The 144,179-nt window shown below is 42.2% G+C and overlaps 1 protein-coding gene and 1 long non-coding RNA gene across 2 annotated transcripts; both read right to left on the reverse strand.

Annotated features, from left to right (window-relative positions):
* Window positions 1-6,274: 6,274 nt before the first annotated feature.
* Window positions 6,275-53,695, reverse strand: LOC142874971 (uncharacterized). The gene is made up of 3 exons (XR_012922556.1): window positions 53,581-53,695; window positions 22,646-22,814; window positions 6,275-6,516 (listed from the first exon to the last, which is right to left on the reverse strand). It is a non-coding gene; the product is annotated as an uncharacterized LOC142874971 (long non-coding RNA).
* Window positions 53,696-62,818: 9,123 nt separating this feature from the next.
* Window positions 62,819-83,730, reverse strand: OLFM4 (olfactomedin 4). Its single transcript, XM_076009408.1, has 5 exons — window positions 83,514-83,730; window positions 78,293-78,445; window positions 71,470-71,682; window positions 70,308-70,464; window positions 62,819-63,663 (listed from the first exon to the last, which is right to left on the reverse strand). Exons 1-5 carry the CDS (start codon window positions 83,673-83,675, stop codon window positions 62,861-62,863), a joined length of 1,488 nt encoding a protein of 495 aa, XP_075865523.1. The 5' UTR covers window positions 83,676-83,730; the 3' UTR covers window positions 62,819-62,860.
* Window positions 83,731-144,179: the final 60,449 nt, after the last annotated feature.

The following is a 144,179-nucleotide window of genomic DNA, read 5'->3' on the forward strand; positions in this document are numbered from 1 at the left end:
AAAAAAAATACCTGGGACTGGGTAATTCATAAAGAACAGAAATTTGTTTCTCACAGTTGTGGAGGCTGCAAGTCCACAATGAAGGCACCAGCATTTGATGATGGGTGAATGCCTTCTTGCTGCAACCTCACATGGCAGAAAGCAGAAGAGCAAATGAACCAGCTAACTGAACACTGTGAAGTTTCTAAGGATCTTAATCCCATTCAGGAGGAGGAAGCCTTCATTGCCTAATCACCTTTCAGCCTTTGCCCTACCTCTTAACACTATCACATTGGCAACACCTGAATTTTGGAGGGGCTACATTCAAACCACAATGTTAGTCTTATGAAGCAAGTTCATAAAATAATGTGATTTCTGCCTTGCTGCCTCTCAGGTCCCTCCCTTGCTCTGAGGGAAGCTAGCTGCCATGTAAGAACACAACCTGGAGACTATGGAAAGGTCATCCTGGCAGTGAACCACCTGAGAAGCGGATTCCCCAGCCTCAGTCATACCTTCAGATGATTGCAGCCCTTGCCAACATCCTCACTGCAATTTCAAGACAGACCCTGCACCAGACCCATGTAGCTAAGCCTTGGTGGAATTCCTGATCCATAGAAGTTGGAAAATAATAATTTTTTTGGTTTTTGTTTTAATCTTTTTTATTCCCTGCAGTATTGCTGTTGCTATTGTTGTTGTCTTACCACTGATTTTGAGGGTTATTTGTTCCACAGAATAATTAATACAGAAATGTAAGCAGAAGTCGCCTGAGGCTCTTTACTTTTCCTTATAAACAGGAAATTTATAGCTGAAATCACCCTCCTCTTTTTCTTCTTTTACTTCTTGAATGCAGATGTGATGCCAGTAGTATAGCAGCCATCTTGCAACCATGAAGCAACAGCATGAGCGTGAAAGCTGGTGCATTAAGGATGATGGAGCAGAATAATGAAGGCCAGATGCCTAATGGCATTGCAGAACAGCTGAAACAATACCAGCAACTAGCTGGTAAATATGTCTTAAACCCAGCAAATATGTCTCTCTCATTATGTGAGAAAAATAAACACAATGTTTGAGCTACTCTCAGCCAATTAGTTATTGCTGCCAAATGCATTCCTAACTGATATTTGGTGTCAGATATCGCCACATGGTCAGCACAGAGCTAGGCATTTTGTGAATATGCTCAATGTGATTTTAAAGTAATGAATGACAACTTTTAACAGCTCTTAAACAATAAGAAACACATGTAGGGCCGGGCGCTGTGGCTCACGCCTGTAATCCTAGCTCTTGGGAGGCCGAGGCGGGTGGATTGCTCAAGGTCAGGAGTTCAAAACCAGCCTGAGCAAGAGCGAGACCCCGTCTCTACTATAAATAGAAAGAAATTAATTGACCAACTGATATATATATAAAAAAAATTAGCCGGGCATGGTGGCACATGCCTATAGTCCCAGCTACTTGGGAGGCTGAGGCAGAAGGATCACTCGAGCCCAGGAGTTTGAGGTTGCTGTGAGCTAGGCTGACGCCAGGGCACTCACTCTAGCCTGGGCAACAAAGCGAGACTCTGTCTCAAAAAAAAAAAAAAAAAAAGAAAAAGAAACACATGTAGACTTCCTCCCAAAACTTAAAGTTTGTAGAAATAATGAAAAGCGAATTAATAAATGACAGCAGAATTTAGATTACCTCAGGGAAAAATGCTTCAGAATATTTAGCATATGAACAGACTCCCTGTTGCAGCACATTTTTTGTGCTGATGTAGATTACCCAGTGATCAAATAGCCTGCAATCGGGTATTGATCACAATTCTTCAAAATGCCCATGAAACATGAATAGAGTGAAAAAATGTTTTATTTTTATTTAAATTCTAACATCCCACATTGTAAAGCAACTCTGCACATCTTTTAGAGAATAATTTAGACCAGCTATCCTCAAAACACTGTGCATACATAAATTCTCTGTCACCACTATTCCCAGTGAGGTCATCCACATATTTGGCTCTCTCAGGACATCATTTAAGCTTCTAACACAAAAATTCATGTTTTTAAAAAATGTTTAACTTAACTATTATGTTTTACAATGTATAGTCTTAAAATGGTACCTTCATACAGCTACCAGAAGAACTAAAATGTAAAAGGCACAACATCAAGTAATGGTAAGAGTGTACAGCCAGATTCTTAAACCAGAATGTTAATTGCTATCATCATCACATTGGAAAACTATTTAGTATTTACTAACACAGAACATATGCATACTCTTTGGCCCATCAATTTTACTCCTAAGTGTACAACCAACAGTAATGGTGCATATGTTCGATAAAAGATACGTACAAGAATGTACATAGCAATATCATTCATAATAGGCAAAAACTATAAACATTCCAAATATTCATCCACAGTACAAAGGATAAATGAACTGTGCATGTTCACCCAATGAAATATTGGAGCAATGAGAATGAATGAACTATTGCTACAGCAACAACGCTAATGATGCTTACAACCATGATGTTGAAGGAAAGAAGCCAAACCAAAAGAATACATGTTGTACAATTCCATTTATTTAAAGGAGCTTTTAAAAACAAACTGATCTGTGATAGAAATCAAAATCGTGGTTATCCTTGTCAGATAGTAATTGTAAAGTAGCATGGGTTGAGCAGGTGGTGCTAGCGTTCTTGTAATATTCTATTTCTTCACCTGGGAATGCTCAATTTGTAGTTTGTAAAAATTCATCAAGGCACATTTTTCCATAGATGATGTGTTATACTCAAAAATGATGCCATTTTTTTATGGTTTCATTTTTAAGTAAAGTATAACATATATATGGAAACCATAAGAAAATAGCATCATTTTTAAGTAAAGCATAACATGTCATCTATGGAAAAATGTGCCCTGATGAATTTTTACAAACTACAAAAGCAAAGATGTAGAAACAATCCAAGTGCCCATCAATACATGAGTAGATTAACAAAATGTGGTGTACATATATACCATGGAGTACTACTCAGCCATAAAAAAAGTGATAAACTACCTCTTGTATTATCCTGGATGGAGCTGGAGCCCATTCTTCTAAGTGAAGTATCACAAGAATGGAAAAACAAACACCACAAGTACTCACCATTAAACTGGTACTAATTGATCAACACTAATGTGTACCTATGGGAAATAACATACATAGGGTACCAGGTAGGTGGGAGGGGGGAGGAAGGGATGGGTAAATCCACATCTAACTACGGATGTGGTGCACTGTCTGGGGTATGGGCACGCTTGTCGGCCAGTGCAAAGGCAATTCATGTAACCAAAGCATTTGCAGCCCCATAATACTATGAAATAAAAAAAAAAAAATCTAAAAAAAATGATGCCATTTTTTCCCATTTCTTCCTGCAGTATAATTTTTTAAATGTATTATATTTAAGTGGTTATATGAAGCAGGTAAAATTTGTGACTCACAGAAAATTTTACTTCAACAAACCAAAGGCAGAAAAAACTGATAACCACTGTTCTAAATCAAATCAAACAAAACAAAACAAAACAATGGTTGTGCCAACTGGTCCAGAAAAGACGAAAGGCTGAGGCAGTATGTTTCTGCGTGGAGGACATATAAATAATATCAGCAGTTTCACTTTTTCTTGCCCATCTTGGGCTAAATCGAGCCTCAAAGGAAGAGGAATAATAGAAGAAGTAGAAGAATTCACCCCATGCCTGACCTTCCTACTTTTGATTTAATGTAAAGTTGAGAAAAGGGCTAATATAGCAGGCTGGCAGGTTGCCAAATCTGGGTTTTCTGTCTACTTTAATTTAAATCCAGTTGGCTTGGGTGGCCCTGGTCCCCAATATTAGCACCCACTGGTTGCCCACTAAAAGTGTAGGTAACCCCAAGAGCATCAAGGCCAACAGTTGCTTTTGATGCCTGTCCAAATTCACCACCACACCCAAACTCTGACTCCCAGGTGAAAAAATTTGAGCCTCTGTTCATTTCTCCTCTGCCACATTAGCTGTGGGCATATTTTCTCTAAGAGAGTATGAAGAATGCATGTTAAAGATGATTTCTCTAGCCCTTAGGGTGATTTTTTTTCTTTTGGGAGGATTTTTCTGGAGGTCAGATGTCCAAGATGGTGAAGTTCTATTTTTAAGATTTATCCTGAAAACAAGATGCCTCCCCAAGGCCCAGGAGTTCTGCCTCAGGCTTGATCATTATTTTTTCCTATAAAAATTTGCCTACAATTTGGCCAGAAAAAAAAATATGATGGAACTTAAATATTTTTGCAATTTAAAAAAACCCAAGCCTAGAGAAATTCACATAGATTATATGGTGGGAAAATGGTATATGTTTATAACACTTTTCACAATTTATACATGGCAAAGCTGTTTATCTGCAAGAGGGAAAATGACATGCACCTTTACTTCTTCAGGTGCCCTGAATTTCAAGGTTTAAAATAGTTCTTTGTAGCACCTCCCTGGGATTTTAACAGATGCTTCAGGCTATTGGTAAACTTAAAGAGACTTAACAAGAAACTGCAATGCACCATTTTCTTTTAATCTGTGTGCATAGTTGTTTAGTTATGGCTGGCTTTAAACCATCCAAAAGCTGGAAGCATTTTAAATCCTATTTGTTTCTTGAGTGGACTATTCATTAATGAGCTTATCTGCTTGGTTTCTTCTGAAGTTAAATCTTATTTCTACATCTACTTTTTCTAATGACTTACATTTTTGCTTTCATTTCTTGGGCAAAATTTGATTTGTTGGCTTGTTAGTTTTACACTGCCCAGAGTTTAGAGTTTGTTTTAAAAACATATTTTAAATGTTCCCAAGCTCAAGATACCCTTAACTTGCCTCTTTCATGAGGTACATGCTCCAAGTGTAGAGTTATTTTTCTTCAAGATACTGTTAAGGGCTAATAGCATGTACCCAACGCTACTCCAACTATCCTCACCACTGTATGCTCCTGCCCACAAAAAATAAACTTGTTCTTCTTATTGTCATAAAAGGCTCAAAAAGACTTTTAAAGTACTTTCATTAGATTGTCGGGTCATAGCCCTCTGTTCTCGGTTCTTAGTGTGCTCTTGGCCAAAGAATGTCCAGACACACTGAAAGCAAGGCAAGCACAAAACAAAGTTTATTGAGGAAGGACAAGACAGGTTTACAGAGCAAGAGCAAGAAACCTTCACCATAGATGACAACACCCACCCCCCACCCCACGCCCCTGCTTGTAACAAAAGGGCTCTGGTTATGGTCTCAGGTCCTGTTTTACAGTGTCAGAATTGGGCCCTCCTTGTGTTTCAGATACAACCACTGAACCACTCTGATGGACAATTAATGGCAAGATAATTAGCATTAGGTTAGTCTAGGTCACTTTGCAGATCCTATTGTACCTGGGCTGCTGAGCCCTGAAGGCTGGGGAATTCCCTGCATTCTTTAGCAGATAAGCAGGGGCTCCTCCTTCCCTCACAGGTGGCAGATTTTCAGGGCAGGATTAAGGTGGGGCAGCACCAACACACCTGCCCTTGTCAGGTAGGGCAATTGCTAGAGGCAGCACCATGGCGAGACACCTGCTTTTGTCCCTAGGAGAATTAGAGGTCCCTTGCTATCTACCTAAGACCATTTCTCTCCAAGAATTCTGCTAGTATGCCTTTTCTTTAGAGAGACTCACAAGCACCTATGGATTTGCAGGGCAAAACCCACCCTCAGCTCACAGTTTCATGTCTGCTTCCATATGAAGAAAGCCATCTTCACACATCTCCAGGGAGTTCTCTTCCAAACCTTACAGCCCAAGTCATCTCTGCCCGCAACCTGGGCTCTCCTTCTCAGTTCTGCTTTCTGATGACTCCCCTGAGCCACTTCTCGGAAATAATTCCACCTGCCCTTATATCCAGGGTGCAGTGGGGGGAGGTGGCAGTTATAGATTCATTCACAGGAGCATAACCCCGCGTTCCTTTATTTAGTTATCCTCCTGATTGGTTTCAGAAAAGGTTGGAGGTGACTGCACAACCTCCCCCCAACCCCCGCCAAGAGCAATATAATTAATATTTTTCAGTCACATTGATTTGAAGAAGGGGAGGGATAATTAGACCCCCCAAATCCTTCTGTCCTTGTAATGACCTACCTCCAAAGTGAAGTTATTCAGCCGTTGAAGAGAAGCTTTTTGTTTGGGGATTTTCAAGCATGCTTGTCAGGTACATGCCCATCACTGGTAACATCTTCAGAATATACTTGTCGTCTCCCTGACATCAGTAAATCCATTCATTCCCAGCTGTAATTTATCTCTTGATAAATCATGCTATCAAGTTGAAGTGTGAAAGCAATACCCTTAGGACATAAAATACCACTGAATCCGCTGTTTGGTTAATTTATTACTATTATTAGGGAACTGACAGGATTACTTTAAAAATCGAGTGCCCAGAGGCCCCAGATTTTTATCAGGTCTTGGATACTGGAACAGTGTTCAATCACGCCTGGCTGACCCAGCCACTTCCCCCAGCCTCCTTCTGCCACCGGTCCCTTTGGAGAATTCTTGTCGGAAGGAGGGAGTAGTTGAAGCTGGGCACTAGCTCCTCTGCAACATTCAGACAGATAGGTAGGTCTGACAATCAAGAAAATAAAGCCTTGGGGCTTTTTCTCAGGGAAGTGGTTTGCTTTCTTTAGAGGACTGTCTGTCTCTCTATTCAGTCAGTGACAGCCTGGCATTATGGATATTTCAGCATCACACTAAAGACTGACACAGTGCAGGGACAGGAGCTCCAAGCCAGGAGGCAGCAGACGTGACTTGAAATCCTAACCTTAGCATTTAACTAGCTGTGTGACCTTGGACAAGTAATTTAAGGCTTCCGAACCTTGGTTTCTATAGCTACACAATGGTGTTGAAACAGGGTCGTTAAGAGAATTAATTAAGACATGTGGAAATGCTCAGCTGATCATAGCTGGCCAAGAATGTTTGCTTGTTGCTTCCTCTTAAAAATACATTTGTAAAGTCAGAATTTATAGGGACATATCAATTTGGGGACATATCAATTTAGGGACATATTAATTTGTCAACCACTTGGGTGTATCCATTTCTTGGTCATACTCAGATTTATTTTAATTTGGGATTCAACTCACCACTGGTCATTAAGATGGATGGTAAATAAAGACACCTTGGTAAAATTTTTCACAACTTAGAACCTAATGAGATGTAGATTAAATCCCGTTACAACAAATGCCACGATCAGCCTCAACTTTACAAAAAAAAAAAAAAAAGAAAGAAAGAGAAAAGAGATGGCATCAGAAAGAGAGTAAGCTGCAGCCAACCGAATAGTATTTCAAACAATGTTTGAATTACTCTGTTGTAAGAGGAAACACCCAGTATAAACTACCAGGGAGCTCGTCTGGGCACATGTTGGTGGCAAATCAGGAACCTATCTGTAAGTCCCTGCTGTCGCTCTTCCTACTCATTCCAGCCACTCCAGCCTTCTTGAGAAGCCACTGCCAGTCTCTCAGCTGAGGGTGCTTGTCCCTGATCTCAACTAACTTCCCTTTGCCACTTCATGCAGATCTAACGTCACATCTCTAGAGTGGCCTTTTCTAAACGCCTCTCTAAAGTACTTTCCACACCCAATGTCCATACATCACTTGGCCCCTTACCCTGCTTTTTCTTCGTAGCGCTTAGAGCTACCTGACATATTATTTTTTTGTCTCCCATTAGAATGCAGCCTCATGAGCACAGCTGGTATTTGTCTATCTTATGCACCACCACTGCTAAGAATGCCTGAAATGATTCCTAGCAGACAGAGGGAGTGAGTGGAAGGAAGGCAGGTGTCCTCCACCATCACATGGGGACAAAGTGTCTTTCTTCAGCCTGTAGGAGTTCATTTCCTGAAATCTTTAGTTTCAGAACAGAAGTAAGGCAAAGTCAAGTGGGCACCACCTACCCAGCCTCGTTCAGACTCTCATAATCCCTTACTGGTCTTCTGAGTAGCCTCCTAACTGGTATCTCTTCCTCAAGTCTATGCTCTATTTTTTTAATCCATTCCTTTATTTGCAGGCACCCCCACATTCCTCTTTTCTTGTTTATTTTGGGATTATTCTTCCTTTTGTTTGCTTTGTTTTTTTATCGAGGTATAATTGACATACAATAAACTGTACTTAATACAATTTGAAGAGTTTTGACATACGCACACACCCATGAAAATATGACTCCAATCAAGATGAGGAATTTATATCACCCCTGAAAGTTTCCTCATGCCCCTTTGTAGTATCTCTCTTCCTGCACCTGCCCCAGATTAGTTTGTATCTTCTAAAATCTTATATAAATGGAATCATTTATGTACCGTATATCCACTATACTCTCTTCCTTTTTGGGCTTAGAGTCTTTCACTCAGTGTAAATATTTTGACATTTATCTATGTCGTGATTATCAATAATTCTTTCCATCTTATTGATAAGAGGTGTTTTATTGAATGGATATACCTCAATTTATTTACCTATTGACCTGTCGATGGACATTTGGATTGTTTCTAGTTTCTGGCGATTATGAGTAAAGCTGCTATTAACATTCATGTACAAATCATTATATAGGTGCTTTCATTCTCTTGAACAAATAGCTAGGAGAGGAATACTTGATCATGTGGTAGGTATGTGGCTAAGGATCTAATTATTTTTCAGTATGGTCGTTCCATTTTATATTCCTATTGGCTGTTCATGATTATTCCAAGTGTTCCACATCCTCACCACCACTTGGTATTTTGATAGCAACATCCATATAAATGAAAGACAGGTCTGATCATGCTACTCTTTCACTTAAAATTATCCAGGATTTCCCACCCTCTGCAGAATAAAGCTCACCTTCCTTAGGGATGTTTCCCAGCTCCTGCCTCCCAGCACAAACACGGCTTCCAACACGATCCCCTTCCCCATTCCCAGCCCCAGAACTTTTCCACTCAGATCACAAAGCTGCTTTGATCCTCCCCAACCAAACAGTATCCTTTCCCAGCTCCGTGTCTTTGCACAAACATTTCTGCATTCCCTTACTCCTGTGAGCTAAACTGTGTCCACACCCCCAAATTTTATTTGGTGAAGTCCTAACCCCCAGTACCTCAGAAAGTGATTATATGTAGAGACAGGGTCTGCACAGAGATAAGTGAAAGAGAGGTCATTAGGGTGGGCCCTAATCTGATGTGACTGGTAACCTTGTAAGAAGAAGAAATTTGGACACCAATGAGTACAGAGGGAGACACAGGAAGACAACGGACATCTACAAGCCAAGGAGAAAAGCCTGGAAAAGATGCTTCCCTCAGGGCCCTCAGAAGGAACCAGCCCTGCTGACACCTGGATCTCAGACTTCCAGACTCCAGAACTGTGAGAAAATAAATGTTTGTTGTTTTAGCCACCCGGTCTGGAGTACTTTGTTACGGCAGCCCAAGAAAATCATATACTCAGCTCTTTACTGACCTGCTCAGTTGTTGCTTTCTCTATTAATTCTCTCCCCATCTCTCTTGCCCAGGTTTAATTGCTTTCTTTTATCCTTCTCATGATACTTCATTCATACCTTTATTGGGAATTTGATCTCACTGTAGTAATTATTTGTTCAAGGGTCTATCTTCTCCACTAGGCTAGATTTTTTTGAAGATTTTTTTAATCTTTGCATCTCAAGCTATCTAGATGAGTTTTCTGACACAGGCATAGACTGCTATTCATTTTTGTCGCATGCATTCTCTGGAACTAGGGCTGCTCATCCAGATTTCTTTCCCCCATAGCTTCCCATTGTCCTTTTGAAAAGAAAGAATTTTATTAATTCCCCCTTATGGGAATTTATCTCAAGGAGGTCTTCAGACAAGTATATAAAAAATGGATGTACAAGAAAGTTCATCATAGCATTGATTATAATATCAAAAAATTGCAATCAGCATAATTGTTGTTCAATAGAGATTAATTAAATAAATTGTGGCATGGCCCACAGGAGAACATTGTACAGTCAATAAAAAATGATGATGTAGATCTATATGTATCTATTGACAGAGAAAAAAACCCCTATTATTGAATTAAAAAATAAGATAAGGAACTGTAATATAGTGTACGGACAGTTATTTATACAAAATGATTTCTGGGTATAGCTATAGGTATACATGCATGTAGAAACATGTAGAAGGATGTTTGCCAAAATGTTACAACAATTAACTATAAGATTTCAGATGAGTTTTCTTTTTTCTCTATACATTCAAGAATTGTTTAAATTTTTAAGAGCAGGCAGGCATTAATTTATAACCATAATAAAATAGAAAATTTATTTCATTTGGAAGAAAATACAATAAAAAAAAGAGGAGAATAACTGGGCTCCACAGTTCTGCTAGATCAGCCCCTTCATCCGAGTGCAAAAAAAGGCAATTCTTCTCACCCTGTTAATTAGGCCTCCAGAAATCAGGTCAGCCCTGGCCCAGGCCACACAGATGGGTATCTGCTCGACACCATTAGGAGCTACTGGGCTGCTGCTACCCTTTCTGGTCTCATCCCAAAATAAATCCCGCAGCCCAGCTTTAAAAGCCTAAGTTTCTCACTATTCGGTATTCCTCTTAGATATTTCAATTAGGCAGCTATTAAAATGCATGAGCAAAAGCAAAAAAAAAAAAAGCTATTATATTATTTAGTTAGGGACATGGTAACTCCAATTAATTCACCATCAAAAGGCTAGACTGTTAAACTTTGGCGTGGGAAAGGAAAAAAGGGAAAATGAGCAGGAATTGGTGATAGGCTGGGGGAAACCCAGCATGAACAGACTCACTCAGGCCTTGGGGAAAGTAGAGAAAGGTCAATGGATTAGTCAGGGTTTCCTAGAGAAACAGAGTCAATAGAATGTATATAGACTTATGCATGAGGAAGAGATTAATGAAAGAAATTAGCTCACACGATTGTGGAGGCCGGGAAGTCCCACTATCTGCCATCTGCCCACTGGAGAACCAGGAAGGCTGGTGGTGTAATTTACTCCAAGTCCAAAGGCCTGAGAACCAAGAGTGCCAATGTCCAGGGGCAAGAGAAGGTGAATGTCCCAGCTCAAGAAGAGCATGAGAATTTGCCCTTCCTCTGCCCTTCTTGTCTATTTAGGTCCTCAATCGATTGATTGGATGACACCTGCCCACACTGGGGAGAGCCATTTCCTTTACTCAGTCTACTGATTCAATGCTAATCTCTTCCAGAGACACCCTCACAGACACACCCAGAAATATGTTTTACTAGCTATCTGGGCATCCCTCAGCTCAGTCAAGTTAAGGCATAAAATTAACCATTACAAGCAACAAACCAAAGGATTGGCTGGGGAGAAAAATCTCAGGTATTTTGTAAATGTGCCAAGGCAGACCTACTGCTCCTTTAGTGGAGCACAAATGACTGGAACATGCCTCTCACCTCAAGCAGAGAGATTAAAAGGGGGGGGGGGGAGAGAGAGAGGATGCTTGATTCTCCATCAGTGCACACTTTACTTCTTTTGGGCCACACCTGCACATGCAGATGGTAATTATCAGTTGCACTTACTCATGTGACAAAACAACATTGTGAAGTGTTACCCAGGGTTTTTCATTCCCCATATTTATTGCTAATCTCCGGGTGGCAGACTATACTTTCCAAAGACAGCCACACCCATACATATCCCACTTCACATGGACACAGTTGGACATAGACAAGCCTCCACATTGAGAGGTGGGGTCAACATTTGCTCTCCTTAAACACACTGGTGGACATTGGTAACTGCCTCAGCTGATGAAAGGATCCTGTGTGATTTGTGGAGTTTGTCATAAAAGGGAATATGGTTTCAACCTGGCTTCTCTCTCTCTCGCTCCCTCTCTCTCTCTCTCTCCCTAGAGAATCTTGCCCTTGGAACTCGGGCACCATGTGGTAAGAAAGCCCACAGCACATCGGTGGAGTGGCCATGAGAGAATCTTCCAGCTGACTGCTCCAGCCAGGCCCCCAGCCAACAGCAACCTCTAGACACCACATTTGCAAGCTTTAAGATGATCCCGGTCCCTCATCTTTGATGATTTCCAGCTGAGGCCCCAGACATGGTGGAGCAGAGATAACTTGTCTTCACCGTGCCTTGTCTGAAGGCCTGACCCACAGAAACTATGAGGCGTGATAAATTAATATTATCACTTTGAGCAATAACTAACACATCACCCTACCCCATATCACTGCCCTTGGGTTAGATTGTTAAAAGAAAAATGGGTCAACTATGTTTTCAGTTTCAAAGCAGTTTTTTCCAGAATCATCGCTATGACAGTGGCTTAAAGGAATTGGAGTCTAAAAATCCTCGCATTTGATTATCAAAAGACAAAAGCTTGAAGAACTTACAGCTGTAATATTTATAACTGGAAAAACAAACTTGGGAAAAGGCAAGATACAAGACTGAGTTTTCCATTGTAAAGAGAGATTAAAAAAAAATACCTTTTTTTTGTTTGTTTGTTCTTCCTGCACAGAAGAGAGAGTGTCTGAGGAATGGACACTGAGGGGCTGGAACCACCGACAAGGGACACCATGGCAGGAACCCAGGCAGCATAGACCCAGGTGGGGACCAGCAGATGCCAGTGGGAATCACTGCTGAGGCTCAGGGATGGGAAACTCAGACATCTCAGCAGATACTGCCAGCATTGGCGGGTGATGACCTAGGACCAGATGGGCCTCCTCAATAATCCATAAATTCTAGGGACAACTTAATACCAACCCTGGGGAAGAAGAAAAGAGTGAAAAAACTGGTATGAACAGGATTCACGTGGAATTGATCATGTTAAATGACCTGCCATCAGTAGGAGGATGCTTGAAATACTGTTTAAATTTACTTGTTAAAACTTACTTATTTCAATTTACTTATTAAGCAACATTATTTATATATCTGAGTTAGGGCTTAAGGAATTGGTATCTTTTTCACCATTCTGATTTTCAGCTTCCCTGGTAAAGTGTAACCCCCAAGAGGGGAGGCCCAGAGCTGGTACTCAATGCATATGTACTGAGTGAGTACATGAATGAATGAATGAGGAATTCTAAATAATTCTGGAAATAAATCAGAGGCCATGAGTCATCTCAACCTTGTCTCCAGTAAGTCACTTTTAGCAGTTCCCTAACCCTCTTGGGGGCCAAGAGTCCTTATCTAGCTAATTATACCTCCAACTTTAATATCCCACTGGACCTACTAAACTACTAAAGAACACGGATCAAGACCCAATCATTTTTACAGCCCCAGAATCTAGCATAGTGCCTGGTAAACAGCAGGCACTCAATAAATATTTGTTGAAGGAATGAAATGAATCTTACACTATGTTTCAAGTCCTCACAAGGACAATGTATAATTTGGTTACCCCTTGAAGTACATAAATGTTAAATGAAAACTAAAGATAAATAACAAACCGAGAATATCATAATGTCATTTTCATGGTGCAGCAGCATTCCCTAAGTGCCCAGCATTTCAGGAGTAATGGTTTCATTGCCCAGGAGTCTGGCGCAGTAATTCGTTCTGACTTGTCTCCCTGCTTTTCTGACTGACAGCCTCTCTGAGCCGTCTTTTGGTGGGCAGCTGTTGCCCCTGGTGCATTTTTTATCAAAAGTACATACGTCCTGTCATCTTTTATAATCCTCAGAACTTGAAGATTGCCCTTTACTTAAGTTTTCTGAGCTGAAATTAGGTTTGAATAATAATCAGGATTGTGGATCTTCTTAAGCAAAGGAACTTTATGAGAAAATGCTATCTTATGATTCTTCCAGGCATAGAGTTTCAGAGTTGAAAGATTTCTCCGTCCTAGGATTTTATCTTATTAATATTCTCCTTTGCAATTCAAGTACCAAGAACTGGAAAAATCTCTGATTGTCCTGAAGCAATGGTATTAAAGGCTCCTCATAACACAGAGAGCCAGAATTGTGCCATAATTTAGTGAAATTGAACATTGCTCTGTGACTGCTAATTTTCCATCAAAACGATTCCATTTCCAACCAAGGAAAGAAAAGGTAAAATCTTGATAGAAAAAAAAAAATGCCCATCTTCTGATTATTATAAAGACTCTCAAATGACTTGGGGTAAATATGCTATTTTGCCATTGTCCTAATTTTTACCACAAGTTTCTGTTTAAAATCTTTGTGACCAGAATGTTGTAATTGGCAGTTTCTCTTTTAATCTTCCACTTGGTAAACCCAGCTATAATTGTATAGTGGTGATGCATTCTGTTCTGGGAGACTGCTGTATCAGCGTATTCATTTTTAACCTTTATTTTCAATTATTTGCAGTTTGGGATTTAGTCTCCAAAGTTAATTTGAGAGAGTTCTTCTCTTATAATAAAGGAAGCTAATTTACCCATTCTGTAGTTGCCAAACTCATTTAAAGATAAGAAGACATGCATGTTGTCCCTGAGTTTGGAAATACACTTTTTAAACTTTCCTAATATATTAATCATAACGCAAGGTATCTATTATTTTTTCATAGTCTATTAATTTTAATGTGCCCTTACAATGAGATCTGGACAATTAGACTACAGAGCTTCTGGATAACGTGGTTTTTTGTTTGTCTGCATTCCATAGTCATATAGAATAATTGCATATCTTTTATAAAGAAAGCACCCACTACCTCCATGAAAGAAAATGTATAGTTGTTTGCTTCTCCATGTTGACAATGACAGGTGCTACAACATAAAGTCATGACTAGTGTGCAAGTCTGACCCATAAGATTGTCATATTGGGATGAACTGGAACACCATCCATGAGATGCGATTTGAGTGTCACCATATGTCTTCCCCTCTGCACAATATGAAGTCCATATACTATTCATTCGCTTGGTTTAATGAGATCTCTTTTAAAATGAAAACATATTAACAGACAATCATAATATATTGTCACATCATGACATGTGAACACATAGGGATTCATTTAAAAACTTAGTTAATAACTATTAAAGGCTTGGGCTTTCAACAATGAAACATGAGATAATCATCAAAATATAAATAAAGAATCGTACTTTTTAGCAACTCTCCCCAATAGTATTTTATATATGTCACTGTTAGCATTTATTTAACATTTGTTTACTTTTAGGAAATTACTTTTGCCTGGATTCCCTAGAGATCAGAGTCTGAGGCAAAGATTAGAGGCCAAAGCTTTAGGGGAAGTGCAATCCCAGGGTAGCAGCTGTGGAGGGAAAAGGAACACGAGGAAGAGAGGGAGGGTAGGCTTAGCAAAGTGCTACATTACTGGACTGGCTACATCTTTCTAGAAAACTCAGACAGTTGTTCAATCACATAACCTCCCTTCTGAACAGCCGTGAGAAACCACTGCACAGAGGATGCTGGCAGATGAGCTTTCTTCCAGCACCCTCTAATTCCTGTTTATCATTGGTCAGAGGTCACCTCACCAAGGGTCAGGTCCCCTGCCCACTTCTGAGTTATATTAACAATATCCAGTCCCTCCTGGAAGCTGCTGGAGAAGCCAGATTCATAGAGCCAGCAATGTGATGCTTCCTCTGAGCGTCAGAGTGGTAGGGATGTTATAGCTCCCCCACGCCCACCATGAGTTCAGTCTAATCAGATCTGAGCCAAGATGCCCTAAGACCCTGGCTTCAGCAGATGATACGGACCCCATGCTGTAGCCCAGGTGGTGGTGATAGGATTCAGGCTCTGGCGGTGGTGGCCAGGGTTTCCAGTGAGCAACCATCCAAGGCCTGGCAGGCAGATGGGGCTGAGCAAACCCAGAAAGGCACATAAAATGGTCAGGTACCAAAATTGTTTCTGCATCCATTTCTCCCAAATAGACTATGTGCTCCTGGGTGGCAAGGATCCAATCCTATCATTCATCTTTGTATGCCCAGAAGCCAAGGGTAAAGCACAGCACACCCAGACCGAACTAAGCCTTGTTAAGATACATTTGCATAAATGCTTACCTGGTCTGACCATTCAGTGCACTGGAATGTTGACGATAGAGTTATCAAATGGGTTCATCCATCTCAAATGTTTATCTATGGCCCTTTGGGAAACGGATTATTTTATCTGAGTCATTATTTTTAAAAAACAGCAAAAAACAAATAATAATAATAAAGATTTTATAAAACACTCCCAGTATACTATAGTATAATAGTTAAGAAGAGAGGCTTTGGAATCTAACAGACCTAGTGATGTATTGTGTAACCTCAGACAAGTTATCTTGCCAGATTTTGATTTTCTTTTCTGAAAAATGGGGATGATAATATCTGTGTCATTGCACTATTGGGAATGCATTGGATTGGGCTATATCAACTTGATCAGGCTGAGAGACCTATGTTTCCCAGCACCTGTTTCCCATATGATTCAAGTTTAGAATTGGCCAAAAAAGGAACTTGCGTAAAATTTGGGAGGTGGAGGTGAAGCAGAAGGGAAGGGAAGGGCAGAGGCCTTCTCTGCAGTCAGATAACGGTGATGGAACAAGACGGAAGAATCCAGCAGATCCCAGCTGGTCCTGCCTTTCCTGTGCTCTGTGTCTAGCTAACTCTGCTGATTGCCAGCAGCCACCAGCCCACAACCAGACGCTGGGCTGCACCCCACACAGGCAGTAGCTGTACAGAGACAACAGCCTCCCACGGGGCTCTCCAAGGACTTCCCCTTTACTGTCTCTGGCAGCTGGACGCACTTGTCTTTTCAGATTTCTCTGCAAGCTCTGACCCTCCAACTTCCTCTTCCAGACTTTCACTTCCCCAGCTCCTTCCGTAGTTATGTAATAAACCTGCTCCCAGGGAAAGCCTGGTTGGTAGCCTTTGCTTATTTCTATGGTGTAAATACTTCTGGTTTTTGAGTTGCCATCATGAAATTCGGGAGCCCATGTGAGCCAGCCCTAGTGCACCACTTAATAACCCCCTTAACCCAGGCCATTCACAGTTGCTCTGATTCCCTGGCTGAACTCCCACTCATGTAGGCATATTAGGAGATGGCCTGTCTCATGACCAATACCGTGACTGGCACACAGTACATGCTCAGTAAATTAAAGTTTATCATGCCACAGAAACCAATCCTAATGTTATGTTTGCATTTGAATCTGCTAAAGGCATGTGTTTACTTTGCAATCCCCAAAGGCAAAAAAACCCACAGGTCCAGAAATAGAAAGATTTTCCCACTAATGCAAGAACAATTTATATAGATTAATACAAGGTTGTTGCTTTCCTTACAAATTAAGTAAACAAATACCATTTCCTACAAAACAAATATGGTTTAAGCAAATAATAGAATCTTTTGTACTTGTGGCAGTGGAAGGTTACAGTCTATGAATATTAAATAGCAACCTTCTAGTTAACGTTAAATAACTTTCTCAGAAAAAAAAAATTATAGTTACTGAGTCTGTCCAGAAGCTTCTAGCTCTTTTCCAATAAACTTAATAACAGACAAAGCTTGTGTAAATTTAAATTTAAATACCGCCCTTCCCCTCCTGTCTGTTTTCTTAAATGTACTGTATCTGGTTCCAGTTCCTGTGCTCTCAGAATGTAAATATCCTTATCAGTGAAACACTTTCAAAATTCAAAGCGCTTGACATATAGGATTCCTTTTCCTCCTGGGCTTATCAAATAGCATTATGACTTATAGTTGCTTATAATTTTAGACAAGGGTTTTAGGTTTATAATTTTTGTTTCCCCAGCTGAATATGACTAAGGCAATGCTTACTTCGGAATTGACTGCCTATAGATTATTAAACGGGTGATTTAGGCATAAAAACTCCTCATTCCTTTTCACCTCAGAATTGGTAAAACTTTTAGCCAGATGTTGCTAAGAGAAATGTCTCTTCACAGATACTGCGCACAGTCTCTTTTATTTCCTCTCCCTGAATCTACGTTATTTGCTGATCCTCTTCCCTGCTTTACAAAATTCTACATCTGACACCACTGTGCTCTGCAAAGGATGCTTCTTTATATCACAGCTTTCACTCAAATGGCAGACGCTAACTTGCAGCTTCTCAGTCAACAATTGTTCACAATTTATCTTTTAAGTCATCAAGCTTATTTCTGAGGAGATTTGGCTTCCTCTAAAGTGCACTCTCTCTACAAATGTGGCTGCCATGAATAGTCACTCAGAAGTGACTTTTCTTTGTTCTAATCTCTCTATCTCTTTGAACTGCACTGTGGCAATCAGAAGGATTTTATAAATCCTGGCTCAGGTGGGAGGTGGCAGCAGAAGGAAAAAACATCTGGGTTAACTGTAACCTGAACAAAACCTCGCTATTGTACAGATTTCGCTACATCTATGTTATGTCTGATATAAACCTATCAACAATGAAGAAGGGGAAATCATTCCAGGCAAAAGAAATAGCATCTGCAGAAGCCTGGTGCTGAAAGCAAAAATATTGCAGTTCAGTATCAGGAAATGAGCCAAAGATAGAACTATAGTGGCAGATCGCACAATGCCACCAAACACGGTGTCATTCTCTGCCCCTGACCTTAGGTTGGTGGAATCTCATTGTCATCCTTAGACTGGAAAAATTTAAACAAGAGGAATGAAGCAAGGCTCAGTGGTTGAGTGAAGCTGAGGAATGAGGTGGGGTTAATAATTCTTTCCTAACACTTTGCAAAACAATGACATCAAAATGGCTGCCTTTCACTGTACTGTTTACGAAGTCATACATATCACACTACCCTGACGCTTTGGACTTTACCTGGCAGGAAATAGGAGTCCACTGGGTGGCTTTTAGCATGGAAGTGATATGAGTAGATTTGAATTTGAGTACAAGACCAGAGTCGAGTATCCACTGAGGGCTATTGTCAAAACCCACAGCTAAAGTGGCAGAGAGTTGAACTGAGGCAGTGACTGAGGCATGGACAGAAGGAAAGACCTTCACAAGAAACAAGATGTTCCCTGTAAGGTTTGGTGGCTGCTTGGGAGGATTCAAGAGTGTCTCCTCGGGGTCGGACTTAGGAAATGGGGGGATTTCCACTTCCAAGTGAGGTAATGTGGGGAGGAGGAAGAGCTCAGCCTTTGACATACTGAGTTTGAGATGCATGTGGGTTAATCTCCTAGACTTACCACAAGGCAGTGGGATGATCAGGCCAATGCCATTGTTTCCTGGGTCTCTCCCTTCCTCTCTGCCCATGCCTCCAGAGGACCCCAGGAGGTCTCCCATATTTCTGCCCATCTCTCAGAGTGCCATCTCCATCTCCTCCACCCTGTTCTATACTCCCAGTTCCCCCTCTTCTCAAGGGATCTTATTGGCATGGATGCTCACCACCCATGCACAAATGACTCCCAGATCTCTATCTTCAGTTCTAATTTCTCTCCTGAGTATCTGGACTTCTGTCTACCTGCTTACAAAGCACCTTCCATCATCTGTCTCTCAGGCACCTCAGCTCCACACAAGCAAAATGCAATGTGTCATCTCCCAACCTGCACTGTCTCACCTGTTTCTCTTTTTGTATCCTCTCCTTTCATCGTGATGAACAGACTGAGACTCCTCAGCCAGAAACCTGGATTGTCACCCTTGCCACTACCTTTCCTCATGCCCAACATTTAACTGGATGCCAAACCTTGTCAATTCTAATTCCTGTTCCTCTGTCTACTTCATCTCTCCTCTTCTCCTTCCTCCCCAGCCTTAGTGTAGTCACCTTTGTCTCCTGTGTTCGTCCATCCACCTCCTTCCGGCATCTTCTGCTTCTCTTTTGGCCGTTTCGCAAACTATCTTCTACTAGGTGGCCAGAAGACTTTCTAAACTGCAACTCCGATCTTGCTGAAGTCTATAACCCCAAGAGGATAAAACCATAAACTTCTAGGCAAGGCGCTGAGGTCTTTAATGTTCAGATTTCACCCTCTTTTCATCTTCACTTCATAACACGCCCCACTTTGCTACTTCTCCTTCATGCCTTGGTGTTCTGCCCTCCACCTTGACCCTGTCCACCCAGGGCTTATTCTGCATGATTCATAAGGACGTCGTCCCTGACGTCTCCTGGTAGAGCTTGGTGCTTCCTTATTTACCCTCTTGCAACACCTCTATCTATTCTTGCACTCCTCTCATTGGAAGACTTGTTTATTTTGTTCCCTCCTAGGCCATAATCCCTTCCAGGGTAAGGACCATGCTCTTCTAGCCAACATTTGGGATGGTGTTTGGAACACAATAGTCCTTCAATAAATGTCCATTGAATCAGTAAATGAACAGGTATAGGGAAAACAATGAGAGATTCACTCTTATCCTCCTCTTGGAACCTGCCTGTGATCTCTCATTCTCTCTTCTTATGAAATAGCATTTACTCTCACTCAGAGCTTCCTGACAGCCAATGCATAAAGAGAAACAATAAAGGATATGATGTTCCTGGTTTGACAAAAGCAAAACTTACATTTTTCGATCAAGACAAACGTTTTCCTAATGACAAGTTTTAAAAGGAATTCATTGCATGAGTTCTTTCACAAGGAACATTGAACAACATAATGGGAAGTATCTTTAAGCAGTTTTTACATAAGCTACAGAAATATTCTTCACTTCACTGTTTCTAGAATTAATGGTTTTTTTCCAAAAAAGATAAAGACCTAACACTAAAACATGATTCATGAGAGAGTATTCACTGGGAAAGGCTAAGCTAATAAGCGCCACATTTAGAGCTTCCTGGAGATCATGAATACAACTTAGCATGTGTAGAAGGGAGACTGTGCACCTATCAATGCTGTTTTTCAAATATCAATTGTCTCAGCCAGGCTTTGACAGGAGCTAAATGACAGCCCAAAATTGGATTCTCTGATGACAGCCTAGAAAACTCCCACTCATTCAAAGGTAGCTATTTGTAGCATGTAAACTCTTGCCAGACTGAGAGGAGAAATTTGGCCCAGTGAATAAAAATATAGAAAATAAATGCTCAGAAATTGCAGGAGGAGGAGAGGATCTGGATTGATTATCCAACTATACCATTTGGTGTTATTGCACTGCATAGAGGCATTCAAAGCAAAAAGTTACCAGTATGGGGGCTGATCACCAGCCCAAAGGCACACCAAGACGTAAGAAAAGTCACCTTTCTGTGTCTTTGTGGCAAACAACACTATTCGCTTTCTCCCCAGCCTCCACCTACAATGGCAGATAGGAGTTCATCAGGAAATGAACCTCTAGAAATGAGATTTGGGAAGTCAATTGCCAAAGGAAGAATAAGATAATCTAAATAGCTATCAATCCTTCAGAATGTTTAACACCATAGAAGATTTCATTTTAGTCATTGCCCAGCTTGTGAGTGGGAAGCAGAACGGCAGATAACAGTGCAGGTCAGACAGGCATTAGGCCGAGCGGGGCGGCTACAGACTTCGTCTGCTCCAGTTCTATCTCTGTCCTAACAAAAAGAAATCTGAGCGTGGCAACATCAAAATTCAGGTACAAGAATAAGCCTTCAAGGAATTATCAGAACTTTCCAAGATGACTTCTTCCCCAGAAAGTCTTCCCTAGAAAGACTTTCGCAATGATGAAAGAAGGAAGCAAAAATATATATATATTGTGGCAATAATTATTTCCACATCCAAATTTGCTAACTATTGGGATCCCCTGATATAAAGAAAATGAAAAAGCTCTAAATTCCAAAATAAAGCTGTTACAAAAATATTAGCTGAGCAGTTTTCTAGAGCAAAGCAAGTGGATGTTGCTTCAGTATATTGATTGATATATAATCCAAACATATTGACTTATGTGTAATTAACAAAAGGGTTTAATTAATCTGCTGATTGAAAATGTCATCAATCTTATTCAAGTGAATTTTAATTCAAAGATAATATCATTATGAGTATTATGCACAAGTAATTTCATTTAATTAATCATAAAACTTGTTCTCACGTATGCCTGTAGCCTCAATAAATCATAAAATAGCTGGCAAATTTTCTTTCTAGGAGAAAATTAAAGATATCAATTTGAAGTACTTTATTTTATATTATTGCTTGATGTGTTCTGAAATGAAAATTGAATGTTTCAAAAGATAACTTTTTTCCTTTCCTCTCTGCTTACATAGTCATATAGGATTGCAATTCTTTTGTGAGAATTCCTAAAATTCATTTTAAAGGAAGGGTTGTGTTTTCTCAGGCTTGAAGAATATCTGAGTTTGTTTTTCTGAACACTTGGCAGAAAAACACGGACCAACTACTGGATAATCATTCAAATGACAAGTCTGAATTAGGTTGAATTACTGAAATGAAACTATTTCAGTAATTATCATTCTTCTCTCATCCTATATTGCAAACTAAAATGAAGGAAACACACTTTGGGTCCAGAAAGCAGATTCCCCAAAGCCAATTAATGTTCCCAAGCTAGTAGGATACTAATTAGCAATTATTTCTGCCCAGTGACGCCCAGGCACCCTCGGTTGCTAAATTTTTCCCTTGTCTAGGTGAGCATTTTATTTCCTAAACCACCAGAGTACACTCATTGAATAACGATAGCTCTTTCCAGGGTATTTTACAGAATCTGTGTCTTTACTATACCAAATGTCCTCCTTCCTCATCTCTGAGAAAGATGAATTGTGTGCAGATATAAAAAAGTTGAAACAGATACAGGCTTAAGATAGAGTTTTTTTAATAAATGGCACTAAGTTACAATTGAACAGTCTGGGAAGGGTGAAAAGTAGTAAGAAGGAGAGATGGATGGAAAGGCGAGACTGTGTTTAGATGTAGGAAGAAAAGAGCAGAGAGGATGGAGCAGAATTACTCTTTTTTCTTGCCTCCCTCTTTCCCACCAGTGTGATTCAATTTGCAGTTCAGCCAGGGAGACCCAATTAAACCAAAACTCACTTTCCAGGAACCCCAACGCCACTCCTTGATCCTGTTGTCTTTAGTAATCAAAATGCCAAGAGAGCATAGGTGGTCTGAAGAAAGGCAAATCCAACTGGGAGGATGTTCTAGTGCATTCTCAGGATGCTCGGATTGTTACTGTAATGCTCAATTCCTCTAAGCAGTTCTCCTAAAATAAATAAATAAATCCAACAATTATTTTTCCCTCTCCAAATTTTAAAATATAAAGTGGTATAAAAATATCCCTTTCATTCGTAAGCCACAAAGCCCCTTAAATCCATACACGAAAGTTCTAGGAGATTCACTGGTAAACCGTGGTTCTCATGGCCAACCATTTTTCTAGTGACGATTACATGATTTTTTACCTGTACTGAATTACATTTAACAAGCACCCTTTATATCCAAGGTAGTATGCTATGAGTTATAGGGAAGTCTGAAATAAAATAGGTCCCAGCCTTCAAAATTTTTAGCATTTGAAATAATGAGAATGGAGAATAAAGTAAGACAAGTAGACACATTAACAAATGACCCTAACAGAGACAAAATAATGCAGTGGCCACAAGAAAGATACAAATAAAATGAGATAAGGTATCAAGGAGGGAGAGATGATACCTTGTTTCTTTGGAGAGATTAATTCGTTCATTCAAAAATCATGTCATATCGGCCTGGGCAAAGAGTTTATGAAGAAGTCCCCAAAGGCAGTCACAGCAGCAACAAAAATAAATAAATGGGACATGATCAAACTACAAAGCTTCTGCACAGCCAAAGAAATAGTCATGAAAGTAAACAGACAACCTACAGAATGGGAGAAAATTTTTGCATCCTATGCATCCGATAAGGGACTGATAACTAGAATATACTTAGAACTCACGAAAATTAGGAAGAAAAAATCAAATAACCCCATTAAAAAGTGGGCAAAGGACTTGAACAGAAATTTTTCTAAAGAAGACAGAAGAATGGCCAACAAACATATGAAGAAATGCTCAACATCTCTAATCATCAGGGAAATGCAAATCAAAACCACAATGAGATATCACTTAACCCCAGTGAGAATGGCCTTTATCAAAAAATCTCCAAACAATAAATGCTGGCATGGTTGCGGAGAGAGAGGAACACTCCTACACTGCTGGTGGGACTGCAAACTAGTTCAACCTCTGTGGAAAGCAATATGGAGGTACCTTAAAGCGATACAAGTGAATCTACCATTTGATCCAGCAATCCCATTGCTGGGCATCTACCCAAATGATCCAGTGACACTCTACAAAAAAGACACCTGCACTCGAATGTTTATAGCAGCACAATTCATAATTGCAAGGCTGTGGAAACAGCCCAAGTGCCCATCAATCCAAGAATGGATTAATAAAATGTGGTATATGTATACCATGGAGTACTATTCAGCTCTAAGAAACAATGGTGATATAGCACATCTTATATTTTCCTGGTTAGAGCTGGAACCCATACTACTAAGTGAAGTATCCCAAGAATGGAAAAACAAGCACCACATACACTCACCAGCAAACTGGTATTAACTGAGTAGCACCTAAGTGGACACATAGGTGCTACAGTAATAGGGTATTGGGGAGGTGGGAGGGGGGAGGGGGGCGGGTATATACATACATAATGAGTGAGATGTGCACCATCTGGGGGATGGTCATGATGGAGACTCAGACTTTTGGGGGGAGGGGGGGGAAATGGGCATTTATTGAAACCTTAAAATCTGTACCCCCATAATATGCCAAAATCAAAAAAAAAAATTAAAAAAAAAAAATCATGTCATGTACTCTGCCCGTGTGCTAGATCCTGTGCCACAGCTGGTATACGGTGGTGAACAAAAGAAGCAAAAGGGAAAAATAATAAAGTAGTAGCTTGAATGGATAGAATTTTTTCCTTTCAGTGACTTATTACATATCTTTTTCCATATACTCACTAATACGTGAAAGTGTCAGACTTTAATATTTTTGATAAACAGAAAGGAAAAACATTTTGTTCCCTGTTTTAATTGTCATTTTTCTAGTGAAATGGAGAATTCTTCTCATTTCTTATATTTATTGTTCATTCATATCTCCCCTGTGATTTGCCTTCTATATCCTTTGAAACTTTTTTTCTATTTTCTATTTGTCTTTTTATTACTCATTTGTAGGGAATTTTTATTTATTCTGGATACTGATTCTTGATCATGTACACAGAAAATATCTTCTCCTAGTCCGTAGCTTGTTTTTAAACCGTGTTTATGGAGTATTTTGCCTTGGTGGAGTCAAATTTCTATACCATTTCCTTAATGGTGTGTGCTTTTTGATCTGTTTAAAGAATTGCTTCCTTATTCCAGGTTCACATTTTTTTCTATATTTTTTTCAACATGCTTTTTCCTGGTAGTTTTAGAGTTTTAGTTTTCACATTTTTGTCTGGAATTTGTTTGTGTATGGTGTGAAGTAATAATCTATTTTCCATTTGTTTCCCTTGCGGAAGGTAATTTGTCTCAACACAATGTACTTTATAGGATATCTTTTCACCCCACTGATTTTGATGTCACTTCAGTAACAAACCAAATTCTATGCCTAAGCCAGTTTCAGGGGTCTCCATGCTGTTCTACTGAATTGCTTATAAATTCCTCTGCCAACCACATGTTGTTTTCAATATAATGGCTTGGTGGTAACTATCTGGCAAAGGGGCTACCCCCTTATTGTTCTTCTTTTTCAAAATTGTCTTGAGTTATCATGATTTTTTTATCCATATGAATTTTAAAAATAATTTTCAAGGTACCAAAATCATTCTATTGAGATTTTGATTGGACTCAGCATTACATTGCATTTATAAATAAACACTGAGGATAATTTACATCTTTACTGTCTAGTCTTTCCATCCATGAATATTTATTTTTACTCTCATTTATTCAGGTCTTCATTTTTGTCCATCAGTAATATTTTATATTTTTCTCCATTAAGACTTTGCATATTTTCATTATATTTTTGTCTCTGGTATGTTTTAGTTCTTATTAATTTTGTAAATGGGATTTTGTTCTATATTATTTTTATTATTATAATTTGTAAATTTCTCCATTAACTCCCAGTTTTGCTTTACTTCAGGGCTATATAGTTAGGTTCATGATCTTTGTTGATTGTTCCTTGCATCTGCATGAAATTTTTCTCTGTGTATTCTCTAATTTCATTCATCTTAAATTCTACTTTTTTGACACTTAGATTGTTATGCTAGCTTTCTTTTTGGTTAATAATTGTCTGGTATATCTTTTTCCTTCATTTAATTTTAATCTTTTCACATCCTTTTATTTTAGAGACATTTCTTCTAAATCACACATTCACACATTAGTAAGTTTCTGGAGGTTTTTTGTTTGCTTATTTGTTTTATTTAACTTCTAAAACCCTGCCTTTTAATAAGTGAGTTTAATCTTTTTGTTTTTGTTTTGATTTCAAAATTAACTAATGTAACAGAATGTTTCAGCTTGGGTAGTAAACTATCTCAACTGATACTACCTTTAACAATAGAAAATACATTATTTTTCATAACCAGAAGTCCAGAGGTAGGGCAGGTCCCAGGTGCAATATGATCAATGACTTAGCGATGTCATCAAGGACCTGGGAGTTCCCACTTTTCTACTTTGCCACCCTCCGCTTCATCCAAGGCTAGTTACCCTCATGGCTGCAAGGAGGCTGCTAGAATCCAGAGGAGCTGCATGCTTCTAGCAGGAGGGAGAAAAAAGCATTCCCCTAACCAGGCAAGATAAATTATTCCCTTCAGTTGGATTAGGCCAATTTAGGACACATGCATCTCCCTCATCCTCATCACATGGCAAGACAAAGCCATTGTTGGGCCCAGAATCATCATGTGAGACATAAAATAGAACCAATGTTAATATATAGAGTCAACTTCTTTGTTCACAGAGGCATAAAGATGTAAAGGACATTAGAAACCAATGGAAACCAAGAAGGGGGGAAGGGTGAGAGGGGTAGGGGTGAAATCTTACCTATTGAGTACAATGAACACTATTCTGATGATAGGCACACTAAAAACCCTGACTTAAGCATTATACAAGATATCCACATAACAAAACATTTGTACCCCCTTAATGTTTATATAATATCACATTATCTACAAATGGGGATAGTTTGACCTCCTCTTTCCTGACTTGAAAGCTCTTTATTTTCTTTCTCTTGCTGGATTGCTCTGGCTAGGATTTCTAATACTATGTCGAATCTAAATGATGACAGTGGGCACCCTTGCCTTGTTCCAGTTCTTAGGGGTAATGCTCTCAACTTTTCTGCATTCAGTATGATGTTGCCTATAGGTTTGTCATATTTGACTTTTAAAATTTTGAAGTATGCTCCTTCTAGGCCCATTTTGTTGTCGGTTTTTATCACAAAAGCATGTTGGATTTTATCAAATGCTTTTTCTGCATCTATTGAGATGATCATATGGTCTTTAGTTTTGCTTCTGTTTATGTGGTGAATCATGTTTATTGATTTGCATATGTTAACCCATCTTTGCATCCTTGGGATGACACTCACTTGATCATGGTGGATTATCTTTTTGATGTGCTGTTGAATTTGGTTTGCTAGTATTTTGTTGAGGATTTTTGCAACTGTATTCCTAAAGGATATTGATCTGCAGTTTTCCTTTTTTGTTGTGTTCTTTTCTGGCTTTGGTATCAAGGTGATACTGGCTTCACAGAATGAGTTAGAGAGGATTCCCTCCTTCTCAGTGTTATGAAATACTTTCTGTAAGATAGGTACTAGTTCTTATTTGTACATCTGATAGTATTCGGCTGTGAATCCATCTGCTCCAGGGCTTTTCTTTTGCTAGAAGTTTATTATTATTATTACTACTTCAATATTATTGCTAGTTATTAATCTGTTCAGGATTTCTATTTCTTCTTGATTTGGGATTGGGAGGTTATGTTTCCAGGAATTTATCCATTCCTCTACATTTTCTAGTTTGTGTGCATAGAGGTTTACATAATACTCACAGATATTTTGTATTTATGTGGTATCAGTTGTAATGTCTCCTTTTTCATTTTGGATTGAGCTTATTTGAGTCCTTTCTCTTCTATTTCCAGTTAATCTGCTCAGTAGTCTACCAATTTTGTTTACCTTTTCAAAGAACCAACCTACTGTTTCATTGATCCTTTGTTTTTGTTTTGTTTGGTTTTGGTTTTGGTTTCCATTTCATTTATTTTTACTCTGATCTTTGTTATTTCTTTTCTTCTGCTGGCTTTGGGTTTGGTTTGTTCGTCTTCTTTTAGGTCCTTGAGATGTGACATTAGGTTGTTATTTTGTGATAGTTCTGTCTCTTTGATGAAGGCATTTAAAGCTATGAACTTACCCCTTAGGAATGCATTTACTGTATCCCATAGATTTTCAAAGCTATTCCCAAAGATATTCAAAGTCTATTTTGTCATTAATTTCAAAGAATCTTTTGATTTCCATTTTAATTTCATCATTGACTCAAGGATTGTTCAGCAGAAGTTTGCTTGATTTCCATGACTTTGTATAGATTTGAGTGTTTCTCTTAGAATTGATCGTTTTATTCCACTGTGGTTTGAGAAGATGTATCTGTCTTGAGCTGAGAGAAGAAATTTCAATTAAGAAGAAACCAGGATAAAAACTCTGGCAACATAAAAAAAGAAGCTGTTTTTCCAAACAGTGTCAAACAGTGTCACTTCCAAATAATCACAATAGATCTCCAGCAATGGACCCCAACCTAAAGGAAATTGTTGAAATGTCTGAGATGAAATTCAGAATATGGATGGCAAATAAGATGAATGAGATTGAAGAAAAAGTTGAATGCCAACACAAAAAAGCCAAAAAAAAACATGTTTCAGAAGATGAATGAAAAACTTGATAAAGAGATAGACAACATAAAAAAAGATATAATAGAACTTAAAGAGATGAAATAGTCACTTAGGGAATCTTAAAATATAGCAGAAAGCTTCAAGGCTAGACCAAGCAGAATAAATAATTTAAGAGCTTGAAGACAAGAGTTAACTCAGTCATTCAATGATGTAGGAAAAAAGAATAAAAAATGAATAATCACTCAAAGAAGTATAAGACTATGCAAAGGATACCAATGTAAGAATTATAGGTATCCATGAGAGAAAAGAAGAAAAAGCAAAAGCATGGAAAACCTATTCAAGGGAATTATTGAGGAAAACTTCCCTGGTAACACCAGAGGTTCAGATATCCAGATACAAGATGGTCATTGACCACCAGGAAGATGCACAGCAAATAAGACATATTCATGACACATAATCGACAATCTGGCCAAACTCAAATTGAAGGAAAAAATTCCGTAAGTTGTAAGATGAAAGCAACAGCTAACCTACAAAGGAAAACCGATCAGGCTAACAGCATACTTCTCAGTGGAGACATTAAAGCCAGAAGGGATCGGGGTCCCATTTTTAGTCTTCTTAAACCGAACAATTGCCAGCCAGGAATTTTGTGTTCTGAAAAAATAAGTTTCATAAATGATGGAGAAATAAAGACTTTTCTAGACAAACAATGCCAAGGGAATTTGTCACTACTAGACATGCCCTACAGGAAATACTCAACTGCATTATACATGGACCTGCACATTAGATACCCACCAGTGTAAAAACACCTGAAAGTTAAAGCTCACAGCTCTAATTAAACAATAGCATAAAAGGGAAAACAAAACAACAAGGTATAATCCAATATGATGAACAGAACAATATCTCATATCAATGTAACACTGAACCTGAACTGTCTGAATGCCCTACTTAAAAGAAACAGACCAGATTAATGGGTGAAAAAACACATCCCGAGTGCATGCTATCTCCAAGAAACACATCTAACTCACAAGGATTCACACAGACTCAAGGTAAAGTAATGGAAAAAATATATTCTATGTAAGTGGAAACCAAAAGCAAGCAAGTGTATATGTTATCACATCAGATAAAATAGTCTTTAAAGCAACAATGGTTAAAAAAAAAAAAAAGAAAAGAAAAGATGAAGATGATCATTATATAATGGTAAAGAGAGCAATTCAATAAGAATACTTAACAATTATAAATATATATGTACTTAACACAGGGGTTCCCAGATTCATAAAGCAAATTCTACTAGATCTAAGCAAAGAAATAGTAACATCGTAATTGTCAGGGACTTTTAACACCCCACTGACAGAACTGGGTTCCCTTTTTGTTTCTAGCATTGTAAAACCCCCTTTCTGATTTTAGATGTGACTTTTTAATTTTTAAAATGTTTTACCTAGCATTGTATAAATTTATATTGGGAAACATATTTTAGTGTGTTCCATCCACTCTCTTGTCCAGGAAATTTCTTGGTACTTAATGTTACCAAAGCTGGAAACCTGGGAATCATATAGGATTCCTCTTTGTCCCTCAGTCAATCAGGTACAAATTCTTATTTATTCTATTCCTAAAGATCTCTCAACTTTACACCCTCTTCTCTCAGTCATCTTTACTACTATCAAAGCCAGTTCCTTAGTTTAGGCTACCACCCCTCCTTACCTGAAAGCTTTCTTTCTTACTAGAAAGAAAGAAAGCTCAACTGTTCTCCTTGATCCCTTCCAATCCAACATGTACAATGACATTGAATTGATATATCAATTGAAAATTGAAACATTTTCTTTCTGATTATAAGAGATTATTCAATAAATAGTGTTGAACCATTGGTTAGCCTTTCAGAAAAAAAAAGAAAAATTTAGATCTCAATATCATACTATGTGCAAAAACACTCTTTTATAATCCAGAATATATAAAAGCAACAACTTAATATATGATTTTGAAATTATTCTAGTCTGGGAAAGTCCTAAACAAGAGGCAACACCTACAAATCATAAAAAATTTTCAGATTGACTTTATATAAATTTTAAATTTCTTTATAATAAAAGTCAAAATGAAGTTAAAAGAAAAGCATCAAATTGAAAGAATCTTTAAATGTTAATTACTAAAATGACAAAGGATTAATATCTGAATTATTAATATATTCAAAGCTTCTACAAATTAATAAGATAAAGATGAAAATCTCAATTTAAAAAATGGAGAAAGGATAAAACTGGCAATTTATAAATACAAACAGACAATAGTTATATGAAAAGATCCTAAGCCTCATTCATAATAAGGAAAATGGATATTTTCAAAATTTAAGTCCAACAAATTCAAAGAAATTTAAAATATTGACAATTTCATTCTTTGAAAAACATACTAAAAGAGTGAATCACTGAGGCTATTTTAGAAGTTATTTTTATGTATTTTTTAAGATTTTAAATGCTATATTCTTTGATCCAACAATTCTATTTCTAGAAATCATAAAGAAATATTTGCACATATGCACAAAATGTATAGACAAAATATCCTTGAAGTACTGCTTATAATAAAAATTTTCTCTAAAGGAGTGGTTAAAATAAATTACATCTATTCTATAGACTACTATAAAACCATTATAAAGAATAAGATAGACTCATATGTGGAAAGACTTCCAAAACATCATGAATGTGAAAAATATGTCACTAAACAAAGGCATAGCATAATTATGTTTATGTATTTTAACTAACAAATTTGAGTTGTACATGTGTGTATGAATTTGTGCATATGTGTATATGTAAGTATATATATGTATGTGTCAATGCATACATACATACAGATGCATAGGAGGAAGATAAATGAGGGACTAAAAAATAAATCAAACCTGTTGGGAGGGAATGTTAAGCTGACGAGGAGAGTGGTGGTAAAACCAGAATTTTCTCTGTATATGTCTGAATTTTTTAATCATTTAAATAAAAATGTATTTATTCAACATTTATATAACATTTTCAAAACCAGAAGTCAGCAGAGAATTTTGCACATATCAAAAAGGACAACAAAGAAAATTAAAGTCATGTACAATCCTATAGTGGCCGTTCATGAATGAGAATCTGACCACTATATACAGTCATCAATGGGACTGTATATAGTGGTCAGGGAATGGGAATACTGGATGGGATTCCCATCCAGTATTCCCATTCCCTCCTGGATAAACGCAAATGCCTTAGCATATAGTTTTTATATGCCTGTCTCCCTCCTAGCATCACACCCTATTCTCCCCCAACTAGTAACCTTGCATCTGACCAGAACCTGAAATATCATAAATACACCTGCTATTCCTTCTGCCTGAAATATACTCTCCTACCTTTGTCTGTAGGAGACAACTCTTGTTCACCTTTTATTCCCCTTTCTGTTTCAATGTGAAAGTACTTTCATTAATTCTTTTGTCTCATAGAGTTACTTTATCTCCCCAGGTGGCCCATCAACAGTTGAGAGAAGGGATTCCTCAGTGCCTGCCTCTTCTCACCTACCTGCCCCAGTGACTAGCACAAGAATTGGCTCACAGTAGGCCACACACTAGATGACGATGACTAGAGAAACACAAGAATACGAGGATTGCTGAGCGGCTGCAGCAGTGGAAACTCAGCTTGAAAAGCACTATGTTGCTCTGCCATGGAATTTGGCTCAGTTTCATGACCTTCTCAAGAACCAACTGACACCTGGAGAGCAAAAGAGCAGAAAGGGGGTAAGAGCAGCAGGGAAAGTTGCCTAGGGGTGGAGTGAAGATAAGGGGCTGGCATCACTCTGGAGTGGCGCTGAGCACATGGTTAAGTGGCTGTTGTGGCTGGTGAGAGAACCAGAGACCAAGTGGAAGCCCTGGAGCTGAGGTTGAAGGGACAGAGGTGATACAAGTTAGGAGGTAAAATTAAAGGCAAAATATTCCATAACATCTGCCCAAAGTAGTTTTCCAAGTTAAGCAAATAGGTATTTATACAGGGGAGAAAAGTCTTCCAATAGCCAAATGTTTGAGAAACACTTGATTAAATAAAGGTAGAGAGAATTCTTAGTAGCAAGATTTCTCAGAGACTCAAGTTTGGTAAAGTGTTTTATTAGGAATCGTCTAAAGTAGGATGCTGTTCCAATATTTACTAAATGTATTTGACATAATGTATTAGTTTGTTAGAGATGCCGTAACAGAGTACCACAAACAGGGTGGCTTAAACAATAGAAACTTACTGTCTTGCAGTTTTGGAAGCTAGAAGTCTGGATTAAGGTGTCAGCAGGTTTGGTTCCTTCTGAGAGCTGTAAGCAAGTATTTGTTCCCTCCCCATTAGTCTGGTGGTTCGCTGGCAACCTTCGGCTTTCCTTGGCTTGTAGAATTACCCTGATCTCTCCACCTTCATGTTCACATGGTGTTCTCTCTGTGAGGGTGTCTGCTTCCATATTCCCCCACTTTACAAGGACAACTCATATTGAATTAGGGGCCACCCCACTCCAGCATAACTTCATCTTAACTTGACTAATTACATCTGCAAAAACCCTATTTCCAAATAAAATCACATTCTGAGTTACTGGAGGTTAGGACTTCAATATATGAATTTGGGAAGGACAAAATTTAACCCATAACACACAGTAACTGGCATAGAATGAGTAGCTGAACTGGCATCCCACTAAATTCAGTTTTGGTAAGATCTGCATAGAATAGATCACACATCATGTGGTTCAGCCAATGGAGGGTGAAAGATAGGAGCTCCTTCACTGGGTCCCTAGGAGGCACCGGGCAATCCAGAAAAGGTAATATTCTGTGGCAATTTTACAAATCAGAAAATAGATGCTGATCATTTAAGGCACTTGGTGGAACTCACCACACTGTGATTCAAACCAAAGTCTGTCTCACTACAAAAGCACCTCTCTCTCCACTCCAACTCACTGCTTCCCAAAAGATTCTGAGCATCACTAACATGAGATCCTTGTTGTGGAAATAATGGGGTTATTTTTCCACCCCTCGCTAATCCATACTGAAAAGTGAATGAGATTTGAAACAAAGCAGAGGCAGCCAGGCTTCCTTCTCATCGTTGAAATAAATCTGTTTAATACATATGAAGCACTCCTGGTTAAATGTTTACCTTTTGAACCCTACACTGAAGGAAATGGTTTCCTGAAGCTTTGGCTAATCTTTTAGCAAACTGTCAAACTAAAAACTTGGGTGCTTCTTGATGAGGATTTTAACTGCACTATTGATTATAGTGCAGCTAGAAACCATTTTCAGACTTATCTTCATATGATTTAATTGACATTGAGAGGTATTTTAATTGAAACGTTAGACTTCCTCAGTAGAACTACCCTTTGTTTCTAGCAAGGCAATCTAGCTTTTATGCTTTTAATCGCCATCTGTTGTTCAATAAATGTCAAATCGTTCCTAATGGTCTCTCTAAGCATAGGGTTGTTTTTTTCTTAATTTGCTTTTGTACTCAGTGTTCGTTATGGGCAAATGAGTCCTTGCCGTAAAAGAGTGATATTTTTCATGGTGCTTCAGTCCCGTTAGAAGGAAAAAGTGATTAGAAATAAAGAGACAAGAGAAATGCTGCTTTTTTTTTTTTTTTTTCAATTCTTTTCAGCAGTGGAGAGATTTAGAAAGTCTATTAAAATGTTTCCTTTCAGCAGTGCTGGTGATTTTAGTCCCATTCAAAGCAAAAAATGAACGGAGACCTCCAAAAATTTGTGAGTCACTTGAAATGTCTCAAATGATAGAGGCTAATCTATAAAAGTAAGTAAGTAGTGGGAAAATCCACCAGGCACAGCCAAGTTCAAGGTGTAGCAAGGAGCTCTTGACCTCATGAGCCAACAGAGACAGCTTGTCAAATCTGTGAGTATTTTGTAGGGATACAGCAAAAGCCACAGAAGAACCCCATGACCCAGGACCCCCAGGGGTCTCTGAACTGAACATCCCACTCTCCTGAGGTCAAGGAAGATGATGGCCATGGACTTCGAAAGATGCTTAGTGGTGGGAAGGAAGGAGAGAACCTCCCCAGGGAGATGCAGAAAATGATTGCAAGAGAGAAAAGAGTGTTTTGCTCTTCCTCATTAGCTTCCTGACACAGAACATTCTTCATCAAAGGTCATCTTCCAATGCGAAGTAACCAAATGACACCAGCTCTTTAGAGCCCTAGAGAGCCCTATAGACAAGGATTATGGGGCTCTTGGGAAAGGGGAGGGGGATATTCATTGAGACTTGGGTGTATCAGGTCACAATCAGCTTTCTAACCAAGAAGTACGCTTGATTGCTTGAATCAGGGTTTAAAATACTCTCCAAGGGCTACGAGAAGCATATTCTAAGAGGTAATTAGAATTGGTTGAAATACAGGGCTATAAATGGGTGACTGGCACAATTTTACAAGAAACAGATCATAACTCAACAATCTAATGACTTTTTCTTTGGAGAAGGTCAGCAGAGCTATTAACGAGGGAAGTGGGCATGCAGAGTTCTCCAGCCCAGACTGTGACTGAACTTTGAACAAAGTACCTCCGTCAGGATTCTGACTCTAATTATCACAACCAGCTGCCTTTTCTCAAGAGCAAATGCTGAGAGGAGCTAAACGGGCAGTTGGGCTTCTGACTCCCCTTTCTGCACTTTCCGAGTTCTCTTCCCCAAAAAGGGACAAGAATAAAGATGTGGATAAGTTCATTTTTTTCAGGCTCTATGGCCAAAAATACAGTGAATTGTTACAAAGATTAAAGTCCCCCAGACCCAGGGAGAATTTCCCATACTAAAAAAGGAAAATAGGGCTTAATAGCAGTTTCTCTATTAACCTGTCCCCACCTTGGGACACGGGTAAACATGTCAACATGGACCACAGGCCATAATGGGATTTAGAAGGGAGACCCATCCCCAGGGCTCCACTTTGAAAGCATAAGCCTGGATAATTTCAAAATAAGCCCACTCTGCACTGCCGCCTTGTGTTCTGTTCGCATCTACTATATTGCCCATTGGGTTTCAACTAAGGTCAGAGAGACGGGTCTATTTATTTTTATTCCTCCACTCTCCATCCTTCAAACTTGAAATAGTGCCTAGAACCTCAACAAGTCTTTGCTAAATTAAAACTGGGAATTTTCAGAAAAGTTTCAGAGCAGCTTTTCCTACCCTTCTCTCTCCCAGTTGATTCCAAAAATTTGGGGAGGCAGGGGACAGAGTATTCCCTTTGAATTCCTTTCTGTTTTCTCTAGAAATCCAGCATCTGTCCTGTTCTTTTCCTCCTCTGGGGTCCACAATTGAGTCTCGGGTGAACTTAACCCTATGTCTCTCCTTCTGCAAGCCCAGGGCCAAGATAACCCCCAGAGTCAATATCAATAAAACTATATGTCCACATGCAGCTCCTTCCAGGTGTTCTCACCAAACTAAACTATTTGTCCCCAAACTCTGGAATCAAAGTGTCGTCAAAAGTCAAAATCATGAAGGACAAGAGGGCAATAAGTCTTCAGGCCAACATAACTTCCTTACAGTATTATCACTCCCTCAACAGTGATTATTCCTTTGATGTCCTGTATTTATACGTGTCTTCTAATTGCTGCATGTATAATTATTTATGTCCTATGATTATATAATTCCAACATTTGCTTTGATTCCAACGATAGATCCTGTTACATTTATGTTGGCTTATAAGTCTTGTTGCTCTCAGCTTTAAAAAAAAAAAATGGAGAATTAATGGAGAGCATCTTCTAAGCCAGCTGCCTTGCATCAGTGGTACTCCCAGCCTCAGACTCCAGGTTCCTGAGTCCACCAATGTCCTGCCTCAGCTCACCGTAGGTCTGTTGATTTCCTGACCCCCTGGCTCTGAACACCATGCAGTCGCACTGGGATGGTTCTGTGTAACCAAGGAAACAATACATTGCTTTAATTATTATTTGAAGATGTTTATTGTGAGGGGATACCAGAGCAGCTTTTCCAGCCCTCCTGCTGTTACAAATTCTAAAGGTTAAGGCCTCCAGTAAACTGTGATTAGAAAAAAATCAACTGAATAAACTGCATAATCACCCGCTATATTTAGCAGGCTAGTGATTCCCAGAGTAACCTGGCATTTCTGCCCTGCAGCCTTCCTGAACCCCCCTCAGGAAGTCTCCTGGCCAGAACATGGAATGCTTTTCCAGCCAGCACCTGGAGCAGGGCTGCCGGCCCGAAATATCTCAAAATATGTCACCATCTCACATAATAAAAAGGAGTCCCACTCCAAAAGGAATAGAAAGAAAACGACTTACTATAAAATGGTTGGGTGAGGTAGTGCTGGTTCATAAAGCAAAACTGTTATATAAAATTCCAGCCAGTCTTTTGTTCCCTTAGGTTCATGCAAGATGTAGCTAGCCCCATTTCTGAAATTCTAACACCTGGTATCGAAGGGTCTGAAGCGTCTGTCATGCCTTCCCCAGACTGTGGGCTCCTCTTTGTGGCTCTTCTGCCCTCCATGTAATCCCTTTCTCTTTCTTCCAATGCTACCCTGCTTTCCTTCCCCTCAAAAACACACGCACACACACACATATATATACACAGAGAGAGAGATTATTAAGCATGAAATGTCTGATTTCCTTAAGTACTAAGTTTGACAGTTGGTATCTCTGACATTTCACTTTGACACTTCTTATTTTATTTTTATTGTGAAGGTATAACCTCAGTCTTTCAAATGCATATTTTGGCTTGTGATTATCTTTCAAGTTTCTTTTTAGAGCAATTTTTGTGAAACCATGGATAAGTCAAAAATTCATGTTGTTTTCGAATATGAGCTCTGTCATAGAACCAATGCAGTGCAGACAGCTCAAAATATTAAACTGTTTGGTAAGAATGTGGCTCACGAACACACAGTGCGTTGATGTTTGAGAAATTTTGTTCTAGTGATTTTAACATCTTGACTGCCACACTAGAAAAAATAATTATTTTCCTTGGGGCCATGTTGTTTTATTACAAAAATAGAATAAAAACTTTGAAAACAAAATGAGTCTTTCTAACTTAATGAAAAATTTGTTATTTTTTATTGTTTTCTGTGCATAAGTTATATGCAACTTGAAAAATAGTTCTTGTAGCTCCCAACGTAAGAGACATGTGAGTTACATATGCTTCATGAGGCCCCAGGCGCAAAACTAACATGAGTCAAATACAACTCACATAACAGTTAATGTATTAATCTTAAAAATGAGCCACATGGGTGACCTGAGACCAAGGTGGATAATGAGGAGCTGAAAGCTATAGTGGAAGCGAATCCATCTCAACCTACGTGTGAATCAACAACAAGGTTTGATGTTAATTCCAACTATATTGGACCACTTGAAACAAATGGGCAAGGTAAAGAAGCTAAATAGAAGGGTTCCGCATGAATTAAATGTGTGAGAGAAGAGAAATCATTTCAAAGCTTGCCTTTCTTTGTTGTCACGACATAAAGGTAAACCATTTCTACACCGTATTGTTACATGTGATGAAAAATGGACTCTTTTTGACAAATTGCAAGCATTCGGCACAATGGTTAAATAAAGTCCTAAACCAAATACTCATCTAGAAAAGCTAATGGTGTCTGTTTGGTGGTCCAGTGCTGGTATTATCCAATACAGCCTCATGAAACCTGGTCAATCAATTACAGTGGTTGTCTGCTACAACCAGCTAGACAAAATGATGAGGATGCTTGTGATTAAGCAGCTGAGATTGGTCAATTGAGACAGGCCAATCTTCTTGCAAGACAATGCTCGATCACATGTCATACAAACAATGCTGTTCAAACTACAAAGCTGGACTTGGAAATTGTCTGTCATCCATAGTATTCACCAGACCTTGCACCAACTGGCTACCACTTCTTCCAGCCTTTGGACCACTTCTTGCAAGGAAAAACGCTCAATTCTCAACAAGCTGTAGAAAATGTCTTCAGTGATTTCATTGCCACTCACTCTCCAGGCTTCTTCGCTGCTGGCATAAACAAGCTACCATTAAGATGGCAAAACTGTGTTGATACTTTAGGTGCACACTTTGATTAATTGCACTGCTTCTTGTCTGAGATATGATAAACTAAACTTTTGATTGGAAATCAGACATTTCACATTTATTGACCTAAATATTTGTCAAAAAGTCTGTCACTTACACCTTAGTGTGCCCTGGGAGGCCAGAAAAGATTATCTAATTAATGCCAGGAACTGTTTTAGGTGCGTCTTACATATTAATTTATTTAAGTCTCACCACCACTCAGTGAAACATTTTGATATTATTTTTTTTTAACTTTTTATTTTATCATAGATTTGTGTATCTTTTATGGTAGTAAATGATTGAATAATATCTACTTATATTTTATGCATTCATGACATATCTTTTTCTTAATTTTTTTGATATTTCTAGGCTATGTGTTTCACCTGCAAGTTTTTTCAAATTGTTGCAAATCTCCCCCAAATTTTCTAACATATTTATTTATTTATTTATTTTGAGACAGAGTCTCGCTTTGTTGCCCAGACTACAGTGAGTGCCATGGCATCAGCCTAGCTCACAGCAACCTCAAACTAGTGGGCTCAAGCGATCATCCTGCCTTAGCCTCCCGAGTAGCTGGGACTACAGGCATACGCCACCATGCCCGGCTAACATTTTGATATTATTAAATTTCCATTTTACGGATGAGAAAATTGAGCCACAGAAAGGCCGAGAAACATGCCCAGTGGCTGGGCTTTGAACTCAGGCAGTCTGACTCCAAAACCCATGCTCCCAACTTCTAAACTATTCTACTTTTCAAATGCTTTTCACCACTGCCTACCCTCATTTTTGCAGGAAGGACTAGAGCAGAATGAATGGTAAGTCTGGCCGCCTGCAAGCCCTTTTTGATCTGCCGGCGCTCTGGCTGTGCCTGTTTGCAACCAGTGCATCACAGGCCCGCAGGAGAGAACAATGGAGACGGAACAGGGACAAACTGGTCTTCCGAGGTACAAAGGGAAACTTCCAGAGCTGCTCGCTGGGGCTTTCAATCTGCATTTCTCTGGCCCCAGGATGGCATTGTGGGAGAAGGGGCGGGGCCTGGTCTCTGCCAGAGCAGCTCCACTTTTAGCTGCCTCACACACTGGGTGTCTGGGCAAGATTTTGACTGAACATAGAGACTCGTGGCTCAAAAAGGTTTGGAAACCACTGGGGATGAGGCGATCACCCAGGTGTCAGGTTCCTTAATTGCTGAGCCCCTCTCACAGCTGATTTACACAGGCCTGTACTCCCTGGAGAGGAAAGGCAGGCAGGTGCAGACACAGGGCACATTCGGGAGTCTGTCTGCCCATTACCACCTCTGTGACTGTCAGCTGTCCTCGCCTGAAGCAGGGGAGCGCTCCCAAGGGAAGGGGACACACTAGGGAGGACTTTGACTTTATCCTCAGCCCGGATAGGCAAGCCTGGAAAACCTCTAAGGATAAATGAAAATAAGATGAGGCTGTGAGAGTCCTAGCAAGCGCAAAGTATTTGAATATACATTTCTTCCTCAGTCATCAAAATTCCTTGCTTTAGTGACAGAATGTTCCCCTAAGGACCTCCAGCTATTTCTCACCTACCTGTCTAAGCTGTGGGAAATGCTTAAGAAGACCCATAAACAGGTGTGTGTGTGTGTGTGTGTGTGTGTGTGTGTGTGTGTGTGTGTGTGTGATTTAAGCCAGGCCAGTTAGATTATCTACTCTGGGTACATCTCTGAGCAGGGCTTTTATAGATCAGAAAACCAATGTCTTGTTCCCAGCTTGCATCCTAACTAACATAAATCATATTCAGGGCACCCTCAGATTGATAGGTTCCAGGCAGGCAGCAGAGCACAGTGGCCAATGGGCAATGCTGCAGCCAGAATGTTGGGGCTGGGTTCACATCCCAGTTTTGTCACTTACTAGCTGTGGGACTTTGGAGACTTCCTAGTCAAACCTCTCCATCCCAGGGTAATCATCTGCAAAATGGGAATAATAATAGTGCTTATCGGTGGGGTTGTTGCTCTATGCATAAAGTGCCGGCACATGGCAAGAGTTCTCTAAGCATCAGCTATATATAGCTGTAGCAATGTCTCCCAGCCCCCTTGGGCTCCAATATGTCAGCCCAATCCGAATGCCACTCCTGCTCCAGTAAGAGCTTCCTGGCTGCTGTCACTGCAGAGTGCAGATGCCCACAGTTAAACAGCAAGATTAGCAGCCGTCCTTGTTGGAGACAATCAGAAGTTACAAGGTTCCTGGGGGAGGCTGCCACTTCATTAGGCTTTCTTCCTGGCGTAACTTGAAATTGAAAAGGCTGCCTGAAGCATCTTGTGATCAGAACAAATATTCCTCATTCATTCACCACATATTTATTGAGCACATCTTAAAAACAGTAGCCCATGCTGCATAAACACTCCCCGTACAAGCGCTGTGCTAAATGCTTTCCATGCACTCAGGACAGTTATAAGGGAGGGGCTGTTCGTCTTCCCATTTTGCATATGAGGCTGGAGAGGTAAGGAACTGTGCCTGAAGTCACAGAGTGTATAACAGAGCTAAAATTCCACCCTGTGGCCTGTGCTTTCTCTCTCCTCCTCCCCCCTCCTCTTTTCTGTGAAATGGGAGGCTGCAAATCCCACCTTCTTTCTCCATAACCCATAGAAAAATCCCCAGGCTTCTGTCTACACACTGAAACCAGAAGGGAACAATGCCGGAGTAAGTATTGCTATTTAACCACACAAAATCCAGGCTTCAGTTTGAACTTTGCACACAAAACCCCTCTAATCTCTCTGCCACCACGTTCAGACAGAAGGTGTAAAGAGAAGCTTCCTTGTTTTCAAGCTATACAGATGTAATTGTGATAAAAAATTGTCTTGGGTGCGACTGTCTTAGGCATTTTTTTTTTTAAAACTCTGGGTAGGTATTTTGGGCTGTTTCTAGCAGAGATTTTTTGTTTTTTGTTTTTTAAGAGAAATAAAATCCTTTGTTTATTGTAATTAGCATCGAGTATTTGTCAACTGAACAATAACATTAGACCCAAAGTACAGATAGTGTAATTACAGAGTATTCAGGAAGTCTCTAAAAATATTCGCAGTGACATCAAGTTAAATCTGCACCCCCTCTGCACCCCCTTCCACCACCACCACACACATACACAGAAAGAACACAAGGACACTCAGTGATTTAGCTACACAATTCCCATTCAAATGCAATGAAAGTAGAATAGCTAACACCCCATGCGGTGCTCTGAAATTTTTATTAATAAAAAATCCATAGAGCAAATACTGTGGTTAAAAGCATTTTTAGCATAGAGGACGAGACAGGAGGCCCGGAGGGTTCCCTTGAACACAATGTCATTCAGGCTGTTAGCGTCCCATGGGTTCAGAAGTCTGGCAGGTGCTCAGTTCACAGCCGTCCCATTCAGCAGGGAAGCTGCTCCCGTCTCTAGCTCAAAGAGCACAAGAGCATCCCAGCCGCCCCTGTCTCCCCAGTGGCCCAGGCGAAGCTCCCTGGCCCCTCCCTGGGCTACCGTCCCTGGCTGGGCTCAGCCCTCTCAGAGGCCAGCTCCACCCAGATCCATCAGGACCACGAACCCCACACTCTCCACCAGGGACTCCACCACCACCCCGCCCCCGCCCCGCAGTGGGGCCAAGGAGCATGCGCCCTGGGGACTGGCATGCCCCGGTTTGGGGCGTGGCTCTGCCCTTTGCTGGGTTTGAGACTTGAGACCTGTTTGTGGACCTCTCTGACCCTCAGTTTCCTCATCGATTAGGTGATGGCAGTAGTCATTACCTCACAGGGCAATAGTGAGATAAAATATGCAGAAATACTTGGTAAAAACTCAGTTCTTCTTGGTTTGCATCCCCTTCGATGTATTTTCCCTTCTTTTCTTAATGGAATTAAGAATTGAAATGGTGGATTCGCCATCTTGGTAATAGTCTTAGGTGAAATTCTGAAAAAGATAAAGCTAAGAAGAAAATGAAATACTACCTACAGAGAATTAGAGTTCAGCTCACCTATAGCTAGCAGTGGAGGGAAAATCCCTATATGAGAAGAGGATGGGTGGACCCTGAGGTTGGCCTTCTCTTTGGGGTGTTAGAGTGATATCCACTGCCAGCACCGCTGTTCACAGGGGCTTGTACTTCTCTCTTGAACTCCAGCCCAGTTGTGTACCGTCTACTAACCCCTTGTGACAAAGCAAAGATCTGGCCATAACATGTTTAGAAAATTAAACTAATGCCTAAATGATCAAAAATAAATAAACAAACAGAAAATAACAACCAACCAGATCACTGGTTCACCCAACGTATAATAGCTTCTCCATCTCCAGCAAGCAATATCCTATGGTGGGGCGGGTGACTTCCTGCTTGGCTGTCCTGCCTCCATGTGGCAGAAGCCACATTTAGCCCCTGCCATCCTAGCAGGCTCTCCTGAATCTCCACACTGGGGTTGGCCAAGCCATAGCCTACATGCTGCAGTCTTGCCTAGGCTGCTCATGACTGGCAGCACTACCAACCACACTCTTCCTCACTGAATGGAGATTTAGCCCCAGTACACAGGTATCAGCCACCAGTCAGTCAAAGTTAAACCAAACTTGTGAATCCTGCCTTAGACTTCTCAAAGTCATTATCAAAAAGGCCAAAGGTCAGACAAAGCCAAGGAATTCCTTTGCATGCCTACCTAAGGCCCACCCTCTGAGTTTTGGTTTCCTGACTGAAGACCTCTTAGTCTCCAAGTGAATGACCCGCCAGGAACAACTTGTGTTAGGGGAGCCAACATCTGCCCACAAAGATGCCCTTCTCCACCACCAACTCAAAACCACACATTCACATGAAAGTCAACAAGAGAAGGGTCCTTACAGAGGTCTCCTCTTGTAGTTTCCAGCTAACCCCCAAGCCTGGAATCAACACCAGGGGATGCCACAGTACTGGCTGAAGATGGATATCTTCATCATGTTGTCGTAATGCTACCTTGCTGTTATCACCCTCCCTGGGGACAAAGAAAAGTGTAAGCTACTAGCTGGTTAAAAGAATTACTTTATGCTCCACACTACACCTCCTCAAAGTCCCACAAACAAGGAGAAAGAATTTTCTTCCCTAAAATTAGGTGAGCACCAATCTAAAAATATTAGGATTCTAATTCTTGGGGTGCTGTTATGTCAAGGCCCATGCTGTTATCAAGGAATGGGAGGACAGTTCTCCCCTCTGCTCGAGATTTCTACTTGCCCCCTTACTTCTGGCGAGGGGTGTGCCTAATAAGTGCTATACTTACGTCGTTAATTTTCATACCATCTCTTTGAGGTATGTATTCTTGATGCCCCATTTTACACATAAGACAACTGAGGTTCAAAGAGACTAAAACTCTTTTCGCCAAATCACATGGCTGGTAAGTAGTTGAGTAAGGACTTGACACCGAGACTGTCCAGTTTTGAGTCCTTTGCTCTTCCTACACAATGCTGGCCCCAGTGTTAGACCCCTCAAGGCCATACTCAAACCCAGACTGATCCAGGACCAGGGTCCCAGTACCATCAATCTTTGCCCTAGTAGGTGCAAGAAAAAGTCTGATTCCCAATGGAGGGTTTCAACAATATCATTCACATACTAGAATGTTATGGGTTGGGTCACAGAAACGGCTGGTGATGACCGAATGTTGGGCTCTGACAATGATTCATGAGTCCTAACTTAATGCCTTTGTAGTCATCAGCTTGGTGCTGAGAGGCAGGCAAATGAGAGCACTGTCTTAAGACCATTCTTCCAGACTAAGGATGCTAACCACAACTGATCCATCAGCAAGTGCTGGCAGGTTCCCTCTAACACAAATCTCAAATCAGTCCACTTTCTTTCACCTCCACTATCACTAGCCTGGTGCAAGCCACTATCATATCTCTCCAGACACTCTTAACTCATGTGCCCTCACCCACCCTATTCCAAACTCTTGGCCACACAGCCATCAAACCCCCTCTTTGAAAGCTGCCCATTGTTCTTTAAAATAAAATTCAGAGACCTTATGACCACTTTCAAGTTTCTACCTGATCTGGTCCCTGTCTGCTCTACTCATATCCTATTTATTTACTTCCTTATCTACTTCGTGCCTGTTTGTCCAAGTAGAAAGTCTGTTGTGGAAAAGGATATTTTTTGCCTCATGCACTTTTGTAATCCCAATATCTAGCACTGTACCTGGCTTTCACTAAACAATCAAAAATATTGATTGAATGTATACATGAAAATTATCTGTAACATACAAATGAATGTAAGTTCTTCCCTGAAGCAGCTTTCTAGAGTTCTTGGTTTGAGGGGCGAAAGAAGTATAATGACTAAAAGCAGGAAGACTTGAACTTTAGTTGTCGCATTGGCACGAATCAAGGAAAATCCTTGGCCTCGGTTTCCTCACTTGTTAGTGTCGCCTTCCCCATGGACGATGTGCTGATCACTCAGCAAACTTTATTGAATGACTTCTATTTGCAGGGCACCATACTGGGTACTGATAGAGCCAAGATGAATAAATCACAGCACTTGTCTAGGAGAAATGCACAGACTCTCTCGGGGACAGGGGGAGGATGCACACGAGTCATACATATGATTAACTTACCATGTGCTCTAACAGAAAACTAATGAAGATACAACATGACACAAAAGAGCAAGCGGTCAGTTCCATTTGATGTTGGGAGTGGAGACCACTCATGAGCTGAGTTTTGGTGACAGGCAGGATTTCCCTTGACAGAGGGCAGACTAACGCAGAGCACATGCCAAAGCAGGATGCATCATGCCCAGGAAATAAGAAGTGGTTCACAATGGCTGGTTACAGAGAGTGCAGAGGGGCACAGGTGGAAAATGAGGTTGGACAGGTAGATTCGAGCATGAAGCATGGAGCTTTTACGCCTGGCTAAGGAGTTTCAGTCGAATTCTGTAGGGGAAGGGTTTTGAGCCGAGGTGTGACCTAACTAAGTTTGTCTTTTAGAAAGATTATTCTGACAGCAGCCTGGAGGGTGGATTAGGAGGAAAACACGGTAGGACTGCGGAGGAGCAAGCCGTACTCGTGATCCAGGCTAGCAGGGGACTCTGAAGTATCAGAGAGAGATGGAGAAGAGGCAGAAGAGGCATGACCTCTATCACCCAAGAGAGTTCAAAGCTCCAGGCTTGGGTGACTGGTTGATGCCATTTTTCCAAACACAGGAGGAGCCAGTTTAGGAAGAAATATACAAAGCTCCTTTTTGAACCTAGGAGTCCACTTCTGGGCCAATATGCCAGGGTGGGTGTTGTGGCTAATGCTCTGTTGTTTTATGGTGGCTGCAGTGGCAGGGGCTCCTTAACCACGTGGCTGCCTATGCCCTCGTCTCTTCTGGAGCATGGGGAAAATGAGTTATGATTGCCTCTTTCCTCACGGGGGTGTAGTGAGGCTTTGTTTAGCTATTTAAAGAGCTGTGCCACATTCAGATGAAAGGAGCTCTGTTAGTTGGGAGCATAAGGAGACCACGCACAAAGAAATGTTTAAAGGCTGCCTAAAGGGTAGGAGACAGGCTTGCAGGGGGTTCGTTCTGGCTTCGTAATTAGATTTAAAGATCCAGAGATGAAAAACAAAAGATACAGGCAGCAGAAGATATGGATTAGTTCTCTCTCCAGATGGATTAACATTTGGATTGTTTTTCCCAGATGTGACTGGCCGAGATTAAAAACCTACCACGCTTCTCCCACAAGCGGACATGCACACAGAGGCAGCGGAGACCCAGGGGGGCCCTAAAGAGACAGCTGTCAGTTCATCAGCTCACCATGGGGACCACGCTCTGCAGGGGTGCGGAGGCTGGGACCAGGCAGCTTTCAGGCATGAGACGCAGCCCTTCCCCAGTCCAGGGAGCCACCACCAGCCCCTCCACCCTCACAAAGCCCAGGGGGATTGTGCAACAGACACCAGTGCCCAGAAGCCAGGGAAAAAATAGAAAGAAGTTTGCTTGGTACTAAGCACCAGATGTCTCCCTCTCAGACAACACTTCCTAAGTGTCCACAGCACCCCTTCCTCTCGCTAACCTTCCAGGCAGCCTCTCCAACTGCACCTGGCTCCTACTAGCTGCTCCGCCCCGGGGGCTGGGTGAAAATGGGGCAGACTTTGTGAGCTCTGCGAAAACAACTTCCTCCAGGTTATGAGTCTTTAGAAGAAACAGCACCTTGTTCTGCCCATGTACCATGGCGCTTTCACACTCACTCTTTCTCTCCCCTCCCCTCCCCTCCCTGGCGATTTCTAGCACTCAGTCTTAACTATCCTTTAAAGCCCTGACAAATCACACTTCCCCCCAACGCCTTCCCAGATTTCCCTGTAAGCTATTCTCTCTCTCCTCTCTCCTCTCTCCCTCCCCCTCTCCCTCCTCCCTCTATCTCTCTCTCCTCCTCTTCCCTCTCCCCCTCACCTCTCCCTCTACCTCCCTCCTTCTTTTCTCTCTAGCTCTCTCTCTCTTCTCTTGCTCTCCTGTTGCATTTTATTTGTAATAACCCTGAGTTGTCCACTTGCATTATAGCTGCTGTGGTTCTAAGTTTTTCTCTCCCTCTCGATTTTCAGCCCTTGGAGCAGTCTCTGTTGAACTCACCCTGGTAGCCTCTAGGGCCTGCTGCATTGAAGCTGCTCACTCAATGTTTGTTGAATTCATTAGACTAGGTGAGTAAAAGCAGCAAGTTGTTCTGCTGCAGTGAAAAGAAGCAGGTGTTCTCAGAACAATTCTGTTTCTACCAGCCGCTGGATTTCATAACCCAGTGTTATTGCAGGGGGACCTAGGGATGTCTGGCAGGAGCCATGGTTATAGGTCTGACAGCATCCAGCAGCTGGGCCTGCCAGCAGTTCCCGGGGGGCGGCCGCGTGCCTCGGGGAAGAGTTCTGGCTCAGACATGGCTGGGTCGAATCCTGGTTCTCTCAACCAATTTGGAGCCCTGGAATAACAGGCAGATCTCTGACTGTCTCTGATTCTCAATTTCTTTATTTGTAAAATGATGATTCCTACCCTTGCAGATAATTGTAGGAATAGGGTTGAAATCTGTGATACAAGTAGGCACTCTGCACAGTGCATGGCACCAAATAGGTGTGCAATCAATTCTTTGAATAATTCATTCATTGATGGCGAATATTAACTAAGAGAAGTCTCAACCCGGAGATGGGGGATTCATAAGGTGGGTTCTTGTAATGCGGGTTAGCGAAAATATCTAGGTGTCAATGCATCTGTAATCTGAAATACTAAGACCTGAATTCTGACCTAGCTCCTCTGGCACCCTGATAATATGCTGATTACCTTTTCTGAGCCTTGACTACACCAGGTTAAAACCATGGTTCCCACCTGTCTCCACAGGCTTGTTTGTAAGTAATAAACCAGTACAAGGCTCTTGACTCTTATGAAATGCAAACATATAACACAGCCCTGCACGCAGCCCCTAGGAAGCAAGCCATGAGTAAGGGTTGGCTTTTACTATTATCACTTTTTCCCCTCTAGATTCTAAGTTCCTTGGAATCAGGAATCGGTTCAGTTTTGCTTCTAACTCTATCCTCACATCCTTAACACAGTACCTGACAGATAGAGGGGCTCAATGAATGAAAGAAAAAATTAGTGGCCTCTCTGTTGTTTTTCAGTTCTGAGGCATGGGGACTGTGATGATCAGTAATGTTGATTTCATTCTAATGGCTTTCAATAATTTCTAGTCAGAAGTAGTGACCAGTTCAAGTCAGAAAGTATTTCAGCTATTGAGTCTGATTGTATTGTCTCATGAATGAAAATAAATCAACATTTTTTCTTTTCTTTCCCAATCTAGTTATTATCTCTGTGCAATAATTGGGACTTGGAGAAACTCTGTGTTCCTTCTTTGTTAATGTTGACCAACGAGCTTGTGATATTGAATGCATATTAATAATTAGTATTGATTAACTTGATTTACAGGCTTGGGTGCAAAGCTTTATTCTGAGAATTCTGCAAGTTTTCTTGACGGCAGGCGCTGACAGAGAACAATCTGAATCCATGACCACTATGAGTTTTTTTCTTGACCAAAGACACACATGTCTGACCCTGCCCAAACTCACGGCTCTAGAAATAGAAAGGAAGAGGGAAGTGACCATTTTTAAGGTGCCAGGACTTGTGCAGGGACTTTGCATTTATGTAGCAGTAATTTGTGCTGCCTACCAGATAGATATTTCTGGTTCTTCTTCTGAGCACAGTTCCCTTACCCTTTGAAGTTAAGCTTAGCCACATGACTTGCTTTGGACAATGAAATATGAGTGGAAGTGATGCATGTCGCTTCTGGGATGAAGTTTGTAGAGCCAGCATGCTATTTTGCATACTCACTTTCCCTCTGCAACGTGCCACATAGAAAAACCTCCCTCAGCCTGGGACCTAGAGTGAGGATGATCTGGAACAGAGTCCCCAGCTGATTGCCCATGAATATGTGGCATTAGCAGGAAAGAAATCTTTGGTGGTTTAAGGCTCTAAGACTTGGGCAGTCATTTGTTACTATAGCATAGCTTGACCTATCATAACTGGTAACACATGTTGGTTCATTTAAATCTCATAAAACAAAATACATGAGGTGGGCTTTGAGAGATAATTCCTCACAGCTCTCCTGAATTCTGTAGCATGGCACTCACTAACTGTCTTTGTTCCAAAATATCTTCTAAAGGACATCTGCATAGCCAGTAGCTGAGAAAAATAGACATAGAGTCTCCAGCCAGAAGAAAGGGGCAGAATGCTTACTGCTCATTTTAAATTCAAGATGTCTAAGCTTGGACAGCTCACTGTGTGCACAAGCATCCGTCTGAGCCATTTGCAAGGAGACCTGGTACAAATGTGGTGATGTTCATGTATAGCTTTGCCATGAATAATAAAGTAGGTGTATCCTGACCAGAAAGTCCCACGACTTCTGCCAGCATCTTTGAAACTGTGGCAGGCCAACCAACATGTTACCTTAAAATAAGTAAAAATCTCAGGCTTTTCACTGTTCTTGACGGTGGGTATTAGCATTACCATTTTACACGTGATGAATTGGGCCCCAGAGAGAATAAGTTACCCCAGGTCACACCACTAATAATTGGCAGATCCTCTTTTTCCCATTATTTTTCAGTGCTCACCATGAAAAAAAATTAAAATACCACTCATTCACTCCTGTATTCCCGAATTCATTCATTGATTTATTCAATTAGCATCTATTAAATAACTACTTTACATCAAGCACTAAGCGAGAGTACTGTTTTCTAGAGTTATTTAAAAATTAGCACTGAGTTCTCCCACTATAACCAGTTTTGATGCCTAAAGTAAGACATTTGAGAGTATATCTTGGCATACTATACCCATTTTCCACTGCCTTTGTCCAGCAAGCAGATGCCCTGGACAGTATAGGATGGAGTCAGGTTTCCCACAATGCAACATCAAGAGTACATTTCACCTATTGATACAGTAATAGGTCTGAGAGATTTGGAGATCTTTAGAGAAAGCACAGAGTATAGGAAGAGTCAAAGACCTTTGGGGTCCTATGAATTACTCAGCAAGGGCATTCCAACCCAAGCAGGTACTTGACTTGATTTCCCTGCCCTCTCCCATGTACTGCAACAGATACAGCTTAACTAGGCCTAGCATATCTAGGCTGCAATAGAGGTTTGCACATTCCCCCACTACAGAAGCCTTGGGGTCATGGTTCCCAGGAAAACTGAGCCCAGGCTCATACCCACACCATCCTTAAGTCATCCTTTTCTAGTGGGATATAGTGGAAAGGTCTTGAGCTTATAGGTTCAGCTCTTGACTGCAACTCCAATCTATGATTTTGTGATTTCAGCAATTTTGGTTTAGGTTATTTTTAACCTCTCCAAGCTTCCATTTTCTCATCTATAAAGCAGGAAAATAACCCCTAATTTATATATTTTCTGTGAGGATTAATAAATTAGATTCCATACATAAAGCACAGTGTCTAACACATAGTAGGCTTTCAATAAATAACAACTCACATTATTATCATTATCATTTTGCTTTGTCTGGGTAAACAGAACATCCCTTTAGACCAAAAAAAAAAAAATTAAAAATTAGGTGCAGAATTGCTGGCTGAAACCCAAAAGGGGAAGATAAAGCATTATAATGGCATCTCCTGGGAAAAACAATAAATCCAGTCAACTGCACTGTTCCCACCTTAGAGAGCTGCATCGGAGGACTTGTCTCAGGACATGTTAGTGTCCACCACGTACAAAGCACCCTGTAGGTAATGCAGAGATGAGGTAGTCTCAGTCCTGCCCTCCAGGAGTTTATTGTCTACTGAAATTGGGACAAAGGGAGGATTTGACAAGCAAAGAAATCAGTCTAATATGAGGCAAACTGAGAAAAGGGAAGACCGTGCAATAGGCATTCATGAAGGGTGAGCTTTCATTCGGATGGAAGGAGATAAGACAGGCTTCATATAGGGTATCTGGCATGGGCCCTGATGGTTAGATGAAATGTCAGTGCAGAGACCTGGGGGAAAGGAGGGCAATTAAGGCAAGGGGAAAGTAATGCATCTGACGAGGATTGGGTCCATTCAGAGAAAAGGGACTACTGAGGTCTGTCGGGAAAGAGCAACAGGGAAACCAGGAAACAGAGTCTGCACAATGGATGGCCTTGAGAATATGCTTAATCCGGTCATCAGTGAAGAGCGCCAGCCCCAGAATTATGTCTAAAGAAGATTATTCTGGCAACTTCATAGAACAGGTTGGAGGAGGAAGAGGTTGGCAGCAGAGAGACCAGTTAGGTAAGTCTGCAGCAATTGAGGCATGAAGGAAAAGTCCTAGACTCAGAGGAGCAGCCATGAGAATAGAAAGGATGATTCCAGGAAAGGTAAAGATTCCAGATCCAAGGAAGGAAAGGGCTGGCTACTGTTTAACCCTTAGGGAAGAAAGCCTAGCGGTGGTTAGCGAGGGAGGGGGTATAACAAGGAGTGTCCAACCTCCTATCCTGTCATGGCCTGGATTTTATGGTTTCTCTTGGGTCCCCTTGGCTGACGGGGTCCATTCAGTCTGTTGGGACCTTAGGATTTTATTTTTATTTTTCAGGATGTTTAATAGATGAAAGCACGACCTTCGGGAACTGACTGTAGATTTCTGCCAAGTATTTCACCTTTTATGGCAATGTAATGACAACACTAATGCCAGGAACTTCCTTGTGGTGGGAGGAATGTGAATTATAAAAGGTCGAAGAAAACTACTTTCTATTTTTTGCAATTAGCTAATTAAGTAAATTATGTTAAGTAGTTAACACTAGAACTAGTCATTAGAGTTTGCAAGTAGATTAAGAGCAAATAAGAATGTGGTTTTTTTAGTTTGGAATAAAATGAAATGAGAAAGATCTGCCCATTTTCCCCCTGGAAACCCAAAGTCTGTTTGTTTGACAGGCAGAGCAATGAAAGGCAGGTACAGTGACGCTCACCTGGGCTCCTTATCCAGCCCGGCCACTCATCAGCTGCCTGAGGACCTTGGGTGAGTCACTTTCCCTCTCTGGATCTCAATTTCCTTATCTATAGAACAAAGGGATCAGTCTCGATGATGTTCTGGTTCATTTCTACTGCTGATTATCTCCTCTTTTATGCATCTAAGACAAAATCGATATAGAGGATAAACCTATATCTGGAAAGGCGAGTAGACAAGCAGGCACAGGGATCCAGCATTTTGCATGGCCTTTCTACTCTAGGGCCCCTGCCTTTCTCCCCAGCCTGGAAGCCCCACCTGAGATAACAGGCCTCAGCCAAAGCTTTTTTGCAATAAAGCAGCCCACATGAGGGTGCTGCTAAGAAGGAAAAGAGGGAGTCATGTTAGATGGAGGATAGGGTACCCCGGGGATTGCCAGATTAATCCGTACCTGTGCTTCTTTTTTGGAACTGTGAATAGTACTGCATTCGGATTCCTTTTTATATTTCCCTTTTCCAGCATCTCTGTGGGAATAAGGGTTCATAATCCTAGAGATTGCTAAACTAATTTATAAAATGAGAAAAGGGAGTCATTTTCTGTGCATGTAGCATGATCCCCTCCCCGGTAATGCAGGCCCTGGACCGGCAGCGCCAGCTTGCTTCCCCTCCACGCCAATTGATATTCTGCTCACAGCGCAGCGCACGGGAGAGTCAAGGCCAAGCACAGAGGATGCACGATAGAAACCGGCCAAGAGCAGGCCGTTTTCTGGGGGACAGACCTTGTTTACCCTTTTATTGTTTGGAGATAGCAAGAAACAGAAAGAGGAGCAGGCCCTCAGCAGTGTCTGAAAGACAAACACCCGTACAGGATTTACCTGCAGGAAGTTCGGAGAACAGAAACATAACTCTGTGCTGCTGTGGCCCTTGGTAAACCAGACACTCTCCCCGTTCTTTACCCAACTTTATTCCTTCATTCAACAATAGTCGCAATGCTTACACATTTCGAGAACCAGGAGCCAGGCCATGCTAGGCCCTACGGAGAATACTAAATTGGATGCGTTGGGCCAGACTTGGATGCTGCCTGGTAGGCATATACAAACGGAAACTAAATAAAAGATTAATTGTGGGCATGCTACCTTGGCCAGAAGAGAGTACATTTTTCTCTCTACGAACCTCTTTCCTACTCCACTTCAAGGTTCTTAAACACTAGAGCTAGAAGACAGGATGAGGAGAAACTGGTAACTAATCCTATGGGTCAGACATGGTGCTGAAAACTGGAACATATTCCATCGGTTAATCCTCACAACTACCACATTTCCCAGTCAAGGAAACTGAGACTCAGAGAGTTTAAGAAACTTGACCACAATGAGCAACACAGCTCATAAATTGTGGAGCTGGGAGGATTTGAACCCAGGTCTGATTGACTCTCAAACCAGATGTTTCCATTATGCCACACTCTTACCTCCCACCAATATGTGGAGTGCTTGCTATATCGTGTGTGTGTGAGTGTGTGTGTGTGTGTACATACCTCTGCACACCCTGAAATTCGAGCACAGTAGCCCAGCAGAACAAACTACCCAGGCTCATGCTTCATCCATCTTTCCCTGCTTCCATGGAGAGAGACACATGAGTGATCAGCCTTCACGGTTGCTGGAGCTGGGAGCGGATGCGATGTGTGCTCCCCCTACTTTGAGTTCCTCTGTCACATGATATCCCTACCACATAGCCACACCTTCAGCATATGGGACCCCAAAAAGTTCCACTAGGGCCACTGGGCCATAAATAGACTACCTCGCCATGCCATTTTCCCAGAGCCTTACCCTTGCTGTAGCTTTGGCACTGAGCAGGGGTCACAGCCAGCACCAGAGGCCTGAAGATTGGTCAGGGACCCCAGGACCGCAGGCTCCATTTCAGTCTGCATTTCTGGTGCAGCTTGGTTTCTCTTAGGCTTGCCTTGGGTTTTTTTGTGGTTTTTTTTGACTCATGTAAATTTGCTTGTCACCAAATTGCTATGTGAAAGTAGAAGTATGTGTCTTCTTGCAGCTTCCTCCAAACAAGACCAAAGACAAGGAAGAGATAAACAAAGACAAAACAAATGACCTTTTTCTATGAGGTGGATAGGGCAATTGTATAATTTATTGTTCAAACTGGAAACCTTCTGAGAGTGAAAGGGCCCCACTATTAATAGTTATACCAGGATAACCAGCATGAGCCAGACTGCCCTAGGCAAGCCAAGATGTCACACTGAGCTAGCAGGGGCCCCATGACTGCTGTTTTCTGTGTGGTATGTAACATATTAGGAGGTGATGGCAATGGTGGCAGTGGTGGCGGTGGTGGCATTTTTAAATAATATCTATGAAAAACAAGAAGAAAAAAAATCAAGGGTTTTCCCAGGAAGGGATAGAGAGAGGAGGCCCAGCAAAGGTAGGAAAAGGCATCTTTCTTAGCAGGGTGGTAAACCTGTGGCTTTAAGGCTCTGGGTCCTTAAGTACAGCCTTTTGTCTGAATCCAAATTTTACAGAACAAATCCTAGATTTGTCTTAAAAATAAACTAAAAATATAAAAGATTAAACAAAAACATATTAATAAAAATAAAAGAATTTTATTAAAATAGAAAGCTGCAGGTCCCCCACCCGATGTCCCTCAACTACCCTTAGCCCCACTTCCCTCAAAGTCTTCGTGCTCCCCATTATTCAAACTTTTCAAGACAAGGTTAAAAAAAAAAAAGACAAATCATTCTGAATATATCCTCTTTGCCAAATATATTTACATTTTAACTGTGAACAAGTCCCTAAGGCGAAGGAGTGGCTCTGGGCAGCCTGGAATCAGACTCGAACACCAGGTGGGCAGAAGCCAGCTCCATTCTCCTGTGAGGTCCCTTCATAATGAGAAAGCGCCTCCCCCTCCTTAACTTTGCCAGAGGGTTTAAAAGGAATAACCTGGCTCTCACGAATATTGAATCCCTTGGATTAACTGGCTCCAGGCTTTGTCGATACCAGGTTAATGAGAGACAGACGCTGGGGACACCGGCGTGCCAGGCTGGCAGCCTCACCCACGAGGGAGTGGGCAGAGAAACACATACCTCTGCGACACCCCGTGGAGAGACACCACCACCACCCCAACCCCCAGCTCCAGAATCCCTATTTCCTGTCGACAGAAATGAGGTTTCTCCCCCTGCCGGCAATGATGACAGCCATGCGGACCGGAGCTCTGCGGCTGGCCCGGGTCTGCAGCCAAACGACAGCAGAGCAGCACCAAGAGAGAGCTTCCAGGGTACTTCTTGATTGGGTGCACGGAATCCAGAGCCTACTAATGGCCATTTAAATACCAGCCCCATTAGCTGCTCCGCTGTAGAACTACCTACCAGATGTGTAACAACCATATTTACTGGTCTGTTTGCAGCTGGCTGTACCTTCTCTGGGCTCATACCCCGTTCGTTCAGATGGCTGTTTCCCCATCTGCTTAAATGAGAGAACCGCGCTATGGCCCGGGGACATGTCGTCTGACACTCGCACCCACCGGACGCCAAGTAACAGGGTCAGGAGGGAGAGCAGTGCTGAGGTCAGATGACTGCAGCCATCTGATTTTTATTAAAAACAACATTTAAAAAGAACAACCATCCCATTGCCACCAAGAGTATTTTATTTTTCTGCTGGGAGAAGAAAAGCTCTCTGAATGTTTTATTCAGCAGGAACTAGAACACTGTTATTATAAACTTTCTTTCCCAAACGAATTCCCTAAGCTTATGCTGCCAGACTTCCTCCTCTCCAGGGCAGTTCTGTCTTCACTCATTGACTTCTCAGATCCTGCTAGAAAATCTGCCACCCGGGCTGCAGCAAACAGCGATCATCTCAGTGGGGCTGTAGAACTCATGGCGGAGCGGCCCCGCCAGGAATGGTTCTGAGAAAACTGATAAACCGTGTGGTATCATTTGAAAGAAACACAACACTACCGTGACTTACCCGGATTCTCTGCAGGTGGAGATCAGAGCCTGTTGAAGGTCCCCCCCCTCTGCACTGTCACTGCAGGAGTTCCGGGTAAAGGGCCACCTCCTCAAAGCAGCAGCCTATTGGCCAAATGACCCCATAAGTCTTCCCGAGAAATCTACCAGCCAGTATTTTGGGGATGATGAGCAGGGGAGAAATAGGGGACACGGAATATCCCAAATTCTGGAAGCTTCTAGGTGGTTCCACAAGGAGATGAGATTCTTATCCAGAGGCGCAAAAGAAGAACTGAGGAGCCTGACCCTCTCTTGGGACACTGGCAGGTCACCAGAGAGTGACTGGCCGTGCGGGACCACGAGATCTGATGGAGTCTGTGGAGGGGCTCCCTTTGAAAGCCCATCCAGAGAGATCACTGTTGGAGAAACTCTCCCCCATTACAGTGGCATCAGGCAAAGCTACCACTGGAATGTGAGCATTATTTTTAAAAAAATGTGAGCATTATTAAAAACATGTGAGCATTATTAAAAAAAAAAAATGATGAATGACCAGAGGATAAAAGAGGTGCTAAAAGAAGCAGTCACCAAAGACACAATGGGAGCTGTGGGAATGATGAAAGTGGGAGTTACCAAATGCAGGTGTTGTGCCAGTTGTTGTGTATTGGCACTGCCGCCATTTCCAACCTCCTCTGTCATTTTCCCTGTGTCACAAGGGAAGGAAGATTAAAATTGCATTCCCCTCCCGGGCTCTTTTGTAGATACAGCTCTGGGTATATTTTAGATTCAGTCAAGGAGATCCACTTACATTAGATTTGGAAGGCGAAAGGCTTCTGGGGGTCCCAGGGGATGAGTGACCACCAGCAGAGGTGAGCGTTTGTGGCAGATGGACTCCGGATGATATGGTCTGGTACCAGTTTGGGAGTTGTGGGGATGACACCAATGGTACTGACAGTTGCAGTTTCTTGATTTCTGGGTTGTAGATAGTAGTGTGACCTCAAAGTCAAATTTTAAATGGTAGCTTCTAGTTGCTGCACCTCCAGCCTTTCTGGTGATTTTGCAAGCACTTAATTCTCTGTATTTAGTCCTTTTTGTGTGTGTGTGATACCTAGAGTGGTAAGGCAGACTGGCTGGCTGCTCAGTGATCCCTTTTCTTTTGTCCTGTGTACCCATTAGACTCTGTGTTTCCATTAAACTCTGTGTTTCCCAGCCTCCCTTGCAGCTAGGTATGGCCCTATGCTAATAGATTGTGAGCTGGAATGTTGGACACCCATTTCAAAATGGACCTAAACCAGCCTCTCGTGTAAGATCCTTCAGGTTCTTTTCTCTTCTAACTGCTTGATGCGAACGAACACAGTGACCTTGGAAGCTGTATGTGGAGATGGAGGAGACACAAGATGGAATGAGCCTGGGTCCCCGAATCACTGCTTGGAAGAGAGTCACCTTGGAAGAGAAGCTCTCTCCCATCATGGTGGCACCAAAGTCACAAGTGGGGTTTGAGTGGGGAAGGAAGGTGCTGGGAATGAGGAAGATATTAAAAGAAACAAAAACCAAGGACAAAATGTTGAAAGCAGTAGTCACTAAAGTGAGAGAGAGAAAACCTGCTATTGTGCTAAGCCACTGAGATGGTGAGGTGTATCTAGCATAGCAGTTAGCATACTCCAGTTAAAAGAAGCTATTTTTGCTCTTACACTGAATCCTGACTGGAAAACACAGCCACCAGGATGAAAATCAGAGTAGATCACTAGTAACACTTACATAAAAACACTATTGGTTAGAACCAAAAAGCAAACATGAGTTGGCAGAATTCAACTAAAAACAGAGGAGACTTGGTAATTATATGAGGTAATGGATGTGTTATTGAGCTTAACTGTGACAATCATTTCACAATGTATACATATATCAAAGCATCACATTGTATACTTTATTTTACTTTTTTATTTATTTTTATTTTATTTTACTTTTTTTGAGACAGAATCTCACTCTGTTGCCCGAGCTAGAGTTCCATGGCATCAGCCTAGTGCATAGCAATCTCAAACTCCTGGGCTCAAGCAATCCTCCTGCCTCAGCCTCCCAAGTAGCTGAGACTACAGGCATGCGCCATCATGGCTGGCTAATTTATATGTGCGTGTGTGTGTGTGTGTGTGTGTGTGTGTGTGTGTCTGTGTGTCTGTGTATATATATATACATATATATATATTTTTTTTTTTTTTTTAGTTGTCCAGCTAATTTCTTTCTATTTCTTTAGTAGAGACGGGGTCTTGCTCTTGCTCAGGCTGATCTTGAACTCCTGAGCTCAAACGATCCACCCGCCTCGGCCTCCCAGAGTATTAGGATTACAGGCGTGAGCCACCATGTCCGGCCCACATTGTGGATATTTGAAATATCCACAAGAGGATATTTGAAAATATCCTCTTTTTGTTTGTCCATTATACCTCAATAAAGCTGGGGGAGAGGGAGAGGAGATTTGAGAGACTTGCAGTCACTATAAATTTCCCAGGTGGAGGTACACAAATCAAATTCCTTTGGTGTCATATAAACCTTGACCACAGTCCATCATGTCATCCCATCGTCTGCCACCCTCCACACACACCGAGCTCCAGCCCAACCACTTGGAAGTCCTCACACACTGTAGGTCTTTCTTTAACAATCCCAAGAGTGGCTGAGGTCCAAGAAACCATCCCCACAGTGGAACTCCTGGCTCTAAGAGGTCAAAGCGTAGCATCCAAGAAGGCGTCTCCCCTTTGTACAGATGGAAGGCCATCTTTCCCCACCACGCACCTTGATTCCAAGGGCTGTTCCCCCTGAATGAGTTCCAGGAACAGATGCAGATCTCAGAGACAAGTGGGCGCATCCGAGCTACAGATGTGGGGCCTGGCAACTGAACTGACAACTCAAATAGCATCTCACACCAATGAGCCAGGCCAGCTGGTCCATTCCTCTGGCTAAGAGTACGCCTTAGAAATGTGCCTGCCTTTTAATTTCTGATGTGTCACAATTTACCCTTTTGTTGTTCCGGAACATTCTGGAGCACAGGAGGCTAATCACCCTTCATGGTGTGACATCTGTTTGAGATGACTGAAGGCTCAGGCCCAGAACCTCCCTAAGTCATCCTGAAGACAGCCACACAGTCACAAGATGACAGAGGATGAGGCTTTCTCTTGCAGTGGTTCACAATCAGGAAGAGGAGAAAGACACACTGCTAAGGTTAGTGATATAAACAAACCCTAAAAAGGTAAATATATTTCACTAAAAGTGGAGTACACAATAAGAGCCTTTCCTGAAAAGACTGATGCTCTTGTCGGTGACAGCAAAGCGAGTAGGAAGGCATATGCATTTGTTTTACTCTTTATCCATAGGGCTTCATGAAAGCCAAGTTTCATTTAGGATGTCAGTGCCCCAAAAGAAATAGGAAACAGGTTCGATTCTGCTGCTCATGTTGGTCTGTGTTTAGGAGTCAAAGCATAGAGAACATCAGCCCTTGAGTATCGATCTTGGAGTTGAGGTCAAAGAGAGAATGTTCCAGCCTTTGGAACTCTTCCGTGCCAAAATGGCACCTGCTTCAAAGAGTCACTAGTTGCAAGAACTATTACAGGAGAATATGTAAACTCTGATCCCAATTAGCTTTGTATCTTGTCAACCCAGTGACTGCTCTGAACCTAAAATTCAAAATGAGAACCAGCGATAAAAACTCTTTGTTAAGGGCAGAGCATGTGCCAAGGACTTTACTAGACACTTCAAATACTTAATATTATTTAATTCGCCCAACAGGACTCTAAGGTTAGTGGTTTTATCCCACTTTTTTTTTCTTACAGAAAAAGACACTGGGTCTCAGAAAAGTTAAGGCACGTGCCCAAAACCATGCCACATGTAAGCAGGAGAATCAAGAGTCGAATCCAGTTTTGCACGACTCTGAATCCTGCGCTCAAAATCATGTTGTGCATTCATTCATACCAGGACTCACTTGGGTAGCGAGACTTGCAACACAGGGACAGGAGATGGGAGAACGAACCTCAAACAAGGCTGGTAACAAGGAAGCCTTCATGCTTTGGGAGTGCGGCCAGGCAGGTCCGATCGATGCCTAGAGCTGGACCCTTCCCATGGCCACTCCCGGCCACTATGGAACACTTATAATGGCAGTAGGTCACCACGGCTCTCCATGATCACCTAGCTAACCCCAAGAAAGACGATAAAAAATGCAAGGATCTCCAAGAGAACTGCAAATGCCCAGTTACCCTATGGGGTAATTTTTAACCCAGTAGTTCTCCTTTTTGACGAAGCCAGACTCAAAAAGCTACACACACACACATATATATATATGTAAAATTCCCTGTCCATGTTATTCCAGAAAAAGCAAAACTATAGGTATGGAAAAGTAATCAGTAGTGGCTAGAGGCTGGAGGGTAGGGGTAGGCATTGACTATAAAACGACATAAGAGAACGTTTTAGGGATGATGGAAATGTTTTATTTCCTAATTGTGGTAGCCTTTACATGACTATATGTTTGCCAAAATGCATTGAATTGCACACTTAAAATTGGTAAATTTTACCACCTGTGAATTATGCCTTGTGTATTTTATATTTGTGTGTGTAATTTATTTTTATATTTATGTGTGTAATTTATATTTATAATATAAATATATACGTAAAAGATATATATCTAAATTTCAAACAGGCACTGACTGATGAATCTCGAGCTAAAATTTCCATAGTGTGACTGCATTGCAGTAAACCCAGGAGCCTGAATTCCTCAGCCACTCAAGCTTCCTGGGGAGATTTCCAGCAGGCAGCCGCTGCAGGCTGATAATACCCTACGTCCAGTGGGAAGGAGTTTCGGAAGTGAATTTTTTCAGGCAAATGCTTCTGTAGCAGCTCAAATAAGAAGCCAATCGCTAGGGTTACCTTGGCTCCCTGCCTTGTCTCCTGAATCTTCAGAGGTCACACTGTGTACTTGGTGGGAACATTCATCTGGAAAATTGCCTCGAGCCAGATTAAATATAACATCACTGTTCTTAACTTGTATCTCACATGACGTACATGTCTTTATCTTCATATCTTGTTGTACTTTGAAGGCCATACCTGTCTCTACCCTTAGCCCTGGAAAAGACAGGGAAAAGTCTTGACAGAAATACTAAATATTGTAGCTGCCACCTGGCTCAAAAAGCTTGGCGTGGATTAAAAATGAGCTTTCCAGTAAGACTGACTACATTAGCCTCGTGTATCTGTCCTTCTGACTCTAGGGCACCTTTCCTCCTACACATTCTCTTTGGCTGGGGTCCTCAAACTTTTTAAACAGGGGGCCAGTTCACTGTCCCTCAGACCGTTGGAGAGTGCGCACTGTGGGCCCAGGACGAGTTGGCTGCTAAGCAGGACAGGCGGCGGCGGCAAAAACACCCAGAGGGCCGGATAAATGTCCTAGGCGGGCGGCATGTGGCCTGCAGGCCGTAGTTTGAGAGCACCTGCTCTTTGGTAAAGGTGCTCCTCCTGATATGGCCCCTCTGCTTTCTGCCCGAGACCTCCTGTTTGGGGATGATCCAAAGGCTTCCGGCTCATGTTAATAGCTTAGTTGGAAAAGGAGCATACGCCACATAAAAGTAGTCTAGCATTGGAAATAATCAGATCAGTCATGCGAAGTAATAAGTACATAAGGTCATATCCCAAAAGATAATAGGGCAGTCTCGTACAATAAAAGCTGCCAAGAAGAACAGATTTTAAAGGGAAAGGAAAACTAAAGATCCCGACTTTGGACTCTTAAAAGTTATTGATATTATCTGCTATTAGGTATGTGATCTGCTGGCCACTGGTGTTTGAGGGGGAAGTGCCTCACAGCAAAATATGAACTACCCTGTTATGAGGTTTTGGGGGTTTTTTTTAATTAAAATATAAATAAAACAAAAGATGACTTTTTTAAAGCACATTTTAATCATTCGTTAAAAGGGGCGGAGTAAAGGATTTCGGGAGCCAATCTTACAGACTAGGACTTGAACATCAAAGGAAAATAGACCGGCACCAGATGATAAAGCCATTTAAACACACAGAAGCACACACCCCTGAAAGCTTTTCAGCTACTGCACTGATTTACTAGATACTTTCAATGGCTTTTCTACATCTCTTCCTAGAAAAAAAATAAATTTTCACTTCCTGACAAGTTCCAGGCTTAAACAAAGACAAAAGTTACATAAAACAATTGATATGATTTAAAACAAGTCTCACATATGCTCCAAGGTCTTTATTATATAACCAGAAATGTTGTCATTTTATCACTGCCATCTGATTTTCTTATAGTCTTAGAACCATGTAAATAAAAGTTCCTGATGAGATAAAAGAAAATTAATTTTTTGATCTTATATTTGTTCCATAGAAAACTAGTTAAATTTTTAAAGCAAGTAAGTAGAGAGGGGGTAGGGGGAATTGGTTGGTAAGTCTGATTCTAATCTTCTGAGCTGCCTTTGGAATGAAGTTATGAGGTAGAGGGTTCTACTGACTTTTATGAAGGTGAAAATGAAAGAAAAGAAAAAAAATTGGGTGCCTCATTTTCAGATCCTTCTTGGATTTATTTGCAGTGTACAACTTAATACATAAAAAGGCCTTTCTCCTAAAAACTCAGAGCACTTTACAGATATAATACAAGTATGCCAAATTTACTTATGTGCTATGTATAAAGCATCATTCCATGAGCTGATAAGAAAAACAAAGTTGGAGATTTGGTCGCTCAAGGTGGTCCAGATATTAATCTGACTAATTAAGCCCAGATTCCTTCCAGCATGGAAGAAGTTGCAAGGCTATGCAATTGAGGACCAGTCATTGAGCAATCTCTCCCATGCAAAGAATCCCCAGAAGCCATACTAAGTTCCCTTAAATTCTTTAATTTCCAGATGTCACATTACTGTAGGCTTCATGGAACCCATAATGCCTCTAAGACCCCTGAAAATCCCACCCTGGAAAGACCTTGTTTCAGTTGAGAAACACATCCCAAGAGGCAGATGGCTCCTGAGAGAACTCATCAAATCAGGGCAAATACCCTAGGTCTCTAGCATGGTAGAACTATGCACCTAAATATTGCTACTAAACAAACACACTTTTAGATTTCCCTGCAGATATCTAAATAAGGAGAGAAGACTATTTTTTCCAACAAACATTTTATTTCTCTTTCACTCTTACACCTAAACAGCTAACTTCTGGAAGATCAGATCATAATTCAGAAGGTAACCATCGTTATAGACATAAAGTTTATGGTCAAATGGGTGGTAATTAATGCTCTGCACGTTTTCTTGCATCTTTTGTATTATAATGTCTAGCTTGCCCTCTTTCCCTGTGTTTGTGTCATAGTAGTAAAATATCTCTTCTGTTCTGGTGTTCAGAGTACGGGTGGCATAGAGAACCCCACACACCATGAAGGCATTAGAAGCAGATGGTTTATACTGCTTGGTATACCAAGTGTCTAGCACCTCAAGTGTGCTGTCGTTGAGTTTGCTAATCACCATGTTACCAGTGCTGGCTTCAGTTGAATAAATCACCCACAACCCATTCTCATCCACAGCCAAGTCAATATCTTGCCAAGCAACATTAGCATATGAAAAACGGTTATTATAAGCAGCACTAGGGAGAGGTTTAGTCACAGCAACCACGTTGGTGGTCAGGTTAATTTTGGCAATGTTGCCGGTGTTGTACCAGTTCACATACATGCTGTTTTTGTAAACTGCTGTACCACTACCTTGGCCATAGGTAATCCGATTTTGTCGAGCATTTGCATACAATAGCAAGTCATCCAGTGTGTTGTGGAGTCTATAATATTCCAGCTGTCTCGCATCTGTATTCAATGGTGCCACCCAATACAGCCCTTCTCCTGGATGCTGGGGAGAGTAATCCCGACCCCAGGCACCGTACTTGTAAGAAAATCCTCTCCAGTTGAGTTGAACCACAGCCGGTCTGCTGATGTTCACCACACCACCATGACCACAGCTCCCTATACAAACGAGAAAATAAAAGGGCTTTCTTAGAGAAAATGAATGACAGGATACAAACAGTTTAATATCCTAAGAACCAAAGGAATCCATATATATTTTTCTCTCCTGTCAAGGTTCAATGACAACAGCGGTTCTCACGGGGAAGAACCAAAACCTCCGCTGTCAGCCCTACGGAGAACCGCCATCTGCTTCCATGGATGGGCTTGCCGTCAGGAAAATGGGGGTAGTGAAACTGCCGAGAATCATATTTTTAAAAGTTTGAAATATGATAAAATAAAATAAAATTAATATAAAAAAAAAGTGTGAAGGCCCAGAGAGAGGAAAGAGGGACTTGGTGAATCTAATATATGTTCTGCTACCAGAAAGCATTTTGCAAATATTACCTTGTTACATTTTTCTCATAGAAAAATCAAGAAAGCAAGATGATTTCAGAATCCTATCCTATTTCCATTCATCCCACAGGTGCTATTCACCAGGGTCAACCCCAGGGAGAATTGTGCTGAAGGACAAGATTGTCCTGGGCACATCTGCTTGTCCTCCCTCATTCTACCCTTTCCTAGGACCCCAAGTGGACATCCGCGCCAGGTACCAATCCTGCTGTCAGCCATTCTCAGAAGAGGAGGTTTTAAATATAGCACTTTATAGATCCGGAAAGATGGTGGGAGCTATGGTGGGATTTTAGCCTGAGAAGCCATGAAGCTATTTTCGGGCAGCGCTGCCTGCCCTGTGCCCAGTGCTTAGCCCATCACATAAATCCCGTGGCGAACGTCCCGCTGCAGAGTTACGAGGTGACTCCTGCTGTTCATAAGCCATATGCTGCAGTGCCCTAGAATGACAGGCAAGTATTTCATCCTTCCCATTCTGACACTGTCATTGTCACAATGTGCACAATCAAGTGGGACCAGATCCACCGGTCCATTGACTCTGCATTCCCTGAAACCACTTGGGTAAATGACTCAGGCCGGGCAACGGGCCCCTCACATTGCACTACCTCCGAAACATCCGCCAACCCAAAGCGTTTATGAGCTATAAAAGATAAAATAAAATTCTGCCAATATTTTTGTAATAACTATCCAGAGAGTGAACACACATTTTCTAGGGTCTTAATAAATACTCTTTCAAAAACTGATGAGATAGTTTACTGGGTAACAAAGAAAATCCAACTTCAAGTCCATTTGTGGTCATTTCCCCTTTATGCTGCTGCTTAGAGCAGAGCAGATGAAATGAGGAAGGAGCAGAATGTGAACTGCTGGATCTGGTATCAAATGCTTGGCAGGAATCAAAGAGCCATAAAGACACAGAAGGTGAGCTGGAGCTGAAAGCAGAGTTCCAAAGGGTTGCCGGAGATTAGCACCGTGCGGGGTAAGGGGGGCAAAGCCTTAGTCTCTGAGTCTCTGCTGTGTCCAGCGTGGAAAGACCCATTGCTTTTCTTGCTAAACACTTCCCCTCTCCACCCTCCTCACTCAAGGACTGCTCAAAGGTGAAACCATTACTAGAAATTCTGTTTTATTTTTCCAATCTGCTGGGGCTTTTTGGTCCCCGAATTAAATACATGCTTCTTAAATGCTCTCATAAATCCACAGTTGGTGAGAAAGCCAGCCAACCATACAACAGGTAGAGAAATGAAACCACTCTGTACCCAACCTCAAATAATTTTGCATATCATTAAGCAGAACACAGTCGCGGGTTTATTTTAATAATGTATGTGCCATTTCATAAATAAAAAAGCAACGTGTGTTCAGCCAAGAGACTGCTCTCCACTAAAGAAATAATAAATAAAATTATAAATTATTATTTCTTCTACTAAAAGTGATCTCTCAGATGAATGCTTGTTTGCTTTTGTTTATGAAACAATGCATGAATTATTAAAATGAAGTTAGCGGTGTGTTCAGTTTAATGATAACAAAAACTGTTCAAGTTTCCATATGCTACAAACTGGATTTTCTAGCTAAAATTTCTTCCCAAAAACTTATTTATTCAACTACACGTCACTCTGAGGAAAGTCACTTTTTTTTCCCTTCAGATTAGAAGACATAAGGGATGGTTTGCTTCATTTGAATCTTGCCTTTCTGGAAAGGAAGTATTCCAAACCAACAGCAACAAAATATTTAAGGAAAATTTATGATGCATATAACTTATTCAAGCATTTTCGTGAGGTTAAAGATAAACTATTCTGTCCTGGACGTAGAAATCTTTAGATATGAAGGAACCAAAATAAACTTCTCAAAAATTACTATCACTACTACTATTACTATTATGCTAATAGTATTATTACGATCATTATTAATATTAATAATTATATAGTAATATTATATATTATTAACCATAATGGCCCATCATTTCATAAGTTGACCAGAAAATTAAAATTGAACCCATTATAAATATTGAAACTGTATGAAGCTCAAATGTCTATTCCTTACCTCCCAACCTCTCCTAAACACTCTCCTGTTCATTTGTTATCCTCCCTTTACCCTCTGTCCCCTTTCGGCCATTTATAGGGCACTGGCTAGGGTCGAAAGGAAGTGGATATAGGGACAAGAACTAAGCATTGTTGCCAATACTACACATGTGGCCACAACAGTGGCAAACCAGGGAAAAGGCTATGGCAGACCTCCCCGACTCCTGGCAGCAAACTGAAATCCACAGCCAGCCCACTGCTCCTTAGGGCCCCCATCCCCCACCCCATCTTCACTGAGCTTCTCCCCACTCTCCCTTCTCTCACTCCCTTCCCAGCCCCTTCCTTCATTTCAAGGTCTCAGACACACTTCATCCCCCTCCCACCCTTCCCTTCTCACCTTTACCCTGGCCCTTGGGCAACAACCCATTGCCCAGCCCTGATACAAGAATTCTGAAAGACCAATGAATCATTGTGCATTTTCTGGTGGAAGAGAACACAGCACAGAACTGTCACGAGAAAGAGTACCCTTTTAGCTACTCCATAGGCAAAGAAACAAAAATAGTTTGGTGGTAGTCAGGTAGGAGAGTTGTTGGAACTTCCTTGTACCTCCAGAAATCACAGGTGCACCTCTCTGTCCGAGTGGCTATTGGAAGGCAGCCTGGTGTGGCGAAAATATCACCAGATGGATCCCCGTTCAAATCCTGACTCCAGTACTTACTGTGTATCCTTGAGCAAGTTACTTAACCTTCTGAGCCTCGGTTTCCTCACGTTAAAAGAAAAATAGTAATACCCGCTCTGCAGGACCATTAGGAAGAATATACAGAAGGCATGCAAATGTAACTCAATGCATGGTAATTATCATCATTATAATGACATCATGTTACAACTGCAGGATTACATGGCCGTCTCCTTGCCTGGATAGTGGCCTCTGGAGGTTTCTTTACCCATCCTGATAACCCCCCCGTACCCAGAACAGGGCCAGCCACACAATGGTACCAAATTATGTTTGTGGAATAACAAAATGAAAGATTGATCAAATCACCTAACTTCAGCTTAACCTTATTTGTAAAACACTAGCCCTCCATCCTGCCCTGCTACATATTTGATTTTTCAAAGGGCCTGTTTTTCACTGCACAGGACATGATAGGAGGAACCTACACAAAGGTAGCCTTGGTTGGCAATCTCTTCATCCTGCAGTTCATTATATAGTGTCATGGTATTCTGAAAAGATATGAGGAAGCCCTAATTGTGAGACTTTAAAATATTCTAATTTGGCTTTTGAAAAGTATCATGATTAGTAGCACTTTTTTAAAGCCAATAATTATATGCCTGCAGAGGAAAATTAATCTTGGATCTATTAATGCACTCTCTCACCTGGGCAACTGAACTTTGTTTGAGCCAAGAGAAGAATATGATTGACTTAGGCAATTAAAATGATCATAATTATAAAATGATTAAGACTAAATTGACTGTGAAGCATTGGATATATGCTACTCAACACTCTACTCTTCTCCAGGCTTGGGATTTTAGCAGGTCACCCCATGTCTTACATACCCCATTCAATCACCAACCACTTACTGAGTGCCTACTGTGTACCAGCACAGAGCCTTGCCAGCATCCGCAAGCAAAACGGTGATCAACCCCCAAGCATTCCTGTCACATTTGGCCTCTATGCAGGCAGTTAGATTCAGAGGAAGAAAACAGAGAGAGACTGAAGTTTTAAGGGGAAAAATAGTTAATGAGTAGAAAGCCAATTATTTTAGATGAGGAAGTTCTATGAAATGAAGCAGAAAAAGGAGTTATTTGTAGCAAAAACCAAATCTAAAGCATATTTTATGCAACCTGAAATACATGTTCTTTTTCTAAGTTCAAGCTGACCACAGGCTTAGCAAACTGTAGCTGCAAGGGAGGGGGCCCAGAAAGCACAGAATTACTTTAGCGCTGAGACTTGCAAATTCGTCTTTTTTTTTTTGTTCTGTGCAACTCTGCAGTGAAAAAAGCAGACAGGCCAGATTTTAAAGTCCCATAATAGTGAGTAACTTTAATTAAAGTCTCCACAGGCTCACAACTTTGTGGTGCCTGGGGATTTTCCAATTCTGCATTATCAACCAATCCAAACAGAAAGAGAGCAAGTGAAAGAAATTGATTTAAAAACATGACCAAAAGTCAGTTTAATATAAACATCATAAATATAATATGAACAAAGCTGGCGGAGCGCCAGGTGGCTTGGCAGGGATTCAGGTACAGCCAAGGTTGTGGGAAAGTGAGTGGAAATCTGGGTCCAATTTGCTTAAACAACACAGCTGAGCAGGGATGGATCACAAAAGCCTAAGTGTGAGGGCCTAGGGGAAAGTTCTGGAAAAAACAATTTAACAACAACAACAACAACAAAAATCCAACAGACTCACTTGCATTGCTCCCTAGACGCTAAGCAAGTGTTTTCTTCCCTACCCTCATCCTTGGGGCCACCCAGCACTGTAGGTCCATCGGAGCTGACCAGGAGAGAAGACCCTTGCATTGCAGCTTCAGCCCTGTCACGAACTGTCTGTGTGGCCTCAGGAAAAGCAGCATCCTGGCCACCCGAGTCCCCTCCTAAGAGACACCATGGGGCCAAGTCAGATGGCCCTGAATGTTAATTTAATTACCTCTTGCTCTACAATGTCCTCATTCTAAGGGATATGTAGAAAATTGTGCCAGAAAAAAAATATATCAGTTGTCACAACTTCCTCTCCTGCCTCCATGAGCCCCTGTGGCCCAGCTGATCCAGTTCACGTTTCCTACACGTGTCTATACCACTGATCCCAGACCAAACGTAGTCTGAGTTTAGTACAGAGGACAGACAGACTGCGGTCTTCGCTCTAAACCTCCCCTGTATGTCACACTAGGACAGAGTCCTAACTGCAGAGAGAAGGGAAAGAGTCCCCTAAGCAAGACCAAGAGGTTTCTACCTATGACCAGATCTGACTAAAGCTTTGAAGAAACCAGGATCAAGGATCCAGAAAGGCACAGTGACTCTATGATCAAGGATCCAGAAAGGCAAAGTCTAAAAGGAAACAGGAGTGAGGGTTAGAATTAATTATAATAAAAAGGCTGTAGGATTTGATGAAAAGATATGGTTCCCATTCAAGCTGAGATGCTCAGGACCTGCAGAGAAAAGGTCCCCATGACTTTGATGTCTGCAAAGGACAGGGCTGAATGCTGCGGCTGAGAGGCTGCCTTTAGGCCACCTGGAGGGGGGCACTGCAGGGCCCAAGGATCTGGCACTGCTTTTGTTTACAGCAAGGTTTTCACTTCAATTATCATCATTATTAATAACACCTATTGCCAGCACATAAGTGCCGAATACACGGCTCTGAGCTTTCCAAGCATCGGTTCAATCCCAAAGCAACCCCGCAAGGCAGGTACTATTATTCTCCCATTTTACAAATGAGAAGATTAAGGATCTTTTTGCTTCAGCTGAATAGCCAGGAAGTCTTTGGGATTCTAAAGCTACGTATGCTCTGCAACCCTACGTTCTGCGGCCACCATCCTGGGCATGTTTGCAGGTCACCCACCTCCGTGCTGTACGTAAGCCCAAGGAGGATTCATGAGAACGTGACAAGGCATCCCTCACCTCCAGGAACTCTCGGTCCCAGAGGGACAGCAAGACACACCCACGAGAACCTGGAGATGTGGGGGCCATTCCTTCAATCCTTAGGGAATCCCAGGACACACAATATAGCAGGTGCTCAACATGCATTTCAGGAAAGAACAAAGGAAAAATTAAAGATGAGAAAAGAGAGCGGGAAGGAGAGAAGAGAAGGCAGGAGTCTTCAGGGCATAAACCCAACCAAACGGATAAGTGAGCCAATTAGGGCTTATAATTCACAGGAAAGTGGGTGCCACACATACATTCCAGAGGCTTCCCCCAGGGCCCTCATAGCTCCTCCATCACCATAGAGGTTTTATTTTTTTTCCCCTATTAATAACTGTGAAGGGAATACATGTAACTTGTGGGTTTTGTTCAAATCAGCTCATTGTGTGTGCTCTTCCTCTGTCCGCCCCAGAAGAGGAGAGTATGCAGAACTCCTTGTGGAGGGGAGGAGATTTTAAACGTGGAAGAGTAAAAACCCAGATCTGCAAGAATCCCATCCTTCTTGCTTCATCATTGCAGCCCAAAATCCCTTCTCCACGGAACTCACACCTCCTTATGGGGGCGGGGAGGGGGTGGGCCTGGCTCAAGCGGTAAAAACATGGAGCACTTACCCGAAGAGGGAGGAGGGGCGGCAGGCGACCCTTGACCTTTGAGGTCCTCACACTCCTTCAGCTTTTTCTTCAGCACGTCAATTTCTCGGCGAATGGCAAGGATATTGTTTTTGTCTAGTGACTCGAGCTTCTCTACCAGGAGGGTCATATTCCTTATCTAAGGAAATAAAAATTCAGAGTGGCTTTATATTATTGTGCGATTTCTTTCATAAACATTCCAGGGCTGCATTCGTCATTTAGTGAAACATTGCTAAGAGAACACACCAGAGATCCTTCTGAATGGTTTCATTTGGAAGAATACATTTCATGGTTTAGCGTGAATGCCTGTCAGATCTCGGGCAGATGTGTGTGACAAGAAGAAAATGGCAAAGATTTTAACAGCTTTAATAATAGAGCGCAGGCTCATTCCAGGCATCCACAAATGTCCATTAAAGTCCATTTCTAATAACCTTCCCCTATAAACTCGTGTTTACTCATGTTGGATTATAATTAAGTTTCTAATGAATAGTGAGAGTCAGAGAAAACTTAAATTCTAAAATATGTAGCCAGAATTCTCTATTATAGCCCATGACATGACTGTGCTAGTAAATTCTTGTTGATATAAATTACCCAACCATAACATTAATGCGATGGTCTTTATCCACAGGTCTTAAAAGGCTTCACTAAAACACATTTACAAGAAATTTCCTAAAAGGGGTTGCCAGTATATGGAGAAGGATTCCAAGAGGGATCAAGGATTAAATGGTGATTCAAAAGGACAAACAGACCTTTTGCAATCAGGTAAATTGTGGATTTCTAGTCCCATGAGGATAAATTCAGAGCAGAGAGGACACCTCATCTAGCTTGGCCATGGACAGTTCTTCAAATTCAAGTTACCTCATCATCTCCTTTCCAGAGAAGTTCAAAGTCCATTTGGTTCTGGGTAAGAATTCTGACCCTTAGCCAATACCTGCCCCTAAGTCAATATATCCCCAATGTGCTTAACTTACTATTCAAAGACAGGCATCCATCTAAAACAGAACATGGGATACACCACGTGGCCATGAGAGAGTAGAGAATTAGCAGTTGGGAGAGAGAGATTCATATCCCAGTCCTAGCACTTGCTTATGGTCACTGAAGAGAATTGATTAGTAATATACTAAGAAGTGAGTTCACTCCTTACCTCCACTTCCAGCTGGTTAACAATTTCTGAGCTTCCAATAAAACTGCCCTTCAGTTGAGTGATCAATTTCTCCATCTCCTTCACTTCCAACTTGATCAGCGCAAAGTCCAGTTCAGTGTAAGAAACAGTATCCTTCTCCATGACCTCGATTCGGGCAGCTAGGTTGAAGAGTTTGTTTTCATACACACTGACTAACCGGACATATTCCTTCACCTGAAAAGGGATCAAAAAGCTCAAGTCAGTTCCCAGAGTGATATCACACTGGTTTCCTCCAGTCCTTGAGGACTATTTGATTCCTGACAATCATTGTGTTTTGTAAAGAGACGGATCAAAAATATATTTAACTAGATTTTTAAAAATCTATCCAAATACAAGTTAAAAAGAACTTGTTACTATAATTGGGGGGACGTGGATTTTGCACTTACTAAGAATAAACTGTCTTCAGAATCACCATTTGCAGGTGTATTTTAATCTGTATTTTAATGTTTGAAGACATTAGCTCCCCAAACTAAACTGGTTTGAATCAGAGTCTCTTGCTGTCCCTCCACCCTCAATGCACGTACCCTACATGAGGGTTTCTCAGCCTCACCAATACTGGCATTTGGGGAGGAATTGATATTTCTTGTGGGGCTGTGCTGTGGATTGTAGGATACTAACCAGCACCCCTGGCCTCTAGATGAAAATCCCAACCCAGTTGTGACAACCCAAAACGTCTCTGGACATTGCTAAATGTTTCCTGGGGACAGAATCACCACCACCGCCACCACTCTCCCTCCATTTAGAACCACCGCTCTAAATCTAAGCATTTTCTAGAAGAGGGAGAAAGGCACTAATTAGAATTCCTTCTTTGATCACCATGTACAATGAGTTTTGAGCCCCTCTACCTTTTACAAGTGGCATAAAGATCCAACCCACTACACAATATGTGAGTGTGTGTGCACTGTGAAGTGCACATTTCATTAAGTGCGCCCACATTTATTCCAAGAACTGATTATTGCAATCAGACCTTTAAATTACACATTTGTTGCATATATTTGAATGTCTGATCATTAAGTTAAAATACTTCCAAAAATCCCCTTGGTGGTTTAGTGTATAATTGGAATCTCCAAATGGATATTTTAATAAACACAGTTGGTGGGTTTTTTTTTTTTTTTCTGTGTCTGATCTCTAAAGGAAATGTCATGGCTTTTTTAAGGACCTGCTCATTAAAAGTTTCTGGTTTTACATTCTTTTTAAAAATTCGAACATAAGTGATACTTTGCCCCAAACTACATTAATGTCAAGTAGCTGATCCACCGTGCCTGGATGAATTCAGAGCCAGATGTTGGTCTCTAATCCTTCTAATACCAAAGGCAGCCCTAACTTCTGTCATTTTAGCCCTTCTACTTAACCCCACTGTGCAAATTAGAGTAGACTCATAGGCCACAGACCTAAAGGGCTAGGGCTTCAGGCAGAGAGGATTTTAATGAAAGTTGAAAATACAGCCCTTGGCACTGCTAGTGTATCTCCTCAGGCAACCGATGCTCACTGCCATCAGATGTACCATCACTTGGAGGCTGATGGGGCCAGTGGCATTTTGGTGGATAGGAGAGTTAAAATAAATACGCAGTCGCCCCTCAGTATCCAAGGGGGACTGTTTCCAGGAACACCCCTCCCCCGCCATGGATACCAAAATCCACAGATGCTCAAGTCCCCGGATATAAAATGGCGTGGTCCTTGTATATAACCTAGACATATCCTCCCATACACATTAGATGGTTTCTAGATCACTTATGATGCCTAATACAATGTAAATTCCATGCAAATAGCTGTTAGACTGTATTTTTTTAATTAGTATTTTTTATTGTTGTATCATCTTTATTGGGCTTTTTTTATGAACATTTTGAGTGTGAGGTTGATTGAATCCACAGAGGCAGAACTGAAGGAGATGGAGAGCCGACTATATATAAAACCTAACAAGTCCCCCTCAAGAGTACACATAGCTAGAAGGTGGCCAGGTTTCAATTTCTAAAAAATCGGGCATAAAACTTCGCCTATGATAAAAATAAATAAATAAAGTGCCAATCCATTGCAGAAATGGAAGTCTGAGAAATGAATATGCTTGTTGGCATTTGGCTTTGCCAGCTCTTGGAACAAATGAAACACCCTCAGCTTTCCTGGAACATTTTTGGTGGCACATCGCAGCTGTTGTTCTACAAAAATGAGTGATTCAACTGTCATGCTTGCTAAATAGAATGTGGCTCTCCCAGATTCTCAGAGAAAACCAAAGCATAATCTGGAGTTTGCAACCTGCGAGCATGTGTGGTGTGCCTACCCTAGTTCAGCCCCCAGATGAAGAGTCCTTAAAGATCTGTTTGGGAAAAATTGTTGACGTTCTTTCAGCTGACATTTCAAGGAAGCTCACTGGTGTTATTCAGGAAAACTGGAATCATCCATGGGTTACAGAAGGTGGGAAAGAATTTGAGGATGGGCCAGAAAGACTTCACAGTGTGAGCTTTACTAGTTTAAGCAAATTATTAGTATAAACCTTTCCCATGCTTGGATCGGTGTCATTGAGTTGGTGTGACAGTTCTGAGAACATGCCAGCTCTTCCTGGGAGGTGTGGTCTCAGTAGAGGCAGCCCTGCTTGCCCAGGGACGTGTCTAGCACTTAGTGCATTTCTCTTCTTCTAGAAAATGCAGCCATTCACCACAAAATGACCTTTTTCTTTTTCTTTTTTTTTTTTTTCTTTTTTTTTTTGAGACAGGGTCTCGCTCTGTCGCCCAGGCTAGAGTGCTCTGACATCAGCCTAGCTCACAGCAACCTCAAACTCCTGGGCTCAAGCAAACCTTCTGCCTCAGCCTCCCCAGTAGCGAGGATGACAGGCGCTCGCCACCACACCAGGCTAATTGTTTCTATTTTTAGTGAGATGGGATCTTGCTCTTGCTCAGGCCGGTCTTGAACTCCTCAGCTCAAGTGATCCTCCCACCTCGGCTTCCCATAGTGCTAGGATTATAGGCATTAGCCACCGCACCTAACCACAAAATGACATTTTAATCAATGACAGACCATATACACTACAGTGGTCCCACAAGATTATAATACCATATTTTTAGTGTACCTTTCTATGTTTAAATATATAGAGATACACAAATACTTACCACTGTGTAACAATTGCCTGCAGTATTCAGTACAGTCACATGCTGTACAGATTTGTAGCCTGGGAGCAATGGGCTATACCATAGAACCTAGGTATGTGGTACCCATCTATGTGTGTGTAAGTACACTATGAACTGTAATGCTCACAGTGACAGAATTAGCTAACAATGCATTTCTCAGAATGCCCCCCACCTTGGCCTTTAAGTTATGCATGACTGTATTTAGATCTACAGTAGTAGTTCTAAGTGGAAGGTGGGAGTCGGGTGGTGATTTTATCACCAGGGAATATTCAGCAATGTCTAGAGACATTTTAGTTTGTCACATCTTGGGGGTGGGTAGGTGCTACCTGCTTGTAGAGGCCAGGAACACTGCTAAACATTCTAGCAAGAATATGGGTCTAGCCCTGAGGGACACATGCCTGTATGACATCTTTACCTTGAAGCTCCTCGTGACTACAGGTTTGAGAGTTAGAAGGTTCATCTATATTTGCTTTTAAACCACCAGTCTAACATTCAGAGCTTCCATTTTATTTTCTGTGTATGCACTTACTATGTTATTGATATAGAATAAAGTTTGTTTGGGGGGTTGTTTTGCAGTGGTTGTTATTGCTTCTTATAATAAATCCCATCTTGTAATAAAAAAGAATGTAGTGCAACTAGCTATTAAGCTAAAGAATTAGTCTGGTTCATGTTTCTGCCAGTCTCTCAAAACTTGTGATCACAACTATGGCCCAGTTATTTGAAATAAGTAAATTTACTTTGCAAAGTATTATTATTTTCAATATATCTTTTTAGATAAATATAACATATAAAGTACTTCGGAGCTTGACCACCTGGGCTCTAATCTGACTTCAGTACTTAGTAGGCCAATCACTTAATTTCTCTAAGCTTTAGTTTTCTGTAAACTATGGGTAATGATATTGGGCTTCTAAGATTATTGCAAACATTAGAGATAATGTACATAGAAAATGGAGACCCTATAAATTACAGAAATTAATAAACACTGATTTCAGTGTTTTTCAGTCTGACCTTTTAATTTACTATATTTCACTGCACAAAACATTGCTCAATCAATGTTGTTTATTTATGGGTTGCTTTAATGTCTCCCAGGCTACCTCAATTTTCTCATGCATGAAAATCTATTAGCAAAAGCGACATATTAAATAACTTGCCCCAAAGACCAAAAGCCTCCAGAGAAAGAGAAAATCCTCAGCTGCCTTTTGTGCCGTCCCCTTCCTAAGTGTAGTCACAAGAGGACATATCATAAACAACAGAAAAGTATAAAATACTCTCGGCATCTTATGCAGAGGCAGCTCCCTGTCTTCTGTGTGTACTGGCAGATAATGAATCAATGTAAGACAGTCAAAAACCTTTGCTACTGGCCTGCCCTAAATAGGCATTCTCCCAGGCCCCCAGATAAATGATGATTTCCAAGGCAACCTAGGAACAGCTATAATAATTCACCTGGAAATTCAAAAGCCTTCAGCTAAAGAGATAACTTTGGGTTTGAAGGCATTACTGACCTACTGCATCTCTTCTTGAGTCTGCCCAGGAAGATGATAACAGTATAACCAAAAGGAAAGAGACCTGGATTGATGCCGAAGACTAAAATTCCCAAACTGGCTTAACCAGCCAAGAGAGGAATGCTCTTGAGCAAGACCCTTTACTTTTATGAACCTCAGTTTTTCCATCCCTAAAATGGGAAGGGAACTACCCGGCCCATCTGCCTTAAAGGGATGCTTGAGAGGAGAATACAACTGGAAGCATTTGGAAACCCACAAACAAAAGCTGCTACTATTACTGTTGTTATTATCACCTGTCACACCAGATCGATTATATAAATCTCAGCTGGCAAGTCCATTTTCTTCTTAGGCGTCAATCACAAATTTTTTTAGGACCAGCTACTGACACTTTCAGAACTAAAACTTTTCCCACCTACTCTGCACTTCTTCTCTGCCAATTATTAACAAAGCAGATGCTACCTGCCCCCTTGCAGGATCAGAATGAAATGTCCCATATTCACAAACCTGGCAAGCCACACACTCTCCCTGGAGCAGCATGAGGTTTCAAACTGCCCTTCACACTGCTGTTAGCAAAGGCGACATGCAAATCAGAAGCTTCCACTATTTCAAAGCAAATGACTCTAACTGAAAAGATCTTTACCTAGGATTTTCCTCTACTTGTTATGTTTTTATGCATAACTTCTTATCTGTACTTGATTATGCTGGAATAAGGCTATGAATATTAATGTTAGAATTTATAATTTAGCGCTGTGCCTTTTCTGCTGATTAATTCAAGGACATTTTATTTCTTAAGAAGCTAGGTTCCTGGAGTAGTCAAACACATTTTCCTGGGCACTTATTTAAACTTAGAATATTTATCTACCAATTCAGGTTGAAAGTAGGGTCTCAGCCTCACTATAATTTTTCTCTTAAAGGATAACTATGTTGAATGTTGAGGTGGCTTAGCTCAAATTTCTCAGGAAAATTTATTTTGAATCTTGTAGGAAAGCCAGAGCTCCTTGTAAATTAATGGAGTTGTACTAAATAATGTATAATGTGATTATAGCCTAGGTTGGACTTCACCTATGCAGAAAATGGGAGCCTTTTCTAATTGCTTTTTAACTTGGCTAAAAAGGTGGAAGGGGTCAAAACTGGAATGCCAAGTCACATTCTTGCCCCGGCCAGCTCAGAGAAGGGCAAACCCTTTAGGATCATTCCCTCTGGCTGGAGAAAAGCAGTAATCAGAGGGTTCCAGCCAGAGTTTTTACCAAGGCTGAGAAACCTATTAGTCTTGATTCAAATTCCCAGGGAAGCCTTCAATTTTGGTCTAATGTTGGACACATTTAATGTAATGTTCCTGCTGAGACAATAGAGGATAATCACCAAGAAAGAGAGGGAGAGAGGGAAGGAAAAGAGCAAATTATACTAATTAAAGAGGAGGGGGAAAAAGGAAAGAGAGAGAGAGGAAAGGAGGATAAGAGGAAGGAGGTTTGGGGGGAGTGGAAGAGTAGGAAGAGGAAAAAGAGAAGGAGAAAGCATCGTCTAAAAGAGATGTAAGAGAAGACCAAAAAGAGTCCAAAATAAAAGAATTAAAAAGGAAAGGGAAAGAGAGCTTAGAAGGGGTGGAAGAGGGATGGAAAAATGAGTTTCATAAAGGTAAAGAAATCTGTTCCCCTTGAAGCCACAGGAGTAAGAAATGGAAGGAATCCAGAATGGAGTGGAACAGGAATAGAAGAAAAGGTGAAAGAGAAGGGAGACAGAACTAAAGAGCTAGAACTAAAGAGCATAGAAGAGAGGAAAGAAAAGAAAGCAAAGCTGCAGGGAAGATATAGACCAAAAGGAAGAAAAAAAAAAAAACAACAAAATGAAATAAAAAACTGCAGGTTGGGGTTTGCAGGAAGAGCTCAAGGCCTCCTCCCAACTGCATGAGTACCACAATACTCCAGTGAGTTTTTATCCCCGGCATGAGTAATCTTGACCCCATTTTCTCCCTGTGCTCTCATTTTCCCTGCTATAAAGAATTCCGTAGGTGTACTATAAAATAAATGCTAAAACTTCCATAGGATACAAATGTGCTGTCTTTGATACTGTGAAGAGTGGTGGCTCATAAAATCCTAAGTTAAGAAAAGGTTTGTTTTGTTTGTTTGTTCTTATCAAATTATTGCTGGAAAGGAAAATGCTTACTTTAGAAAGCTCTTTCTCAAACTTCTGGGAAAGAGTGTGAGCTGTGGATTCCAAGCGCTCCACTCTGTCCACGGGAAAGGTGGTATCTGGCAGGAAAATGGAGCACTGGCAGGTCCCACGCTCATCCACGGAGCCGGTGAAATTGGGAAGTGGCTGTAAATAATAAGAAGTTGAACGTCAGTAATAGGCTGAAGACAGAGCTTTTTGGCAACTGGAAAGACAGAAATTGGTCTTTCAAAAGAATACTTAAAGGCAAGCAAATGGAGTCCGATACATAAATGAATAGAATCATAGAAACAAGCTAAAACTGTGATGTTTTCACAGGTGGTGACCACACATAGCATTCAGCCACCTTTCCACCTGCTGGACTAAACCACCAGGTCAGCAGCCTTTACCACAAGGAAGATTCTCCATTCTTGAGGAGTCCTGAAGGAAATTATTACTGTCTCTATGCAAGTTATATAGGAATAACATCTATTGGGTGTCAGGCAGGTGGGGGGGGGAGGGGATGGGTATATACATACTTAATAATTGCAATGTGCACCAACTGGGGGATGGACACGCTTGAAGCTCTGACTTGAGGGGGAAGGTGGGCAAGGGAAATATATGTAACCTTAACATTTGTACCCCCATAATATGCTGGAAAAAATTAAAAAGGAAAATAAAATAAATGTTATAGATCTATAATACATAAAAAAAGAAGCAATGAGAGTTCCAAGTTTGAATTTTAATTCTAGCTCTCACTAGATGCAAAACCTTCTTAAGTCTCTCCCACATCTGTAAGACAGAGATCAACTGCTTCACAGAGTTGTCCTCAGTAATGTGAGTCAAGTCCCCGGCACAGGGCAGGTGATCAGTAGGTGCCACTTTCTCTTTCTTTCTATCATTCATTTTATTTTCTTTACCTTCACCCCAACCCCAATCCTCTTCCTCCCAGTCGGAATGAGAAAACAGTCAAGGATGAGGCTACAGTGAAAACGTACAGTGCAAATTCACATGCTCTCTTCACATGGGAAATTGTATAATTAACATCCTTCAAAATGCAAACAAACCAGCCATTTGTTAAAACCTGAACAGTGTGTATGTTTGAACATTTTGTGCAAAATTTTTTAAATAAAATTTGCCAGCTTGCCACTTGCAGAAAAGTCATTTTAAAATATTTGATGTTTCTTTAAGATATTCAGGATCACACTTTGGTGCTGCTGCATATTTTTAAATGACAGGCTGGAAAGATCCTATTTTTCTTTTGTCCCCTTTGAACTTCCCCAAGGGGATCCCGGCACGATTAACATTTTTTTATTACTACTATCGCCTTTCAGAGTGACTCTTGGCAGCTGACTGGCTGTGCCTTTTAATGATCTCATCTGAAGACCAACCCAAAGCTTACCTGTGGAATATCAGCCTGAAGGGACTTTTTATGAAACTGCTAAGGAGAGAGCAATGGTTTTCAGAATTTGAAGAGACTCAGGCCATGCCTCTCAAAGTTCAGGTCAGTTGGCTGCAGCTGAGGTTGTGCGTTCTGTGCATTTAATGTCTACCAAGCTGCATGACTCTTGAACTTGCTGGGCCTAGACACTGCTATAATCAAGACCCATTTTATTAGTGATCTCTCAGCCAATCAAGGCTTCCACAACTAAGTTGGTTTTTTAACCTAAGCTTCTTTAAGATGAGCAGAAAGAAAAATATATATGTGTGCATCCAGAAGTCTCTATATGTATACAGTCAAAATTCCTGACATTGGTCTTAATTTTCTTTTCCAATCACATCCGCACACCTGCAAGAATTGGGGAGTACAGAAGGGAGACAAGCAGGTTTATGCTGAACATAGGGGTACGGGGTGTGGGATTGGATAGGGGAAGGGTCTTTGCCAGGGATGAACAAAGACTGGACAGATATACTAGGAGCCTGTTGGAGAGCCCAGCTTCCCCTGAAACCAGCTATATTTCTTTCTCTAAAGATAGAAAGCCTCCTGCCCAAGCATGCCAAGGCTTTTACGGGAAGGACCAACTTATCATGGACTTTTGAAGAAATAGTTTAGTATAATAACTGTCCAGAAAAAAAATCTTGCATTTCATTTTTGACAAGAGGAGGTTAATTAGCTGCACAAGACAGGGTTGGACCATTCTCAGAGTTCTCTAAAAAGCTCTGCCAACTCAAGAAAGAGTAGATAACATCAAGCAGCCTCTAGACAATCAACTAGGAACCACTGTCTAACAACTTTTAGTCTTGAAGTTCACCTGAAAGACAGGCAAATAATTATGAGCCCTACTGACAGCCATTCCATCCGTTTCTATTGAACATTCTGTGTCAACGCTGTGGACTCCCCGGCTTCCATCCTGCTTATCATCAGCCCGGCATGCTCAGCTGACATCAAAATGGTCCATAAGTTTGATCAGTGTCTCCCATTAGAGATATTTCTGCTCCTCGCATTCAAAGACAATGAAGCTAATGGTGATAAGTCTCTCTCTGCGGTGAATGCTCAAGCTCCACGTGAATATAACGTGGGGGACAGGACGCAGACTAGTGCATGTCCCCTGGCCTTTGGAAGGATATGTGATCCCACTTGTGGAGGGCAAATGGCACCCTGCAGGTCCCACCAGACACCCGGTATGGGCAGGTTCTCATGCAGCATATATTCAATTAACATTCGCTGATGTCTATAGTATGCCAGCCTCTGGCATTAGGGAGATGGGTTAAGACCCACTTGCTGCCCAGGACTCAGGCCCACCACCATTACGAAGACCCTACTGGTTTTTTCAACCAGCCCAGTAGCCTGATGACAAAAGCATGCGACTCGCTATGGTTTCGACTATGCCAGTTGCCAGGCGGAGCGGAGCTTTGAGCCTTTTCCTCATCTGGGAACTGAGAACCCTACAGCAGCCCCTCCTTTGGAGAGTGATATCTGAGGCATGGAGCATGTTCTGAGGGCTTACAGCAGAAGGAGCTGCTCACATTTGTGATTTAAGGTTACAATTGGCTCTAATTAGCAGCCAAGTCTAAGTGCCGGCAAAGATTCAAGGCATAAAATAATGGTACTCCACATTTTCAAAGTACGGAAAATGATACGTTTGGAACTTGCTCAATGACAGTTATAAAAGGGTTTTTCCACCACTTTCCAAAGAGCTCATCAAGCTGACAACCAGCCCTGGAAAATTAGGTTTATAGCAGAATTGACTCCTAGTCTGCTATTAAAAAAAGAAAAAGTTGGAGTTGTGATAACTGACTCACCAGAGGGAGATAAGTAAACTAGGAAGGAAATTAAAATCTAAGTACAATTTAACTACCATTTCTTATCTACTTTTAGATGTTTGTCTCTTTACCAGACAATAGGCATTTTGGATTTGTCTATTTCTTGACTGTTATATTAATTTATATTATTTCAGCTGATGATCTTACCCAAATGCTGGTTTCTGACTGTGATGAAGCTTCATAATAAATTATTATTGTTAACCTCACTCCAAAAAATAAAAATGCTAACCAATTCTGATCATCCTCAGAAATCATTTAGTATCATGGAATAATTATGCATCTGATTTCTGGCTACAAAGAATCCTTGTGCATATTCATGGTTCTCAAAACTTTCTCCTCTTAAAAATAAGCAATTTTCATCTCTACTCCCTGGAAATAAAGAAATCTGCATATAGAGAGATAGTGATGACAATGAATAGATTAATTTTGAGCTATATAACTTGCTAGCTTAGTGACTTTAACCCAATGAGTTTATCTTGCTAAGCCTTAGTTTTCACATCTCTAAAATGGGACCATTAATTTTCCCTATGTCTTAGGGTTAAATAATATATATTCTGTACTTAACTTAGTCCTGGCATTTATTAGACACACAGTAAATATCATTGCCCCTGTTTCTATCTAGGCCCTATCGAAAACATTTGTTAATCACCAAATTTTTATTGTATATATATATATATATTCTTGATGGTGAAAATGAAAACAAACCAAAGCCTTTTCTTTCCTTTTTCCCATTCACCCTTCTATTCAGACATGCTCAGGTAAGCAGCTACCTGACCTGTGAGTAAAGATTCTAGAAGTACGGGATTAAGATGTTAAGACTTCCCCATCCCAAGTCATGCCTTAGCAAGGATAGCCCAGGAGGTTTTGCAGAGCGGACTTCCGGCAGAAAGGCCCAGGGTTCGTGAAGTGCGTAACTGCTTCTTGCCGCCCAACCTCTCACTCTCTCCAAGCCTATTCCCACTGCTTTAAAGGCGATGGGAAGAGGACATCAGCCAAGGACTGGGCTCATTATGCCTTCTGTGTACTCAGCCTGGCTGGACTGGTCCCTTTGTAATGCATGACTTTTTGGTTTTGTTTGTTGTTGCTGTTGTTTAGAGCTGAAAATGGCCCTAACAATTCCCTATAAAGAAGATTGAAAAGAGTTAACACTCCCCTGGGGAAATGTTCACTTTCCTAAAGACCAATAAGTCCTCCCCTTATTTCTGACACCCATCTCCTTTACAAACTAGGCCAAGAGAAACTGTCAGGGCTCCAACTAGAGCATCACGGCTCTCTCTCACTCCCTTGAGGGCCACTGTTCAGCACCGCAGGGTCCCTGCTGGGCAGCAAATCAACTGGACAAACTTTCCTGGACCTGCTAGTAGTAGCAGGGCCCCTTCCCCAAGAGTTCCTATTCCAGGCTGCAGATTAGAATCACCTGGGAAGAGGTTTTTTAAAATATCTGATTTTTACGTAACGAACTGATAAATGCATGAGGTGATGGATACCCTGGTTACCCTGATTTGGTTATTGTTGCACATTATCTGCCTGTATCAAAACATCACATGCACCCCATAAATATATACAACTATTATATACCCATAATAATTTAAAATCTTTAAAAAGAATTAATCTGATTTTTAAACATCTATGCAAGATGGTTTTTTTTAAAGTACAGAACTCATAAATCTGTACTTTCAGAGTACCCCTCACCACCTATTCTAACATGCAGCCAGGTTTGAGAACTTCTTTAAGGCATAGATTCTTTCTCAAAAGCTCCCCAGCTGGAGAAATGAGAGGTTGTCTCCCTTGCTCACAATTTAATTATTTCACCTAGGTTTTAATTCATTTCCAGGGCACCTATATTTAACGAAAGAAGTCGTAAATCTTATAGCGTGCCCAGGTCTAGCCATCTGTGAAATTGTATTCAGGTCCCCAAAAAGCGAGAGGAAGGGAATGAACACAGCTCACTGGGACTCTGGGGTCTCCTCACCTGGGATGGGGACGATTCGCTGGCCAAGGACGTGGGGCTGGAGCTGTACTCAGAGTTCACGGAGGGGCTGTAGCCAGGGGTTGGGACCAAATCCTCCGAGTCCCCTGCAGCCTGGCCCAGGAAGAGCAGAAGGGCTAGAAGACAGTGGTGGCCCAGCCTCATCTTGTCCTCTGGGCGGGAGCCGCTGGCTCTGCAAGGAGCCCAGGGGCTTCTTATAGTGCCCGGCAGGGATTTCCCCACGGCCAGGGCGTGGGGAAAGAGGAAGTGGCCAGGGAACGTGTGACCCACCCAGGAGGGTCAGAGCACCCAGGAACCTGAGTCACTGCCCACGCCTTGTTCCTGAGCCCGGCTCTGTGAGCTGCCCCTGGCTCCAGATATGTCCTGCCAAATATTAACTCAAATGTGCTTTTGGAAGCCCAGTGACTGGTTTCCAACTTGGTACTTCCTTGAAAGAGGGGGGATCAAAATAGTCCTTGTGGATGAGACAGAGTTTGGAGGCGCCAGTGGGGAAAAGCAGCCTTCAGTCCTTAGCCTAGAATCTGCCTCTAGTTGTTCTCCCCCACATTGCTGAATGCTACTTTCCAGAGAAAGCTAGGAAACTCACAGTAGAGACCATGGGTGTCCCCTGGGAGTGTCTGCAGCTTCCCTCCCACTTGTGCCTTGCAGTGGCTGCTGCTAGACCAACAGCCCCACTGTGAAAGAGAGACCTGCAAAACCAGACGGTATTCTGCATTATCGAGCACTCGCCACGGTCTGCTTGTTGTAGGGGAGAGAAAGAACCCAGACAAACTGAGGGCCCTCAGATGACCTAGTGCCGGCTTTCCCGGGCCAGGGTGCTGCTGTAGACCCCAGGAGCAGTTTCTCTGTCCAGCAGACTCTGTCTGCCCTCCCTTGCTCCGGACTCTCATGTGAGCGGGCCAGGCACTCAGGATCTCAGGGTTTATTCTTCATAAAACTAAAACATAGGATGCAGCTCCCCCACCCAGCTCCCCGACCCTGGGCATCAGGATCCCTTCTCCCATCTCCAACGGTTCACACACCTTCATGACCTCCACTTTCCTCCACGTGGAGTGGAAAAAGTATTGGCCCAAAGAGTAAAACCCAGCTCTGTCACTCGAGTCCATGGCCTTCCACATGTCACCGAGCCCTGCTAGGGTTGTAACAATTCCTAAATGGTTAGAAGTAAAGGAAATATTATATGGGAATTTGCTTAGAAGCTTTGAAGAGCTATACAAATGTCAGCTTCTTCGTTTTTTGTTGAATTTCCTAAAGCCTGGATCAGTTTGTCAGATTGTCGGGTTCAAAACAGGGAAAGAAGTCCCACGTCTCCCACGCCATCCCCACCCCACCCCGGGAGCGCCACGCAAACTCTCAGAATAAACACGGTGCTGATGTGAGAAACAGAGTCTTAAACCCTTGGTGTGCTATTCAGGTCTACTCGGATACTCGTGGGGACACAGCCAGGCAGGGGTAGCAAAAATGCAAATGGAGGAATAGAGAGTGGAGAAAGGAGAACATAAGGAGGGGAAGGCAGGCAAGTCTGTGTCTCTTAGGTGCAGCCAAGGCACACTGGGGCTGCCCTGAACTGCCCCTGACTGCCCCCTGCCTAGACCAGTCTCCCCAGCTTTAGGGTCTACATTGCCTGGGCCACCCAGGCTGTCATTGCTGCCTTCCCCACCCTCCACATTGAAACTACCTGTTGAGCCACTCAAGTGTGTTTTCTCAGGCCAGTCATGCCCATTTCATGTGGATGTGGGGATTCGGGGCAGTTAGAGGAGAACCAGGAAGGACAGGAATATTTTCCCAGAAGCTTTCTGGAAACAACGGGCTCCACCTCCATTATCTGCTCCGAAGGCAATCTGTAGTCAAGACAGGTCTGCAACAGGCGATCCATGGCCAGCTGTTAGGTATGAGGTGTATTTTCAAGCCCCTACTCTCATTCAGCCCTATGTAGGGTTGCCAGATTTAGCGACACCCAGTTTCAACTTGCATTTCAGATAAAGAACCCAATATAATATTTTTTTAGTGTAAGTATGTCCCATGCAATAATTGGGACACACTTATACTAAAATAGTTCTATGTTGTTTTATTTAACATTCCAATTGAACTAGATGGCCTGTATTTTATCTGGAAACCCTATTATGGAAGCAGAATATGTGCTGTGAAGTTTATTGTTCCCAATGGGAAGCAATTTAGCCTTGGCCATTTTTGGCCAAGTGTTCTAGCCACTTAGATGTCTGGTTCAAGGCAGGGAACACATAAAGCATGTGCACTGGATCCATGATTCTGAGACTGAAATCTGTGAACATGGACATAAGAGGGAGAGGGTGTCTCTACCTCCCATCACAATTTCCCTTCCTCCTTCTGTTTCCCACCAAAGCAAAGGGCAAAATCTGTTCTCATTTGCTAGTAGCCTCTGCCTGTGGCTATAATGAACCTTCTTTGTCCCTTTTCTCAAGGAGCATGTTGGTGCCCTTGTCAGGAGGAAAAAAAAATCTCATTAACAATGGTAGCCTGCAGTCACAACTACCCTTAAAGGCTTCTATGGCCAATCCTTTAGAAGACCCCTTACCAGAAGGGTTGCATTCCTGCAAAAATGAGGCAGCAATTCTCCCAAGCACAAAGTGGCTTAGCCAGGAAAGAACTACCAGCTCCCACTGTGCTCGTAAGCTGATTTGTTCCTGTATGCCTCCAGAGTTTCCAGAATAAAACTGTAATCTATTTGGTATCCTCAAATTCACAAAGGCATTGGTGATGCCTTAGTAATGAGATTATTAGTAATAATAGTTTGATCAGTTTCTCTGCAAATACCTTTGTCCTGAGAATCAAGCAGCCTCCTGGTTATTTGACAGCCTCCAAGACAGGAGAAAATTATCAGAGCTGCAAAGCAAGCAGTGTATTATTTGTTAAAAAAAAAAAATGTGTTCAGACCCTGGGCTCCCTTTAGAGTAAAGGGGTCACTGAAACTCACTTGAGTAAGACAGCATTCCTCACTGACAGCTTGAAAGAAAGCTGCTATTTGCGCACTTCATTAGGGGAACTCCCCAAAGCTGTACTTCTTGAACAGTTGCAACACACAAGGAAGATATCCACAAAGATATAGCCTTAATTTAATCCTCCTGTCATTAAAAACCAATGTCAAACACACTGGTATTTTCAGAAGAGAATGTCTCTAGGGTCTCTGGTGTATACAAGGACAATGGAGGCTGTGTTTAGTCTACATAGAATCCACAAGAGAGGCTTTCTATGTCAATTGACTTCGTCCTCAACAACCCTCAAATCTCTATTAGCAATACCGGTAATCATGTGTAAAAGTGACAGTCCACTGACACCACCTGGAAAGTGGTCTTTCAGTTAACAATGTGCATTAGAGCCTACTGTGTACAAAATAGCAGGCCCTACGATGCGTTATAAAGAAAGAAAAAGGCAGAATTTTTGCTAATGGATATTAGCACTCCAGGAAGTGTACTAGGAATATAAACAATAAATTGAACACAAAACCAATTACATGAATACTGAGAGATGACTGGATAGACTATGAGGAGCCAGCCCAGGTGGGTTAAAGTGTGAGAATTCACCAGGCAGTGAGCTTCTTGAGGATAGACCATGGCTTCCTTGGTTGTGAATCTCCACCATCTAGCCCGGTGCTTGGCACATGGTGTCCAATAAACATTTGTACATCAAGCAATATATTTAGTAAATGAACAAAATCACACATGCATGCATGAAGGAAGGAATGGGTTGCTTTAATAAGAATTGTGAATGAAATTCTTAAATAACTATTGGAGAAAATACTTGTTTTTTAAATTAGTGTTGGAGAAAGGGAGTGAGTTCCAAGCAAGAGAAATTGCACAAACAAAACAACTCAGGCAACCTGAATTCTCTCCAGGGCCGTGATTACGCCCATGTCCCTGCAGTCTCACATAGCCCACCCTGGCAACTCATCCTTGGATTACAATTCCCAAGTTGTTCTTCAGCCTGACCCAAACCCCATCAACATCCTAATTCCCTAAGCATATCCTATATCAACATCCTAATTCCCTAAGCATATTCTATATCAGGAACTACCAAGATTTAGCCATCTCATCATGGTTTAGTAGATTCAAACCCCAAATTACAGAACTTTCAGCCAAATACTTATGTTTTTAATCTGCAGCAAAATCATCCATGTTGATAAAATTCAGAACCAAACTAGTATTATAAAAAGGGCAACTAGTGAGCAACTAAGGGCAAACTTCTGTGCAAATGTTGAAAGGCAAGAACAACAGGAGTGTTGAAAGGTAGCATATACTCATTTTTTTTTAGGAAAAAAAAATCTTTATACCCTTCACAGAGGAAGTTTGGACTAATGAGCCATAACAGTGATCAAAAATATATCCATCAGTCAAGAAACACCCGCCACCATTGCCAGGGGTAAATGGACTCAGGAGACATCAAACCTCAGGTTAATCTTTGGACTCCACTAGATAGAATCTGCCCAGAGACCTAGACCAGAGTCTGCCCTCTAAATTCCTCTTGTTGTTTCCTGACTACCGCATCGAGGCTTATCTTCACTTCACCCCACATCAACATCTGAGTTTTCCATATCTCTTGGCTACTGTAAATCACACAATTGCCCCTCAAAGGCCGGATAAGTCGGTTTCTCCAACCAGAAGTGAAGAGCTTCCTCTTCTTCCTCACCTGCCCCATTGTAGAAGCCTCTACTGGCCTCACACCATCCCCCCCCCCACCCAAGTTTTAGTATCCAGGTTCCCAGTGAGACCGGTCTTCTCCCTAGTTAGTTGCACATGTCCAGCCCCCTATACCTCTCACCATGAGAAAAAGGCAAACTCTTTCTGCATCTACGGGATGTTGTCACCTGAAATTCAATTCATTGTCACCTGCAACTACTCAGCATTTTCAGATTTAGCCATAACTTGTACTTTTCTATTTCCATTACTTCTCTGCTCTGATCTTCTCAAATCCTGGGTTACAGGGACTAGATGTTTGTGTCCCTCCCCACCAAAATTCAAGGTTGAGACCTTAATCCCCATGTGATAGTATTGGGAAATGGGGACTTTAGGAGGTGATTAGATCATGAGGTGACACCCTCATGAGGGAATTGATACCTTTATGAAAACAACACCAAAAAGCTTTTCTGCCCTCCTTCCTTCATGTGAGGAAAAGTCAGTCTGCAACATGGAAGATGTCCTTCACTAGAACCTGGACAGGTTAACACCCTGGTCTCAGACTGCCAGGCTCCAGAACTATCAGAAATAAATTTCTGTTGTTAATAAGCCACCCAATCTATCGTGCTTTGTTTTAACAGCCCAAACTAAGATACCCTTTAAATGCTAAGCCCAAGCTAGGTGTCAGAATTCTATACTTTAGAATTCTTGTACCTAGGGCCAAGTCATTTTAGTGAGAATGACAAAGAGTCCAAAATACTGAGCAAAACTATTGGATCTACCAGCTTCCTATCGTGGTGACTTTGGGCACAAAAGCACAACACGACCTGAACTTTACAAGATGGTAGCCACTAACCACATACAGCTATTGAACACTTGAAATAAGGCAAGTCTGAATGGAGATGTGTTTTAAATAAAAAATATATACTGGACTTCAAAGATTTCCTATAAAAGAAAAGAATGTAAAATAATCTCATCGATCTTTATATTAATCACATGTTGAAAGTAATGTTTTGAATATACTGAGTTAAATAAAAGATTTTATTAAAATTAATAATCACTTGCCTATTTTTATTTTTTTATGTGGCTCCTAGGCAAACTTTAATTACATTTCTGTCTTACATTCTGTTTCTATGGCACAGTGCTACGTAGAGCACACAGCATGATTAGGCTACGATGGAGAAACTTCTGGAGGTTACCAGAACATTGGAAGTTGTACCAAATGTCTCTTCCCACTCACACACAGGAGGTTAGCTAACCTGGTGGGTTGCTGTCACTGGATTTCAAACTTAACATTTCTTCACAAGTGTTAAATGTTACCAAAGTTCTGTCCAAAGAGCCTCAAGATGAAAACAGGCATCGTTTTTTTCTTTATCTTAAAAAGCTTATCCTAGGAGAGAACTGAAAAATATGTCAATGCTATTTGGGACACAGTGAAGGAATTATGTCAAAAATTACCTCTACAAAAGCAGCCACGTGGTGTTTGATTTGAGCCCACATTTTCAAAAATCAAGGGATTTCACAAAAATTTCTATGCTTGGGTTCCTTTGTTGGGGAAAGACAGATCGCACATGCCGGGCCTATTCCCTGTGATCTCAGTGAGCACGAGTGGGAGTAGCCGCCCCCTTAAGAGGCACAGAGTCCCCAGTTTGCTGCGTCCTCATCATCCCACACCTGACCTTTTTCCTTTGCATGCATGCCCTGCTAGCTTTTATAGGCTTTCAGGTATGCAATTACTGCTTTAAGATTTCAAAGTTGAAAAACCTGATTTTCAAAAGCAACGAAAATGTTCTTTAAAAAAAAAAAAAGAATGTAGCAATTTGGTTAGTGCATTTCCCCCTCCTTCATCAGAACAGCCGCATAATGTTAAAATGTATTACAGAAGACAACATGCTATATCACTAAACTTAGATTTATGAGTTCTGGGAAACAATCAGAACACAGTGAAATGAATTTTGAAACTGCTATTTAAATGGAACAAAATTTAATGAATCATTAAATGATGCAATGGCCAAACATGTGCAGGAAATTTATGCAAATAAATTTCACAAAACTACCAAATAACTTGACCTCGTCTCTGATCATACAAACATAATTGAAGTTGGCTATTGCTTTTCCAGCCTGGTCCTCCCTTAGCTCTCCTTACCTCACCCAGCTATGATTTATTGGCAGGACTTGGCCCCTGTGCGACAGAGAGAAAAATGGAAATGTGGGGCCTTTATTCAAAAATGACTAAGAATTTTAAGACAGTGATAGCAAAGCATTAAACTAAGTGTGAAGCCCTTCTAAACGTGAGGCCTCGATGACTCACAGGTGGCTCGTCCGTGAAGCAGCTACAGCAAGGGGCATCTAATCAATTCTGGGTAGCTAAGAAAGTCTTCCTGCAGGAGGAAGTATCCCAGAATGAGATCTGAAACATTGTTCTCTAATCTGTATCATCTAAAACTGGACTTTGCAGCAACAAGATGGAAGAAGTACTTTTTGAGTTGTCATCTGTGCCTACCCAGCAGCAATTGGCAATTAATTACTAGAACCTCAGGGACCCAGAAATCTTGGGATGACAGTGCCTGGGGCTTCTCTAATTTAATCTCACTTTTGAGGATTTTGCACTTCTCTTGCTATATATAATGATATTATACAGTTTCAAATTTTCTCATAGTATGTAAATCTTGCTAATGTGCTTAGAGTTGGAATGACTATTGCTTTGATGTTATTGTGAAAATTAATATTTAATGAAAAGTTTACAAGATTATTTTAAAATATACATTTGTAAAACATTAACCTGAATTTTTTAAGTTTATTGCTTAGGTACAAACCTCTTTTGGTAACCAGACCAACCATTAGTCTATTCTCTATCTTGACCCAGTGCCCTTGCTCACTCCCCACATCAAACACTTTAGTTATCCCATGGCTGTGCTGGGTTAAGTTTTGTTTTATAGGAGAGAGAAAAAGAGAGAGAGTGTGTGTATGTATGTGTGTGTGTGTGTGTGTGTGTGTGTGTGTGTGTATGTTTGTGAATGTTTGATTTTGTTTTGAGTCTTTAGTTCCCAATTCCTTCATAAAGTGGAAAAAAGCATAATAATAATGCTTGTTTGATAGAACTATTCATTCATTGATTCACAAATATTTAATGAGTGTGTCTTATAGGTGAGGCATTGTTCTAGGTGTCGGAGGATATAGCGATGGAAATAAAAAAAAAAAACCTACCCTCATGGATCTGACAGATGGATACAGACAATAGAAAATATAAATAAATAAAATATACAGTATGCAGGACGGTGTTAAATGCCAAGGAGAAAATAATCGAGTAGCAAAGGGAAACAGGGAAAGGTAGGGGGCAGGGGTTACATGTTGAAGTAGGGTGGTCAGGGAAGACATCTGTGGGCAGAAGACATTTGAGAAGCAGCTGCAAAGCAGATAAGGGAGAAAGACACGGGGCTCTCTGAAGGGAAGGCATCCCAGGGGCTCGCAAATGCAAGGCGCCAAGGCAGGTGTGCCACCTGGCATTGAATGACACCCCAAGGAGGCCAGTGTGGCTGCTATGGAATGAGGAGAAAGAGAGCAGTCTGAGGTCGGGGGAGTGCCACATTGCACAGGGCATTTAGGGTCACTAGAAGCATTTTGTTTTTTCCCCTGGGCAAGTGGGAGCTATTTGAATAGAGCAGCAACATGACCTGGTTTGCATTTTAACAGGATCACCCTGACGGCTCTGTTGAGATCAGACTGTACTGAGCCAGAGCAGAAATGGGAAACCAGAGTGGTGACTTCTGAGATAACCCAGGCAGGAGATGATGGGGGTGCAGACCAGGGTGACGGCCGTGGAAACAGTGGGACACTCAGATGAAACTTGATGTTAGAGAAGGAACCATTTGCTGTGAGCTGTGACAAAAAGGGAGAACCCAACGCTGACTCTGAGGTCTTTGCTCTTAGCAAATGGAAGGATGAGGTTGGCATTAACTGAAACAGAGAAGACCACAGAAGGAGCATGATCAGAAGGGAGGCCCAAGGGCTCAGGTTGGGAATATGAAGTTGGAGACAGGCTTAAGACAACCAAGCAGCAATGGTGTGTCGGTGGTTAAATCTGTGAGTCTGGAATTAAGAGGGGAGATCTAGGCTCATGATAAATATTCATAAATTGTTAGCTTATCAGTGATACAATAGCCAACGAAGTGAGTATAGATAGGAAAGAAGAGACATCTGAGGTCTGAGATCTGGGAGGCTCCAGGATTAAAAGTCAGGAAGATGCAGACCTAACAGCCAAGAGGCGGCAAGAACTGCCTGTGAGTTCAGTGGAAAGCTAGGCAAGTCCTTGAAGCCAAATGAAGAAAGAATTTCAAGGAGGAGAGAGCAATCGACTGTGTCAAATGGCTCAGATGGGTCAAGTGAGACGGGAAGACTGAGAATTGAGCACTGGATCTAGCAACATGTCGGTCATGGTGACCTTTTCTGTGAGTGGTGTCAACAGAGTGGGGACCTTGAAGCACAAGGGTGGGGGGTTACCAAAGAGTAAGGAGAAAGAGCTTAAAGACAGCAAGCGTAGAAAACCCTGAGAAGAGTTTTGTTTAAAAGAGCACTGAAGGAGGCCGGGCGCTGTGGCTCACGCCTGTAATCCTAGCTCTTGGGAGGCCGAGGCGGGCGGATTGCTCAAGGTCAGGAGTTCAAAACCAGCCTGAGCAAGAGCGAGACCCCGTCTCTACTACAAATAGAAAGAAGTTAATTGGCCAACTGATATATATATATATAAAATTAGCCGGGCATGGTGGCGCATGCCTGTAGTCCCAGCTACCCGGGAGGCTGAGGCAGAAGGATCACTCGAGCCCAGGAGTTTGAGGTTGCTGTGAGCTAGGCTGACGCCACGGCACTCACTCTAGCCTGGGCAACAAAGCGAGACTCTGTCTCAAAAAAAAAAAAAAAAAAAAAGAGCACTGAAGGTAAGGACCAAATGAGATTCTGTATGTGAAAGCACTTCAAAAATTGGAAAGCACTATGTAAATGCTGGGTATAATTGTGAGAACTGAGACCTGTTGTGTACTAAAAATACGGCTTTCGAAATGTCAAGCAGACACAAGAATTTCTGTGCCCAGTGGGAGCTATAGCATCTCCAGAAAACTGTGTTCTCAATGCACCCGTGGCTATTCCAAGCAAGCAGTAAATCCTCAGAAAGATAGAGTTCAAAGACTCCGACAGTGATAAGCAGTCTAATAAACTCCTCCTTTCTCCAACTTGGTTACACAATCGGCTCACAAAGTACTAGATAAGGAGACAAAGTTCTATACACAAAAGAAAGCTCCAATTACTCTTTAAGAAAGGGGTTCTTTGTTCTTCAAGATTGCAGAGCCTTCCTTGGGAAATTCTCAAGCTAGTCAGAACATCTTGTTTGATTACAATATCAAGATATCACAAAATGAAGGATTTCCAGTAAGAAAAGTGTCTTCTCCCGCTGCTACTAAGAATGAATACCCCTTATGGTATCATGGGATGTTGCAGTTATTCAAAATCAGCATCAATCCTGTTCTGTTCAGGATGTTGCACTGATATTTTATTTCTGGAAATATGGACACAGGTGCACGAGGCTCCTGCAAGGCAGAGTTCACAGGCTTAAAGTAGTGTGTTCCGTCCCAGGCTGCTCCATCCCTTGAGGAATCAGGCCCACAGACCCCTGCCAGGCTGGCCAGCTCAGAGCACGGAGCAGGACAGGGCTGTAGGGTCACACCTAGAGCAAAGCTGAGCCCGAGGTGGGAAGACAGTCACCTACACCTTCATATAGATCCATCTACCAATTCCTTCATTTAACAGACAGGCCAGACAATACACTCTAGGCCAGCACAGCCCAAAAGAAATATAGTGTGAGCCACAAATGCAAGTCTTATAGGTGATTTTAAATTTTGAATTTTCTAGTAGCCATATGAAAAAGAGTAAAATGAAACGAGGAAAATTAATATTAATACTATATTTTATTTCACACAATACATATATTCTAAAACATCGTTCCCATAAGTGGCCTATATAAAATAGTATGAATGAGAATGTAAAATTATTTTACCTGTTTTTTAACACAAAGTCTTTCAAGTCGGCTGTGTGTTTTATGCTCCTAGCACATCTCAATTCAGAGTAGCCACATTTCAAAGTGCTGTGGCCACCTGTGGCTCATGATGACCATACTGGGGACATTGCAGTTCCAGGCACAAGGAATCTACAGGAACAAATCGCGTGCCTTGCCTTTGAAAAATCTATAGACCAATAGGGTAAGGAGGACCCAGACAAGTAAACGGGCCATTAGAATCGTGTCAAATGGAATTAAAGGCAGCATGTTAGTGGCCTGCAAGGAAGTAGCATCTAACCAAATCTGCGGGTCGGAAAGGCTACCTCAGGGAGAGAGGTCTTAGCTGAGATTCAAAGGGATTGAGAGGCAGGAAAAGGGATGGGAAAGTGATGAGGACAGAGGAGCCATATCTGCAGAGTCTTGGGAATGAGAGACAATGTGGCATGTTCTGGGAGCTTCTATTCATCCTTTATTTCCAGGCCGTAGAGTTTGAAGAAGAGAGTAAAAGACAGCCCTCAAGGCAAAGAGCGTCCAGACAACCAAGGGCTTTGTGAGCTGTAGTGGGGAGGTCGTTTTCCTCCTCAGAGTAACAGGAGTCAAAAAATTCTGAGCAGGGTTCCCGGTTGCCCCGAGTTCTAGGCCCATCTACTCCAAGCCCCGCTGTGTAAGTGAGGAACGCAGAGCCTGCACAGGTGAGGTGAGCTGCCTCGAGTCTCCAGATGGCCGGCGGCAGCACTGAGACCACAACTCTGACTGCGACCCAGGTCACAAGTCCTTCACTGCGTGCTCAGCAGGACTCAGATGTGGCGGAGCAGCAGGGGAAACACCGTTGCTCCACACGGACGGGCAGAGGTAACAGAGCTGATGACACCAGGAGGTGAGGCAAAGAGGACCAGCAACTGACCCCGGGGGAAGGAAAGGGAACAATGTCATTGTCCTGGAGGGGAAGCAGGCAGCCAGCTCCAGTTCTGCTAACCTGCCTGAGCCCAGGCTGGGGGTGAAGGGAGAAGTCCCACCTCTCGTGAGAAGGGAAAGTGCAAAAGAGCAGGGCCATGGGCTCGGCACCTGCCGGCTGCAACCACAGGCCTCCCCGGGAAATGGGGAGGGGGCGACCTGCCGGCAGTCCAGCGTGGAGACAATACATCTGGAATGTACCCACGTTTGTTTTAATATAAAAATATCATTTAAAATAGACACAAGTGGAAGGCACACCACATTTGTCCCGTGGCTTCCCGTACGCCCTGGCACACTGGGGGTAAAAACAGAGCACCCCAGTCCGAGGTGCTCAGCTCAGCCACCCTGTGAGGTGGGGAGAGAGGCTTGACCTATTTCTCAAGGTCACGGAGGTTACATGATTTCTCTAATGATACCAGGACATTGTGGAGAAGCCAAGTTTAGGGCCCACATCTGGCTTCTGGTCCACCAGGGTGTGATGACCCGGCAGGAAGCCACGGGAATCTCTGTTCGGCTCACCCAATTCTGCCACCACGACGGCTCACTATCTCTGGGCGTGCCTGTGTTCGTGACTCCAGGGCTACCCCTCCAAAGGCAGACGTTACCAGGGAGGGTCCAGCCTTGAAATAGCCTCCACGAATGAAGATTAAATAAAATCAGGAAAGGGACTCAGAAAAGGTTGATGACCGGGGCCCAGCAGGAGAGCCTGGAGTGCACAGAGGGCTTCTGAGGGGCAGAAGGGGCATAAAAGCCAGCTTTGCCCTCTTCACGGAGCTTCCTGAGGCCACAGAGCAAGCATTTACTGAGCGCCTGATGTATACCAGGCACCGTGCCACGCCCTGTGGGATACACAAAAAAGTACAAGGAATGTCTCTGTTTTCTCTGTGCTTAAAATCTATGACAGTTGGGGTGTGTATCAGCTTTCCATTGCTGCTGTAACAAATGGCCACAAAACCAGTGATTTTAAACAATGCAAATTTATTCTACAGTTCTGTAGGTCAGAAGCCTGACACAGCCTCAGTGGGTTACAGTCAGGGTGTTGTTCCGGCTGCGATCCCTTCTGGAGTCCCTAAGGGAGGATCTGCTCAATGCATTTCCCAGCTTCTGAGACTGCGCGTCCCCGGGCTCACGTTCCTCCCTCCCTCCGTCTGCACGGCCAGTGCGGCTGCCGGAGAGTGTCTCACATCACGCACGCTGGCCTGACTCTCCGGCCCCCTTCCTCTGCTTTTAAGGACCGTTGTGATTATATTGGGTGCACGTGGATAATCCAGGGTCGTCTCCTTATTGCCAGGTCAGCTGATTAGCAGCCTTGATTCCATCTGCAACCGGATTCCTTTTTGCCGAGTAACGTAACGTAGTCACGGGTTGCAGGGATTAGGACGTGGACATTCTTGGGAGAGGGGACAGGGGTGGCACTACTCTGTCCACCACAGGAAGGGCAAACATTCAGATACAAAAGTAACCCAGGCACAGGGTGAGGGCCGTGTGGACCCTCAGCGCAGTGGGGCTCGGGACGGGGGAGATCGCGTCCTGCCAGTGTCATCAGCAAAGGCTCCTCAGCACAGCGGGCTGGTGGCGTCAGGGAATACAGGCACCCTCTGGGAGAGGAGGGGCTTAGTCTCTGCGATGCCTCCTGTCGCCCAGTGCTGGGCATTGTGCCCCACAGAAGCAGCACCAGCAACCTTGGCGGGAGGGGAAAAGGCAGAGTCGTGACTGGGGGCGTCTGGGAAACAGGGGGCTCCCTCCTGAGAAGAGTCACTGTGGGGGGGGGGCGTGGAGGGCTCTGGATGGAAGTGAGGCTCTGTAACCAGGGCACTGGGCAGAATTGAAGGTTGACCCCCAAAAGGCATCAGACTATGATGCAGGGGATATTGGAATGGAGAGTGATGAGGCAGGACAGAACTCCCCAGGGACAGGAGGGTGGCGGCAGGGGTCTGGGAAAGGGGCAGGCACACAGAGGTCCATGGCAGCATGAAGAGGACTGGGAACAGGTGGGTTGTGGAGAGCCAGACAGTGGCACAGTGATGACATGAGGGGAAGGGGACAATCTAGGAGCAGGAGCCTGAGGCATCAGCCAGAACCCCATGAGGAAGGGCCCGGCTGGGCCCGGGGTAGTGTCGGGTGGTTGGGGGTATGGGAGGAACTAACACCTGTGATCAAAGGTAACACCTCAAAGGACCTGGCATCTAGGACCAACCTCAGCAACACCCTATTTAGGGTCTGGAGGAGGAAAACAGGCACAATAAACCCCGAGGGTGGCCCCACTGGAGCAGAGCTGCTCGTATGGGGCGGGTACAATGCGGGAAATCGTTATCAACCACGAGGCTTATCAGCAACTCATCTATGGAGACCCAACAGCTCACAGAGAACAAGGAGTGCTCTGAGAGGTACAAACAAGTGATTCAGGGTAACGAACATCATAGCTGGAGCTCTGCCAGGGAGGGAAGCGATGACGCGAGCACCTCCAGCACTGTTTCTCCACGGGGCAAATCGGGAGCACAGCTCTCACTCCGAGGGGCTTCCTGAGCGTGCAAACAGGGGGACTGAAGCCAGCTGGTTTTGAGACCTGTTGCGACTCCTCTGCAGGCCTGAGCCTGCTGGCCTGGGGCAGGGCCCCTTCCCAGTTTCCCCATAGAGCCTCAGGTGGCTGTTCTGTAACATCTCTTGGGCAACTGTGTGTGTCCACAGTCTCTGGCACAATGTCCCGTGTGCAACAGAACAGCCACCCTTTGCTGTTTGCAAGACAGATGCAAGGAGGGGACAGAGCCACTCAGAGCATTTCCCAACATGATAGTTCTCCATGTAGAACTACGTTGCGATGAAAGAAAACAGAATGTATTGTCCCGTTATATAAAATTCAACAAAAAAAAAAAGGGCAAAACTAATGTCTGATGCCAGGAGTCAGGATAGAGGTGACGCTTGGGGCAGGGGACAGGGACAGAAGCAGCATCCCAAGGGAGGCTTGTTGGGAGTGGTGATCTTCTGCTTCTCAGTCTGGGGCTGGTCACACGGCGAGGCTCAGAATGAATTGGGTGAAAATTCATCACGCTGCACTCAGGGTCTGTGCATTTTTCTGCACGTGTATTATGCTCCTGTTAAAAAGTTTATGTTTTAAAATGCTGTTGAGGGAGAGGCCCTGTGTGTCTGAGTGGGAGGTCAGGCAGGAGAGCTGGGAGAGGAGGACAGGAAGTGATGCCAAAAGACAAGAGGAGAAGCACAAGCTTGGGCCACCCTGCAAGGACCACATCTAGCTCCTCTCCAATGGAGGGAATCCGGCTGACAGAAGAAATCACCACGAGGCCCGGCTCACTACACATGGTCAACCTGTGTGGCACCCCTCAGAGCTCACTGCTTGTCATGTGAAGAAGGCACTACAGACCCCACAGTCAGCGGGATGCTCAGTCTCTGTGACCATCAACTTCATATGTCCACTTGGCCAGACAATGGTGCCCATTCATTTGGTCAGACACAAAGCTAAGTGTTGCCATGCAGGTATTTTTTAGATGTCATTAACATTTACAATCAGTTGATTTTAAGGAAAGCAGATTACCCTGTATAAGATGGGTGGGCCACATCCAATCAGTTGAAGGCCTTAAGAGCAAAGACTGAGGTTCCCCCACTCCCCCAAAAAAGGAATTCTGCCTCCAGGCAGCAATATAGAAATTCTGCCTGAGTTTTCAACCTTCCGACTCAAGACTGAAATATTAGCTCTTAGTAGAATTTCCAGCCTGCCTACAGATTTTGGACTTGCCAGCCTCCACAGTTATGTAAACCAATTCCATACACACACACACACTATTTGGTTATGTTTCTCTGGAGAACCTTAATACAATCTCTGATAGTTTCTTCTTCTGGAAGCCCAGGAGCCCAGAGCATCTTTCTCAGGCCTCTCCTGAAAGCAAGCAAGGTAGGGCAGCACTTCAGTTTTGGGGGCTGTGGTCTCAAGTCAGGGGCTCTTGTTTAAGGGAAAATAAATCCCCAGCCAATCCAGGGACCTAAGTGCTGGCTTTGTCCTCTTCATTGTCATCTCTGCTAATGTCACCAGCACATTCTAGCAAGCACCAGTCTGAAAAAGAGGAAGTACTAGGAGAAGGAAATATTGAGAGAAACACACACATTTCCAGTTTCTCCTGCTAGAGTTACCTACCTGACTTTTTCAGAGTCCCCAGGAACTCCAAATAAACAGCCACATTCCTGACAGGGTATCCAAACCCACCTAAACTCTGACCCAGTTAGGTGCAGCAGAGGCAGTGGATGAAACAAACACGCATGTTTGCGGGTGCTTTAATCTTCTCCAAACACCGAAATATTGTTGAGATGTTTTATCTCCCATTGCACACGGAGGAGATTAAAAGCCATGATAAATGGTGTGCTCTCTGGGAGGGAATGCCATATATAGGGCAATACATAATTTCCTGCTTCTGGTACCGTTCAGGATAATTGTCCTGGTAACGTGAAAACAGGAGGGATATTAATTTAAGATTAAAGCACAATTATAAGCTCTGTCATACTGTTAATTTCTTTTAAATGTTCCTCTGAATAATTCTACCTTTGCAAGATGGAATAAGCATACAATTAAGAACTGCATTAAATAAATGAATAACTAATTAATGAATAAAAAGAACTCTGAAAATAAAATGGGCCGTGCAAATTCCAAACTATAATTTTAACAACAGGCCAGATGTTAATCCTTTAGATCTTTGAAAGAATAGCATTTGGGTGGAGCGAGGTGGCACCACTCTCTAGATTTAGGTCTGGAATAGCTGTGGTTTTTGTTCACACTCCGCCCAGTACAGCACCACAGGCAACTGGACTGCTACAGAGCTGGGCATAATGGACCAACCTCAACACCATTCTACCTCTCCTCACCTTTAACACCCATGCCACCCCCATCATGCTTGAAATGCTACACTTTCCTTTGTCCTCCAGCCAGAAATTCTACCAGGGTGATTCTATTATTGATTAGGAATTCTGTTAAAAAATGCAAACGTTCATGTAAGGGAGTTAAAGGTTGATCGTTCATTAGCACCTTGATCATGAATTCCTTTCATCAGATTGCTTTCCCCCTAACACCTCACGGAGGTCAGCCTCTTTGAGGGAGTGGGATGGGGGATAGAGCGGTGGTCATTTTGCAGCCAAAGGTAATAGTAGGCTGAGAATGATAGGACTGCCTGGGTATGGCCCAGAGCAGGAACGTTCTGAGAGCCCAGAGAACATGAGAGCATAAGACATCACAATAAGCTCCAAGTATCTATCCACAAGGAAACTAAGACTTGCAGGACAAGCCACATGCATGAGGAAGGGAGGGAAACCATTTAAGAATGCCTTCTATGTGCCAAATGAAAGTCAGTATGACTACATGCATTTTACCAATTGAGGAAACAGAGACTCTTAAGAAGTTATTATAATAATAACTCAAGATCACACAGGAATGTAGTAAATGGGAGAGAAGAAATTAAAACTTTGTCCATCTGACACCCCCACACACACACACAAATCCATTCTCTTTCAACCATACCACCCTTCCTCACACCAACCTTGTGAGTTAGATACAATTGTTCTCATTTTTAAGATGAGCAAATCAAGGCTTTCGGAGATTCAAGAAGAGGCTGTATCCAGGCATAAAAACATCAGGCATGTCCAGTAACTGCAAATACTCTTGTACTGAGCGTTGGCATAGCAGGAAGTGGGGCTGCAGTGTTGTAGGTGAGACTGTGGGAACCAGGAGAAACCTCTAACATTGACCACAAACATATGAGTCAACCCTCAAATCCTCACTTTCAGACTGCCACGGGGTGTTCTGACCTTGAACTAGGTCAAGTTGCCTAACCTGGGAAAGAGGCCAAGCTACAACTGAAAGCATTGTTTTCACTTCAAACCAGCTACCAGCACTGATAAGAGCTGTAATTAACAGGTCTGTTATCAGGGGCCAATTACCAACATAAAACCCTGCAGTTATTAAAATTATCACCTGAGGCTGGAAAGGGTTGTGAGATAACCCACTTTACCAGGTGCCAGGGAAAGAAGGAGCACACTGGGCTTGGGGAAAGGCCTGGAACTCCACCCAAGGAGCAGTCTCATAAGGCCAGCAGCAGGCATCACAGAATCCAGTGCTGCCTGGGACACTCAGCTTCCCACATGAATCCTCAACCCCCAGGCTGAGAGCCCACCTGGCTGAGCCTTCTCAGCCCGCCACCACCAGCCCCACGGGGGCCTCAGAGCCATCCTGCCACCTGCTCTGATCCAGCTTCTTCTCCCAGTTCTAGCTCTTTCCTGCCTCTCATTGCTTCTTTGCCATCCTCCTCCCTTGGAGACCTCACACCCCAAGCTCCCCAGACTAGCTGGGACTAGGAGAGGAGTCTCAGCAAGATCCCTCTTTCCTCATCAACCCCTACTCCCCTACCCTACTTCCACCTCCCCAGTCTCTAACCTGATAAACTCACTCAGTCCCTGCTACACCTCTCTCTCAGCACTAGTCGTGCTCTGCAGAGGGTTGCGGCAATGCCTATGCCCCTCCATTTATTATGTTCACCCTGTTCTGGGCACAGTATCTGTTCTTGCTGATAATCTCCTAGATCATCTCTGCAACTGAAAAGTGGGACGGGATGGAGGGGTTGAGCTGGCCCTTAGGAGTGTCTCAGCTGGAAAGGAGGCCAGGCCCTTTCTGAATAATCTGCCACTATCAGCAATGTAAAATATTGCCCAGGAACAGAGAAAGGAGGATATAGAGTTTCAGCAAAATTTATCAAAACCAACAGGAAGTTAAGGCACTGAAAGTTTCCTGAAGAGGGGTGAGAGGGGCCAATCTAGAAGGCAAAAATGGCCACAGTACAAGTTCAACAGGCCTCAGCCACATGAGCCTATGGGCCCCTCCTCCCTGGGGAGCTTCTCCCTAGACTTTGCCACATTCCACACACTCAGAATCTTCATGATCCGGCTACCTTCCCTCCATCCATCAAAATCAACTCCAAAGAAAGAATGTAGAGCTGGTTTCACTAACGTCTTAAAGGATGGATGAGGCTCAGTAATGTCCTACCATGCTTTTCCCTGTGGAAAATGCAATGTTTTGAGAGAATGAAATGTGCTTTGCAAGAATGAAATGTTAAGACAAAGGAATTGATCTCTGCCTGTGGAATTTGTAACGTCAACCCACCAGTGGGTGGGAGCAAGACATTTTTGTTGCATTTGAGAGAACATCTGGACAGGCATGAAAAAGGGTGGCCAAATACAGATGACCTGGATTTGTAGTCAGGAAAACAATTAAATTATCTTACATGTTTGGTTTCTTATCAGCTTCCACTTACGAAGAAAAAAAAAAAAGATTCCTTGCTTTTGACAAGCAGGGAAGAGCAGTTAAAACCATCAGTTTAGATATTTCTAAAATAAGATCTTTTAGTATCTAAATGTAAATAAATCTATGATTCCAAAGCTTGGATCTCACCCATCCCTGTCATGTACAAACCCCTCCACAAGCCTGGCCAAAATGTCAAGGTTCTTAAGACACATCCCAGAAAAACTAAGTTAGGTTTTCACACTCGCTCCCTGACCTATCCCACCCACCTCTGGGGCCAGCCTTCCAGAAGCCAAAATATTCACTGATATCTACTGGCTCAGGCCCAACCCCTAGAGTCATCTTTGACTCTTTTCTTTCCCTGGTTCCCACATTCAGTCCATTAATGAATCCCGCTAGTACTACCTCCAAAACACACCTGAACCTGACCAATTCCCACCACCACCTCCCTTGCAACCTGCCAGGGGCAAGACATCAGCACCTCTGGCCTGGATCACAAACAGCTTCCTCATTGCCTCCCCTGCTTCTGCTCTCTCCACATTCCCATCTGTTCTCCCTCAACAGTCAGAATGATCTTTTTAAAATGTGAACTGAATTGCATCTTTCCTGTGCTTAAATCCATTGCTCTTACCCCAACTCTTACCCAAGCGATGAGACTGTACATTGCCCAGCTCTTGCTTGTTTCTCCTCCTTCACCCCCCACGCACACTCCAGTTCACTCCCTTCATCCTACTTACTGCTAGCTACCTGAACTGATCTTTTCCATTCATTTATTCAGAAAATACTTAGTACACACCACATATCTAGCAATCAGAGCCTATTCTAGGTGCTGGGAATATAGCAATGAACAAAACAGATTAAAAAACAAAAACAAAAAAAAAAAACCTTCCCTGTAGAGCTTACATTCTAGTGTAGACAAACAGGGGGATTTGTTTACTTATTTATTGACTGTCCTTCCTGCTAGAATATAAGCTCCTTGGGAACAAGGACCTTGACTGTCTTGATCACAGCTGTATACTCTGTACTTAGAACTATCACTAATTATAGATGCAAAAAAATATTTATTAAGTGAATAAATGAAAGAACATTTCTTCATTCAAGATTAGCTTTGTCTTCTATTCAGAATAGATATTTGATTACACTTTGCTCTGACCATCCAAGAAGGAACCATGAGAAGACTCTCCTCACCTGGTCCCCATCCCACACTAGGACATCCTGGGGCACAGGTGCCCCACCCATGAGCTCACTTCTGAGCTTGGATAATTGGCCTGGCCAAGAAGAAAAGTTGACTCTTCCAAGCCAGGTGTCCTGGTCTGTCCCTCTCCCTTCTAGGAAGGCAGGTGGAAACTCCCATCTTGGGGTCTCTGGTTGCTCAGGCTTCAATCATGATGTCCTGTCCTATCCTCACCAACTCTCGAAACAAGAAACCTCCAAGGGTGGACTGCCTGCTCTGGCCTGGGCGGCATCTGCTCTCTCCCTTGGGTGTGTTCAACCAGCACCCACAGTTCATAAAAAGCCGTCTTCCCATTTGAAGTGAGCCAAGTAAATTGATTGCTGCTTCCAACATCACGGCCCCACTGGCGCCAGCATCCTGCAGCCATTTCACACTGGAGAATGGGAGGCACCCCACCCAGGCTCCAATTAATGAGTGAAGATCTCTATTTCACAGAACGGGTTAAAGAAACTAACTTTAGAAATAATGCTTAGCACCTTCCTCTGCCAGGGCTTAAAACACTTCATAGGCAGCGTAAATTAATCTTCACCAAGTCCCCAAGAGGAAAAAAGAAGATTTTATTATCCTCTTTTAGCTGCAGAGAAAATATGGAAAATCAGCATTTTCCTCCACGGGGTGGATCTGGCCCCAAACTAGGGGGCTGCTACCTCCACAAGCCAAACGCGGCTCATCCGACCACACTACCCTGCCCTGGGAAGCTGCAGAACAGGAAGGGACACAAAGCAGAAATCTAAAGACTCCTCCAGCTGTGACGGGACATGGTGTCAAAGAAATCTCATGTCCTGCAGCTCTTGTCACTCTACCTTCTCACTCTGTCCTCGGGAAGCACCAGTGTGCTTGCTTTGAGACATAACAAGCTTTCGTACTGAAAGATTCCTTTTTATCTCCCTGGGAAGTTGGGATACCTGGAGACTGTGTTTTGAAATACATATATTGACAACCAATTACACAGCTCTGCTTCTGTGGCGTAGCTCCTTTTTTGGATCAGTCTCCAGTCCCGGCTATGATCTACTCATGCCTTCTTCATTTTCACTGGGAAGTCTCTCTCCCTCTCGGGGCTTCTCTGCAGCTTGCTGCCCCCAGGGAGAAATGACTCTGAGCGTGACAGGAAGCAGAAGGAGAGAGAGAGAGCATCCGACTTAAGCCTGGCTGCCGCGGAGAGCTCCGCAGCTGGAAGGTGGGGTGGACAGGCACCCCCAGAGAGTGACAATGCTAGGAAAGATGATCTCTGGAGACACCTGTTCCACCATCTGTATCTCCTCTATCTATGTCAAGATGCTTCTCGAATATCCCTCAGGGGGTATCCCAGCATACCTTCCAGGGCGCCATATTCTAGTTGTGACAGGTCAAATAACTCATCTGAGTGTGGTCACAGGCATCAGTGGCTTAATTTGATGGTCCAACAAGGGACAACTTAATCTGGGCCTTCTGGAAACACAATATCTTAACCTAGAGATTCTTGAAATGGAATTTATAAGCTCCCCAAAGGTACAGGCAAAATTTTGTTCTGGAGAAAATGTTCCCCAGTTTCATCTGATTCTCGTAAGGTGCTATCCCTCAAAAATGGTAAGAATTATGTATCCAAAAGAGTGACTCCAAAGAGAAATTTTCAAACATTTTGACCAGAAAATTGAGTGAGAGGTGAGGGACATGCAGATCCTTTTGCTATTTCTTAGTAATAACAGCCCGGCATGCATTGGGGGGCTTCCCAGGTGCCAGGAATTGTTCTAAGCACTCTCTATTTATACTGTAAACTTACTTAATCCTCATCATAGCCCTACAAAGAGCTGCTATTACTAGGCCCATTTTACAGATGATGAAACTGAGCCACTAAAAGTCACAGAAAGTGGGAAGCAAGACTGTGAAACCAGGCAGCCTGGCTACAGGGTCTGTGTGCTCAATCACTGCCACAGACAGACAGAACTGTGGGCTCCTCCTGGTGGCTTCTCCTCACGTTGAACCATTTGCCTCCGGCTGCAAAACTGAACTCGACACAGTCGCTGTGCCAGGAGAGACAATGATTTTGGCAAGTCTTCTCCCAGAAACTATACACTCGAGATGATCTATTATAAGCAAGTGCTTTGTAAGCTGCACAGTGCTGTTCAAATGTGAATTAGGGTAACAACGATGGCCTACGTTTTGCCTGATCAAGTATAATTTTAAAAAATCATCCCAAGTGCTACAGGATATCTCCACTTCAACTAATCTGCTTTCTGCTTTATTTGCTGCTGACCACGTTTTACACTTTCCAGCCACTCCTCACAAAGTTAATTTAAATGCATTAAATCTGATACTCTTGTTTAGAAGTACTGGATACATAAAACTCCCACAACTAGAACATCTGGCCTCTCAGCAGCACAGATGTGTGTACCACATATTTAATGGGTTTTGGGTTTTTTCCAGTGCTCTGCACCCAGTGGGTGCTCAAATATTTTATCAGTGCCAACGGTGACATTATCAGAAGTTGCATTTTCCCTAATGCTGTTTTGCTTAGTTTCAAATTTCAAAATTTCTAATATAATCCAACAGGATAGGATTCAACAACAGTTATTCAAATAAAAATCCTATTCATCTGAGTGGAATCTTTTTGCTCAAGATCTCAAAACTTCACAGACATAAAAAATACATCTTCAATCCAACTCAATTTCTTATTTTCCGGGGTTAAAAACAAAAACATATAACAAAAATCGGGCTGCCAAAAGATCAGAACACAGTTGAATGAGTCTTGCTTCTCACTTCAGTGTTGAAATCTATTTTTGGATGGCTTTCAGCAGACTTCTTAGTCATTTGTTCATTCATTCATTCAACACACATTTACTGAGCACTCCCTCTGTGCCAGGCACCGTTCTAGATTCTTGTTGGGCTGCATTCATAAAAAAAGCAGGCAGATTCCAGCCCTTGCAAAGCTTATATACTAATGAGAGTGTCAGGCAATAAACAAAAAAGCATAAATAAGTGAAATAGACAACACGTTAAAAAGTAATAAGTGCTCTGGGAAAAGCAGAGCAGGATAAAGGGTCGCCATAACTGGCAGGTGGGTGGGAGGTTACGGTTTTAAATTGGGTGGTCAGAGTGGACTTCCTCAGGAAGGTGGGAACGAGCAGCAGAGTGGAGCTGGTAGGGGAGTGAGCCGCGTGGACATCTGAGAGGAAAACGAAGTGGGCAGAGCGCTAAGGTTAGCGTGCTGCTACCTTCAAGAAACAGCAAGGCAGATGGGCCAGGGATGTGGTGCTCAGGGATGAGGTCAGAGGGCGGGGGTGTCGGGGAGAGAAACTGATCCCCGTAAGGCTTTGTCGCCATGGTAAAGGCTTTTGCTTTCCTCTGCGTGACAGGAGAAAACACTGCCAGGTTAGAATAGAGAAGAGGCAGGATCTGGCTTTTAAGAGCATCCCCCTCCAGCTGCTGTGTTAAGGCCAGACTGGATGTGCATGTGATCGGGTGGGGGGTGGCGGGGTACACTCGGGAAATAAAGCAGGAAGACCAATTAGGATGCTACTGAACTCACCCAGGCAGAGAGAGAGGAGTGTCTGAAGTAGGGAAGGTAGCCCTGGAGATGGTGCGAAGTGGCCAGATTCTGGAGATATTTTGACAATAGAGCCTGTGCGGTGCTCCATGGATTAGATGTGGGACCCAAAACAAACAAAAGAACCCAGGATGACACTGAGGTTTTTGGCCCCTGAGCATTTTACTATCAAAGGCAACCAGTTCCTCAATTCTGTCAATGAAGAAGCAAAGAAAGCAGCAGTGGGCAGGGATGGACGTGGCGTGTAACGGCAGATATGGGCTGTCAATGACCAAGGGATAGCAGCCAAGGACACCCTTTTCTGCCCACAGCCCCACCCCAGAGAAGACACTGTGGACCTTAATTCTCTCTGCCCCTCCTGCCTTTCCCACAGACCCTAGACTTAAAGGACGTCACGCATACCTGGATTCAGTATTTCTTTTCTTTCATGGTGGCATGTCCTAATTTTTATCCTTTGAGCTTCCAGGAGAGCTTGGAGTCCTGATCTCGTGGGAGTAATGAACAAACTTACCACTCACAATGACTCTATTTCCCCCTCCCACTTGCAGCTCTAGAGACGGAATGGGTTAAGCACAAATTTTATGGATTAAGGGAACATCGTGGATTTTTCCCAACATATCTGTAAAACCAGTTTAGAAGGTGACATATTAGTCACAATATAACCCCGGCCCAGAAGTTCATATTTGTTCTTTTTACAAAAGGCACCTCATTAAATCACTGTCTAGTCTGTAACTGGCTTTATTGGGACATAAATTCATTTCACTAAACCAATAAATGTTAATTCTTCACCCTGGAGATTCTAGTCGGTCTGGTTTTATCCTGCTCAAGCTCCTGAGGCTGCCATCAATTACTCATGTTTGGGTTTATATGTCATTATGGAATCACTTTAGCTAGAACTAACGGGAAGTGAAAGGACAATAAAGCTAAGCCTCATTCCAAAGAGAATATACAGAAGAGGGCATTCACCTGAACCCCATTATTCTTTTCTATAAATTAAAATATCCTGGCATTCCGCAGCAGCAATCCATTATATTTAGATTCTCTGCAAAAGCCAGGGCAGGCAAGTGGCGGATACTAATGAAGGCGGCTGGAAGGTCTGGGGAGGCGGACAAGCGCGGACTCAGAAGGTTTAGGTTTGAGACTTGCTTTGCAATAACTAAGTGTGACTTTGAGCCAATTGCTTAATGTCACAGAAACTCAGTCTCATCTGCAAATGGAGCAGCATAATACCACTTCCTCAAGCTAGGGATAGCTGGGGAGTTGGGGTGCAAAAGGGAGCCCTTGGGCTCAGAGGAGGGGTCTCTTCTCTCTCTCTCTCTCTCTCTCCACTAACCTGTCTGCTGGGACAAATTGTCCCACCAGCCTTCCACTGTGGTCTTAAACAAGTGATTTAACCTCTTTGAGCTTCAATTTCCCCATTTGAAAAATGGGGCTGATCGTATCTAGCCTCCATTGTATCCTGGAAAGGGTACCGATCATCTCTGTAAAGCTCCCAGCATCTGACCGGAAACGGGGGTCAAGTTTAGAGGGATGCAATGCCACTGACACGGGACTCCATTTTTAAAAACAAAGGCGTTATCTCTCCAACCAAATGTTCTTTCCTATGATGGAAGGTTTCTCTTTAAAGCCGTCAGCTCTTTTTTTTTCCCCTCAGATAGAAAATGGCTTCCTCTCTCAGAACCATATATAACTTCAGAGGCAAGGGGGAAAAAAGCAGAGTTGGCAAAAAGTAGAGGTGAATTGAATGCCTGTACATCCCATTCAGGATAAACTGCCCTTGGTGTAAAACAGTCAGTAACATTTTACAAGGAAAAAGTGCGGATAAATGACTGCAGTCCCAGGACGGTGCTCCCGATGGCTTTTTATAAACCATGCACGCTGCCCGGACGCCACCGTGCCTGCTTCTCCCGCTCCGGGGAGAGTACGTGAGCAGGGCTTCAAGCCAGCCGTGCCCTCGGCGCCAGCGGCCCCGGCCAGACCTCGCTCCATCTGCAGGCCAGAGAGCCCCGTCCTAGCGCCAGTCCTAGAGCTAGGCTCACCCGGAGTGCCGCAGAGAACCTTCGTGCCAGCCCCCACGCGGGGCACCTAACAACGCAGGGGCCGGCATGGGCTCAGCGTCCCACTGAGAAGCCAGTTCTGCCATTTACAAACAGTGTGACCTTGAGCCATTTTCTCCTTCTGTAAATTGGAGATTTATAAAACCTACCGTATCAGTGGTTGGGAGGATAAAAAGCTATGACAGTATGAATGCGCTTAACACATAGTTGCTATCCGGTACATTATTATCTTTCCCTTAGTTACTGGGGTTAGCTCATCCAGTCCTCGCCAGAATGCTGCCAAGTAATGCGGAATTTGTAAATAAGGAAACTGAGGCACAAAGTGACTGGCTCCGCAGCAGTCCGCCTGCCTCTGACTCCACGTTCTCGTGCTACACAAGTTCAGCCTCTTTATCTAATAAAGAAACTTGAGACCGAGAGAAGTGAATGGCTTAAACGCCTTTCCCAGGTCTCTGGGCAGATTCGGGTTGGGGCTACTTGTTTCCACTTAGTGCTATTTGCCTTCGCCTAGCGTCTGAAAGATCGTCCTCATTTCACAGATAGGGAAACTGAAGCCCAAAAAGGCAATGTCTTGCTGAAGGCCATAGTTTGAATATTGGCAAAGGACCTTGAGGTCTTCCAGAGTCCTCTACTGTATCTTGATGCCCTATGAGCTCACAGCCTGTAATTCTTGACTTGATTTATTGAGAACCTGCTATGTACCAGACACAGTCTCTGCTGTCAAGGAATTTATGACCAAATGGGGAGAACAAAGCCCACAGGCAAGGACACCTGAGTTGCAGGTGCCACCGCAGAGGTAATCCTGGAGTGCCTGGGAAGGACACCTAATCCAGCCTTGAGGGATGGAGATCGGCTTCCTCAAGGAAGTCAGATCGCAACTGAAGGATGAGTAGGAGCTCGTCAAACAAAGTAAAGGGAGCAGAGTGTCCAGGTAGCAGAAAGCGGGTGTTAATAATCAGAGGTTTAAAAAGTGTGGCCTATTAAGAAACTCGGAGCATGAGGAGACTACAAAGAAAAACAAAGCTGAAAAGGCAAGCCATCTAATTGAGGCCTTGCAAAATGCTTAAAGAGCTTGAGCTCAATGCTGTCCAAGGCAGATTTTGCTTGTCACACAGGGAACTGCTGGACATGCCTGTGACGGGAAGGGCTAGACCTATATGACCCAGAGACAGCCATGTGTTTGCCTGGCAGAGTACACTTTCAGTTTCACATCAAGCCCAGATTCCTATGAATAGAAATTCATAGAAAGAAATAATCAAGCCGTTGCATAATGTATCTTGATTTTAGTAAACCATTTCAATAGCCTTCTTGATTACCCTGGGAACAAGATGAGAAACACAGGCTGGAAAATAGTCCTACTCTATGAATGAATAGCCGGCTGCACGTTTTAATTCTGAGAGTTGATTACTTACTCAAGGCAAGTGCCTAGCGCCATGCCACGGAACTCTTTCTCCCTGGTCCTTTTCTGAGGAGCATGTCCAAAGGCTTGGAGGAACAAATGGAAGACTCGTGTATCAAAAGTGAAGATGACTCCAAGACAGGAGGACTACCTAGCACTTCAAAGAACACAATTTTAAAAACATCAATAAGGTCATGTAAATAAAATTAAAGGTAGTGAGGACCAACGTAAAATACTTCATTTAGGCTCAAAGAACTTACTGGGATATGTGAAGGAATTTAATTGACAGTGGTGTGTGTGGAAAACAAAGTATTTTCATCAGTTGTGTGACATGATTGCCAAACAAGAACTGACTAATGCTATTCTTTATTGGAAATAGGAAATAACTGAACAAATGAAGATAATCTAGCTCACATTTCCAAACAAGTGAAGGCTGAGGGGGTCAAGGGTGGTCCCGGTGAGTCATGAAGCACTGAGTCCCCCTCGCCCGCCCCACAGGGATGCCTTCCATACATTCCCTGATACAGTGTCCCTTGAGATCTCCCCTCCCCTTCCTAATCTGGGGAGACGTCCGACAGGGGCTGCTTCGACATATCCTGAGTCTTCATATTTCACCCCATTTATATGGTTGACAAACCAGCATTGGCTACAACACTCAGTGACTTAGAGAAACTATAGGCCCAGCCCTTTCTAATTCCTAACACCCTCCCACAATGCCCTTTCTTGAGAGTCTGTTATCCTGCCCAGTTGGCGCTCATCAACTGTTTTTCACATTAGAGTGGGCTTCTTCCTGCGGCCCCTTGATCCCATATGTAAATAGAGCAAATGGGTCCCCCAGCCCAGCGTTCCAGGTATACTGGATTTGTCGGACTCCTCGGAGTGTGAACTCTTGGCAACTTGCCATACAGACATGGTCTCTCAGCCCAGATCAAAAGAGGTCATAGCCCAGGTGTGGTTCATAACGATCAACCCATTTCTCTAGGTACAGTGTTGTAAGCACGTTCTCAAACTGGAATATTCACAACTGATAGTAAAGACGTGATAGATCATACATTTGGAGAAATGGCTAAAAGACTTGGACTATTTGTCTCAGAGAAAAATTAATGCAGATACAATAGTTGACTCCAAATATCTAAATAGTTATCCCATAGCAAAAAAAAATAACAAGCATATTTTGTGAAGCACACACACACACACAAATTGGTTGGCTTTCTAACAATTAAAGCCATCCATAAATGAAATGAGCTGCTTAGAAAAGTGATGATTTCCCAAGCACTGGAGTTGTTCCCAGCATATTCCTGAATGCCACGAGGCAGAAATATTGCAGAAAATACTCATGCTTTGGTGGGAGGTTGGACTAGATGTTGGGTTTTTTCCACATCTAAGGTTCTGTGAGCTGCTGGATCTTTGCTGAGACTGCTGGGGTGTTATGTGTCTCCCACGTAAGTACATGGGTCCCTGAATATCAAAAGACAGACAAGAAAATACAGTGAACTTAAATTATTATCTAGTCTATCCTCCTGATTTTATTACATGAAATGGATGAGACTCTGAAAATTACATTATTTTCCTAGATAAACTGCTCTAGTTTATATCCCTTATCAGAATGAATTTCTTTTTCCTCCTCCTAAATCTCTAGGCCTAGCTCTCAAGCCCATTTCTTCTGGCTCTATGCTCAGCGAATATGAAGAACAATCAATCACATCCCTCATTATACCAATTCATATAACTAAAAATGTAATGCATATAGCTTCTCTTTTCTAAGCTGAGAAATTCCAGTTCATTTCCTGTTCTCCTTAAGTGTTCTTTCTAATGATCACTTTCTCAAGTTCCTCTAAAAGTTCTCTAAAACTGAGCACAGAACTTATAATGACACCCTGTTCTATGACAGCATTCCCCAGATGTGTTCCATGAAATGTTAATTAATAGTTGTTATTTAAGTGCTTTGTGGCCAAGTAAATTTGAAACATTCCAGACTCAGTAAGGTTAATCAGACGCCCCAGAGCCTTTGATATGCATTGTGAATCTTCTAGATCATGATATATAGCATCTTCCAAACTTAGTGACACAGAGATCTCTTTTGGAGTATCTCAAAAGCCTAATGTTCTGCAAAATACCAATTGGGAAATGCTCTTCTAGAAAACAATGTATAAAACCCAAACTGACCCCACAGAGCCCTGCATACGGAAACCCTCCTCCATCCATGGGACCAAGTTTCCTTCTCCTTCCCTAAAGGAATCCCCACCCAAGCCGGGCCACACTTAAGGTGAGAAGTGGTCTCACCTTCCCTCCACCACTCATGCCAGCCCTCCTCTCACCTCCAAGCCAGATCCTTCAGCTTGAGTTGAAATGGTGTAATGAGTGATTATGAGAGATGGCGGTGAATAGAACCTCAACCAATGCAATTCTCTCAAAAGATAGATGGGACAACTAATAATAGAAAGGTTGGCTGGCCCCAGCCACACAGCTGGACTGGGCAATTGCCGGGACTGAGACTGCCAGATCAGGGCTCTTTATGCCATACCAATGGGCTAATCTGCTAGCCAGGAAATCACTGAAAAAAACATATTCCTGAGCCTCACTCCAAGCCTCCTGAATCAGACTCTCTCGATAGTCAGTTTTTTAAAAAGCTCATGAGATCACCTGATACTCTGCCAGGCTTGGGAACCACCACACCATACAGCATCATCTCCCAAAGCAGGGCTACATGTCTAGTCCAACCTGGCAGCTCCTCCCAATTTATTGAGTAGTTTGGGCAAGTGCATTTATCTAAGCCTCTGTTTCTGTATTGGTAGAATGAGTTGCTTAGACCAGTTAACCTCTAAGATCCCTGCTGGCAATTTGATTCTGTCATTTCTAAGTGCTACTCTAGTTATACTCAACAGTTACCCAGCCATTTCAGCTGGCACTATTCTCTACAGCCTCTGCACATATATATAACTACGATTAAGGGCTAAATTATAATATACCGTATAACATACCATCTTAGAATAGTATTTTTGGAGTGTCTCCAATGTGGCAGCTACCCTACAAATGTTCTTGCTAATGCTAACAACAATCCTAAAGGTGTTAATAATATCCCTACTTTAACATAAAGAAATGAGGTATCTAAAGGGTGACACGTAAATTCCAAAGTCATGCCACTTTTAAGCTGTGGACCTAGATTTCTAAACCAGGTCAGCCTGATTCCAGATGCTATGCTCTGTCCACAATGCCAGGCTGCTTGTGAATGCGAGTTGTGTTTCCTCATTAAAACTGAAAGCTCTCCTCATCATGCATCCACTACAACACTAGCACCTAGCTGAGCATCAAGTAGCCACTCAATATATATTTGTTGACTTGATTAGTGGATTAACTCTCTCCTTCTACCTGGAGCACAGACCACATCTTTTCAATGTTGTAAAAATGTGCTATACCCCGATACCATCTGCAAGTTTTTGGTTAGCTCCGAGTGGAAAATTACAGCTGTGTAGACTGCACTGGTAGACTCGAGCTTAATTAATAGGCTTATCTTGGATTGAATCACAGACACAGTACCTTGTGCAAAAGGCACCGGGGAGCATGTTGACGTGGAAGAGGCGTGTTTCATTTTTCTTGTTTCATACTATTAAAACCATGTTAATGAAAATGTATTATTAGTTAGCAATAATAATAAAGATGAAAATCCTCCCCCACCTGATCTCTTACAAATGTTATTTTTCATTTCGAATCCCAAATCCCCCAGGGAGAAGTGGGAGGGAGTGTCGCAAATCCAGATAATGATCTTGGGTATTACACTGTTCATTTGGAGCTCTGATTTAGCTAAGCTGACAGATGTTGGAGAAAAACATGTCTAGCCTGAAAACTCTCTGGTGGCCGCCCAGCTGTGGCTGCAAAGAGGAGTGAGGTTTCTTCAACAGAGCTTCACATTCATTTACAGTCAGGATTTGACATGCAGAATTGCCCTGCTCCAAAGGTAGAAGTTGAAGTGCCGTGATGTTAGGAACTGACTCCAGCCTGATGCTTTGGGGACTGACTAGCCTCTAACCACACAGTGTATTCCAAAGTCCTTGAAATTATTGTCGCTGATTATGCCCTGCTATCTTGACAAAACCTGCCTTCATCATGACACAGTTGCCATTTACACCAGAGAAAAAAAACGGGGAAAAAAAACCTTTATGTTAACCACCATCATATGACACTTCCTTTGTTCTCTCCCCAGAGCAGTTTAGAAGAGGGGAATATTTAACTCACCTTTAAATAATACCAATTTCCCTAATGACAGTCTGCACTCATGTGGGTTTTTTTTTTTTCCAAAATAAATAGGCAAGAGGCACCATGGGAAACGACCCGCTCTAGAGAGATAAAACAACTTAAAGGGTGACCTTTGATGTCCTCGGGTCTTAGTTTTCCCACTTGAAAATTTTTTAAAAGGCATTTTGATCTCAAAGGAGAAAATCTGCTAATTAAATATAAGGCAGAGAACCAGCTCCTTCTCAGCAACGGTCCACAGAGGTCAGCCCTCAGCTCAGCCTTCAGAGAGCAGAGGTGAGATGGAGACATCGCAAGAGGCTGGTCTCTAGGCTCTAAACACCAAATAAACAAATGAGCCTGGATCTCAGAAACCCATTGCACAAAATTTACAGCACCTAAATGGCCAACGCGTTTTCTGAGAAGCAGAAGCCTTCCTGTAATCTAGCATATGTGGCTTCCAGCTTTGAGCGCTAATTTTTAATCACACTGAAGGCTGCGGTAAGACAAAAGTGAGGGAGGTACTTGTAAATGCAGTTAAACTAATTCATAGAAAAGAAAAAGACATCGATAGTTAATTTGTCACTGTGGATGGATCCTAACCGCAGGTCTCTTGGAGATACTAGTGGCCTAAACACGCCCTTGGAAATACTAGCCTCCTCCCTCCTGAACCCCCTCCCCCAAATAAATTAATGTATTTGCATACACGGTTTGAAAAGAGCATTTTAATAAGAGGACTAACTTAAAGGCCAATGGTGCCCGTGGAACAGAAGGGCTGTGGGGAGACCGCGGGCCTCCACGCCTCCCCCTGAGTCATTGCTGGAGTCTTGCAACTACCCTCCTGGACTGCTGTTTCCCTCTCACACTCTAGGCCCTAGCACTGTTCCAAATATTTTAAAAGTCAGCCATCTCATTTAGATGGCATTAGTAGACCATGGTAGCAGCAGCAATAGCAGTGCTCCTATGATCTCATCAAAATGCACCTGTGTCTTGATCAAAATGGGAGAACAATGGTATCACCCCAGGTTCAATTACCCATGAGAATGCCTAGAATTTGCATTGCACCTTTGTTCTAAAAGGATTTCAGCATCATCAGGGGAGGGCATCTCCATCTAATATAGCCATGCAGAGTACTTACAAGGTAATGGAAAGATAGCATAATTCCTCCCTACCCCAATCTTTATGATCCTGGAGACAAAAGCTCCTAAGCAGAGAGTTTATGTATCTTGCTCAAGGTCAACCAGCTCATTCCTTCACTCCTTCATTCAACAAATATGCATGGACTCCCTTCTTTGCACCAAGTTCTGAGAATAAGAAGATGACTAGAACTCTGTCCTGGCACTCAGCAAGGCTCCCAGGCTTGAGGGTTGAATAAATTTGTAAAGAGATTGTTATAGGGAAGTGGTGAGGCTATAATTGAGATATATACAAGGAGCTATTGGAGCAGAGAGAAGAAAGCCCCTATTTACCTGGAGAGGGACAAAATCCAAAGTAGAATGCAAAGTGGCCTGTGACTAATTTGGTCCCCCCAAAAACTGGCCATCTCTCTCCTAGACCTGTGGTTCTCAGCAGGGCACTGGAAACAGCCAGGAGTTTCTCCAAGTACTACTTACTGCACAGGCTCTTCCACAGATCAGTTGAATCGGGGTCTCTGGTATAGGGACCTAAACATTTATCTCTTTAAAAGCTTTTGCGATGCAGTATCGGTTGATAACTACCATATTAGCCTGGGCCAAGGCCATCTCCACTGAAACCCTTAGCTTATGTGATAATGCAGTGTTATCTATCTCTTTATGTGTGCGTCTCGACTCACCTTCTAGATCATCAGCCCCTTCATGATGGTCACCGGGGCTTTCAACTCGTCCACACCCCCATTAAATCCCCATGGGACCGAGCATACCATAGTTACTCAATAAATAGTCAATGAACACAAGTACTTCAATAAAGAAGATAACAAAACGATACTTGAAGTCCATGAATGTCTTACATTCATAACTCAAGGGCTGAGGGTCTGCCAACACAATAATGAAGTGTAACAGGTAGGTTTCGTTCAGCAGGATCAGAAAGATGTGTATGATTCCATGCAAAGATAATGACTGACTCCATCACCAGCCACTATCTGCTAACGAGTTAGCATTAGCTAACTCTGGAGAAGCGAAAAACAAAATGTGTTTCCCAATATGGCACAGTGCCATGTATCAAAGGGCAAAGGACTTCAATTCCAGTGAAATGGGATTTTTTTTGAAAAATGAAGTTGACAGCATCCAGCTCTCGGCTGGCAATCAATGAGTATAGAGGGAAATGAATTCAGGCTTTTGTTGGATTAACTGCTGGCCTTGTAAAACGGAAGCCACTGGGAAGTTGTGCCAAGTTTGAGGGTCTACTAAATCAGTCAGAAGTTTCTGGTGCTAAAATCTCCCTGACAGTGGCAGTCTGGGTCAGCAGGACAAACAGGGGCCGCTGGCGGAAGCCTCCCTGTTGGGAGGCTACACAGTCAGGTGACCACACCAGCTCAGCCTCTCTACGCCCAAGACAGAGTGGAACTTTCCTGACTGAACAGAATCCTGCAAGCCTCATTAAATCACGCTTTAGTACCACATTGTTCGGCCATCGCCGGTCCCAGTGTTGTATGTCAAACCTGTCCCCTCACCGTCTCGGATAATAAAATGTTTTATGGTTTTGCTGGATGATTGCTCCACGTCCCTTTTATTTTCAAAATGGCACATAATAAATACCCACACAGAGGAAAGACTGATTGGATGGAAAACGCTGCACTGGGTAGAGCCAAAAGCAATCAGGCTCACCCAGAAAAGACAGCACAGCTGTTGGGGGTTCTGCAGCCATGTCATTTGCAAATGTTTCCCTGGCCATTCATGAGAGGCACAATCAGCAGGAAGTGGCTCCATGCCCCCAAATAAGTGGCCTGTGACTGATTTGGTCCCCCACATGGTCAGCCCCAGCCAGGCTACAATGACTAACCCTAAACTCAGCCAAAGATATCTTGTAGAATGATTAGGTGGCTACAGAGATGGTATGCTGCTAAACAAGAACTGACAGTTCTTGGTCACCATGGGAGAGCCAGGGAGCTCATTGTCATTCTCAGCACATCCATACCTCCCCTCTTGAAGGCTAATCACCTGAGTCCCATCATTGCATTGTCTGATAGTGAAACCTCCATTCCCTCTCAAAAAGCCCAATTTAGCTTATAAAGGAGGACCTGTTATCTATAATCAAGAACATATGGAATTCTGATTCAACTTCAGTTCTGATGTTTTGATAGGCCAATTCAATTATTTTAATAATGCATAGGTTTGGATTTCAATCCAACCTAGTTCAGTCAACTTTTAAAAAATGAAACTTCGATGGCTTTTTGTATTAAAAATTAGCATTCGACTATAGTTTTAGTTTTCTAAATTGGTATGATAGATTCCATTTTGGCTTTGGAGCTTTAGTTATAGTGCTTCGTTATAGTCAGACTCTTTATCTTGGATATCACCCTGCTTGTGAATTGTATCCTCAATAACCTAATCACTGCCAGTAGATTCTGCATATAATTTAGCCAACAGTTAGCATTGCTCTCCCTTTTAAGAATTACAAGTGGCTATCTCGATATTTGTTCAAGTATATTTAATTAATTTCTTTATTATTATTATTATTATTATTATTTAGAATGGTGAGGCTAAACTTAAGATAACTTGGAAACATATGGGTTACCCAGAGAACTGTCTATTTTGCTTCCTAGTGTAAAATGCGAACGTCAAACGTCTTTGAAGGGTGAACAGATGCATTTATTCGTGGTCACTAATAGCCACCTTTAATCAATGACAGTATCTTTTTAAGGAAACAAATGAGTCCAGTTTGTCTTGTAAGTAAGAGATAATTCATTAATGAGATTATTGCTCTTCCCAGCCAGGACATTAGCCAGCAACTGGTATAATAAAATGTACCTTCTTTGCCAAGGTCCTATCCATCAAACAAAAGCAAGTATTCCTCTGTCAAAGTCTCAGCTCCAATATAAAAACCTTCTTGAGAGTGAAAGAGGTTTGTCTCAAGGAAAACCAGCCAGGGACAGTGCACTGGAGGAGGGGCAGGGGCACAACAAACTGAGCTGCTGGCTTTGTATAGGGTATGGTATGGTTTGGATGTTTGTCCCCTCCAAACCTCATGCTGAACTTCAATGCCCAGTGCTGGAGGGGGGCCTGGTGGGAGGTGTTTGAGTCGTGGGAGTGGATCCATCATGAATGGTATGGTGCCCTCCCCATAGTAATGAGTGAGTTCTTGCTGCATTAGTTCACACAAGAGCTGGTTGTTTAAAAGAGCCTGGCACCTCCTCCTCTCTCGTTTTGCTCCTTCTCTGGCTATGTGATATGTTTGCTCCTGCTTCACCTTCCGCCTTCATTGGAAGCTCCCTGAAGCCCTCACTAGAAGCAGATGCTGGTGCGATGCTGCTTGCCCAGTCTGCAGAACCGCGAGCCAAATAAATCTCTTTTCTTTATAAATCACCCAGCCTCAGTCTTCCCTTTATAGCAGCACAAAATGGGCTGATACGGGGTATCACTGCCATGCAGCCAGGTCATTCATTGTCGGCACTGCAGGCCCCTTGTGCTGTTGGATACACAGGATAATATTGACCAACCAGCCATCATCACCTCAAAGAAGTAAACTACGCCTCCCAGGAAGCTTTCGAGACTCTTTCAGAGAATTAAAAATAACCAGGCACATTTGCATAATTTTCCTAGACTCCACCCCACAATAGGAAAGTAAGAAAGAAGCCTGGAGATCCCAGGACGTTGGAGGCCTTGCGAGCCTCACTACTGGCATGGTACCTCCGTGGGCATTGAGATGGGCCACGCTGTGACTCCAACATAGCTTTCCCCAAGCTTTGTTTATTGCACACCCTGTGGCCATCAACATTTTTGAGCATGCCCATCTGACAAGTTTACATGTATTCACTTATGGATTAAATGCATATATAACGATGTTAATAGATCAAATACATTTTGAAACCTAAACACAAAATAAACATATTGTAAGAAGGAGAAAACACATAAATCCAGAACCCCTGTTTCTGATGACAGACTAGCTGTCTCAAGCAACCCTTTCTGGCAAAAACAAAGACACTAGACACATACTTCCTCAAATCTGTGTAAACGTGGGAATGAACCGGCAAGAAGGTAATAACGTTTCAGAGACCAGAAGCTAGGAAGGTTCAATAGAGCAGAGAGGAAGCTTTCACCTTAAGGCATTTGCTTAATCTGGTGAGTTTAAGCTTCAGCTTTCACAGCCTGATGGACCGAAAGGTACGGGGGATAAGGACTAATGCCTCTCCAAATGTGGAGAGTCTGATGTGAGATGTCAATTATAAAGCTGGGACCCCAAAGGGCTACGTGATCCATGTAAGCGTAAAATAGAAGTAAACTCACCGCCCCTTAGGGGACAGCAGAGTAATTTGCCTGTTTTAAACCTTGACATAGATAGAGAAGAAAAGAAAATTCCCTTCAGAATTTGTAACCAAAAGTTTACCCTCACACAGCTTTTCAGCCTAAGTTCACTGTATCTTGAGCCAAGATGTTAGTCCAAAGTAGTCCCAGGCAAGTGGCACCGCAGATGCCTGCTAAAAACAAATGCAAGAATTCTCTAGAAGAACCCACCTTGGACTCAGGCTGTAAAGAATTCCAACCAATAAAAAGTTCTAAGAGATAGGATCTCACAGTAAAAAAGTAACAATAATAATAATAATCACAAAACACACCAGGAAGTAAGGCACCTTGAACAAGAGGCCACAGAAACAATTATTGACAGAATCAGTCTTGGAAAAACTTGTAGTACTGGAATCATCAGACACAGAATATAAAATAAAAGAAAAATCATATGTTTAGAGAAATAAAAGAAGGATTGAAAATAAATGTCAGGGACAGGAATCTAAGTGACCATACTCAATAGGACAAATATAGAGAACTCTTGGAAAGGAAAAATATATTTGAAATTAAAACTTAGTAGATAGGCCGGGCGCGGTGGCTCACGCCTGTAATCCTAGCTCTCTGGGAGGCCGAGGCGGGCGGATTGCTCGAGGTCAGGAGTTCGAAACCAGCCTGAGCAAGAGCGAGACCCCGTCTCTACTATAAATAGAAAGAAATTAATTGGCCAACTAAAAATATATATACAAAAAATTAGCCGGGCATGGTGGCGAATGCCTGTAGTCCCAGCTACTCGGGAGGCTGAGGCAGCAGGATTGCTTGAGCCCAGGAGTTTGAGGTTGCTGTGAGCTAGGCTGACGCCACGGCACTCACTCTAGCCTGGCCAACAAAGCGAGGCTCTGTCTCAAAAAAAAAAAAAAAAAAACTTAGTAGATAGTTTCAACAGCAGATTAGACATAGCTAACAACATCATTAATGATGAAGAAATCTTTAGGAATTATCTGAATTTTAGCCCCAAAAGAGAAAAAGTTGGAAACTGCTTTAAAAAATTAAGGAAAGAGAAGACAGAGTGAAGTAGTCTGTCATATGTTCAATTGGGGTTACAAAAGAAAAGAGAGAGTGAACAAAAAGCAGATAATCAATAATCAAGACAAAACAGCCAAGAATCTTGTAGAACTGATTAACAATATCAGCCTCGGATTCAAGACATCTAAAAAATCCCAAACAGTAGGGTAAATTTAAAAAAGAAAAAATTCCTACCTTGACTCATCATAGTGAAACTGCAGAACACCAAAACAGAAAGAGATGGGAGAATAGATATGTTGCCTACAAGGAAACAACTATTAAACAGCTGACTTCTCAACAGCAGCCAGGAGAAAACAGAAAAATGTCACAATGCCCTAAAAGGAAATAACAAGCAACGTAGAATGGTATATCCAGCAAAAAATATCTTTCAGGACAGAGTTGAAATTTACAAACCAAAAAAAAAAAAAATGTGCCACAATAGACTCTCGCTGAAATAAATGCTCAAGGATGTTATTCAAGCGTGGGGGAGGGGGGAGGATGATCTCAAATGAAATATATAGAAGAAACAAATGATGAGGAAAGAAAATAGAAAAAAATGTGGCTAACTCTAAACACACATTGACTGTATAAAACACATAAAAACAAACATTCTTGCTGCATGGTAGGGCAAAAAGAGAGAGAGAACCTGGGTCCCTGGTAGCTTATAACACTTCAGTCTTTGATCACCTACTTGGACTGTTTTTTTCCCCAAAGTGGGTGAAGGAGGGAGGAGGATTAAGGTATAATTTATATGCAATGAAATGCATGTATCGTAAATATCCAGTGGAACAAATTTTGACAGTTGTATACAACCATGTGCCCACCACCCAAACAAAATATAGACTATTTCCCTCATGCCTCTTATTATCAATATCCTTCCCCTAGAGATAACCCACTGCTCTGATTTCTATAACCATAGATTGGTTTTGCCTTTTCCTAAACTTCATATAAATGGAATTATATGAATTATTTTGTGTTTGGATTTCTTTGCTCATGTAATGGTTTTGAGATTCATCTATGCTATATTTTATCAGTGGTGTGTCCTTTTTATTGCTTAGTAATATCATATGAATATAAAAACAACTTATTTATTCTCCTGTTGGTGGACAGTTGGGTTATTTCCATTTGGGATTATTATAAATAAGGCTACTATGAACATTTTCGTACAATATTTTTAGAAACATACATTTTTATTTCTCTTAGGAAAATATATAGGAGTGGAATTCCTTGGGTTGTATGGTAAATGTAAGTTCGTGAATGTATATATCTGCCAAGGAGTTTTCTAAAGTGGTTATATCATTACATTCTTTCCAGCAATATTTTAGAGTTTCAGATGCTCCAATGCTTGATTTTCTCAGCTTTTTAAATTTTAACCATTCTAGTGGGTGGTTTTAATTTGCATTTCTCTAATCACTAATAATGTGAAGAATATTTTCATATGCTTATTAACCATTTATATTTTTTGGTAAAATGTCTGTTCAAGTATTTTGTCCATTTTTATTGGGTTGTTTCTCTTTTATTGCTGATTGGTAGGGGTTTGGGGTATATTCTGAATATGAGTATTTTGTCAGATATAAGCAGTCTGATGAATAGAAATTTTTAATTTTGATGAAGTCAATTTTTTTCTCCCAAATTAACCTATAAATTCAATGCCATCTCAATCAAAATTCCATTTGGATTTTTTGAGACATTCAACAAACTTAATCTGAAATGTGTGTAAAGAAATAAATGTTTATGCATAGTTAAGCTGACCTTGAAGAAGGGACAGAGCATTTGACCTACCAGACTTAGGATACTATTTAAATTAAAAATCTTCATAATGATAATATGGTTTGGGTTCAAGAAATTCAGAGATAGATTCATACATATATAAAAACCTATTATGCAATACATGTATCATCAACAATTAATGGGGGAGCTCTTTTGCTATGACAATGGGTCCAGTTGTCATCTGTGGTGTATGTACCTTGCTCTGTAAACCTGTATCTTGCTCTTGCTCTATAATCCTAGGGTTAATATTCAGAATACATAAAAAGGGTTAATAGTCAGGATATATAATATTTCATTATAAAATGCACATTTCTTTTGTAGTTTTTCTCTCCTCAATAAACCTAATCTTCATGCTTAAAAAAAATTAATGGGGGAAAACAGATGATTGAGTAGACACTGTAAGGAAAACTGCCTAGCTACATAAAGGAAAATAAACTGGATCCTCTCCTTGTGCTACAAAGATAAACTCTAGATGAACTAAATACATAAACATAAAAGGTAAAAGGAAAAAGTTTCTAGAAGAAAATACAGATTTTTATTTGTAATCTAGTGTTAAAAAGGGCTTCTTAAACAAAACTTCAGAAGCATAAACCATTAAGCAAGAGAATTGATGAGTTTGATTATGACAAACTTAAGGATTTCTGTTCAGCAAAATTCACCAAGAGCAAATTAATAAACAGCCAACAAAATAGGAAAAGATATTTACAATGTCTGAGAAAAGACTAATATGTAGAATATCCAAGAAATGACTGCAAGTCAATTAGAAAAAGACGAAAACTACAATAGGAAAACACACACACACACACACACACACACACACACACAGGCAAAGCATATGAACAGGCAACGTACAGAAGAACACTTCAAAAAGGCAACTAGCACATGATAAAAGGTACCGAAACATTGGTGACCAAAGAACACAGATTAAAACACAAACGCTTATCACTTTATACATAAAATGCTAAAATGGGAAAGGTAGATGAATTCAGTGTTAGGTGGGGAGGTGGAGATATAAGAACCCCCATCTACTGCTGGTGAAGCTGTCGACCAGTGAGAGAAATCAGCCCTACTTTTTCAAAGCAGATACATGCATTCCCTATGGCTTAGAAATTCTGCCCCTGTATATACATGCCCACACATATCTACAAGAAAACATGTACTAAGATGCACATTGTAGCACTGCTTGGAAAAAATAGGTATTCAGGGCAACCCAGAGTTCATCACTGGAAGAGTTGATACAAGAGAGATTATTAACAATGCCAAAAGTTGGATTCTTTTAGAAGAACACTAATATTGATAAAGAGTTAACAATATTGAACCAGAAAAAAACAGGGCACAAATATACATTCTTAGGAAGAAAAAGAAGATATAACAATATGCAGTAGATATTTTTAAAAGAAAAACAATATTATGAATAACTCTAAGCCAAATAAATTTTAAAAATTAGATGAGATGGACAGATTCCTCAAAAAGTTCCTAGAAATAGAAAATTTAAATAATCTTAAAACCCTTTTTTAAAAACATGAATCAGCAATTAAAATCTTCCCATGCAAAAAACACAGAGGATTTTTCTAGCAAGTTCTACCAAACATTTAAAGAACAAATAATCTCAATCTTACAAAAATCTTTTGCCCCAGAGACAAGCAAAAGAGAAAATACTCCTTAAATTCAATTTATAAGGATGACAGCATCACCTCAATTCTAAAAGCTGGCAAGGACAGTTTGAGAAAAGAAAATTGCATACTCAATCTCATTCATAAACCTGGATGCAAAAATCCTAAATAAAACATTATCAAATCAAATCCATCAACCTATGAAAAAAAGATAATATCTTATGAACAAGTTGGATTTATACCAGGATTGAAAGTTTGGTTTAACATTAGAAAATCAATTTGACGTACTTTACCACATTAAAAGATGAAACAAAAAAAGGTGTGATCATTTTAATAAATGCAGAAAATACCTTTGACAGAATTCCAAATGTTTTCAGAATAAAAAAAACGTTCCTTAGCTTCATAAAGGACATCTACTGAAAAGCCATAAATCTTCATGTTCTTGGGTTAGGCAAAGCCTTCTAAGGATAGGATACTAAATGCACCCATGACAAAAGAAACAATAGATAAAAGTGGGTTTCATCAAAATTAAAAACTTTTTCGTCTTAGAGAACACCATCAAGAAAGTGAAAAGATGACTCATGTGAGAGAAAATATTTGCAAACCACATATCTAATAAGGAACTTGTCTCTAGAATGTGTAAAGAACTCTTACAAATCAATAAGAAGACAAATAACCCAATTTTAAAGCAGACAAAGAATCTGATAAACAGTTCGCCAAAGAAGACATGCAAATAACCAACAAACACATGGAAAGATGCTCTATATCATTAGCCATCAGAGAAATGCAAAATCCCAATGAGATACCCCTTCACACCCTCTCGGATACCAGTGATCACAAAGATGGGCAACAAGTGTTGACAGGAACTGGTTTGCATTAAGAGACAATACAAAGAAGGTAAAGAAACAAAATACAAATTGAGAGACTATACTTGAAAATACACTAAATTGGCAAAGGGTTAATATTCAGAATATATAATATTTCATTATAAAATACACATTTCTTTTATAGTTTAGCATCTCTTTAATCAGGATGCATCTTACAATCAACAATAGTGTGCCACAATTTGTTACTGTTTTTCTTTCTTAGTAATAAACAAAATAACACCTCTTGCAATAAGTGGTCTCCTAAACTCAAAAAATATGCTATAAAGAACTACAGATCAACACATAAAGAAGGGGCAACTAAACTCAATCAGAAATGGACAGAATATTTGAACAGGCACTTCACAGAAAAGAAAATTTGAATAGCCTATAAATATATGGAGAGAATGCTCAGCCTCATTAGTAATCAGGGAAATGCAAATTAAAACTGTAATGAAATACCGCTTCACACTTGCCAGCTTGGCAAAAATTAAAGGTTTGACAACACCAAGCGCTAGAGAGAATGTAGAACAACTGAATTGCTTAAACTCTGCTGCTGGGAGCATAAATTTGTACAATTACTTTGGGGAACATTCTGGCTTTCTCTAGTCCAAGATGCACATAACCTGTGACTCAGCAAATTCATTCCTAGATTCATACCCAAGATAAACTCTTGCACATGTACACAGGGGACATATGCAAAGCCTGTCTAGAACAGCACTGTTTGTAATAGCAAAACCTAGAAAGAACCCACAAGGATGGATAAATGTGGGGTATGCTCAGAATAGGACATGATACATCAGTGAAAATGAATGAATTTCAGCTATACTCAACTCACAAGGAATGATCTCGCAAACATATTATTGAGCAAAAAAAATCAAGGTGCCAAATATTTATAGTATGGCTTTATTTATGAACAATCAAAAACATGCAGGATTATTAATAATATATTATTCAAGCTGCAAATATACATTTTGGAGCCATAAAAATAGCAAGATACTCACGAACACAAAATTCAGAACAGTAGTTGTGTCTAGAGAAGAGAGAAAGAGAAGGATGAGGACAGCACTTCCAAGTGTTAGAGGTCATTAAAATGTTCAGTTTTGAAAATAGGGTTGTGGTTATACCTATGTTCCTTATATTGTTATTCTTTTTTTTAACTTTACACATATTTTACAAGTGTTCTTTTGACATTTACTCAATATTTGATTTTTTACATTAAAAAAAAATCAAGGTCTTTGCATCTAACCAGTTTCTCTACCAATATATTGTACAACCCTGGTGAAAATCAATCATAAGTACATTTTACTCTCTAATGTCAGTGACAGAGTCACCAGGAAGTGGCTTAAGGCCAGTGTACTCTTTCAAGAAAGGCAGAAAGGTCTGTGTGCATACTGGAAATATTTTATCTAAAATAGTACATATAGAAAATGTTTTGGTACTCAATGGGATAAGTTATTTTCTAGTTATCTAGAAAATTCACTTAAGTGAAAAGATAAGTACTCATGTATTTATCTTTATGTATGTATGTAACTTTATTTAAATAAAGTATTTATTTTAAATAAACTCATTATGAATAGAAGTTTTCATAATTTCTTTCCATATCCAATGGGAAGCACATTCCACTTTGGAGAACACTAATCTTAAAAAAAAAAAGTAATGAAATGACCTGGATTTCTCAATAACTCAGTCATCCAGATTTTCCAATCCTACTCTCCCCTCCCTCCGCTTCATCCAGCCCAGAAGTCAACTTTTGACAAATATGTTCAGAAAGATAATTTATAGTTTAAAGTCATAGAACTCTTTATTCAAGAAAAATTTAATCATGGAGGAAGGTTTTCAATGGTATAATTGAGCACTTACTATGTGCCACATTTCATGCAGAATGCCAGGATGGAACAGAAGAAAAACCGGAGTCCCACACCTAGGAAGCTTACAGTCTAGGAGGGGAACAGGCATTAATCAAAGAATCGCTTGGATCAAAATTCAATAACAATGGAAAAAAGTGCTGCCTGATGTTGAGAGAGCATAAAATAAGGGGAAATGGCCTGGTCAGGGATGACTACGCTGCAAAGGGAAGGCGGGCGTGATCCGGGCACGTGTGTTGTGGGCAAGGCAGCGAGAGGTGATGGGAAGAAAATTCCAGGCAGAAGGACTGGATAATGCGAAGCTGCCATAGCAGAAATTGCATATGGTTTATGATCAGTAATCACACCCAAGAGAAATATAAGGTAATAAGAAAATATACAGTAGTTAGCTCAGGTGAGTAAACAGTATGTGTTAAATTATTGAACAAATGACAGCTGTTTCTCATGCAGACTTCAGGAACCATAAGGAATATTTTTATGTGACTGACAATACTTGACTATGCATTTTCTAGTTTCAATTCAGGTTATACTTGGGAACATATAAATATTTACATGGTGAACTCAATAGTAAAATGTAACCACAATGGGAAAGAAAATTGGTGGATTTTTCCCCTTGACCAGTGCTTAAAAAAAAAGAAAATTGATAGATTTTTTAAAATATATGTATATATATATATATATATATATATATATATATATATATATATATTACCTGAAAGTAATCTTACTCAAGCACATAAAACCAAAATGCATTTGTTCAACAATGCGTGGAAATATAGTCATTCACCCACCATCAAATATTTAATGAATGTCTAGTGTGTGTCAGACAAGCGAAGGAAAGGGGTACACACAGATGAATAGACATGGCACCCCCCTCAAGGAGCTTGCTGTGTCGTGGTGAATTCGTCAACACAGGGAAAGTCACACGGAAGACTGAGGAAAGGAGAAGTAGCAAGGGGATTGTTTAGCTTTGAAATATCCTTAAAGCTCTGGAATAATACAGGATGTGTTCAGCGCAAACAATACACAGAAAAAAGAAAGCCAATTGGAAACATGAAGAAACACCAACAGCTGGTAAAGAAAATGTAATAACAATATTCCACTTGACTAAAGTGTGAGACATTCAGATACTTGTAATAATGTAATCACTTCATTACTATAACTGAAAAAAAAAGACTCCTTTTGAAGGATGGAGAGAGAAGGAGGGGGGAAGAGAGTATGAGAAGTAAATGATCATAGTAGAAAGAGAATAAATGAATTCTAAAGTTGGTAAACCAATAGATAATAGCCATATGAAGAAACAGCTATAAAACTTCAAAGTGGTTGTCTCTGTGAGGGGGGACTGAGGGTTGATTGTGAGTGGGGCAACGTCTACGATCAGCACTATAAGCCCCTTTGCAGCCTTTGACCTTTTCATGATGTTCACATATTATAATTGACCTTGAACAACACAGGGGTAAGAGGCACCAACTCCTCACACAGTTGAAAACCTGTATATAACTTTTGACCGCCCCCCAAAACTTAACTACTCATAGCTAGCTCTTTAGTCGGAAGCCTTACTGATAATGTAAACAGTCACTGAACACCTATTTTTGTATGCTATATGTATTATATATTGTGTTCTTACAATAAAGTAAGCCAGAAAAAAAAGAAAATGTTATTTAAAAAATTATAAGGAAGAGATAATATATTTACTATTCATTAAGTGGACCTGGATCATCGTAAAGATCTTCATCCACATCTTCATCCATGTTGAGCAGGCTAAGGAGGAGAAGGAAGAAGAGGGGTTGGTCTTTCTGTCTCAGGGGTGGCAGAGGCAGAAGAAAATCTGCATGTAAGTGGACCCATGCAGTTCAAATCCATGTTGTTCAAGGGTCAACTGTACTGTGATCATTTTTAAATGAATGCTGTTTTCAGGAGAGACTATTACAACGCAAGGCATATATAATCTCATAGCGGCAGCATATGAATAAATGAGCAGTGTAAGGGGATCATGGCTTTATTAGGGAGATACAAGGGGGGCAGGAAGGAAGCAAACATGGGTCCACAAAATGCTGTATGAAAACCCTGCTCTAGGGCTCAGCTCAAGTGGGTCCCCAGCTAGAGAAAGATAATGTGATAATTTCCATTTTCACTTGCAGCCATGCCATTCCACTCCCTCCTTGCTTTTCTGTCTGCTGGGATTTTCACAGACCCGGGTAAGGCTCTCAGTATGGCTGCTCCACAGCATTGCCATCACTCTGAGCGGGCTCTGCGCGTTCCTAAACAACTGAGGACATTTTCCAAACGGGAAACACAGGAGCAGACGTGGCAGAGAGGCTGGCGTGTAAAACCTGCCACTTGTCTAATCCCACTGCTGTCTTCTCATGAGAAATCACTATATCATCCAGTTCTATCTCCCACATTTTGCAGAATGACAAAACACACGATAAAAACAAAAATGTGGGCTTTTGGGGGGAAAGTCGTTGTACATGTTCAGTTATTCTGGAAAGTTCTCCTAGGATAGATTTGTTCTGAGGACATTTTCTTCTTTGTGGAAAGGAAGGCAAAGACAGGCTAATTCTCAGGATGCTGACAGCCAATTCAGCCTCCTCCAGAGAGCAATGCGGTCACTCACCTGTCTTGGAGAATGTGCACATTTAGAGTGAATCTCTCTCCTGAATCCCATACATGAAATCACCATTTACCTTTGGGCGATTCTGAAGTATCCATCACCCCACTCACCTTCTCTCATCTGTTCTGCTTCCTCCAGGCCCGGAAGCATTAATGGAAAGCTATTGATCATGTCTAGCGAGTTGCTGAAAAGGTTGCTGAGAGTCAAGGGGACCCTGCTATCAAGGGGCAGGAAAGCAGCCAGGCTTCCAACTCAATCAAGGATTTATTTTCAGAGAAATGTGCTGTATATTGACAAGGGCTACTTCATTCTTCTCAAAGGAAAGAAAGGCAGTGGCTCACCTCTGCCCGATGTCGCAACTTCCCGATGAAGAGAAATACTAAACGTTTGGAAAGTTTTACCTTTTGCTCTCTGTAGCTTTTGAATGGCTAGCCAATCATTTTTTTAAAAAATTTAACCCCACTATCTTAGAACTGAAGTTCAAGAGTCGGCTTTGTCTTATGGAGGCGTGGTGAAGAAGACAGAAGAAGGTAAGGGTGAGTCTCTTCAGGGGTGGAGGTGGGGGTGGCCGCGGAAACCAAGATGGGGGGAAAAATCCATTCGAAGATGGCAGAGTTTCAAAGTGTCAGGTTCTGGGCAGGCAAGGAAAAAAGCTTGACCTATGTTTTCTTTGCAAAAAACTGTTCATCTGCAGTCAAAATACCTACCAAAACTATCAAGGTTAATTGCTACAAAGACAATGTAAGATTCAGAGAAAGAGATCATTAGAATATAAGCACAGTAGTCCCCCCTTATCTGAGGATTATTTTTCAACAGTTTCAGTTACCCATGGTCAACCACAGTCCAAAATTATTAAAATGGAAAATTACAGAAATAAACAATTCATAAGTTTTAAATTATACATGGTTTGGAGTAAGGTGACGAAATCTCGTGCCGTCCCACTCTGTCCCACCTGAGATGTGAGTCATCCCTTTGTCCAGTGTCTCCACACTGGACCAGCCGTCCCCAACCTTTTTGGCACCAGGGACCATTTTCATGGAAGACAATTTTTCCACAGACCGGGGGTTGGGGGGGCAGATGGTTTGGGGGATGACTCAAGCACATTACATTTATTGTGCACTTTATTTCTATTATTATTACATTGTAATATATATAATGAAATAATTATACAACTCACCACAGGTTGGGGACCCCTAATATACACTATCCACCCTTTAGTCACTGAGTAGCTGTCTCAGTTATTAAATTGAGAAAACATAGTATATACAGGATTCAGTGCTATCTGTGGTCTCAGGCATCTTCTGGGGGCCTTGGAATGTCCCCTGAGGATAAAGGGGACCTAGCGACCACAAAGCAACAAGGGAGCACCGTGCTTCATAAAGGACATGCATGGGCCATCCTGGTCTCGGCTCAGAGCCTTTCACACCTCGAGGCCTTCCAGGAGTGCCTTTCCCATCATTCTTTCTTATTCTGGGAATGAAAACATGACCATCAGGACTGCCTGGACATTCCTCATTCGACCAACACAATTTAAGAGAATGCTGCGGTTCCCTCACCGTCTCAAAAGCTGACCAAAATTTCTTTTCATGCTCACACTCCTTTGGCAGTTACACACAGGATGCTTCTTTATGGGCGCTTCCCTCCACCCGGAACTTGCTAACATATTGCTTCTATCCAAGAAATCCAGCCTGCCCCCCATAGGAGAGAGAGAAGCACCCCAATACGTGCTTCATAGCATCCCACACTTCCCCAGTCAGAAGGACTGCAATACTTGACAATCTCTGCAGCAAGGCTGTACGTTCCAGAAACGTAGTGATCATGTCTCTCAGTCAGAGTCTAGCCCACTGTGGGCATACAATAAATATTTGTGGAATGGATGAATGTGTACTACAGAACAGCACTACACCTGACACTACGAAAATATAAAGATGAATTCTTTCCCCTGAGCTCAGGGTCAGGCAGCTGGGATGAAAAATGAGCAAGCAAACACACACCCATTACTATATGCCAGGTGTTGTCTTAATTGCATTGCATGTATTATCTCACCCATTTAATGCTCACTGTGACCCTATGAGGTAGGTACTACTGCCTCCTACATTTTGCAAATAAGGACACTGAGGCACAGAATGTCTTACCTACACTTTCCTACCTAGTAGGTGGCAGAGGCAGGATGAAAACACGGCAGTTGGCTCCTGAGTCCAAGTCCTCAACCACTTTGCCACTTGCTGTACTGCCCTCAGGTCCCCAAATGAAGACAATGCACAGGACAAGGCACACCCACTATGTGCTCTGAAAGACAGGAGGGGGAAATTAATTCCAGTTGATGAAATTTCTGAAGTCAGACCTTAGCAACTGCCCCCCACCCCCATCCTCTCGCCCACCTCGTAGATTCTGCAAACAACCACTTCTGGAACCCAGTGCAAAGCCTCAGAGCCAATCAACACCCAATCAAACTCAGTGCCCAAAATTTAAATGGAGAGTTTTTGAGGACCTAATTCTAATAAACTTCAGCATTTGGCCATAAATTGCTTTGTGAATAAAGCTGGTGAAAATCCTTCACCTCCCAGATGAGAGAAAAATCAGCTTTCTAAATATTATATATGGCATAACCTGACATAAAATGTTTTTTTAAAGAAAAACCTCTTGTCCTGAAAGGCTTAAAAATGGAAAAGGTTGAAGATGAGAGTTTTTTTTTTAATGTTTGGATTTTCCTGTCTTTCAATGCTTTGAAAATAAAGTAGCAATTCATGGCTGTAATGGCTAATTCCACAGTGTGCCTTCTCGAGAATAAGGAAGAAGGAGCCCTTCATATCTGCTATTCGTATGTTCCTGCAGGGACCTTGTGACCTGCAGCTGCTAATGGGAAATACCAAAGCCCTTCTCTGTCTCTCTCCCTCGGCATTTTGAAAAAACAATGAAAACACTCCTGGGCGTCTGGTCTTCTTAACCCCATCCTACTAACAGCTCGTCCTGCCTTTGAAGAGCTCAAGATGTATTATTGTAATAAATACCATTTTCATACTTCTCAGGAGCATGGTTCAGGGAAACTGAAGAAAGGGCATTCTCTCTGGTGGAAAACAAGAGAGTGGCTGAATTCCATCGTGGCTAGTCACTGTGTTTGGGGCGAGAACAATCCTTTCAAGTAAATTTTATAAAGGAGAAATTTTTTAATCAAGGTTATTGGATTTCAGCACTTCAAACATTTGCTTGTCCTTCCTCATTAATGTAAACTTCGGTGAAAAACAAGAAGGGTACTCATTTTCTTCTCCAGAGAAAAGCGTGATCCTCGTGAAAGGACAAACGTTGACTTGGTAGAATTACTACAGCGTTTTGACATGGAGAAAGTGCGTGAAGAGGTCAAAACAGACATAACACTGGGATTTTCCTCTCAGCACTCTCTTCTCCTCTCCTTTTCTGGGTAAGTCTCACTCTCGGAGAATACTACTTCTCTTCTCCCCAAATCCATGCCAAGAAAGCCTCTCCCGTAAACTTCCATTCTAGACTGTCAGGCAGAGGCCATCAAAACACATGGTCTATGATTATCTGGGAAGGATCTGCTAAGCATCCTCCCATTGTCCACTGAGCTAATCCCCTTTTTCTTAGATGAAAATTTTTCTTCTAGAAGTTGCTTTTTCCTCCCTGCCGTCACCATCGCCATCACCATGGCTACCATTTGCAGAGTGCCATGCTAACAGGCATCATTTGCTACATACGTTGTTTCATTTTCTCCTCACCACAGCCCCGTGAGGCAGGCAGTGCCATTCCCACTGGGGCCGAGCCTCCAAGAGGTTAGAAACTCTCTTAAGACCACAAGGAGTGGAGCCAGGATTCCAACCCAAGACCATTGCTTCTGGCATCCTAAAGGCACGTGAGCAGACTTCAGTGGTCCTGACCCCTCAGAATCTGATGGGAGGGAGAGTGGTAATACAGAATACTGGGAGGAATAAAGTATAATAGAACTTGAGATCTTTCCCATTGTAGAGAAAGAAACAAAGGAAGTTGGAAAATCACAAATACCCTAAGCCATAAGGTACCTTTGCAGAACTTCTCAAATCTCACTGTACAAAAGAATCCTCTGGGAACCTTGTTCACATGCAGATTCTGAGTCAGTGGGCCGGAATGGGCCTGAGACTCTGCATCTCTAACCAACTCCCAGGTAATGCAGACGCTGCTGGTGTGTGGACCACACTTTGAGTAGCAAGACCCTCGAGGATATCTACTGCAACCTCTGCCCAATGCATGATTATTCTGCAGAGACTGAGAACACTTTGAGGGTAGAGGGGAAAGTTAATGACCCAAAAGCTCCTAGAAATGCAGAGCTTCAGCTTCCAAAATTGAATGTATTCCTACACCAGCAGTTCAATAAGTTCAAATTTTTATACTATGAGTTTACTATGAATGAGAGTTACCACTCTGCTTCCCACTTTATGTTCAGACAGTATCTAAATAGGACTAGAAATAGCCCCCAAAATGCACTGGGTAATGGAAAAACACACTGATCCTTAACTTGTGTTGTGACACATGAAGCTTTAATTATTTACCAGTTCTTAATGCCTGATTCATAATTAATACCAGAATGCACTTTTCTCCCTAGCTGCTCCTTGATTGCTGCCACAGCTATGGGATTAGCATATCAAGATCAAATTCATCTTTTCTTAGGAAACCCATGAATATGTATCCAGCTCATTGAAGGAGAAGTTTAGAATGCAATTTGCCAAAGCATTAAGGAACTAATAGGAAAGGAAATTGATAATGGTCACCTTCTTAATTTGAATTAATTTCATTAAATTTAAATTAAAAATTAATATAGCCGGAAAGTTTAAATGGGTCCTGCCCACACTGACAAAACAGCAAAATTGTCTGCAAAGTTTTAAAATGTCCCTTGTGAAATGATTAGAAGTAATTCAAGCTTTGTCCATAATAGCATAATTTGTTAAAACGTACAGATTGTCTCTGAAATTTTTCCTTCTAAAAATCGAGAACAGCAATAGCTCTCACAAAAACTCCTCTCACAATGAGCGTTAGCAGCCCTAGTGACCCGGCCAGCACAAACATTGCCTTCGTCCCTGAATCTTGGCCTCCAGGCAAACTGCTTTCCCCCTCAGAACTAAATGAAGGATGAAGCTGATGTTTTCAAGTATATCCGTGGCATTCTTACTATGATCACCTTTCCGGGAAATTTGGAGGCTTTTCTCAATAACAAGTAAAGGATTTAGGGGGGAAAGAAGTGTTAATTTAGGCTTCTAGTTTGAAATATGAAAGCAAATTTGCATTTTGAAGGTTTGGCTACGTCTTGCCTACATTTTTACTGCTTCAGTTCAAAGTCAGATTATAGAATTTTGAATCTTCTAAGATTTCATCTCAGCAGCATACTAATTCAGCATTTACAGACAGAGCCCCCAGAAAAAAGGGCTGGCTCATCTCTTGGCCTGCCCACAGTACCCTGGCCATACAGCAGCCCAACTTCCTCACCTCTTTGTGCTTTGCCCATGCGAGTGCTTCTGCCTACACCACTTTCCCTCTAGCTTTCATTCCCCTCTCTCTTCCTTTCCTGACGTTTCTCCTCTCTCAAGACCCAATTCAGACGTCTCCTGCTCTTGTGAAAAATTCCATGACCCAGCTGCCTGCCACCAACCCTGACTGCTGAGTTGGTTCCTTGCCCTCCTGGCATCCATGGCCTCTTTTCATCAAAATGTCACTATTTCCTAGGGGTATATCTGCCACCTCCACGAAGAGCTGAGCTCCTCGAGGAAAAGTCAGCACACTTCCCGGCAACCACTTAATGAATGTAGGATAAATTGAAACAATGAAAGAATGATCGAATGAATGACCAAATTGCTAGACTAATTATTTGGGTCATTCTCTTGGACCAAATCATATCCACATCCGTCATCCAACCCATTGCTCAGGGATCAATGATTCTGATTGGACTGTGAATCACAGTAGAACACAAACTACAGTTGCAGACCTAACGCCTAGCACAGGCCGTGGACATCCAAAATGTTCAATAAGTATCCTCAAATGAATGGATGGATGGGTCAGTCATAATCAACCTCCAAGTATACCACAGAGAAAAACCCTACAGGGATTCTGCCCCAGTCGTGCATCCCACAGTCTTGCCACATGGCCCACGAGGCCACCAGAAGTGCCCTAGGGTACAAGTCGTGACTCCTGGGCTCAGGCCTCTGAGCTGTCCTCTTCTCCTGCTTTCTCACTAAACAGTGTCCAAAGACAGAAGGCAGCCTGTGATCACACCGCAGCAAATCACCTCTCCGTGGTTTCACTTCAGATCATTTCACTTTAAACAAAGCTTTCTGGGGCCAAACTGCTACCCAGGGCTGCCAGACTGAACAGCTTCTCAGCAAATCCCGTAGGCGGCATCCAGAAACACCGGCTGGGCAAGCTTCCATCCGAACGGGAGCCATGTTCTCGTTTTTTTAAAAATGAATGGTGATGCGCACAGTTCTTATCAAGCTGCTGCTCCCTCTCGCCACCAGGCTGTCCCCACTTGTGGGCCTGATGTGCAGCAAGCTGACGGCTCCCGGAGAGGGGTGGCCTACTTGGATCGTCACTCTCGCAGATGTCCCTGATCGTCACTCTCGCTATGGGATCGAGCCTTCGGTTTGTACCACTTGCAGTTCGGGTTCAACATCCAGGGCAGATGTCTGTTTCCACTCTGTCAGATAATGCTGTGAGGCTGACGGTGTCACCACCAAGCCAGCCTTAGAAAGTTGTTTGGCCACCCTTGCCCCCCAGCTCCCAGCCACCTAGCAGCTGGAAGACTCTTCTCGAGGCATGTCTGGGGCATGGGAAGGTGGAGTCACAGAACGCTCCAGTGCCTTGCTCTGAGCTGCCGGGTCTGTGGCAGCCCAGGAGAGAGCACGCGTGTGATACACGTACCCGTGTGCACCACTGTCCATCCAGGGCACTGGAGTCAGGGCATCCCACTGTGGGACCTTCAGGGGCACTTCCCTACCATGGCCAGGCTAAGGGACCATGACTCTGACAGGGTCTCGAGACCCAATTCAAAGGTCTCCTGCCTTGTAAAACGTCCATGACCAGCACACCATCACCAGCCATAACAGCAGAGTGGGTCACACCTGCCTGGTGTCCTCCTACCATTCAATTTAGGTTCTCATTGTAATCACAGTACTTGTTTAGGGATCTCCAAGCAAGCAGACTCATGAAAAGCCTGATCCCAAGAAACATTCACACACTCCCCACTATCAGGAAGCTCACAGGAGACCCCACATGCTGTGTCAGGATTCATTTTTGGTGACCTTCCTCCTTCCTGGGAAGTGACAGTCATTTTTATCTTGGCCTGGCCTATATAAAAATAATAGTAGGAAGAATAAAGAGTTGTGGGAACAGATGAAGATTCTTTTGTCTTTAAAATTACCTTGTAGGGAAAATCCAGACCCAGGTATGCATTAGGATAATCTTGCATGTGAGACATGCAATGTGACTTCCTCAGCTCCCTGCTGCAAAAAGGAGATGGGAGTCAGCTCATCCGCTCAGTGTGTCGATCAACAAACATTGCTTAAAGCTCATCATGGACCAGCACTGTGTGGGGCACGGGAAGGAGGCAGGGAGGAGAGAGAAGAAACACAAGACAGGGTCTACATTCGCATTAAAATCTGGGACAGATTGTAGGTACAGTAGGCACGAGGGGAGGGAGAGAGCACATAGATGGGAAAATCTTCATGAAGCAGATGGGATTGAATGAGTCTTGAAGAATGAATAAAATTTAGGTAAATGGGTGCTGATGGAAGAGAGAAGGCTGTTCCAAGTCAGCTGAGCAGCATGCACAGAGATGGGAACAAGTCTAGTGTGTGCAAGGAACAGATTCATGGACTTTGCCTTCATTCTCGCTCTCCTTTGGTGCACTTTTTCTAAGGCAAAAGGGGGAGAGTGTAGGTCTTTCTACTTTCCTCAAACTCCCATGAAAAATGGTCAGAACAGGAGTCCCAGAAAACTGCAGAGTCATCCTGGTGGGCTGAGTGCCGAACCCTAGAACGCCGGATGGACAAATGCTGGGTGTGTGTAAGTGTTATGTGGACAAGCCTGGCCCACATGGGGCAGCTGGCACGCTTTTGAGGAAGCACCTTGATTCTGCTCCAGACAGAGGCAGGAGCGGCCCTGGGTGTGCCTGGAGGGTGACACTCATCCTCTTCATGTTTCCTTGTCCCATACAACCAGTGCCACACATTTGCTGCCCATCGAGGAAGATATTTATGGGCACGTATCAGGGAGATCAATGAAGGCTGAGAATCCCCCTGAAAGCCAAAGTCTCCGGTCTTACTGGGAGTCTTGGACTCACTCACGCTGACTCAGCAGGGGTCACCAAGGATCCTGAAACTTCTGGTTGCATGTTGGAGAAGAATGAAAAGAAATCCAAGCAAGACTCTTTCCTCCAGTTAAAATGAGCACCCCAAAATGAATTCTCTCACACAAACCATTTCTCCTGGTTGAATATTACCAGCCTTTGGACCTTGGCTGAAACCAAGTGCCTCCACCGTCAATTCGCAAAATACAATTATCCGCTGTCTGGTTTTCTGATAGCAATTCTTTTGTAGGTGAAAAATGCAACTGTTGAGTCCACTGCTGAGAAACCTTGGTGCCAGAAAACAGAGGAGCCAGCAGCAGGCAGCTCATCAGACTCCAAACCTATTTCCCAGCACCTTGGGAGTGAATTGAGAAATTGTGCTTTTGGGTGAACATTGGGAGATTAAACACTTAAATAATCATCCTCGCCAATGCCAGGGAAAGAAACGTGTGCCCTGTCTTTAGCTTTTAGGTATTTCCTGAAAAAATTTCCTGAAAAAATTCTTGAGTTGCTATCCAGGGGTAGACTGGAGAGCCCAAGTCAGGAGACTTGGAAAGATTCGCTGCCTTTCTCTCATCTAAATAACATCAAGATCCATCAATTATCTCTTTTCCTTGGTTTATGAGTTTGAAATTCCCACCAACAAGGCTGGGAATATTGAACCCCATTCTGTCGTGAGCCAGAAAGGAAGAAATACCCTCCCGGGGAGCCAAGTGCTCACTTGTGGAAAGTAAATCACCTCTTCTGCAGTGCAAAATGGTTGGGATCCTACCATTTGGGCCCAGGAAAACACCCCCTAGGGAGCAATCTGCTCAACCAAATGTGATAAATTCAGTCTATTTTTAAACTCTTCTCTCTGGCGTGTCTGAGTATGAGCCCAGGTGAAGAGAATTAGCCAAAGCAAGTCAATCAAGTTAACTTTTTCCTCTGTCTTGTCTGCTTCGTTTTAAGCACTCTATTTCCGCTACACACATACACACGCATGCGCACACACCACCTCTTGTCCTTGTTCCTGGATCTCTACTCCTTCCTCCCTCAATCCCTCCCTCCTTTTGCAATTCTCCCAGACTCTTCTCTATCCACTCCTTCCTTTTTCCTTCTCATATCATCAGTTCTCTTCCCTGCATCTCTCTCTTTTCCTCCCACTCACCTCCCCTGAAAATGAGTCATGGGAAACAGAAAGCTCTAGCTTTTCAGTACAAACAAATAGGACAAAAAAAATTCATCAGGAAAAAACAAGATTTCTTCTTAATGCACAGCTTAAACCTTCCAAAGGCTTAATAAAAATTTGGCACACACATAGTGTGTGAAGTTTGCATCTCCGCATTATAAATCTGACATCAGCTCACAGATATAATGATTTTGGCTCTTTGCCTTTCTAAAAGGAGACAAAATGTTTGCAGTCATTATTGGCATTACTGTCTAACAAGAGAAAGAAAGACTCTAATTATGACTAGACAAATCACGAGCAAGGTTCATTTCATTGCAATCCTGGGAAAACAATGCATTGGGGAAAATTAATGAGGGCAAGCAAGGGGTACATGAAAGAGAAATGTCTTTAATTTGCTGAAAGTCCTCAGTTGCTCTTCCAATCTGGCCACCCTGGATTACAGGCTTCCTGGCCATGTTAATGTCCTCCAAACCCTCCCCATCCGAGTGTCCCTCTTGTGCTACCTTGACGGTAGCACAAGAGCACCTTTCCTGCTCACTCCATGGAAAGGCACCTAAAAAGCACAGTGAGAAAATTGAGGAGCACTGAAAATACCCCTGGGAAAATTCCTGGTTTACAGGAATCTGGAATGAACCCTTTTGTTAAGAGAGTTTCCATGCCCTCGTTTCCTAGTTTTATAAATTTCACTTTTCCTGTATCAGGTTTTCTTTAAAAAGATTGTACTGGTCACCTCGAAGGCCACACCCACAGGGACAAGGCAGCATCCTTCCCAAAGTAGATGAGAGGAGCCTTGTCACTCAGCATCCCAGCTGGGAGGGAGAGGCAGAGACACGGGAGGCGGCAAGGCAGAGACCCTGCCACAGCCCATGGCCATAGGAGGTCACAAGACATTTGCATTTCAGGGAAGAAATCCCTAGTTCTGGTTTTTATGATACCAGACCTGTCCCCAAGGTAAGAGGAAGGACTTGAGGAAATGATCCCTGACCACGGACAGCCCTTCCTGCTCTGTCTGGCTTGCTGGCTGGTGGTAAGAACCTTAGAGCAGCCAGAAACCCAGTTCTCAGTCTCCCCTGACTCCAGATCTAATTTCTGGCCTCCTGGGAGCCCTATCCTCATGCCACCCAGACCCATTCCCATTCCCCACAGTGGAGATCCGAGAATTTGAAGGGATTTGGGGAAAAGAGATATATTAAAGACATAAGCAACAGGTACTATTCTGGTTTCAACCAGTGAAAGAAGCAAAGGAAAGAAGGAAGGGATGGTAGGAAGGTAACATTCAATCCAATGACCTGCCTCAATTAAACCCTACAAACTCTTTATTCAATGGGTAGCAAACACATGAATACACAGTACTGCTTCTTAAGACCCCGGAATGCCCAGTATTCTGTGATCTCCACACTGTGGGCACAATCAGGACTTTTTGGATCCCCATGAAGATAAACGTATACTTGTTGGTTATTAATTTGTTGATGGGTCTCTAACTGCCTGCCTCATCTTTCCTGAGCCACTTTGATATCCTTTAATGAAAACCCAAATGGCCAGTGCTAACGTCTGCTGCCATTGACTCGGTTGGGTGAGGAGGAGACAGAGAATAAAACTATCCAAGGTCCCTGGGATCTCACCTTCTCCCAGTTCCTCCAGCCTGGCCTCACTCTGGCTAACAGAAGGCATTAAGACTGATGATGGATTCTCTCCATCTGCCATCCCAGTTGCCCACTGCCTTGGATAATTAGCCACTGGCTGTTTATTTACATACCTTCTATTCACCTAGGGACCCAAGAGCTTATTTATTCCAATAAGCGATGGTGTAGACCTGTATAAACCGGAAGAGAAAAACGCATGATTTTTTTTACTGAAACAGACAGGAATATTTTTTTGTTAATAAACTACATGTGACAGTGGTAGATTATAACTGATGTTGGCCTTGGTGTTTTAGACCTGTGTTCCACTTAAAAATAATAAAACCTTATTAATTCGAAACTCTAAGGACCAGAAAAACTTCACCAGCTTAACTCACATTACAGTATCTCGTATTTTTGCTCAAGGAAGAGTGTGGCACCAGGCAGCTGAGCAAAAGCGGTTCCTTCCAATCAAGCATGATTTTGAATAACCAATATCGATTTAATGAGGTTTTACTTTATATCAGCATTTCAGCCAGCACTATTATAGCCGCACAACCTTCCAAGGTCAAGCCCAGAGGTTTACCCCTTACCTGAGGTGGAAAATAATGAATCCATTTTCCCCTGGGGAAAAAAATACCTATAAATCACATTTTCCACACCTCACATGGCTGCCTCAAATGGCCCCACTCTACAACATGTCTATCTGTCACTCCTTCGGCTGCCTCAAGGAGACTCCATCGGCTCCGAGTAGAGAAGCAGCGGGAAGGAAATGACAACTCGGGCATCTGAGTGACAGGCTGAGCGTGGCTGTGCCGCAGTGAAGCTGGGAGTGTAGGGGAAGGCTCTCCCCCTAAGTGAAATGAGCATGAACCGTGAGATTCAGCCTAAAAATGGGAGCAGCGTCAGAATGCAAGGGTTATTGGCAAGGTGGCTCTCCACACCGCTCTTTATTTGCATAAAATCAGTACTGTCAGCTGCAATCCTACCATTTCTCTGTGTCCCCCCCCCCAATGCCCTGATATTGCAATTAATGCAAATATAGAACATCATTTTACCCATTGGTGGTCTTATCACATGGACTATAAATCATCCAAAGAACTCAGGGTCATTATTAGAGTCAAATGCAAGCATTTTCTTTATGGAACTGTGGGGTATGTAAGGGTGCTCCTGGGACTCAATAGACAAATGAATCTCTGTGCCCTAATACAAGAGGGGGACTTGTGGGGCTCTTGCCAAGTCCCCTCCACAATGGGCTCAGACCCCACCTGAACCACACACAGGGAATAAGCGCCTGGCCCCGGGGGAAGAGTAGATGGCAGAGTTAAGGCTGTGTGATGTTGTAAGGATAACACAGGTTGTTTCCAGATTCTGGCTATTCCCTGGCAGCTGTGCGATATCCTATTGGCCACTAGAGAGTGCAGCAGGGACGATGCTGGGAGCTGCCCTCTGCCGGTGGTGCTGGGACAGAAAGAGAGCTGTCCAGGGACCTGCATGAAGAGGAGCAACTCAAGCAGAGACCAGGTCACTGGGGCTGCAAGAAGAAATGGTGCCTGACTAGTGACATTTGGGTGGAGATGGGGAAAAGACAGCAAATCCCTGCCAGGAAACTACTAGGTTTGGAGCCCGGAGAGCGGGGGTGGATTTCTAGCCAGCTAAAAAGAGACTGTCCTAACATTGCTGGTGAAGAGATTGCTGTTGTGACCTCAAGAAAATGGCTTCTTCACTTTCCAGGTATATTGCTGAAGGTATTCTAAAGATATACAACTGTGTGTGTATTCTTGTGAATTATTCTAAATAGCCTACTATCTGATGGGCAGCATTATGGAGGACAGTCATTTTGCAGCCATAAGCCCTGGATGTCTCTGACATTCCGTCTACCAGCCTGCTGCCATTTCTCATCCCTAATGCCTCTTTGCTCTTCTGTCCACCAAAGACTTTGTTCTCATTCACTCTTTCCCACCCATCACCTTTCTACTACTAATTAAGCACCTACTATGTGCTAGAGCTGGGATTACAGTAGTGGGAGAAAGAAAAGACACAGTTCCTAACCTCAGGGGTAAAGCCTTTCACTCGGTGGGGTGGGAAGGGGGATAATGAGAAATAGAATTTGAAAATATTTGAGGGCCATGAGGGAAAAAAGCACTGAATGCCATGCCAAAGGTTTTAAATTTCATTCCATGGCAATGGGAAGCAATGAGAGATTTTAAGCAGGAGATTTGGATCCAGCATTGAATTTCCAACAGATCTGGAGGCTAAAAAGTATTCAACCTTATTAGAAATATGGTTACAACATCAAAATGGTATTTTTTGCCTGAAGGATTGCCAAAGTTGTTTTTAAAGACAACAATTAGTTTGGGGAAGAATTCCTTAAAATTAATAATATCATCCCTTATTGGTGGGCAAGAAGTTTGATACCAATCTCTGAGACTAACTTGGCATGGACATCAAACACAAAATATTGCATCCCCTTTGACCTGAAAATGGTCTGAATCCAAATGAGAAATGCTAGAAACCTAATCCAACAGGGATGCAGAGGTTTCAAATTTAAAAAGATGATATTGAGAAAGAAAGGTTTATTCCAGAGACACAAGCCATAAAACCCTGTAACCAATTATACTGAGGATGATAAATAAGAGAAAAGTTGAATATGACTCTGTGGGTTGTGGCCCAGGCAGCTAGATCTATGTAGATGCTTTTAAATTACAAGAATTAGAGCATAAAGAGAAAGAAATTGCAAGAGGACAATTAAAAGTTAACTGCTGGACATTTGGGAGCCCAGAGTATGTAAGGGGACACCCAGATGAAAAGTCTAATTGGATATGAAGATTGCTGGAGAGGGAATTTGGAAAGCATTTGAGATATTAAAAAGGAGTGTTTTCATTTGAGATATTTTAAAGGAGTGTTGAGTGGTGAAACTGGAACTCAAGCCGCAAAGACCT

The sequence above is a fragment of the Microcebus murinus genome, chromosome 13 (genome assembly GCF_040939455.1).
Source record: "Microcebus murinus isolate Inina chromosome 13, M.murinus_Inina_mat1.0, whole genome shotgun sequence".
Lineage (NCBI taxonomy): Eukaryota > Metazoa > Chordata > Mammalia > Primates > Cheirogaleidae > Microcebus > Microcebus murinus.

Excerpts from the sequence above, each read along its gene's own strand:
- OLFM4 (XM_076009408.1), bottom strand. The coding sequence starts at position 83,675 with ATGAGGCTGGGCCACCACTGTCTTCTAGCCCTTCTGCTCTTCCTGGGC. Across the intron at positions 71,683-78,292 it reads TTGAGAAAGAGCTTTCTAAA|GTGAAGGAATATGTCCGGTT; the intron begins GTAAGCATTTTC and ends ATCCCTTTTCAG. Across the intron at positions 70,465-71,469 it reads TTAACCAGCTGGAAGTGGAG|ATAAGGAATATGACCCTCCT; the intron begins GTAAGGAGTGAA and ends TTATTTCCTTAG.